At 50.9% G+C, this 140016-nt stretch overlaps 7 protein-coding genes and 1 pseudogene across 25 annotated transcripts; 3 read left to right on the plus strand and 5 right to left on the minus strand.

Annotated features, from left to right (window-relative positions):
* Window positions 1-3277: 3277 nt before the first annotated feature.
* Window positions 3278-4433, minus strand: LOC116439098 (olfactory receptor 14J1-like). Its single transcript, XM_032098206.1, has one exon. It carries the CDS (start codon window positions 4350-4352, stop codon window positions 3417-3419), a length of 936 nt encoding a protein of 311 aa, XP_031954097.1. The 5' UTR covers window positions 4353-4433; the 3' UTR covers window positions 3278-3416.
* A 43973-nt stretch (window positions 4434-48406) lies between these two features.
* LOC116439101 (sushi, nidogen and EGF-like domain-containing protein 1) lies at window positions 48407-51330 on the minus strand. The gene is made up of 6 exons (XM_032098208.1): window positions 51113-51330; window positions 50674-50777; window positions 50213-50343; window positions 49484-49771; window positions 49211-49348; window positions 48407-48820 (listed from the first exon to the last, which is right to left on the minus strand). The coding sequence occupies exons 1-6, from the start codon at window positions 51202-51204 to the stop codon at window positions 48539-48541; spliced, it is 1035 nt and encodes a 344-aa protein (XP_031954099.1). The 5' UTR covers window positions 51205-51330; the 3' UTR covers window positions 48407-48538.
* An 828-nt stretch (window positions 51331-52158) lies between these two features.
* LOC116439094 (IgGFc-binding protein-like) lies at window positions 52159-77427 on the minus strand. 10 transcript variants are annotated; one of them, XM_032098181.1, is made up of 23 exons: window positions 77340-77427; window positions 75483-75605; window positions 74546-74607; window positions 73352-73396; window positions 68884-70092; window positions 68471-68805; window positions 67678-68248; window positions 66716-67320; window positions 65778-66348; window positions 64544-65124; window positions 63598-64165; window positions 63177-63370; window positions 62330-62471; window positions 61474-61805; window positions 60211-60790; window positions 59157-59755; window positions 58173-58737; window positions 57078-57670; window positions 55989-56481; window positions 55275-55474; window positions 53935-54309; window positions 53170-53451; window positions 52159-52280 (listed from the first exon to the last, which is right to left on the minus strand). In XM_032098181.1, exons 2-23 carry the CDS (start codon window positions 75497-75499, stop codon window positions 52278-52280), a joined length of 8922 nt encoding a protein of 2973 aa, XP_031954072.1. In that variant the 5' UTR covers window positions 75500-75605; window positions 77340-77427; the 3' UTR covers window positions 52159-52277. The 10 variants fall into 10 exon arrangements, with proteins under 10 accessions (XP_031954072.1, XP_031954073.1, XP_031954079.1 ...); XM_032098182.1 differs by lacking the exon at window positions 74546-74607 and having other exon boundaries at window positions 77340-77415; XM_032098188.1 differs by lacking the exon at window positions 68884-70092 and having other exon boundaries at window positions 77340-77415.
* LOC116439095 (basic salivary proline-rich protein 1-like) lies at window positions 76287-118511 on the plus strand. 10 transcript variants are annotated; one of them, XM_032098194.1, is made up of 7 exons: window positions 76287-76346; window positions 76457-76500; window positions 76879-77678; window positions 78172-78220; window positions 80551-80723; window positions 84202-84324; window positions 84548-89836. In XM_032098194.1, the coding sequence occupies exons 1-6, from the start codon at window positions 76338-76340 to the stop codon at window positions 84306-84308; spliced, it is 1182 nt and encodes a 393-aa protein (XP_031954085.1). In that variant the 5' UTR covers window positions 76287-76337; the 3' UTR covers window positions 84309-84324; window positions 84548-89836. The 10 variants fall into 10 exon arrangements, with proteins under 10 accessions (XP_031954085.1, XP_031954093.1, XP_031954086.1 ...); XM_032098202.1 differs by lacking the exons at window positions 84202-84324; window positions 84548-89836 and adding exons at window positions 80787-80867; window positions 80949-83074 and having other exon boundaries at window positions 80551-80701; XM_032098199.1 differs by lacking the exons at window positions 84202-84324; window positions 84548-89836 and adding exons at window positions 78012-78078; window positions 117748-117793 and having other exon boundaries at window positions 76288-76346.
* LOC116439096 lies at window positions 101729-108167 on the plus strand. The gene is made up of 2 exons (XM_032098204.1): window positions 101729-101816; window positions 105587-108167. The coding sequence occupies exon 2, from the start codon at window positions 107004-107006 to the stop codon at window positions 107991-107993; it is 990 nt and encodes a 329-aa protein (XP_031954095.1). The 5' UTR covers window positions 101729-101816; window positions 105587-107003; the 3' UTR covers window positions 107994-108167.
* LOC116439097 lies at window positions 108255-109575 on the minus strand (annotated as a pseudogene).
* A 6449-nt stretch (window positions 118512-124960) lies between the features above and the next one.
* LOC116439100 (toll-like receptor 13) lies at window positions 124961-128829 on the minus strand (the record flags this gene model as incomplete). Its single annotated transcript, XM_032098207.1, has 2 exons — window positions 128644-128829; window positions 124961-128159 (listed from the first exon to the last, which is right to left on the minus strand). A coding segment is annotated over exon 2 (3177 nt), but the record flags the coding sequence as incomplete, so codon positions are not given.
* Window positions 128830-129381: 552 nt separating this feature from the next.
* TMEM145 (transmembrane protein 145) lies at window positions 129382-130208 on the plus strand. Its single transcript, XM_032098152.1, has 2 exons — window positions 129382-129591; window positions 130048-130208. Exons 1-2 carry the CDS (start codon window positions 129477-129479, stop codon window positions 130206-130208), a joined length of 276 nt encoding a protein of 91 aa, XP_031954043.1. The 5' UTR covers window positions 129382-129476.
* The last annotated feature ends 9808 nt before the right edge of the window (window positions 130209-140016 follow it).

A 140016-nucleotide genomic window follows, 5' to 3' on the forward strand; every position in this document is an offset into this window, starting at 1 on the left:
GCGCCCATGGCCAAAACTGAGATTCTACCTCCCAAATTCTGTCTATCCAAGGATTGCTCCCAGACAAAAGCTGCCATGAGAGACAGATCTGGCTGCCCTCGCCCATGGTGGCCACCTCTCATCTTCTCCCGAAACACCCAGACTTTGTGCTTTTCTTTCATGTGGAAAAAACCCATCCTTCTCAGCTCTTGCTATGAGCCAGCCCACTGCTGGGCTGGGGCAGCGAGATGCCGATCAGCCCCGGACCCTGCCGTGGATCGAATTTCCCCGGACACAGACTCGCAGGGTGGATCGATGGACGGCTCAGAAGCTTAAGCCGCATCCCCCCGGGGCTGCGCCCGGCTCCAAACTGCTTTTCCCTGTTCGGGAGAATTCCCTCTTACTCGGTTGCTCACTGGTTCTTTGTTGTATCTCCCAGTAGTTCCTGTTGAATTTTATCCTCCCCCTGGCTTGTAACTCATTGGTTGTTTTCCCCTTTCCCCGCAGTTTTCAAACCCCCTCTAAAACTGAGGGAAAAGCCTCTCGGCGGGATCCCAGATTAAGATCATTGCCATGTTCTGGTTGCTAAACTTCTGACAATAAACCTGTGGGAAGCCAGACCAGAACCCTCTCTCTCTTCCTTTATCTCCCAACTAACGTGAGCCGATATCATCAGCTCCTGCCGTGTCTCCTCTGCAAAGAAGCCAGCGAGCTCAGCCAGCAGCTCTTTTCCTGATGCCAAAGTCGCTTCTGCAACGCACAGAAGTAACGCAGCTGGACTCTCTCTGACCAAGGGCACGCCAGAGCTCGTGCAGCGAGCACAGAACTGTGTTACTCAACAAGGTGCCCAAGGCCAAAACTGGGATTCCACCTCCCAAATTCCCAATATCCAAGGGTTGCTCCCAGAAAAACCTGCCAGGACAGACAGATGTGGCTGGCCTTGGCCTCTGGTGGCTGTGTCTCATCTGCCCCTGAAACCCTGGGGCTCGGTGCTGCCCTTCCTCTGGAGACCACTGTGACCCTGTGTGGCCTCGTGGAACCCAGGGGCCATTGTGACCCTGCAGGGCTGGTGGCACCAAGGGGACCATTGTGACCCTGTGGCGTTCCACGGAACCAAGGGGCCACTGTGGCACTGCTGGCCCCAAAGAACCGAGGGGCCTTTGTGACCCTGCAGGGCCCACGGAGCCAAGGGACCGTGGAACAGCTCTGGCTGCCTTGGGCTCCTGGGGCCGCCTGGCAGCTCCGGCTGACCTTGGCATGGCGAGAGCTGCTTCTCACCTGCCCTGGAGTGCTGGGGCTCCGTGCTTTCCTTCCTGTGTGTGTTGGTTTGGCACGGGCTGGTTTTTGGTAGCGGGGGGGCCACAGAGGTGGCTTCTGTGAGAAGCTGCTGGAAGCTTCCACCATGTCCGGCAGAGCCGATCCCCGATGGCTCTGAAGATGGACATGGCACTGGCCAAGGGTGGGCCACTGAGAGAGGCTGGTAACCCTCTGTGATAGCAGATTTCAGAAGGAAATGAAAACAAAGTGGGACACAGTGTTTTTGTAGTCAGAGAAGAGGAGGAGGGGAGAACGTGTGAGGGAAACAGCAGGGAGACACAAAGGGCAGTGGAGAAGGAGGGGGAGGAGCTGCTCCAGGAGCCAGAGCCGAGATTCCTCTGCAGGCCGTGGTGAGACCATGGTGGAGCAGCTGTGCCCCTGCAGCCTTGGGGATCCCCGGGGGATGCAGAGATCCACCCGCAGCCCTGGGGATCCCCGGGGGATGCAGAGATCCACCCATAGCCCCTGGGGATCCACGGGGGATGCAGAGATCCACCCGCAGCCCCTGGGGATCCATGGGGGATGCAGAGATCCACCCGCAGCCCCTGGGGGAGGTGCCCGTGCCGGAGCAGGTGGATGCCTGCAGGAGGCTGTGATCCAGTGGCAGACCCGGTGCAGAGGGGCCCTGCTCCCAGGCTGGAGCAGCCTGGCCTTGAAGAACTGACCCCGTGGAAGAGTGACCCACGCTGCAGCAGTTTTGGGAGGACTGCTGCTCGTCAGATTGGACAAATGTCAGAGACGCTCACGGAGAACTGTCTCCCGTGGGAAGGGACCCCACGGTCTCTCAGGGGAACAACTCCTCTCCCTGAGCAGCGGGAGAAGCCACAGGAGATGAACTGACCACAATCCCCATTCCCTGTCTCCTGCGCCATCGGTGGGAAGGATGGAGGGGAGGGGGAAGGTGTTTTGAAAGCTCTTCTTTCACTTCTCATTATCCTGCTCTGATTTTGTTATGAATAAATTCACTTGATATCTGTAAGTTGAGCCTGTTTTGCCCAGGACGGTGTTGGATGAGGGATCTCTCCTGGTCCTTATCTCAACCCATGAACCCTTTGTTATATTTTCTCTCTCCTGTCCAGCTGTGGACAGGAGTGAGAGAGCAGCTTTGGTGGGTGCCTGGAGTCCAGGCAGCATCAATGCACTACAGACCTGAACAAAAACTCCCTGGGCAATGATTCCCCTGGGATCTAAAGCCCCCACCCCTCACACGACAGCCCCGTCCCACAGAAATGTCAGCCACTGAGCCTCTCGCTCTCCACGGCTTCACTGCTTTGGTGACCAGTGGTTGCCACGGGGCCACCATGGCCCCTCTGAGCTGGGTTTGGGTGGGGTTTTGGTGGGTCTGCAGTCCTTGTTGTAATGTGGTTGTTCCAGTTCACACACCACAATCTCTGGGTTGGCCACTCTGGGGATCTATTTTTAAGTCACGTTTAAGCTGCAGCTTTGTCCATTCTGTTATTCATGTTCAGGTTGGCAGCTCCAGGACTCGCTGTGATCCACCTGTGATTCACATGTCAGGGCCATAAAATTCTGAAAAACTTCACTGATCAGCCCAGCAATTCCAGCCACTGCTGTCTACTTTTAAATAACACAAAACTGTCAACCCCTCCTGTGCTCACAGGACAGCCACAGAGCAGGACAGCAGCGCAGCAGCCAGAGCTGAGGGCTCCCACAAGGACAGAAGGACAGCGTGGAAGGATAAACAGAGCAGCTCTGAAAGCACCGAGTGCTGCTGCTCCCTGGCCCTGCTGCTGTGCTGGGACTCAGCTTCTCTCCCCCTCTGCACACAGGCACTGCCCTGCCAGATTCAGATGAGGTTTCAAAGGAAGCATTTTTGACCAACAAGTTGCTGCAGGATCCTTTATTTTGCTAAAGTGCACAGAGGAGGTGATTCCTCATTTCCATTGGGTAAAATTTGAGGTGTAAGCAGTGAATTCTAAATAGGATGAATGATCCCAGTAACGGGATGATGATGGGATAAATAAAGTTTCATTGTGCACAACATTATCATAAAATGAAAAAGGAAACCCTGCACACACACAACCACTCTGAAAAACTTGAGCAGACAGGCTGGGCCTGCACTGAGTTACACTGAAGCTGTGGAGAACAAAACCGGCACTTCATTGCTGCTGAAAAAATCCAGTCATCATTTTCCTCAGGGCATCCCTGAGCTCCTGGTTCCTCAGGCTGTAGATGAGGGGGTTCAGGGCTGGAGGCACCACCGAGTACAGAACTGACAGGGCCAGATCCAGGGATGGGGAGGAGATGGAGGGGGGCTTCAGGTGAGCAAACAAAATAGTGCTGAGGAACAGGGAGAGCACGGCCAGGTGAGGGAGGCACGTGGAAAAGGCTTTGTGCCTTTGTCCCTGCTCAGAGGGGATCCTCAGCACGGCCCTGAAGATCTGCACATAGGAGAAAACCATGAACACAAAACAGCCAAGTCCTAAACTGGCACTAAATACAAGAACCCCAAGTTCCCTGAGGTGGGAGTGTGAGCAGGAGAGCTTGAGGATGTGTGGGATTTCACAGAAGAACTGGCCCAGGGCATTGCCCAGGCACGGGGGCAGGGAAAATGTATTGGCCGTGTGCAGCAGAGCATTGAGAAAGGCACTGGCCCAGGCAGCTGCTGCCATGTGGGCACAAGCTCTGCTGCCCAGGAGGGTCCCGTAGTGCAGGGGTTTGCAGATGGACACGTAGCGGTCGTAGCACATGATGGTGAGGAGGGAAACCTCTACTCCCATAAAGAAGACAAACAGAAACACCTGAGCAGCACATGCTGAGTAGGAGATGTGGCTGGTGCCCCAGAGGGAATTGTGCATAGCTTTGGGGACAGTGGTGCAGATGGAGCCCAGGTCGGTGAGGGCCAGGTTGAGCAGGAAGAAGAACATGGGGCTGTGCAGGTGCTGGCCGCAGGCTCCGGCGCTGATGATGAGGCCGTTGCCCAGGAGGGCAGCCAGGGAGATGCCCAGGAAGAGGCAGAAGTGCAGGAGCTGCAGCTGCCGCGTGTCTGCCAATGGCAGCAGGAGGAAGTGGCTGATGGAGCTGCTGTTGGACATTGGCTGTGTCTGGGCATTGGGTTCTGCCGTGGAGAAAAAGACAGTGAAGAGTTAGAGGAGATGTCTGTAAACACAATCAAAGCCATTTCCAATCCACCCTCCCTGGAACACACAGACACCCTTTTGTGTTTAAGAGTTCTGAGGTTTTTGTTTTTAAGCTCCCCCCATATCTCTCCTGGAATTCTTGGGTATCAGAAGCCCTCAGCATTTCTGCTGCCCTCAGGGAGAACAGAGCAACTTTTGCAAGGCAAGATGATGAGTGGAGACTCAGGGGAGGTGCTCTGTCATTCTGACCTGTTCAGAGTTTCTCTGTTTCACTTTTCTCAAATGCAGAATGTTCACCCTCCCATGTTTCCCTTAAAGATCACCAGGTGCTCCTGGGAGCAGATGGATCCACCACAGACCCCCAAATGTCCATCCCTCTCTCAAGGTCTCAGCACCACATTCGTAGCCGAGGACACACCTGGCTCATTTCACCAACCCGACAGCATTTTCACACTTGTAGCATCTCTGCTTTTCTCTTCTATCTGAGCCTTTCAGATAACACAAAGATGCTCTAGCACAGGTTGGCATCTTGGAGAAAAGCTCCCAGCTTGGAAGGAAATCTCAGGGAGACTTCCAAGTGTCCCAGTGATGGCACTGGATTCAGGGAGATTGAGCTGCTGCCCTGGCTGCACTGACAGCCCTGCCCACAGCCGGGCACTGGGGCCAGCGTCACCCTGAGCCAGCTGTGCCCCCTCCCAGAGCCCCCAGGGCCGGGCAGCTGCTCCCAGCCCTGTGCTCTGCAGAGGGAACTGGGCTCGGGGCTGCAGAGCTGCCCCACGGCTCTGCTGCAGCTCTGCCTGCCCAGGAGGGGCTTCACGCCTTGGAGCCCCGGCCCTGAGGGCAGAGGTTTGGCTGGGGGGCACAGGAGGGAGAGGGCTTGTTCAGAGGGAGGGGCTGCACTGGAGGGGATCCTGTGGAGATCTCTAAACTCTCCATGAAGCATTTCTGGGTTTTGTTTTCTCTCATTGCCTGATCTTCTCTCTGCTTCCTCGGGATTTTCCTCCTGGAGCTGTTTCCCTGTGCCTGATCTCTCCCTGCCAGCACTCACAGACCCCAAATCTCTGTGCACTCTCCTTGGCCCTACAGAAACCTGCCTGTGTGCAGGGCACTGGCTGGGGCAGGTTCTGTTTGCAGCTTGGAGAAAGGACAGCTCAGACTGAGCCTGATGGGTCCAGCCAAGGTGATGCTGGTGCTGTCCATGGGCACAGGAGTGGCTGAAAGCACAGGAGGGATCCCCTGTGCACCTGCTGATCACTGAAAGTAACAGTTCAGATGTCCCAGGGACCTGACAAAATCCATAATACCTTTAATATTTATCCTCCCTCCCCACCATTCTCCAGTGGTAGGAAACTGAAAACAAAGTCTCAGGAAATTTCCTCATTTCTATCAAAATCCTTGTATTGGAAATATTCTGGGAGTGATCAGAAACCCTCAGCACGTCAGAGCCTCATGAGCATTTCACCTCCCCTGCACTCGAGATGCTCTGAGTTGTACTCACAGAATCCGTAGGCACTGGGATGTTGCAGCTTTAGGAGATCCCTCCAGGAGCTGCAGCTGCCGTGTCCTGCAGCCAGAGGCTTCCTGTGCCAGGGGCTGGGAGTGATTCTCCCGCAGTCACTTCCCAGCCCCTTCCCAGCCCCGGCTGAGTTTAAGCCCTGTGTGCCTCTGTGCTGTGCCCGGGCTGGCTGCAGGCAGTGGCCCAGCCCTGCTGGGCTGTGCCCAGGAGCTGCTCCTGGCCAGAGCTGTCTCTGTGCAGCGCTGCCGCTTGCCAGGAGCTGCCTCTGTGCCAGGAGCCCGGCCCAGCTCAGCAGCACACACACAGCACAAGGACTGGAATGACCCTCTCTGAGGCCCTGAGCATCAGTTCCTGACAGGGACTGGCACAAACCTCTCAAGAATTCCAGTCAGAATTGAACTTCAAAGTTTCTGGAAGTTTTCATGGGTCCCAGTGAGGGACAGGACTGAGAAAGTGTCCCCAGGCTCCACTCAGAGCAGAGAACTGGAGGCAGGGATGGCAGGGGGGGACAAAGAGAAGCCAAGTCTTGGTGCCCTGGGGCACAGCAGTGTCTGTGCCACCAAGGGCTGGGAGGAGACACCTTGTCCTGAGGCCCTGGGGCCTCTTGGCACAGCCCCAGCAAGGCTGGGCACTGTTAGCCCCTTGTCCTGCCCTCAGCAATCCCCCACATCCCAGTGGCCTCAGGGATCTGCTGGAAGGAGCCCCTGGGGAGCCTTGGTCAGGAATGGCCCTGGGGGGCTCCTGAATGCTCCCAGGGACTGCAGGGTTTTCAAAGGACTTTGGCTTTGGCTTTTGCCTGGGAGTCTCTGAGAGCTTTGTGCAATCCTGGTCCCCAATTATCTGCTCTAATGAGACCCTGGAGATTCTTTGTCAGTAACAACACTCAGTGGGGCTCATTAATGCTTTGAGATACTCAAGGTTTTTAAGGTACTTAGGATTTTCCTTTCCACACTGAGTCTGTGAGAGCTTTTGTTCAATCCTGGCCTCCAATTCTCTCCTCCAAGGAGTTGTGAAAAATGAGGTTCGCTCTTTGTAAAATTTGAAGGGAAGTTTAATAAAAGGGACCATTAGGAGACAACAGCAAAAAGGGTATTACGGCCAGCTGCTTTGGCAAAGAGCCAAAGGCACACCTCTACATCCAAAAGATCGTCTTTAAAAGTACATCTCTTATTGCATATTCATCACAATCATGCATGATTCATAAATTCTTTGGAGTTTCTGTGTATCATCCCATCAGCCTTATCTTCCTCCTTGGCTCCATTCCGTCTCTGCTCCCTCCATAAATTCTTCTCTCTCTGGTTTCTGGTTTTCTTCTTCTCTGATAAGATACTCCAGGAATGTGAAGACTTTCTCTGCCTATCTTTTCTAAATTGACTACATAAACAACAGACATTCTATATCACATATTACATTACAGAACTAGGTAACGTTTTTCTAACATTATGTAACATGCGAAAAGCCAACATCACAATACATTTATAACAATACCTCCCTTTTCCTTTCTTTACAGATCATTTGGCTTGAGCAGTATCCCTTGTTTTCTAGCCTTTAATTGCTCATTTTTTTCACAAATCAATCTTGCTTCTTCAAAGGGATCTTTGATATCATTTTGCTTCTTTAACACCATGATCTTTTGTGCCGTTCCAGATGTAGCCAGTTTTGGTTCCACAGGCATTGGTACTATTTGCATGCCTTGGACCACAGTAGATATTAATCGAATGAAACAGGGGATCAGGCAAGGGAGAAACATCAAGCCTGCGGTGGCACATAAAAGGAAGAAGCCTCACTTCTTCCACCATTCTATTCCCAATACATTATCCCACCAGCTAAGTTTTAGTGCGGATTCCCACTTTTGGACCAGTACATGGGCTATTTTTCTGATATTTTTGGCTATATCTAGGATGGCATCCCCATGGTCATCTATCTTCAAACAACAGTCTGATGTATTACATTTTCTACAAACACCTCTTTCTTCAGCCAATGGATAGTCTAAAGCCAACCTATTCTGATACACTGCAGCTCTTGTTTGGCTTTGTTGGCTAGCTAGTAATTCCAATGCCTGACCAGTTTGGTTCATTATTATTTCTACAACTCCTTTGAGTCTTATAATCTGATTCAGCATGCAATTTGGGGTTCTATACCCCCAACTCCCATCTTGTGCCCAGGTGGCTGGCCCATACGTTTCAATTATGTGCTGAGCGGGCCACTCCTCGTCTCTCCGTTTTTGAGGTTCTCCAATCAATTCTCTTTTATTCCTTTTCAGATCCTCATACACTGGTATTCCTAGTTGATCTCTGTCTGGCTCGGGTAAAAGAAAGAATCCTGGGTGTATGATTCCCAGGGTACAACTCCCTTTCCACCGAGAGGGGAGCTTTGCATGTGCCCTTTTTTCTACATATGCAAAATAGGCCATCTGGTGCCCTCCAGTGATCAAATTTTTCTTGATTTATATTTTCCCAAAATTTTGATATATATGGGATCCCAAAATAAGGATTTTTGTTTGTATCATTGTATTGAAAGGGTTTGACCCTATTACTGTACTTACAATTCTTTTCCTTTGTTTTCTCCTGAGTCCAATACAGAGCTGGTTTCTCGGGGACTGTAGCGGGTTGGGTTTGTAACTGGGCAGAAACACCAATTTAGTGTAGTGGTTTGGTCCAAAATACTCATTACTGTTTACCTTCTGTGAGATAAGAATTAGGAGAAACACAAAGCAGGCACCAAACTTGAAAGAATATAAAGAAGTTTATTAACAGACCTAAAAGAAGGAAAAAAATTAGATCACCTTCAGAACTCCCCTCCTCCCCCCACCTTCCTCCCTTCTCCCACTGACAATAGAAAAAGACAACCCTTAAGATGTTCAGTCTGTTTGCCACTTCCATAATAACCTTGTTCAGTCCATTTAGAAAGAGAAGTCTCTTCTTGCTCGTGCTATGAAAACATTATCACAACGAGCCAGCCGCCCACTTCCAAATATTGTTCAGTCCATTTAGGAAGAGGAGTCTCTCTGCTCGCATGTGAGTCCCTTCCCCCGACTTGCAGCTTTTCCCACAACTGCTTTCAAGGGTCCACTCTGGAAATTTTTTGGGGTACAATTTTAAGGTTGAGCCGTTCAGAAACAAAACCAGAGGCCCTTCTCCTTCCCTGGGAGCAAAGGGTCTTCCTCATCTTCATTGTTAGGACTATCTCTGGGAGCATCTCTAGGGACTGAGGTTTTCTCCTTTCCCGTTTGGAGAAAAAGTCCTCATCTGGTCCATCTCTCCCTGTCCAAACTTCTCATGAAATTACAGCTGCGTCAGCATCTGCCTATCTCAGCGCAGGTGCTTTTGCTTACGAGTTGAACACTCCACCCCCCATATCTTCATGAAATTACAACGGGATACTCTGATATATCATAGCTTCACAACAGAATTTCAGCTTTAAGCATCTCCTCTCTCTCTCCCCTCAGGTTTTCAGCTCTTCACAGCAATAAAAGGGTCAATCTCACCTCGGCCTTGCAGCTTTGCAGCTGGAATGTTGAATTTTTCTTATCGCAGTGGAGAGGGGGGAGAGCCGAGCCGCTCCGGCTGCCCACAGCAAGGCAGTGGGGGGGGTTCCACGGCTGGAACAGGTCCATCGGCTCCAGGATGGCCGTGGCCCCGCCTGGCCTGGCCCGAGCAGGGCCTGGCCGGGCCCTCTGGCCCCCACATGGGGCCCGCAGCCACCTGTCCCAGCACCAGAAACGAGAGAGAGAGCTGTGGGGGGAGTTTGTCTATTCTTAAATGTGGATCACAGAGGCGGTCACAATTTTAAGTGGCTTAAAGAATTGTCCATATTCAAACTGGCCGCTGATAGGTTCTAAGTGCTGATAGTAAGCACCCCTTAGAAAGGACATCCCTTCCGGGACTTTGCTTGCTAACCTATGACAGGGACCCACCATGTAAAAGTTCCATTACTGACCTTATATCTCTTACAGGGAGTATTTCCTACTTTGTAAAGGAAATTGTTCCTGGTATGCCAGAGACACTCCTCTCCTATCACCGTTGAACTCAGTACCCACCCTTCTGGTCTGTTTTCTCCCCTTATCCTTGTCCGATTCCACTTAAGGAGTTCTATTGGGCTCAAGCTACTGCCTTTCTATGGCCATTCCTCTGTCATCAGAGGCCCTCCACAGACCCAACAGTTGGTTACATTAAGCTCCTTACCTATCCTTTCCCCTAATTCCACAAACAGGTTTTTTCCAAATTTTGAGATTTCCTTTTCATTTTCTAATTGTTGTTTGAGTTTCACATACATGACTTGAATTGAGGTCGATATAGAGGTAGATTGCTGTGCTAGCTTTGCCTTTTTGTTTACCAGCTGTTCTTTACTAAGCCTGAGACTTTACTCCCAGCAATCTATGTGAAACAAATCCATCTTTCTCCTTTTGGACATTTACTTCCCAACCTGCTACCACTTGTTCCTAGGTTTTCTGCAATCCAGTACTTTTTCCCATTTTGCATACAGTTTTCTACTTTGGATGGGTTGTAACAGTGACTGTTGACATGAGTATGCACAATGATAAAGGAACCTCGATGTTTTTCCATATACAGCTTTCAGTAACACCTATGGCATGGCTGCATCGGTATCCCCAGAGGGAAGAGACAAAAAAGGAGTGACAGATGAAGGAATAACAGAGGTCCGATATGGCCGATACCTCCACCCCCCGTGCCTATGGGGTTGCTACCCACAGCAGGGGTATATGATCTTCTTGGTGGCAGGTACAGTGGTCAATTCGGTCTTGCCCTCTATTTCCTCATCACTTCCTTTTCACTGGTTTCCAGGCAAATTGCTTTTGACACTTCTTAATTGCAACTTCCCACCATTCCTCAGGTATCTCCCATTCAACAGGCACTAGTAATTCCCATCCACAAAGCAGGGTTACTATTTCAGCTGTTCTTTGCTCTACCTGGATGGGGAATAGATTTGGCGTTTGACACTTCGTGCAATGAGAGCGTCGTTTTAGTGAACTACGATACCAATATTTTTACAGTCTAGACATTTACATTTAACCCATCTAGCATGTCCAGTACTGGGGTGAATCAGACAGGGTATATGGTATGGCACTGTTGGAGGTAGCAATTCCTCCTTCTTTTTAAATAAATCACAGGCTAAGGCCAGAGTATGAGAACCCTCAGCCCTAAATAGTCCTGATCCTCCTGTTTGGAGTGGAAGGATTCCTCCCCAAGAGGGGTACCAGAGGTGTCTCAGGATTTGTCCAGGTGACACTTGAAACCACTGATACAAGCTTGGCCTTATTTCCCAATCAGGTGTGATTCTTGGTGCATCCCTTGGATCATTTGGGTTTTCCCAGTGCATTACCCTCCAGTTCCCGCTTAAGAGTCAACTTGGTATCACCAGGCTGTAGTGGTTTCGGTTCAAAATACTCATTACTTACTTATTTACCTTCTGTGAGATAAGAATTAGGAGAAAGCAAAGCAGGCACAAAACTTAAAAGAATATAAAGAAGTTTATTAACAGACCTAAAAGAAAGGGTAAAAAATTCAGACCAAACCTTCAGAACACTTCTCCTCCCCCCACCTTTCTCCCTTCTCCCACTACAATGTAAAAAGACAACCCTTGAGATTTTCAGTCTGTTTACCACTTCTATAATAACCTTGTTCAGTTCACTTAGGGAGAGGAGTCTCTCTTCCTCATGCTATGGAGTCATCTCCACAGGAAGTTCTCTCATGACTTCAATGTCACAGCGCGATGGCCGCCCAGGTTGGTTCTCTGCTCGAGAGTCCCTTCCCCCAACTTACAGCTTTTCCCACAACTGCTTTTGAGGGTCCAATCTTGAGCTACTGGGGTACCATTTTTAGGATGAGCTGTTCAGAAACTAAAGTTCTCTTCACCCATCTCTGGGAGCATCTTCATCTCTAGGAACAGAGGTCTTCTTACAATTTGGAGCAAGAGTCCTCATCACTTCCATCTCTCCCTGTTCAAACTTCTCATCAAATTACAGCTGCTTCAGCATTTGCTTGTTTCAGCACAGATACTTTTGCTCACAAGTACAGTTTGAACGCTCCACCCCCCCGCGCTTTCATGAAATTACAACAGGTACTCTGAGGTATCATTGTCCATCACCACCATAGCTTTACAACAGAATTTCAGCTTCTAAGCATCTCTTCTTTCTCCTCCCTCAGGGTTTCAGCTCTTCCTTCTTCACTGACTTTGGTGTCTCTCTGGTGTTCTCTTCACCTTCCCTCTTCCTCAGACTTGGAAGAGGATTGATGTCTGCAGGCTTCATCTGTTCTGGAGGAAACTTACAGCACTAAAAAAGGGTTAATCTCACCCGGGCCCTGCAGCTGGAATTCACTTATCGCTGTTGGCCACATGATCTTTGCCGTGCAGTGGGCAGCTTCAGCTGAATCTTCAGCCGCACAGGAGGGGAAGGGGTGTAGAGCCGGGCAGCGCCATCTGCAGGTAACAGGGCTGGGGGTGGGCCACGGGTGGAACAGGGCCGCAGGGCTCCAGGATGGCTGTGTTCCAGCCCGTTCCAGGCCGAGCAGGGACCGGCCCAGCCCCACTGGGCCACATGGGCCCCCCCCCAGTTACCCGTCCCAAGGCCGGAAGCAAGAGAGAGCTTTCCTGGGGTTTGTTCATTCTCAAATGTGGATCACAGAGGTGTGTCAAGCTCCTTAAGTGGCTTAAAAAGTTGCCCATATTCAAACTAGCCAGTTGATAGGTTCTGTCAAGTCATAGAGGAAGCTGTAAGCGCCTCTTTGCAAGAGAATCACTTCTGTAGCTATGCTAACCCATGACACAGGCTTAGATGTTATAGTCCAGTCCTTAGGTTCTTCCATGGGTCCTTTGATTCTGCTGGCATGGATCCACCCTCGCTCCTTGGTCCGGATCGCTGCCTCAGTCATCAGTAGCACTTGAAAAGGACCTTCCCCTTGTGGAGTTAAAGATCGCTCTTTCCACGTTTTTACTAGTACCCACTCCCCTGGATGGATGTTATGGATTTTAAAGTCTAAAGGTGTGGTTTGAGGGATTATCCCTTTTAACTGCAAATCTTCAAGGGTCCTTGCAATTGTGTTGACATATCCTTTAACACTCATTTCCCCTACTTCATAGGTAGCAGTTTCATGTTGGGTGGTCAGAAAGGGTAACCCAAACATCATTTCGTAAGGTGACACTCCCAGGTCTGACCTGGGTTGTGTCTGAACCCTCAATAAAGCCAGAGGTAGGCATTTTACCCACAACATTTGAGTTTCAATTATTAGTTCAGTTAAGGTTCTCTTTAAAGTTTGGTTCATCCTCTCTACCTGTCCTGAACTCTGTGGGTGCCATGGGGTATGTAATTCCCATTTTATTCCCAAGGCTTGAGTTAGTTGCTGCAGAACTTTTGATGTAAAGTGTGTCCCTCTATCTGAGTCTATCCTATTAATCATTCCATACCTGGGAATAATTTGTTCTAAGAGGGTTTTACATACTACATTGGTTGTGGCTCTGACAGTGGGAACAGCTTCCACCCAATGGGTAAGATGGTCTGTTATTACTAACAAGAATTTCCACCTCTGTATTTGGGGGAGTTCAGTAAAGTCCACGTGGATACTTTGCAATGGTCGGAGAGCTAACTCACGACCTCCTGGAGTTGTTTTTCTCATCACCTTTTTATTTACTTTTTGCCAAACCATACATCTTTCAGTTATTTGTTTAGCCAATTCATAAATTCCAATGCACCCATAATTCCCCTTGAATTCCCCTTTGAATTAAGTAATCCCCTTTCTTCCCAAATTTTCCCAAAGGTGTGTACTACTCCAAAAGCGTACCTTGAATCAGTATATATAGTTCCTTTCTTGTGTGCTAAATATTCCAGTGCCCTTTTTAGGGCATATAATTCACAAGTATGAGCTGAGCAGTTTGAGGGTAATTTTCCTTTTTCAATGGTTTGCATAGTCCTCCCATCAACTAAAGCATATCCTGACATTCTTTTTCCTTGTACACATCTGGAAGAACCATCTACATATATTATTTCTTGTGGATGCTAAAAGGCAGGAGCAGAGGAATTTTCCAGCTGCTGAAGAATTTGTGAAGTTTTTCCTTTCTCATGCTTTAGCTGAGAAACAGAAATCCAGCTTCTCACAGCTTCTCTGTGAAAGCTTTCACTCTCATGCAAACTGGATAGACAACAGTTTGAGAGAATGTAAACCATTTCTACACCTGCAGGCTGTTGTGAGAACAGTGGAATTGTTTTCAGTCTTGTGAGAATAATATTTTGAAATGGGTGGTTATACTGCTCAGCTACTCACTGTGGTGCATGGCTAGCCAAGGGCCAATCATGTAATTTCTCTTTTGTGATCCATGCTATAAAAGATGGGGTTTTGGCATTAAAGGAGGCTTAGCTCTGCTTCGGCCATATCATTTGACCTGAACTTATGTCGTGATTTTGCCATCTCTCTGGGGATAACAGCGACAATTTCTCCTTCTGAAAGGGCTTGTTCCTTGAGATCTTCTCAAACTTTGGTTTGGTATCGGATAATTTCTAAGCAGTTATGTGTCAGGTTATCTTTTGGCTCTCCATATAAGAATTGAGCTGGATTTAGGCTCTTACTCATTTCTAATGCCAAATCATCACTATCTATCAGAATTGCTTCATATTTTAGCACCCGAGAGTCTGTTAACCATTTTTCAGCTTTCTGGTTTAGCACATTTCGAACTGCATGAGGTGTGTACACTATCAGCTTGCTCCCAAAAGTAGGTTTACGACTTTCTTCTCCCAAGATTGCAGTAGCTGCTATAGCTCAAATACATATTGGCCAGCCATGGCTTACTGGATCTAACATCTTTGACAAGTAAGCTATTGGTCTCTTCACTCCTCCCCACTCCTGGACCAGAACTCCATGAGCTACTCCATTTTCCACATTCACATACAGATGAAAGAGTTTTTCTAATGAGGGTAAGCTTGAAGCTGGTACTGAGGCAAGTTTTAATTTCAATTCCTCTAATTTCTCATTATCCTCTTTGGTGCATTTTATATCATCTCCTTCTGTCAACTTTCCATATAGAAATTTTACAGCTAGTGTGGATCCTTCGATCCATAGTCTACAATATCCCAATAATCCAAGTAGCTTTCTAATTTCTCTCTTTGAAGAGGGAGGGGGAAGGGATAGAATCCCTTTGATTCCCTCGGGGTTTAATTGTCGACTTCCCTTGCTTATTAAGTGACCAAGATATTTTACTTCTGATTCTACAAATCGAAGTTTCCCTTTTGATACTCTTAACCCCTTTTCTCCAAGAAAGTTCAGAAGTTTTATTGTTGCTTCTCTGACTTCACTTTCAGCTTCCCCAGATGAGATCATCCACATACTGGATGATTTGTATTTCTGGTGGAGTAGGGAAAGTTTGTAATATTATTTCTAAAGCTTGTCCAAATAGGTTTGGCAATTCTGTAAATCCCTGTGGTAATCTTGTCCATCTCAGTTGCTCCTTTCTCCCGGTATTTGGATCCTCCCATTCAAAGGCGAAAATATCTCGGCTTTCTTCAGCCAGTGGGCAGGTCCAGAAAGCATCCTTTAAATCCACTACACTAAACCACTGGTGCTGGGGTGGGACTTTACTCAGGAGAGTACAGGGATTGGGTACCACAGGATAACGAGCCCGAGTCCTCTTATTAACTTCCTGAAAGTCTTGCACTAATCTATCAGTCCCATCAGGCTTTTTTACTGGTAGGGTAGGGGTGTTATGAGGAGACATACAAAGGTTCTAATGTCCCATCCTTTATTAGTCCCTCTATTACTGGTTTTAAGCCTTCTCGTCCTTCTAAGGATATAGGGTACTGATGTACACGTATGGGACATTCTTCTTTCTCAGTCGTGATCCTTATGGGGTCAATGTCCAGTCCTCCTCTATTCCCTTCTCCAGCCCACACCTCCTTGTTAATTTTCTTTTCATCTTCTTGACCAAGTTTTAAAATTCTAGCCGTCATTTTCCCTTCTTTTGGTATAACTCCTATTCCCAACTCCACCTGTAAATTCTTCTCTAATAAATTCCTACCTGCCCCAGGGACTAATAAAACATCCCCCATCCAAATTCTGGTTTCCCCTTCGATTACCACGTCTTTTATGACAGGAACTGTAAAACTTTCTCCTTTTGCCCCTGTTACTTTTATGGTATCTTTGCTTATACTACAACCTTTTGGAGTATTCACTAGGCAGGTTCTTTCAGCCCCTGTATCAAACACAAATTCTGACTCCTCCTCCTGGGGACCGACTTTTAACGTTATCACAGGCTCTAGATGGTATTTGTCCCCCAGAAAATAGAACCGGTGACATCCCTATTCCTCATCTGGGTTTATTTCTCGGAAGATTTTCACATCCTTCTTTAAATGAGGGCATTCTCTTCTAAAATGCCCTTCCTCTCCACAGTAATAGCAAGCAGTTCTAGAATGCTCCTGACTTTTTGTTTGTACTGAGTTCCTGTTTTTTCCCTTTTCCCCTTTTCTAAAGCCCAGATTTCTAGGAGTGGTATCCAGGGACTTCAGATTCCTTTGAAAGTTATTTTCTCTCATAGTGGCTACCATAATTTTGGCTTCTACTTTGGCTTTTTCTTCATCTCTCCTGACATAAACTTTTTGAGCCTCTTTTAATAAATCATTTAATGATCTTTCGTGCCAGTCTTCCAATTTTTCTAGTTTCTTCCTAATATCTGGCCAAGCATGAGTGACAAAATTGACTCTTAATAAAGCCTGCCCAGCTACTGTTTCGGGATCTATCCCAGAAAATTGTTCCATATTTCTCCTAAGTCTCTCTAACCATTCAGTTGGAGACTCTTCCTTTGCCTGTTGCCCTTCAAAAGCCCTTTTTAAATTCTGCCCTGAGGTGCTGCCTCTTTTATTCCTTTGATTATTAAATTATGGTATTCATATTCCTTCCCCCAACCTCTTCATTGTGATTCCAGGCAGGAGGCGTCAATGGCATCTTCTGGTCCCCTGGTGGTCCCTGCTGGTTTTCTCTTTCCCAGATTCTCATACCTGCAACTCTAATCATTTCTCGTTCCTCTTGAGAAAATAATATTTTCATTATTGCTTGCATCTCTTCCCAAGTGAAAATGTTTGGGCCTAAAAACTGATCTAATTGTTCAGCTGTACCTATAGGATCATCCAATAGTCCTTTAATCTCTTTTTTAAAATTTCTGACCTCTGAAGAAGTGAGGGGGACGTTTACAAATCCTGTTCCACCAGCCCCCATTGGAACTTCCCTTAAAGGGAACAAACGGACCTCCCGATCCCAGTTCTTGTGTCCTTTTTCTCTTATGATACTTCTTTCCTGTCTTGGGGGAGTGTCGGGAGGGGGCTGTTCTGTAAGTGAGCTCCCCATGCTTTGGTCGTTGCCAGGGGAATGGTGCAGGCGAGGGAGTGGGGGTAGGAGGTGGGAATCCTCTCAGAAGCTGATTCCTCCAGGAGTGGGGGGACATAGGTGGGGACTGCCACCGGAACCGCCAAGGGGACAAGCTCTGCCGGTCCATCCCAGAGCCTGGCGTGGAGCCTCTGCACAGGTCCACAGCAGCCACGGCGACAGGACTCTGAGCTGCCGGCGGGCCCAGCGCGGCCCGCGGGGCCGAAGCCGGGTTCAATGGAGCCGCGGCAGAGAACGCAGCGGGGGCAGGGGCTGCTGGAACGGTTGCAGGCATTGGAACCGGGGCCGGAGCCGGGACCGGGGCTGGAGCCAGCGTAGGGACAGGGGGAACCCCAAAAGTGGCGGGCTGGGCTGCCACAGGACCCGTGAGGGCTGGAGGGGGCGGCGGGAACAGCGGGGCTACCGGCGGAGCCGCCGCCGCTGGGACAAGCGGTGGAGCCGCGGGCGCTGCCTGAGAGCCGGCACAGGCGGGACCTCGGGCTCCGGGAGCGGCGCTGCAGGAGCCTGGGCTTGGGGCGAGGCAGGCGGGAATGGAGGGGGCGATGCTTCCAGGGGCTCCCAGCCCTTCTCTTTCTTGCTTTCCCTTTGCTCCTTTCCTTAGGTCTCGGACAACTTTAAAATTCTTATCCCCTTAGACTCTATGTTTCCCACCCAGCATGAAGCGTACTTGCTTTCTTCTGTGTTAAAGGGTTCTTTTGAATTTACAAATACTTGTAAAGCCTGACAGATCCAGACTTCAAAAGAGCCATATCTGGGCCAGAATACATGGTCAGATCTTATTTCCTTCTCGGCCCAATCAAACATACAAAACTGGATCATTTTGACTTTGCTCTTTTTCTTTGTACTTGGGTTTGTATTCCAGTTAGCCAGCATAACTCCCCAAGGGCTTTCCTGGGGTATTTCCGCTGGCACGCCTCTATTCCCTTTTTTATTCCCTGACTCTTGCTTACTAGTTTTATGTCCCATTTTCTCAGAATCTTATCTATCCTTCCCAGGCCTTTGTTTCCCACTTTTTTTTTTTTAAAAACAATCCAGACCCCACCTTCTCTTTCCCCTTTCCTCACCTAGAATACAGAAGTTCCCTCCTCTTAATAAAATATGCCTCCCTCCAGAAAATAAAATTATGTTTCAAGGTTTAACATTTCTATCACATACATTTTCATTCATTCTCACTCACTCCTTTTTATTGTTCCACTATCTCTTTCTCAAGCACTATCAGTCACAACCACACAAGATTAAGGTACCTTTTAATTTCAAATCGTTGGCCAATATTCACCCATTCACACTGGGCCCAGTGTTCCAGGTTTCTTGGATTCAATCCTCAACTTGGCAGAATTAAGCCCTAATTTCTTAGATTCAGTCCTCAATTTGGCCGTCTTAAAACCCAGATTTCTTGGATTCAGCCCTCAACCTGGCAAGTCTTTAGAGGCCCTCTTACTTTTTGTCTTGTTTCCTCGTGGTTTGTACTAGGAAGCTCTTCACTCCCCTCCTTCAAGGAGTCCAATCCCTCCAGTGAAACCCCATCCCAGTTAAACCGGGGCTTCTCTCACTCCTTTTGTCTCTTGCTTCGCCTCTTTACTGACTGCTTCCCTTGTGGGAGAGCAGAACTGCGGCCTCAGAGGCTCCACACTCACTTCGCAGCTCTGGGGTAACCAGCCCCTGTCTCATACACACACTTTCATCCCCCGTATCCGCTTCCCCCCCAAAAAAAGAGGAAAGAAAAAATACTCACCTTTCTCTGAGTCTTTGTGCACAAGATTTTATATGTTTAACTGCCGAGGTATCTTAGGGAGCTTTTTCTTTCCTTTCTTTTTGCTTTGTCTCCTCTCTTGTCCTCCGGGTGTTTGACTGCAAAGCCCCCTGACCCCGCCGGGAAGCACAAAGCGAGGCCGCCAAAAGCGGGCGGGGGCACCCCCCTGCTCTGGGTTCCCTGGGAGATCCCAGAGGTGAGGCCTTTTCCCCATACGGGCCACCAAATTGTGAAAAACGAGGGTCACTCTTTGTAAAATTTGAAGGGAAGTTTAATAAAAGGGACCATTAGGAGACAACAGCAAAAAGGGTATTACGGCCAGCTGCTTTGGCAAAGAGCCAAAGGCACACCTTTACATCCAAAAGATCATCTTTAAAAGTACATCTCTTATTGCATATTCATCACAATCATGCATGATTCATAAATTCTTTGGAGTTTCTGTGTATCATCCCATCAGCCTTATCTTCCTCCTTGGCTCCATTCCTCCCTGCTTCCTCCATAAATTCTTCTCTCTCTGGTTTCAGGTTTTCTTCTTCTCTGATAAGATACTCCAGGAATGTGAAGTCTTTCTCTGCCTATCTTTTTTAAATTGACTACATAAACAATAGACATTCTATATCACGTATTACATTACAGAACTAGGTAAAGTTTTTCTAACATTATGTAACATGCGAAAAGCCAACATCACAATACATTTATAACAATTAGTAACAGTTCTAGAGAACTAATCGTTTCTTCTGTTACTTCACTACCCATAAGTTCGTAGCCTTGTCTACAGGCCAATTCACACGGTCTGTTTGTAAAGCCTCATTCATCTCATTCCTTTCAATCCCTCCTCTTTTTATTTGACCTGTATTTGTCTTTACAAACCTTAATTACCATTGATTTAATTTTTTCTTCTTGAGTCTTCTTGGCTTTTGCTATTATTTGCAGTGACATCCTTTTCTGTCCTTTTGTAGTCCTTTCTGGATCAGGTAGGCATGGCTGCTAGCGGCATCCCCTTGACCACCTGCTGAAAGAGCTGCACCCAGCATGGTGTCGCGCATGGTCAAAAGATTAGAGTTGCTATAGCATAGAAGAGGAGAAATCGTATTTGTTTAGCCCATAGCTGGCCAGTTAACCATGAAAACATGTCCCATTACCATCCTTTCAACATTTGGACAGGTCCATGAGCTGACTTTATTTCCTTTGTTATTTGTTTGACCACTTTTCTGCTGTCATCTGCTTGCAAACAGCAGCTCGAGTCATTTAATTTCCCACAAACTCCTCCTTCTTCTGCTAACAGATAATCTAATACCATCCAATGTTGAAATACCGCTTTCCTCATTTGAGTGGGTTGGTCAGCAGAAGGTCAAGAGCTGTGGCTGGCTGGTTGGTAATTATTTCTGAGACAGCTTGTAACCTAATTATCCCATTCAAATGATAAATGGGTTCCCAGGCATCTGGGATTAATTCCTTAGGTTTCCAAGTGGCTGGTCCATTGTGTTGCGTAACTCATTCTGGTGGCACCCTGTTTTGGGGTGCTCCCTGCAGCCAGGGCTGCATCAGCTGACTGCTTTTCTCTAATTAAATCATCACAGATTTTGATTCCTAAGCGATTTCCCTGAACTTGTAGTAGCAAAAAGAACAATGGTCTAAGATATACACCATATCCCTGACCAGTTTGGAGGTAACCTGAGCTAAGCATGTTGGCCACAAATCCAATCATGTTCTTTCAAAGCCCGTGTTTCATTAGCAAAGGGGCCTTGTTGGGGTTTTGGGAGTTCCCCTTCTGTTTGTTTTCCCTCTTGAGGAATTTTCCCCATATATGTTGCCGGGGCAACAAATTGCTGGGTATCTGGGGAGGACAAAGGACCTAGCCAGTGAGGGTGTGGTCCAACAGGCTACTCTCTTTCAACTGTGTGTGCGGGCGGTGGGTGCTCAGCATTGAGATGGAGAGAGAGGCTGCTGCCATCTCATCAGCACTGCAGGCTTTCTGCTTTCAGCTGCCTTCTTCCTACTGGAGAAACCCCAGGATTCCCAAACTTGCCTTTCTCTGCCCCTGCCGCTGCGTTTGAACCTTCACTGCTCTGTAGCCCTGCACGTCCTGCCTGCTGAGATCTCCGGGGGGTTCCCACCGCAGCTCCTGAGTTCGATACATCTCGTCTGCCACCCAGGATCTATGCTCGTCCCTGCCATTCCAGACTGCCATTCCAGCCTGCTGTTCCTGAGGATCCAGTTGGACACTGGGATCGGCTGCCCAGGGTTTTGTGAAGCCTTTGTTCCATCCCTTCCCGGGATCCCAGGGCACCGGTGCCGCGTGCTCCCCGAGCTCGCTCCGGAGCGCCCCCTGCAGCCGCGGGGGAACCATCGCACCTGCCCTGCTCACCGGGAGCCGCCAGCGCCCCTGCCGGCTGCGAGCGGAACTGCACCCGAGGGGAAAGGGCCTGACAGCCGAGAAGGCTGGGACTGGGTTTGTGATTGTTTGCTGTTACTGCCATAGGTATTGTTGTTTGTTTGACTGGTTATGCACATATAGATATATAATAATAAAGAACTGTTATTCCTATTTCCCATATCTTTGCCTAATAGCCCCTTGATTTCAAAATTATAATAACTTGGAGGGAAGGGGGTTGCATTTTCTTTTCCATTTCAAGGGAGAATCCTGCCTTCCTTGGTAGACACCTGTCTTTCAAACCAAGACAGGCCTTCCTGCCCTTGGTCATCAATTGGTGGGTCAAAATACACAGGGATTCCTGGGCCTAATGGTTCTCCAACAATAGCTGTTGCGCCATAAGGATCACAGTATTTGCATTTCCAAGCTCCCACACAGGGTTCCCATCTACATTTACATCTGCAAGTTGCTTGGTTGGATTTGGAGCAGAACTCACTAAAAGGCTTTGAGTTCCAATCCGATGTTGCCATTTCCACTGATAATCACAAACAATGTGTGTTATACTTGTGGAATTTTCTCGGAGACAGCTTAAAAATAGGTGGTCAAAAAAACCCCTTGTCCCTCCCCATTGCTTTACAGGCTTCCAAATAATTTTGATAAGTGTGGTAAGAACACCTTACCCAGCTGCCACTAGTGAGCTGAACAGGTATTTGATTGCATTTGCCTTGATATTTGGGACAATTGTAAGGAGGGCAATTGTGGGTCCAAACCCAATTGTTTAAACCCAGAGGGAAAGTCAATTGACAAACGCCTTTTCCTACATAGACACGCCCTGTCCTGTTTAGGCAATAAGTGCCTGTTGGAGAAGAATGAAGTGGCCATGGACTTCCTTCTTTGGCCCCAAATCCCATCCCATTGTGGCCCTCACATTGACCCACCATTTAGGTTCAGCTGGGCTAGCCACCCATGGCCACTCTTCAGATCCTCCTGGCCCTCCATAGAGCCAGCAATTGCTAAGGTTAAAAACTTCTGCTACTTCTTCTCCTAAGGCTGCAAATTGATTCTCCCACTCCTGGCCTAAACTTAGCTGACCATATAAAAGTAGAACTAGTAAGGAAAATATTTTAATAATGTGATCTAATTAGCTAGTCTAATTTTCCCGTTGTCTTCTGCACCACCTGTGGCAATTGAAGACACAGAAACCACTGAACATAAAACAATGGCCGCGAGTATTAGCCCCCCAGTGAGTGGAGATTCTAGAGGAGGGATGCCCATACAGACTATTTCAGCAGATGGGCTGTGGGTAGGCACGCAGGGCTTCCTCTGATGTCGAAGCACTGGCTACTGCTCCGGCCCACTCCTGCAGAGTGTCAGTCACGGCCTCCCGGCCTTCTCCTCCAGCTGAGATGTGCAGATCTCTGAGGCTTCAGAGACCTTGACCCGAGAGTGTGATGGGTCCACTTGTGTTCAGCTGTCTTGATGGCTGTTTCTGTGGTCAGTGACACTTGGAATGGGCCACGGCATTTCACAACCACTGGCACTTCTTTCTACTCCTTAACTAGGACTCAATCTCCTGGTTGGATGTTACAAGCAGCAAAGTCCAAAGGTGGGGCTTGTGCCAGCTGAGCTTCCTGTTGAAGGGGTTTCACAAGAAGCAGTATCCTGGCCACAGATGGTTTTAAATATACATCACCTACCTCTACCCCCCACCAGGTTGAGAAATACCAGGGTAATTCATAACAACGACTGAAAGGGAGATAACTGAATCTCTCTTCTGGGTCAGGCCTTCATTCTCGCCAAAGCCAATGTCCAAAGCCCTACCCATGGCATCTTGGTTTCTATTAGCAGCTTCAAAAGGTGTTTCTTTCTCTATTCATTGTTTTCTACCCGAGCCGAGCTCTGCGGGTGCCAGGGCCTATGGAGGTTCCATTGTGTTCCTAAAGAAGCCAAAACCCCTTGAAGGATCTTTCCTGTAAAATGAGTTCCCCTATCTGAGTCTATTGCTTCTACAATGCCGTATCTTGGAATGATTTGTTCCAAAAATGCCTTAATAACTGATCCTGTCGTTGCTGAAGCAGTTGGAAATGCTTCTGGCCACCTTGCAAGCTGACATACCATTACCAGAAGATATGAAGCCTTCCCACTTGGGGCATCTCAGGAAAATCCACCTGGCATCTTTGGAAGGGACATGCAGCCCAAGGCCTCCCTCCCCTGGCAAGTTACTTTGTAATTTGGCTGTTTGCTTTAGCACAGATCAAGCAACCTTCAACAGCTCATTTTGCCAGTCTAAAAAGACCCCAGCAACATACATCATGAGAAAGGCTTCTGCCAATCCTCAGGAAGTGCAAGGACTCCCTTCACGGAGTTGTTTTAATATTGGTAGGGCCAAAGCTTCTGGTATCTCTTGTTTGCCATCCCTTGTAAACCAATTATTGCCTTTTTTCTCTGCCACACGACTTTTAACTGTATCTCAAACTCCTCTGGTAGAAAAGACAGCTTCCCGGGCAGTGATGGGGTCACTGGGAGCAAAGGGGGCATCTTGGAGAGTTCTGGCAGAAGTGTTGCTTTCTGAGTTTCTTCATCCACCAGAAAGGAGACAGAGGAGTCCTGGAACATTCTTCAACTACAGGGAGAGGCCATGGGGCTTTTGCCATGGAGTCTCTCAACTGATTGCGGGACGCAGCCCCCTTTTTATGCTAAGTTCCTGGCAACAGCACCCTCTGAGGTACTCGGGAATTACAGACTGCCGGAACTGCCTACTCTATGCTCCCCTCTAATAGGCACCCCCCTCTTGGTATGGATAAGGAAGAAAACGCAACTCTTCCTAATGCTATTAAGTCTTTGTTGCCTTGCTCTAGGTTCAGGAATTTCATACAGCCTTGATTAATCAACAGTCTCTGTTGATAAGTAACAGTTTCTAGAACTAATACTTTCTTCTGTTACTTCCCTCCCTGTAAATTCCTAGCCTTGTCTAAGGACGGATTCACACGGTCTCTTTGTAAAGACACATCTATGTTACTCCTTTCACTCCCACACCTTCTTGGAGGTGGGACGGCTCCCCCCGGCACAGCACCTGGCACAAAACCCCCGTATGCGCACACGCACACCTGCACTTACCCTGCACTCCGCTGCACACACACGCACCCCTCCCGCACACTAACACCCCCCTCCACATCCCCACCATGCTACTTGCAGTGGCCTCGCCCCTGCCATCCCAGCCGGCTGGCAGCGCCCACTCCTCACATGCTTCCCCATGCCTTGCATTTCCTTGCTGCCCCCTCTGTAGCCTTCCGTCAACCTGCCTTTTCTCCCCTGCCTTGCATTGACTTGCTCACCCATCCCCCACCTGACTTCCTTTCACATTCGTCTAGGTCTGGCCTCACCTTTCCTTTTCCTTCTAGGACCCTCATTGCCTTGCCTCGCCTCGCCTCGCCTCGCAAAGCCACCACTTGCCTTGCCCTGCCCTTGAAGCCCTCCCTTGCCTTGCATGACCTTGCTCACCCCTCCCCCACCTGGAATCCCAGACCCCTTTTCAATGACATTTCATGGCCTTGCCCTGCCCTTTCTGCTCCTCCTAGGAATCTCAAAGCTCTCAAGCATCTCCGGTGTTTCAGGATCACAGGAGAGGAAGACCAGGGGAGGACGCATGTTGCCACGCTCATCTCTATGGGCAGCCTTTGTCTGGGAGCAATCCTTGCATGTCTTGAATCTTGGAAGGGCAATTCACATTTTGCCCTTGAGCTCGGGGAGCAGAATGAGAGTTCTTTTGCATACAAAGGAAAGCAGGTAGCTCAAGTCTTTTAGGTGCAGAGGAGAGATGACCCACGCGGGATCAAGGCCACGCAGAGCACTTGGTCCTGGCCACTTTTGTGTACCAGCAGTCCTTGAATGTACTTCTCACCTGCCTTGCCTTGCCTTGCCTTGCCTTGGCAACACAAAAGTTGCCTTGCCTTGCCCTGCTAGCCCTCTGTAGCTCTCTGTAGCCTTGCATTCCTTTGCACGGCCATGCCCTGCCCTTGACCTGCCTACTGCTTTCCTCCAGGGCCTTGGCTTGCCGAGCCCTTCCTGTTTCTGCCTGGCCTTCCCATCAGTGGACTTTCCTTCCTACGGCCAGCCTTGCCTCTAACTTCTGGGCCTTCTCTTGCCTACCACTGCATTTGCTTTCCCCTCACTGCTCTGGCCTTGCCTACCTCTCCCTTGACTTGCCCACAATTGCCTGCACTTGGTTTGCAGCGCCTTGCCTGCATGGAAGGCAAGAGTGGTAGGCAGGGCAAAGCAAAGCCAGCAAGTTGTAGGTAGTGCAAGGCAAGGCAGACGTAGGCAAAGGAAGCAGAGCAAGGGTAGCTTAAGAAGAACTAGACAAGGTACTGAAGGCAAGGCAAGGCCAAGAGACTCGGAGTGCCTTTCCTTGGGGAGGCAAGGACATAGTGCCAGTGTTGCTGGAGCAGATGTTAAGGTAGCATGGGGAGGAATAGTCCAGCAAGACATTTCTCTTCTGGCCCCTGGGCGTGTAGGGGCAATTGTTGGATCTATTCAATACTGGAGGTGGATCAGTGGCTGGATGTGTTGTATTTTGGAGGAGGGGATGCCGTTTCTTTGGAGATGGGCTTGTAGTTGCTCTCTTTGGCAAGGAAAGCAGGTTGGATGTGCACATCAGGTGCTCTTAGGGATTTTAAAGGCTTTTCCCAACAGGAAGTTCTCTGGGTTAGAGCTGTTGAGCTGTCAGTGGGAATGCAAAGGCCAAGCTCGGGAGCCTTTTGTCCTGGTGCCTTTAGTGTGGGAGCAGTCCCTGGTGCCGTTGTCTTTGGATCCTGACTCTGGGACAGGGAAGGCTTAGGATGGTACCTAGAGCTGAGAAGGAAAGTGCTGAGAACCAGAGTGTGTGCTGCTAGTTTGAGGGGTGCAGTTGAATTTGTAGGCAGCAAGAGCTTCCTCAGCTGGCACTGTTTTGAGCTCTGTTTTTTGCCAGATGGTTTCAAGTTGGTGGGCGGAATCTGCAAGAGGGAAATATTTGTTTGGGCCAAAGAGGTTTGTCTGGCTCTTGGAGTGTGGTGTAAAGAAGAGTCTGCTCTTGGAAGGGGAAGATGAGGGAAATCTTTTTTGTCCTGACACCGTTGATTTGAGTGCAGGGACGTTTGCAACTTGCCTCTGCCCTTGGGGTGGTTTTCGAGCAGCGCCAGGTGCTTGGCCTTCTTTTGCAAGTCCTCAGCACCATCGTGTGGTTGTTTTGATGAGCGCTGACAGTGCCGGGGAAAAAGCCAAGCGCTTCGCTGGCGCGGCCCCAGTCGTGTGCGAGCAGTTGGTGGAAGAGCTCTGCTGTGCATCCTGCCTCTTGGAGACACAAAAGAATGTGATCCTGCGCGTCGCGGGGAAGCAAGAGGAATCTTTTCATTGTTGGCTGTGCAGTTTCTAAGCGGCAAAAGTAAAGGCAGTTCCAGCACGGCCTCTTTCTTTCAGAACCTTTTCTGTGCCATCATGAACATGCTCGGCATGGAACTCGCACCCACTGAACTGCATCAAAGGCCCTGGAGATACGCACTTTCCTTCAAGCTCTAGGTACCATCCTACCCTCCACCTCTCGCGGATCCCAAAGCCCTTCCGAACATCCAGCAGCTGCACGCAGAGAACAAGTGCTAGAACAAGGCGTTGGCCTTCATAGTCCCTCTAAAGTCTGTAAACTAAGCGAAACATTCCAGTGACCAGCACTTTCCTTCGCAACTATATATAGAGCGTCATCACATTCTCTCAAAGTGGCTAAGTCCACCCTTGCAGCGCAGCGTTTCCAGCCACAGTTGGGACTGAGAGATGGGCCAGGTGAGAAAGCATTTGTTGACTATCCCTCGTCTCTGGAACACTTGATACTCGCAGCGCAATCACGTCCACACTCCTTCAGTGTGGCCATCACAGAGATGGGAGAGTCAGGAGGGAAGACATTCCAAAAGTACCGTGTGGTGACAGCAGCATTAAAACTGTGCACAGCAGTCTGCAGCACTGTAGACTGCGGCTTCTCTGACAGACGTGTCATCCCATTGTTGGCTCTCGCAGCTCGGTTGCTAGCTGCTCTCCTGAAGAAAAGAACTAGAAGAAAAAGCCAATGCTGGGCTGCACCTTCCCCTTGCCTCACGTAAAGCCACCTAAACACCCCGTTGCACTCTCTACTTCCCCTCTCCTTGGCATCGACCACTGTAATCTCAGCATCTCGGAGCCGAAAGGTAAGCGCCAGTGTGTCCAGGGATGGTTGGAAGAGGGATAAGTAGTAGCCCAAGTAGCTGTCGTTGAACTTCCTCCTTCTCAATGCTAACGTGAATTCGGCAGGCAGGCGAGTGCCAGCCACGCTCCTTTCTCAGTTTGTACATGGCAGACCCGAGCCCGGTGCTCGGCGCCTTCGTTCGGCCTCTTTAGTACCCATGTGGCGCTTTCATTCTGCCGGAGTCGAAGCGTCGTCTACTTGTCGCCCAGAGAGCACGGTGCCGGCAGCGAAATGCTCCAGCCGACTGCTTCTGCCGACACACGACTGGGCTATGCACTTTCCCTCTCAGCGACATACAGCAGCACAATCGGTCTTTCTTGTCATCCAAATGTATACAGAAAGATTCTCAGCTACGTCTGGCACAGAGAAAAGTTTTAGGTCAACAAGCTCACCCAGAGCTTACCCTCGATGCGTGGAAACCTGTGTTTGCACCACATTCCAGTGGCAGCCCTCTTTCCTTTACAGCCTACACAGCGCCGTCAGATCGCGGTGCTCTCTGCACTTTGCTTCGCAGTTCCAAGTACCACCGTGAACCTTACAGCCTTGCAGGGAGCGAAGACTCGGATAGGCGTCTCGCAAAGAAGAACGTGCCAGGACAAAAAGATGTTCTTCCTTTCTCCTCCTCGTTGCTCGAATTGTGGTGCTGTGTTGAAAGTCTTGGCCAGCAAAAAGCTACACCAGCAAGTGCTTCCCTCCTGATGCATTTCGCTGAGCGAGTGCTATACGGACAGTTTAGACTCTGTGAAACAGCAAGAAAACGCTTGTACGTCGAGCTGAGGAGAATCCGTGCACAGCACACTGTGGATGCGTGCAGTGTTCACACTGATAAGCGGCAAAGCTTAAAGCCATCGCTGGGCTTCACTTCTGTCCAGACCACAGAGGGCGAAGAACGAAGCAGCTGAGCACCGGGTTCATGTACTCAGTGGACTGAATTTCAAATGTCCAGCTAAGGGCTGCTTCACAAGCAGATTCAGCTGAGAATGCTCTGGCTGCTTCACAAAGTAAGGCGCGGCCGTTGCACTCCATCACACTACCTGGCCAGAAACAGTTTCTTAAACCTTCAATGCTGCAGAGTCCATGCAGCTTGAGCAAACCCAGAAGGACGCGTCCAGAAAGAAGGCATTCTTCAAGTGCCCCCCTCCTCCAAGCAGCCTTGAAACTGAGCACAACACTCTGCGGCTCGGGAGCTTCCTTCTCAGATAGACGTGCCGTCACATTATGCACTCTCGCAGCTCCGTTGTCCACTTGCAGCAGCTGCTCCCAAAGAAAAAGGCTCCAGAAGTAAAAGCCACTGCTGGGCTGCACTTTCCCCTTGCCTCACGTAAAGCAACAGAAACTGTCCGCTGCACTCTGTATTTCCATTCTCCGCCACATCTACCACTGTAATCTCTGCATCTCCAAGCATAGACCTCGGCACAATTCTTTCCAGGGAAAGCTGGAAGAGAACTAGGTAGCAGCACAAGTAGCTGCAAGTTGAACTTTCTGTTTTCAACTGCTAACGTGAATCTGCAAACAAGCGAGTGACAGCCAGGCTTCCTCTTGCAGCCTGTGCGATGCACACACCAGCTTGGTGCTCTGTCCCTTTATTCTTATGCTCTTCATACCACGTCGCGCTTTCATTCTGCCCGAGTCGAACCGTCGTGTACTTCTCACACGGAGAGCACGGTGTCGGCAGTGAAACGCTCCAGGCTGCTGATTCTGCCGAAACACACCTGGGCTATGCACTTTCCCTCGCAGTGACATACAGCAGCACATTCAGTCTTTCTTGTCATACAAATGTAAAGGGAAAGACTTTCAGCTACGTCTGGCACAGAGAAAAGTTTTAGGTCAACAAGCTCACCCAGAGCTTACCCTTGACGCGTGGAAACCTGTGTTTGCACCACATTCCAGTGGCAGCCCTCTTTCCTTTACAGCCTACACAGCGCCGTCAGATCGCGGTGCTCTCTGCACTTTGCTGCTCAGTTCCAAGTACCACCGCGCACATTACAGCCTTGCAGGGTGCAAAGACGTGGATAGTCGTCTCGCAAAGAAGAACGTGCCAGGACGAAAAGACGTTCTTCCTTTCTCCTTCTCGTTGCCCAAATTGTGGTGCTGTGTTGAAAGTCTTGGCTAGCGAAAGGCTAATCCAGCAAGTGCTTCCCTCCTGATGCATTTTGCTGAGCGAGAGCTGAGGAAAATCCGTGCACTGCACACTGTGGATGCGTGCAGTATACACGCAGAAGAGCGGCACAGCTCATAGCCATTGCGCACACCAGCCCAAATCCCTGGGGCTGCGTTCTTCTCCCTTACCGGCGCTGGACAGAACTGAAGCATTCAGCTTTGGCTCTCTTCAGTGTGTGTACTGCACGCATCCACAGCGCTCTATGCACGGATTTTCCACAGTGCTACGTGCAAGCACAGCCTTTCTGCTTCGCAGAGCCCAACTGTCCGCGCAAGCTCTCACTCAGAGAAATGTGTCAGGAGAGAAGCACTTGCTGGATTAGCCTTTCACTGGCCAACAGTTCCAATGCAGCACCACAGTCTTATTGCGAGAAGGGGTAATAAAACAAATGTATTGTCCTGGCACAGCTCTCTGTGCGAGGCGAGACAAGCTGAGAATCTTTCCCTTAGGATTAAGACCACAACGCAGACAGAATGTTATGCTACCCAGCGCTGAGAGGGAAAGTGCATAGCCCAAGCGTGCAGCAGTCTGGAGCGTATCTCTGCCGACACTGTGCTCTCCGTGTGAGAAGTACACGACGGTTCGACTCCGGCAGAATGAAAGCGCGACATGGTACGAAGAGCATAAGAATGAAGGGGCAGAGCACCGAGCTGGTGCGTGCATCGCACAGGCTGCAAGAGGAAGCCTGGCTGTCACTCGCTTGTTTGCAGATTCACGTTAGCAGTTGAAAACAGAAAGTTCAACTTGCAGCTACTTGTGCTGCTACCTAGTTCTCTTCCAGCTTTCCCTGGAAAGAATTGTGCCGAGGTCTATGCTTGGAGATGCAGAGATTACAGTGGTAGATGTGGCGGAGAATGGAAATACAGAGTGCAGCGGACAGTTTCTGGGGCTTTACGTGAGGCAAGGGGAAAGTGCAGCCCAGCAGTGGCTTTTACTTCTGGAGCCTTTTTCTTTGGGAGCAGCTGCTGCAAGTGGACAACGGAGCTGCGAGAGTGCATAATGTGACGGCACGTCTATCTGAGAAGGAAGCTCCCGAGCCACAGTGTGTTGTGCTCAGTTTCAAGGCTGCTTGGAAGAGGGGGGTACTTGAAGAACGCCTTCTAGCTGGACGCGTCCTTCTGGCTGTGCTCCAGCTGCATGGACTCTGCAGCATTGAAGGTGTAAGAACCTGCTTCTGGCCAGGTAGTGTCCAGGAGTGCAACACAGCGCCTTCCTTTGTGAAGCAGCCAGAGCATTCTCAGCTGAATCTGCTTGTGAAGCAGCTCTTGGCTGGACATTTGAAATTCAGTCCACTGAGTACGTGAACCCGGTGCTCAGCTGCTTCGTTCTTCGCCCTCTGTGGTCTGGACAGAAGTGAAGCCCAGCGATGGCTTTGAGCTTTGCCGCTCGTCAGCGTGAACACTGCACGCAGCCACAGTGTGCTGTGCACGGATTTTCCTCAGCTCGACGTACAAGCGTTTTCTTGCTGTTTCACAGAGTCTAAACTGTCCGTATAGCACTCGCTCAGCGAAATGCATCAGGAGGGAAGCACTTGCTGGTGTAGCTTTTTGCTGGCCAAGACTTTCAACACAGCACCACAATTCGAGCAACGAGGAGGAGAAAGGAAGAACATCTTTTTGTCCTGGCACGTTCTTCTTTGCGAGACGACTATCCGCATCTTCGCTCCCTTGCAAGGCTGTAAGGTTCACGGTGGTACTTGGAACTGCGAAGCAAAGTGCAGAGAGCACCGCGATCTGACGGCGCTGTGTAGGCTGTAAAGGAAAGAGGGCTGCCACTGGAATGTGGTGCAAACACAGGTTTCCACGCGTCAAGGGTAAGCTCTGGGTGAGCTTGTTGACCTAAAACTTTTCTCTGTGCCAGACGTAGCTGAGAATCTTTCTGTATACATTTGGATGACAAGAAAGACCGATTGTGCTGCTGTATGTCGCTGAGAGGGAAAGTGCATAGCCCAGTCGTGTGTCGGCAGAAGCAGTCGGCTGGAGCATTTCGCTGCCGGCACCGTGCTCTCTGGGCGACAAGTAGACGACGCTTCGACTCTGGCAGAATGAAAGCGCCACATGGGTACTAAAGAGGCCGAACGAAGGCGCCGAGCACCGGGCTCGGGTCTGCCATGTACAAACTGAGAAAGGAGCGTGGCTGGCACTCGCCTGCCTGCCGAATTCACGTTAGCATTGAGAAGGAGGAAGTTCAACGACAGCTACTTGGGCTACTACTTATCCCTCTTCCAACCATCCCTGGACACACTGGCGCTTACCTTTCGGCTCCGAGATGCTGAGATTACAGTGGTCGATGCCAAGGAGAGGGGAAGTAGAGAGTGCAACGGGGTGTTTAGGTGGCTTTACGTGAGGCAAGGGGAAGGTGCAGCCCAGCATTGGCTTTTTCTTCTAGTTCTTTTCTTCAGGAGAGCAGCTAGCAACCGAGCTGCGAGAGCCAACAATGGGATGACACGTCTGTCAGAGAAGCCGCAGTCTACAGTGCTGCAGACTGCTGTGCACAGTTTTAATGCTGCTGTCACCACACGGTACTTTTGGAATGTCTTCCCTCCTGACTCTCCCATCTCTGTGATGGCCACACTGAAGGAGTGTGGACGTGATTGCGCTGCGAGTATCAAGTGTTCCAGAGACGAGGGATAGTCAACAAATGCTTTCTCACCTGGCCCATCTCTCAGTCCCAACTGTGGCTGGAAACGCTGCGCTGCAAGGGTGGACTTAGCCACTTTGAGAGAATGTGATGACGCTCTATATATAGTTGCGAAGGAAAGTGCTGGTCACTGGAATGTTTCGCTTAGTTTACAGACTTTAGAGGGACTATGAAGGCCAACGCCTTGTTCTAGCACTTGTTCTCTGCGTGCAGCTGCTGGATGTTCGGAAGGGCTTTGGGATCCGCGAGAGGTGGAGGGTAGGATGGTACCTAGAGCTTGAAGGAAAGTGCGTATCTCCAGGGCCTTTGATGCAGTTCAGTGGGTGCGAGTTCCATGCCGAGCATGTTCATGATGGCACAGAAAAGGTTCTGAAAGAAAGAGGCCGTGCTGGAACTGCCTTTACTTTTGCCGCTTAGAAACTGCACAGCCAACAATGAAAAGATTCCTCTTGCTTCCCCGCGACGCGCAGGATCACATTCTTTTGTGTCTCCAAGAGGCAGGATGCACAGCAGAGCTCTTCCACCAACTGCTCGCACACGACTGGGGCCGCGCCAGCGAAGCGCTTGGCTTTTTCCCCGGCACTGTCAGCGCTCATCAAAACAACCACACGATGGTGCTGAGGACTTGCAAAAGAAGGCCAAGCACCTGGCGCTGCTCGAAACCACCCCAAGGGCAGAGGCAAGTTGCAAACGTCCCTGCACTCAAATCAACGGTGTCAGGACAAAAAAGATTTCCCTCATCTTCCCCTTCCAAGAGCAGACTCTTCTTTACACCACACTCCAAGAGCCAGACAAACCTCTTTGGCCCAAACAAATATTTCCCTCTTGCAGATTCCGCCCACCAACTTGAAACCATCTGGCAAAAAACAGAGCTCAAAACAGTGCCAGCTGAGGAAGCTCTTGCTGCCTACAAATTCAACTGCACCCCTCAAACTAGCAGCACACACTCTGGTTCTCAGCACTTTCCTTCTCAGCTCTAGGTACCATCCTAAGCCTTCCCTGTCCCAGAGTCAGGATCCAAAGACAACGGCACCAGGGACTGCTCCCACACTAAAGGCACCAGGACAAAAGGCTCCCGAGCTTGGCCTTTGCATTCCCACTGACAGCTCAACAGCTCTAACCCAGAGAACTTCCTGTTGGGAAAAGCCTTTAAAATCCCTAAGAGCACCTGATGTGCACATCCAACCTGCTTTCCTTGCCAAAGAGAGCAACTACAAGCCCATCTCCAAAGAAACGGCATCCCCTCCTCCAAAATACAACACATCCAGCCACTGATCCACCTCCAGTATTGAATAGATCCAACAATTGCCCCTACACGCCCAGGGGCCAGAAGAGAAATGTCTTGCTGGACTATTCCTCCCCATGCTACCTTAACATCTGCTCCAGCAACACTGGCACTATGTCCTTGCCTCCCCAAGGAAAGGCACTCCGAGTCTCTTGGCCTTGCCTTGCCTTCAGTACCTTGTCTAGTTCTTCTTAAGCTACCCTTGCTCTGCTTCCTTTGCCTACGTCTGCCTTGCCTTGCACTACCTACAACTTGCTGGCTTTGCTTTGCCCTGCCTACCACTCTTGCCTTCCATGCAGGCAAGGCGCTGCAAACCAAGTGCAGGCAATTGTGGGCAAGTCAAGGGAGAGGTAGGCAAGGCCAGAGCAGTGAGGGGAAAGCAAATGCAGTGGTAGGCAAGAGAAGGCCCAGAAGTTAGAGGCAAGGCTGGCCGTAGGAAGGAAAGTCCACTGATGGGAAGGCCAGGCAGAAACAGGAAGGGCTCGGCAAGCCAAGGCCCTGGAGGAAAGCAGTAGGCAGGTCAAGGGCAGGGCATGGCCGTGCAAAGGAATGCAAGGCTACAGAGAGCTACAGAGGGCTAGCAGGGCAAGGCAAGGCAACTTTTGTGTTGCCAAGGCAAGGCAAGGCAAGGCAAGGCAGGTGAGAAGTACATTCAAGGACTGCTGGTACACAAAAGTGGCCAGGACCAAGTGCTCTGCGTGGCCTTGATCCCGCGTGGGTCATCTCTCCTCTGCACCTAAAAGACTTGAGCTACCTGCTTTCCTTTGTATGCAAAAGAACTCTCATTCTGCTCCCCGAGCTCAAGGGCAAAATGTGAATTGCCCTTCCAAGATTCAAGACATGCAAGGATTGCTCCCAGACAAAGGCTGCCCATAGAGATGAGCGTGGCAACATGCGTCCTCCCCTGGTCTTCCTCTCCTGTGATCCTGAAACACCGGAGATGCTTGAGAGCTTTGAGATTCCTAGGAGGAGCAGAAAGGGCAGGGCAAGGCCATGAAATGTCATTGAAAAGGGGTCTGGGATTCCAGGTGGGGGAGGGGTGAGCAAGGTCATGCAAGGCAAGGGAGGGCTTCAAGGGCAGGGCAAGGCAAGTGGTGGCTTTGCGAGGCGAGGCGAGGCGAGGCAAGGCAATGAGGGTCCTAGAAGGAAAAGGAAAGGTGAGGCCAGACCTAGACGAATGTGAAAGGAAGTCAGGTGGGGGATGGGTGAGCAAGTCAATGCAAGGCAGGGGAGAAAAGGCAGGTTGACGGAAGGCTACAGAGGGGGCAGCAAGGAAATGCAAGGCATGGGGAAGCATGTGAGGAGTGGGCGCTGCCAGCCGGCTGGGATGGCAGGGGCGAGGCCACTGCAAGTAGCATGGTGGGGATGTGGAGGGGGGTGTTAGTGTGTGGGAGGGGTGCGTGTGTGTGCAGCGGAGTGCAGGGTAAGTGCAGGTGTGCGTGTGCGCATACGGGGGTTTTGTGCCAGGTGCTGTGCCGGGGGGAGCCGTCCCACCTCCAAGAAGGTGTGGGAGTGAAAGGAGTAACATAGATGTGTCTTTACAAAGAGACCGTGTGAATCCGTCCTTAGACAAGGCTAGGAATTTACAGGGAGGGAAGTAACAGAAGAAAGTATTAGTTCTAGAAACTGTTACTTATCAACAGAGACTGTTGATTAATCAAGGCTGTATGAAATTCCTGAACCTAGAGCAAGGCAACAAAGACTTAATAGCATTAGGAAGAGTTGCGTTTTCTTCCTTATCCATACCAAGAGGGGGGTGCCTATTAGAGGGGAGCATAGAGTAGGCAGTTCCGGCAGTCTGTAATTCCTGAGTACCTCAGAGGGTGCTGTTGCCAGGAACTTAGCATAAAAAGGGGGCTGCGTCCCGCAATCAGTTGAGAGACTCCATGGCAAAAGCCCCATGGCCTCTCCCTGTAGTTGAAGAATGTTCCAGGACTCCTCTGTCTCCTTTCTGGTGGATGAAGAAACTCAGAAAGCAACACTTCTGCCAGAACTCTCCAAGATGCCCCCTTTGCTCCCAGTGACCCCATCACTGCCCGGGAAGCTGTCTTTTCTACCAGAGGAGTTTGAGATACAGTTAAAAGTCGTGTGGCAGAGAAAAAAGGCAATAATTGGTTTACAAGGGATGGCAAACAAGAGATACCAGAAGCTTTGGCCCTACCAATATTAAAACAACTCCGTGAAGGGAGTCCTTGCACTTCCTGAGGATTGGCAGAAGCCTTCCTCAAGATGTATGTTGCTGTTTTTTAGGAATACAATGGAAACTCCATAGCCCCGGACACCCCCAGAGCTCGGCTCGGGTAGAAAAAAATGAATAGAGAAATAAACACCTTTTGAAGCTGCTAATAGAAACCAAGATGCCATGGGTAGGGCTTTGGACATTGGCTTTGGTAAGAATGAGGGCGCGACCCAGAAGAAAGATTCAGTTATCTCCCTTTCAGTCGTTGTTATGAATTACCTGTAAGTCTCAACCTGGTGGGGGGGTAGAGGCAAGTGATGCACACTTAAAACCATCTGTGGCCAGGATACTGCTTCTTGTGAAACCCCTTCAACAGGAAGCTCAGCTGGCACAAGCCCCACCTTTGGACTTTGCTGCTTGTAACATCCAACCAGGAGATTGAGTCCTTGTTAAGGAGTAGAAAGAAGCACCAGTGGCAGTGAAATGCCGTGGCCCATTCCAAGTGTCACTGACGACAGAAACAGCCATCAAGACAGCTGAACACAGGTGGACCCGTCACTCTCGGGTCAAGGTCTCTGAAGCCTCAGAGATCTGCACATCTCAGCTGGAGGAGAAGGCTGGGAAGCTCTGCAGGAGTGGGCCGGAGCAGTAGCCGGTGCTTCGACATCCATGGAAGCCCTGCATGCCTACCCACAGACCATCTGCTGAAATAGTCTGTATGGGCATCCCTCCTCTAGAATCTCCACTCACTGAGGGGCTAATACTTGCTGGATTATTTTATGTTCAGTGGTTTCTGTGTCTTCAATTGCCACAGGTGGTGCAGAAGACAACGGGAAAATTAGACTAGCTAATTAGATCACACTATTAAAATATTTTCCTTACTAGTTCTACTTTTATATGGTCAGCTAGGTTTAGGCCAGGAGTGGGAGAATCAATTTGCAGCCTTAGGAGAAGAAGTAGCAAAAGTTTTTAACCTTAGCAATTGCTGGCTCTGTGGAGGGCCAGGAGGATCTGAAGAGTGGCCATGGTTGGCTAGCCCAGCTGAACCTAAGTGGTGGGTCAATGTGAGGGCCACAATGGGATGGGATTTGGGGCCAAAGAAGGAAGTCCATGGCCACTTCATTCTTCTCCAACAGGCACTTATTGCCTAAACAGGACAGGGCGTGTCTATGTAGGAAAAGGCGTTTGTCAATTGACTTTCCCTCTGGGTTTAAACAATTGGGTTTGGACCCCCAGCTGTCCTCCTTACAATTGTCCCAAATATCAAGGCAAATGCAATCAAATACCTGTTCAGCTCACTAGTGGCAGCTGGGTAAGGTGCTCTTACCACACTTATCAAAATTATTTGGAAGCCTATAAAGCAATGGAGTGGGACAAGGGGTTTTTTTTTTGACCACCTATTTTTAAGCTGTCCCCACGAAAATTCCACAAGTAGAAGACATGTTGTTCGTGATTATCAGTGGAAATGGCAACACCGGATTGGAACTCAAAGCCTTTTAGTGAGTTCTGCTCCAAATCCAACCAAGCAGCTTGCAGACGTAAATGTAGATGGGAACCCTGTGTGGGAGCTTGGAAATGCAAATACTGTGACCCTTATGGTGGGGCAACTATTGTTGGAGGACCATTAGGCCCAGGAATCCTGCTGTATTTTGACCCGCCAATTGATGACCAAGGGTAGGAAGGCCCCTTTGCTAATGGAACACGGGCTTTGAAAGGACATTATTGGATTTGTGGCCAACATGCTTAGCTCAGGTTACCTCCAAACTGGTCAGGGATATGGTGTATATCTTAGACCATTGTTCTTTTTGCTACTACAAGTTCAGGGAAATCGCTTAGGAATCAAAATCTGTGATGATTTAATTAGAGAAAAGCAGTCAGCTGATGCAGCCCTGGCTGCAGGGAGCACCCCAAAACGGGGAAAAGATGAATGGCCACCAGAATGAGTTACGCAACACAATGGACCAGCCACTTGGAAACCTAAGGAATTAATCCCAGATGCCTGGGAACCCATTTATCATTTGAATGGGATAATTAGGTTACAAGCTGTCTCAGAAATAATTACCAACCAGCCAGCCACAGCTCTTGACCTTCTGCTGACCAACCCACTCAAATGAGGAAAGCGGTATTTCAACATTGGATGGTATTAGATTATCTGTTAGCAGAAGAAGGAGGAGTTTGTGGGAAATTAAATGACTCGAGCTGCTGTTTGCAAGCAGATGACAGCAGAAAAGTGGTCAAACAAATAATAAAGGAAATAAAGTCAGATCATGGACCTGTCCAAATGTTGAAAGGATGGTAATGGGACATGTTTTCATGGTTAACTGGCCAGCTATGGGCTAAACAAATACGATTTCTCCTCTTCTATGCTATAGCAACTCTAATCTTTTGACCATGCGTGACACCATGCTGGGTGCAGCTCTTTCAGCAGGTGGTCAAGGGGATGCCGCTAGCAGCCATGCCTACCTGATCCAGAAATGACTACAAAAGGACAGAAAAGGATGTCACTGCAAATAATAGCAAAAGCCAAGAAGACTCCAGAAGAAAAAAATTAAATCAAGTGGTATTAAAATGCCCTAAGGTATATCACCGTGTCCCGCAGCCATAGGGAGGAAGAGAGAAAATCCAGCAGGCAGGAATTGTGCAGCAAGATGGATCTATTTAATTATTTTACAAACTCTTTTATAGACTTTTTTCTTCATAGTCTAATTGGACGAAGGATCAGCCACCCCTTGGGGGTGATTGGCTAAAATCCTAAAACATCCATTGTCAAAATATTTTTCTACTATACCATAAACAAGACTTTTCAAGGTTGCAGGTGGCTTGGTTGTTTACATAACTCTGCTACTATCTCCTGTGAGAGAGAAAAGTCTCTCACGGACTTAGAAAATAGCAAGAAAATCCTTGCTAGCAGCATTTTTGTATCTACAATTCCCCCTTTTTGTTTGATAAGATAACAACTCTATTATTAATCCTAAATAGAAATTTACATCAGTTATTAACTCTAAATATGTCCTTAAGGCTTTAACTATCTGACTCCATAACAAGAAATTTAAGGTTCAGTCTCTGCTTGTGGAAGGACCATCCCAGTCTTTGCTTGTAGAAGGACCATCTGCCTGATGGTTGACATCTTGGTCATCATCAGAAGAGTCATTAGGCTGATGATCTACATTCTAGTCGTTATTTGGATGGTTGGCGTTCTGGTCATCATTTGGAGGTTGCCTGTTCTGCCTCTGGTGCCGTAGGTCAGGGCGAACGCATTTTGAAGGTAGCCACCGTACCCCAGTATCTGTGGAAACGCAAGCATACCCACGACCCCGAACGATAAGCTCATGAGGGCCTTCCCACTGGTTAGTGAGTAAATTCCGTACCCGGACTTTTGCCTGGGGCAGTTGTCTCTCGCCTGCAGATTGCAATGAGAGAAAGTGATTCAGAATAACAGGATTATTTGAATTTTGTGGTACCGTAAGGTGATTAATTGTACACAAAACTTTTCTAGTCGGCTCTGTGGGGTTTCTCCATGCATTCCCCCTTTTTGTTTTTCCAAGACACGCTTCAAGGTACCATGAGCGCGTTCGACAATGGCTTGGCCAGTAGGAGAATGTGGGATACCGAAGGTATGGTCTACACCCCATAGGTGTAAGAACTGCCGCGTCTTCTCTGAGGCGTAGGCAGGACCATTATCGGTTTTCACAGAAGCTGGCACGCCCAGGACTGAGAAAGCCAATTTCCAATGGGCAATGGCATCATGGCCCTTCTTTCCAGTGTGAGCAGAAGCCCAAATAGCTGAGGAGAAAGGGTCAATAGACACGTGCACATATTTTAGCCGACCAAATTCAGGGATGTGAGTCACATCCATTTGCCAAATCTGCAAGGCTTTTAGCCCTCTGGGGTTTAGCCCTGCTGGCAAAGGCGCAGCGAGTCCGTGACAGTCAGCACAAGCGCTGACAATATCGTGTGCTTCGGTTGGCGTTAAATGAAACTGCTTCTGTAGGGTATGTGCATTTTGATGGAAGAAACCATGCGATGCCTTGGCTTGTGCAATTTTGTCAGGCTGAGGCCCTACCCACACAGGGTTGGCCAGCATGTCAGCCCTGGCATTGCCTTCTGTTAGAAACCCTGGTAAATTGGTGTAGCTTTGAATGTGCAGAATGTAATACGGATGCACTCGAGCCTGAATTGAAGACCACAAGGTTTGCAACAGCGAAAACAGAGCCGCATTGTTCACCTCTTTCAGAAGTGAACAATCTAAGCGTTGGGTTATATCTGCTACATAAGCACAGTCAGTAACCAAATTCAAAGGTTCCTGTGAGAATTGTTGAAAAGCCATGGTAACAGCCCTTAATTCAACTAACTGATCAGAGCCTGACTCGTGTTCCTTCAGCACGTGCCATTCCGATCCCTCCTTCCAGGTAACAATGGCTTTCCCAGTTTTCCCTGAACCATCCGTAAAGACGGTGGGTCCTTGCACTGGCACTCGACTCTTCCTTGGCCACAAGGAAAGTATGGTTGATTTTGCCTACTGCAGTAATTTATGGCTGGGCAGATGGTAAGTGATCTGCCCTGAAAAGTTTTGCAGCACACTTTGCAAAGGAGCACTATGGATAAGGCTCCACTCAAGGTATTCCTTTGAGATTGGAATGACAATTACTGCAGGATCTGCAGCCATCAGTTGCAAACACCGTTGACGGCATTTGATTATCAGAGAAGCGACCAATTCAAACACTGTGGTCACAGTCTTTTTTGGCTGGTGAGGCAAAAAGACCCATTCTAGGATATGCAAAGGATCAGGCCATTGTGCATTCCACTGGCCAATGATACTTGTAGGATGGAGGTCTGGAATAGTAATGAAAACAGTGATAGCAATGGAGGGATCCACTCGATAAACCTGACGAGCGGAAACAGCCCGTTGGACCTCCTGCAGCACTCATCGCGCTTCTGGAGTCAACTCACGAGGTGAATTCAGATTGGGGTCCCCTTTTAATGTATTAAAAAGCGGGGAAAGTTGCTCTGGGGTTAGACCTAGATAAGGTCGTAACCAATTGATGACACCCAACAGCTTCTGAGCATCATCCAAGGTTTTAATCGAATCCGGGAATTGCACCTCTTGGCGTTGGATAATTTGGTCCAAAATTTTCAATCCTAAATATTTCCAAGGAGGGTGCTGTTGAACTTTCTCCGGAGCTACCTCTAATCCATAGGCATGCAGAGCAGCGAGCAGCTGAGGCTGTATTCTCAGCAGCTCGTCCCAAGTGGACGCTGCCACCAGGATATCAGCCATGTAATGGTAGCAGCGTGCATCAGGAAACTGCTTGTGAACTCCGGCTAAAGCTTGGGCGACATACCACTGACAGATAATTGGGCTGTTCCTCATCCCTTGAGGGAGGACCTTCCATTGGTATCTCTTAGCAGGTTCAGCATTGTTAATGGCAGGCACAGTAAAGGCAAATTTTGGTTTGTCATCAGGATGCAAAGGAATTGTGAAAAAACAATCCTTCAAATCTATGATCAGGATGTCCCACCCCGTAGGAATCATGGTGGGAGAGGGCATGCCAGGCTGCAATGCCCCCATACCTTCCATTACTGCATTAACTTTTTGGAGATACTGCAACAGTCTCTATTTCCCTGATATCTTCTGAATTACAAAAACAGGAGTGTTCCAGGGGCTAATAGAAGGCTCAAGGTGCCCCTGTTGTGACTGTTCCTGAACCAGCTGATGAAGGGCGTCTAACTTCTCTTTTGGTAGGGGCCACTGCGGCTCAAAGACTGGTGTGTTAGTCAACCACCGCAAAGGCAGCATAGGACACTGTGCACCCTTACACACAGTGACCCCTGCTAAAAATTTGTCCCAATCCGTACGCCCCAAGCTGCCAACACATCCCGTCCCCAAAGGTTAAGGGAAGTGGTAGCAACATAAGGCCTAATTGTAGCTGTGTGCCTCTCTGAGTCCTTCACCATCACAGGCCATTCGCTTCAATAGCTCTGTGTGGTTCCTCCTAATCCTGCGATGGCTGATCCCACCGGGGCTAAAGGCCATGAGGGAGGCCACGCAGAGAAGGAGATGATAGTTACATCAGCACCCGTATCAATCAAACCTCGAAGCTGAATCCGGGGTGGACGGGCGTTCGGCAGGATCAGGGTACATGTCATCTGTGGCCTTTGGTCAGAGATGTCTGCAGTCCAGAAGGCCTGCGGAAGTCCCGTAGATCCACTGCCATTATCTTTGTGAGTTTGTTGTTCTATCCTGGGGACACAAGACTTAAAAGGCACTCATTTAGCAAGGCAGGTCTTTTCAGGAATAGTGACGGGGTTTTTGCATGGAGACCATAGCGCAAATCTGACCTTTAAAGTCAGCATCAATAACTCCTGAGTGCACTAAGATTCCTTGATGGGCAACATCAGGTTTTCCCACCAGCATTGCACTGGATCCCTGGGCTAAGGGTCCATATGCATCCAAGAGAACCTTATAAATACCGCTAGAGTCTAAGACGACTGTGGCTGCGGTGTGGACGTCAAACCCGTCTGATCCGTGGGTGCTGTCTCTAGGGTGGCTGGGTAGGCCTGTGCCTGTACCTGTGCCGCTCTCTGGGGGAGCGACTGCATCGGAGAGCAATTCCCCCTCTTGCACCCTGGTGGAAGTTTCCCGACAAAGGCCGACCATTGGCATGAGTCAGGGATCTACAATAGTCTGAGCAATGCCCTGGCCTGCCACACCTCTTGCACTGGGGGATCAGTGTGTTCTCTTTTTGGCTCAGCTTAGGCCGTTTCTGTTTTTTCGTGTGTTTAGGTTGCTTTGGTTCACAATCAGAAGATGCGTGAACAGGCTGCAGGAATGCAGCCAAAGCAGACTTTTTTTGGTTCCCAGATCCCACCTTAGCGCAGGCTTCGACCATGTCTGTTACCTCAGGATCCCCTGGTAAGGCATCTATGATTTTTCTGCACTCTTCATTTGCGCTCTCACTAACTGCCTTAACAACAACTGTCTTAACCCATCATCCTCAACCTGCTTCTCGTGAGAAGCAGCGACTTTCTCTACAAAAGCGAGGAATGACTCTGATTTCCCTTGAACTATTTCAGTATATCGCTTTCTGGGCGCAGATATCTCTATGGTTTTCAACAGGGCAGCCATGCTGACCTGTTGAGCTTGCTGCAGGACGCTAGAGGACAAGTTACCCTGTAGACTGGGATCAGAGAAGGGACCAGTCCCCATCAAAGCATCCATTCCTGCTGTCCATCTAGGACTGGCAGCAGGGAGCTGCATATTCCCTAATGCAGCCTTGTAGGCCAGCTTTCTCCGGGTATTCTCAAAAACTGTAAATTGTACAGGTTGAAATAGGATTTGACCTGAGTGTCTGATATCAAATGGAGAGAGCAAATCTGTATTTATCACCCTTATTATCTGCATAACCTCAGCAGAACCTAGCCCATGTTGTGCCACCTTGGATTGTAGATCCTGTGCAACCTTCCAGGCAATTACCTCATGCTTATCACACTTGCCTGAATTTGGGAGAGCCTTATACACTGGGAAAGCTTGGATCTCCCCTTTCAGGGTGTCACTACCATCCTGAACTTCTGGCACAGCCTGTGGATGGAATGTAACAGCTTCTCGATTACTCTCAGGATCCTCAACTCTGCTTGGCATCCCCAGTGTTTCCAATAAATCCCAATCGCCCTCCTCCAGAGCCTGCATCTTAACTGACTCCCAGAAACAGTTGCAGTGTCTCGGACGCACTGTTGCTGTGCAGTCCGGGAAGGTCCAGGGGCAAGACTGGAGCAGCCTTTTCTTTTGCCTCCTGGCTACAGCCGCTTTATGACCTGGGGACAAAGCCTCCTCTGCCTCACTGCCTGACGATTAATTGTCGGGTAAAGGCAACTTTGAGGAGCCGTGAACGAACAAAGGTGGGCGGGGAAGAATGGACTGACCAGAAGAGAAACTGACAGCACAGGCTGCAGTCGGCTGCACTGTAGTTTGAACTGCAGCCTCTTTCTGAGACGCGACCTCAGCCAGTTCCAACCGAAGTGGTGCTGGAACTGCTGTGGCCATCTCCAGTGCTGCAGCCGCGCCCGGAGCTGCGGCTGTCTCCTGCACTCCAGCAGTGCCCGGCGCCACCGCTGGCTGGGGCACGGCCGCCGCGTCCGCCGCTTCTGTCACTGATCTCGGCTCTGTTGGCAGCTGGAGCGCTGGCGCTGTGCCAGTGGATAATGCTGGGACCACCACCACCTCCGCAGGTTCTGGGTTGGGAGCTGCTGGTTGCGCCACTTCCGTGTTTGCCGTATCTCTTGCGGGGGGCGTGGGTGGTGCGGAAGGCACAGGTGTGGTGCGCCCCACATGGAGGGGCACCTCTGGCTGCTGAAACTGCTGCTTTGGCAAGCTGAGCAGCTCCTCCAGCCACCATGATACGTTCAGCAGCTCTGTCAGCAAAGGCAGATGCTGTATTAGAAGGTCGATTGCTTGGTTGTGCTTTTCCACAGCACTGTCTGTCACTGCGGAGGGTGACGATCCACATCTGGGCATTCTCAGTGCGGCAGGCACGTGCACAGCCGGGCTAGGAGCTGCCATGGGCATCCAAGATGCCAGCCCACTAGACCATGGCCCCAAAAAAGTGGTGGCCGCCGCTGCAGGGTGGGCTGTGCACCCCCCCACTGCCCACACACCCTCGCCAGTTGCTCTGCTGGTGTGGTGCCCTTGGGTGGCGTGGGGTCCTCTGGCAGTGCAGGGTGAGCTGGTTCAGGCTCCGGGGCATGCTCCACCCAAGGAGCCAGGGGGGTTTTTCTGGATCTCTCTCCTTCACACTCCTTCACTGAGGCAGGCAAGCCAGCTTTACTGCTACAGTCAAGGTCTATCAGCAAATTAAACAACGACCACCCTAGCACTGCCAGGTCCCCAGATGGGATCTCGCGTTGTATAGCACAGCCTATCTCCTGCCACAGCCCAAAATCCAGGGTGATGTCTGCATTCGGGGAGACGCCGTGTGGGGCAGCCCAGTCTAACAACTCACAAAATGAGTTCTCAGGAATAGAGGTGTTCATTGAACTGATAACAGCTTTCCAGACTGATAGCACAGCGTTGGTTTTTAAGCCACTGTTCGCCATTCTTTCAGTCCCTTCAGACATCCCAGACCAGGGAGGGGGGGAAGGGAACAGCGTACCTCTAAAGAAATTCAGCTTGGCTCGCAGTGTGCAGGGCACGTCGCAGCGTGCAGATCACATCGGGGTCACCAAATATTACTGTATCCCGCAGCCATAGGGAGGAGAGGAGAGAAGATCCAGCAGGCAGGAATTGTGCAGCAAGATTGATCTATTTAATTATTTTACAAACTCTTTTATAGACTTTTTTCTTCATAGTCTAATTGGACAAAGGATCAGCCACCCCCTGGGTTGATTGGCTAGAAATGCTAAACATCCATTGTCAAAATATTTTCCTACTGTACTATAAACATAGTTCTATAAAGTCGCACGTATTCAAAGTTTATAGAACTCTACGAATATCTTTGTGAGAGAGAAAAGTATCTCACAGGCTTAGGAAGAAGCAGGAAAATTTCTTGCTAACAGCATTTTTGTATCCACATGTTAAAATGTTTAATGTTGTTAAAATACTCTGGTTGTAAAGTTGGTTTTTATAAGGGTTGTATGATTTTGTGTGCTGTGGTGTCAGTTCTGTAAGTTTGCAGTGGGACAAGCTGTTGCTAGCCGAATTTCAAAGACGCAACCATAAAAGGAGTGGGATTCCATCCCATGAGGACCCTGATGACCACAGCAACAGAGCTGCTCCTGCTCCTAAAAGAGTGACAGGGGGCGAGACTATGCAAAACTGTAAATCAATATGCATAAGGCTGATGCAATCATAGGGCTATAAAAGGCAGGACCACCGTTTTGTGATCGAGCCTCTGGCATCATGCCACGCTCCCAGTGCTGTCCCCTTTTGCTTTGATGATTTTTTATAGTTCTCAATAAATTTTTAATAACTCATTTCCATATTGGACCTGGGTTGTTTATAACAAAGAAGCAATGGGAGGAACCATAAATTCCATAGGAATTCCACTAATTGACACAGACTATTACTCACTCAAGACTCTGCTAATCCCTGGATTTAAAGAAAAAGAACAGAGACACAAGGAAAAGCATGGAGGCGGGGGGTACACATTGGAAAGGGGGTTTGTATTAAGCAATTCGGAAGTCTGTACCTCTCAAGTACCTCAGCCAGTGGGGAAAGAGAGAGGGAAATGCAACTGGGAAATTAGGATAAAAAGGAGGCTGCATCCTCTAACAATTTGAGAGACCCCAGGGGAATGCCCCATGGCCTCTCCCTTTATTCGAATAAAGTAACAGGACTCTTCTGTCTCCTTTTTGGACATAAACCTCTGGTGTTTGTGGATTAATTTTCCTGACATCCTCGACATCGGCCCTGCAGCTCCCGGCTTCCACAGCACATCCAGGGCTACCCTGCCTGTGCTGGGACTATGCCAGTGCTCCAGGCACCAAGAGGGGCTTAAAACCACTGTGCTCAGGCTGAAAAACCCCAAGAGCCCCTTCCGGCCCTCCTTATGTACCTTCCAAGGGATTCCAACCCTGTGGGAATTCCCCCAGATCGGGACAGAATGCTGCCCCAAGGGAGGGACTTTGAACGCCCACCTCTGGCTCCTCCCTGCCCTAAAGATCCTGGGAGCTGCCCTGGCGGCAAAGGTGGGGTTTTGAGGCAGGGAGGCTCCAAGGGTCAGAGGTCAGAGGGTGCTGATGTTTAGGCTGGGATTTCTCACTGTTCCTGGCTCCTGCACAGTCCTGGGGTGACCAGGCTCTCCCTGCCCAGTGCCACAGGGCCCCGAGCCCTCAGCCAGGCAAAGGGTCAGTGTCCATTCCCGGCCCCTTGGCAGGGGCTCCAGCCATTCCCCACCCTGGCACAACCTGCATCTCCCCCGAGGCAGGCACAGAGGGTTCCACCATGGGGCATGGGTGCCTCTCACAGGGATGGAAAATAAAAGAGACCAATCCATGTGGATTCCTCTGCAGACATCTTGGTGAAGGTCACCCTGGCTACCTCCTGAGCCACAAGGCCATTTACAAGTTTCAGATACAGAACTCTGTCCAGAGCTGCCAGGGAAGGAGGAAGGGAGGGAGAGAGACAAGAAGGCAGGCAGGAAGGAAAGCGACAGCATAATCACAGTCCTGCAGGCACTGCTTGGGCTTGGTGTTGGTACCATTTTACACAGATAGCTGGTGACTGTCTCTGGACATTAATGCTCATGCACAGTCCCTTCTTTCAGATCTTTCTGAAAGTGGATCGGAGGGTTTGGGGGTCTTGAGTGGTCTCTTCTCCCCCCTGCTACATCAATCTTTGGTCAACAGATCCTGCCCTTTCCTGTGCTGATGCTGCCTTTTGTTTGTTGTGTCTCCAGGGTCTGGAAGAGGGATGTTTGTGCCAGAAAAGTGGTGCCCTACCTCACATGGCCTCTTCTACAGTCACATCGTGTTCTTGCTTCTTCACCAACAGTCCCTGGATAGCTCTTGGTGTTTGAGACATCTCCATCAGCCCCTTCTCTTCTGGGCTCCTCCCCACACCAACCATAAGTTGCTCCTAAGTGATCTTGGTGTCAGTTAATAAACAGATCATTGAAAGTGTAACTAATTTAGAAAGTAAACCCTGACCCCTTTGTCTTCACCAAAGATCTGTAAGAAAGGACAGTGCTGATGTAAAGCAAAATAAGGCTTAATATTGGATGACTTTACCAGTTCTTCTGCACAATCCTTGCACCCTTTACTGAAAAATATTTCTCACTAAAAAATCTAGCACTACATTAGTCTCTATGACATCCTGCCCCCAAAAGGATAACTACAGATACTAATAATGAAAAACTACGCCGCTCCAATATTACATAAAAGCATATAGCTATTTAATAAAAGCATCCCTAACCCTAACCTCTGATCCTAACCATAACCCCTAACCTGACTCTAACCTACCCTAACTGTAAGTCCCTACTCCTAACCAAATCATAACCCTAACCACTAACCCCTAACTGTAACCCAAACCCTTTCCCTTACTCTGCCCTTGGTTTCATCACCTGGACACCATCTCAGCTGGGCTGGTGGTGTCCAGGTGATGCTACACCTCTGTGCAACCCAGGAGTTGTCCAGGTGTAGTGCTGTATTGCAGCAGGTGTTATCCAGGTGGATCCACATCTGTGTGGAACTCAGGTGTTGTCCAAGTGTAACACCATGTAGGAGTGTGTGAGCTCCTGTCCAGGTGTAGAGCATCTGGCAACAGATGTTACCCAGGTGTACCTATGTCACACCTATGTGTGCCCCAGGTGTGTGTCTGTCACATCCATGTACAACACAGATGTTGTGACCCCTCACTGACAATTTCCCTCCCCAGCTGATTTCGCCACCTTCATGGGAACAGGCAGGAATGGGTACACATTTCACACATGACACCTGTGTTGCTGCCCACATGCATCTGTGTAAACACACCTGCACGTGGGTGTTGCTCAGCGGGTGTTTATTGCTGTTTCCATTAAAATGTGGCCTCTGTGGGGGCATATCCTTCTGCAGGGGTGGGGTGAGGGCTGTTAGGCAACCCTCCCCCCACCCCAAATGTCCCAAGTGTCATCCACTCATGACCCACAGACATACACCTGCTCCTCTCTGGTCCTGGGGGAGTTGGGGGATACTGAGGGGGTCTTAGGGGGTGCTGAGGAACTCCAGGGGGCCTCAGGGGTCTTTGACAGGCTGCCAGGGGTCTCGGGAGGTCCCTCAGTGGCCTCGAAGTGGTCGACACGGAAAGCCCAGCGCCCTGGGACCCCCAGGTTGCTGCGGTGGCTGAGGGTCTGCACTGCGGGCGTGCGTGACCCCGGCACATTGTAGTAGTGGACATCATCCCCACTGTTGAACCCAGCCTGCAGGGGGGAAGACAGGGGAACAGGGGGGGACATGAAGGGAGGGGAACAGGAGACACGAGAAGGTGGGGGATGAATTCTGTCCAAATTCCCATTGAATTTTACCCAAAATGAGCTTCATTTCACCCCAAATCCACTTCATTCCACCTAAAATTCCCAATTTCACCACAAATCCCCTTAATTCTACCCCAAATTCCCTTAAATCCTACTTAAAATCCCCCTAATTTCACCCCAAATCCCTTTAATTCCACCCAGATTCCCTTAATTCCACCCCAAAAATCTTTATCCCTTCAAGCCCAGAATCCCTCCTATCCCCATCCCTTGGACTGTCCTCATCTGCACAGGGATGTCCCCACACCCAGTGTCCCCTGTCCCTCTCTGTGTCTCCACCTGTGCAGGGATGCCCCCCAGACCAGTGCGGGGGTCCCCCTGGTTAGCAATGCCAGTTGTCCACTGCAGGTCCCCGTAGTTGAGCAGGACAAAGCAGGTGACACCGTCAGAGGCCAGCACAGCCTGGAAGGTGTTCACCTGCAGGGGAACATTGTCACCATGTCACTGTGACCCCCAGTTGTGTCTCCAAACCTTTGGTGCCACCATAGTTAGGGACGTCACGGTTGAAGGTCAAGATATTTGAGGCCCCCCCCACCTTGTCCCATGTCCTACCTTGTCCGAGGCAGCCCCGAAATAGGCCACACGGTCCCAGGTGGCCACGAACGCCCAGGTGGGCTGTGGGGGCGGGTCCCCAGGTGGCACAGCAGGTGCCAGGTCCTGGGCCAGGCGTGCCAGCAGCTGGGGGTCCCGGCTCTGCCGGTAGAAGACATCCCCTCCCAGACGGGTGTCCACATCGGCCCAGTATGGTGCCACAAAGGGGTGGTGGCCTGGCAGTGGGAAGGGCTGGGGGGTGAACTCTGGGACCATTGTCCCGAAGGACACCACACCATTGTTGTTCACCTACAGGCAAAGGTCACCCATGGGACACACCTGGGGGGCACCAACCATAGTGACCCTCCACAGTGGTCCCAGGTACAGTGTCTTCAGTCATGGGAATCCCAACCATGGTGACTCCTGTCATGGTGGCCCCAACTGTGATGACCCTCAACCTCTAGTCTGTCACCCTAGAACCTCCCAGTATGAGCCTGGGAGCCTCAGTGTCACCCTAGAACCTACCAGTATGGGTCTGGGACCCCAAAACCACTTGAGGGTCCCACAGGTGTCCCCAGGGATCCCCATGGGGTCCCCATTCACTGACATGGTCAAGGAGGAGGAGGAGGAAGAGGTGACACCAATTCTGGTGGCCACATCCAACTTGCCACCCTCCCCTTGGTGTCACCCTCCACCCGTGTCACCCACCAAATGCCACCTCCCCCCTGTCCTCCCAGTCACAGGACCCACATAGAGTGAGCGGTGGGCATGCCCAAAGAAGGAGAAGTTTTCCTGCAGGAAGATCTCAGGGCTTGTCCCGTCATCCTCGTGGTGCGTGGCCTCATCCCCCACTCCTGGTCCGAAGGGGTACAGGACCCCACCTGGGGACACACACCTGTCACAGACCTCGGACACACACCCAGGGGCACGCAGGACCCCACCTGGGGGACACACTCAGTGGCACCTGGGACCTCCCAGTATGGAGTTAAGACCTTCCAGTATAGGCCTGGGACTTCCCATATGGGTCAGTGACCCCCAGTGTCACCCCAGAACCTCCCAGTGTGGGCATGGGGCCTGCTGGTAGGGGACTGGGATGTCCTAGTATGGAGCTGGGACCTCCCAGTATGGGCCTGAGACCCCCAGTATCACTCCAGAACCTCCGCGTATGGGCCTGGCATGTCCCCAGTATAAGCCTGGGACTCCAAACTCACCCGGGGGTCCCACAGGGGTCCCCAGTGTCCCCAGGGGTCCCCATTCCTCTGCGTGGCTGAGGAGGAGGAGGAGGAGGATGGGGGGGACCTTCGTCTGTCCAGGCCTGGGGAAGTGTGAGGGGGTCCCCCATCAACCATGTCCCCATGTCCCCTATGACCTCTCCATCTTCCCCATGTCCCCAATGTCCCCATATCCCCCCCATGCCCCTCCCTGTCTCCCCCAATGTCCTGCACATCCCCAATGAGCCCCCCATGTGCCCTTGTCCTCCCTATGTCCCCCCCCATATCCCTCCTCCCTATCCCCATGTCCCCCACATTCCCCTATGTGCCACATGCCTTCACTGGTCCCCCATATTCCCCAGTGTCCCCCATGTCCCACATGTGCCCCCATGTCCCCAGTGTCCCCACGTCCCCCATGCCCACCAGTGTCCCCACTCACCACACTCCCATGGTCCCAGTCTGTCCCAGTGCTGTGACTGCAGCCACTTTATCCCCAGGGAGGGGACAGGCTGGCGGGGTGGGGGATGACATGGGACACCCCCAGGTGGCACCTCCCAGGGCCCCAGGCAGTTCCGTCTCTGCCCAGACCACAGCCGGGGGGGACTGGAATGGACTGGGATGGACTGGGGGGGGACACTGTGGGGGGGGCTGGGATGTGCTGGGGGACACTGGGAAGGCGGGGGGGACACTGGGGGGGCACTGAGTGTGCCTAGGATGCATTGGGAGGCACTGGGGGTTAGTGGGACATACTAGAAGACACTGGAAATGTTGGGGAGAACACTGGGGGGACACTGGGAGGGACTGGGAGGCACTGGGGGATGCTGGGATGTACTGGGGGACACTGCAAGGCTTAAACGGGCACTGGGGGGGACACTGACTGACACTGGGATGTAGTAGGAGGCACTGGGAGGGGGGGACTGGGACAAACTGGGAGGGATTTGGGAACACCGTGGGGAATAGTGGGGGAGGACTGGAATGCACTGGGAGGGACTGGGGACAATGGGGGTATACTGGGGTCAGCTGAGGGAGGCTGGAAGAGACTGGGGTGCGGGGGGGGGTGTTGCACTGGGAGAGACTGGGGATACTGGGGGGCACACTGGAGGGGGCTGGGGGATGGGTACTGGCACGTACTGGGAGGAACTGGGGATACTGGTGAGGGGTCCCCTCCAGGTGTGCCGTAGCACCCACCTCCCCTGGGGGACTCGGACGTCCGGGAACCCCCTCCCCGCCCCCTCCCCCGCACCAAACATCCGGGTGCCCCCCCGCCCTTCCCCCCCCGTGGGACTCAGGCGTTGGGAAATATTGACCGACGGGGGGGCGGGGGAAGGGGGGGACACGGAACCGCCCGCGGCAAGACAGGGTGGGAACAGCGCTCCCCGGCCCCAGCTGCCCCCCAGCACATTCCCACGCTCCTGTTTTCCCAGAACTCCCAGGACTGTATCCCCAGATCACCCGCGAACGGCGTTTTCGCACAGGTTTTATTTTTGGGGGGGAAAGCACAGTTTTGGGGGTTATAAAAATCCGGGTTTTCCGGATCTGAGGCGGTTTGAGGATGACGTCAGCGATGGGGTGCGGCCACTCAGGTGAAATGTCAATTTTCCACATCACTGCGTGGGAAGAAAGACAAAATCGAGGGGGACTTTGGGACAATTTTCCCCAATTTAGGGTCTTTCCCCCCTTTTTTGGCTTGTTTTCCCCATTTTTGGACTCTTTCCTCCTCTGTTTTTTGTCTCTTTCCCCACTTTGGGGGCTCTTCACCCCTTTTTCATTCACTTTTCCCCTGGTTTGGGCTCTTTTCCCCCTTTTATTTGTGCTTCTCTCCCACCCCCTGCCCCCTTCGTGGGGGGTCCTTTCCCCTGTTTCTGCTATCTCTCTTTTTTTGGCCTCTTTCCCCCTTTTTTTTAGGCTCTTGCTCCCATTTTAACATTCCTTTCCCCCCTTTTTGGGTCGTTCACCCATTTGTGGTGTCTTTTCCCATCTCTTTGAGCTTTTAATCTCATTTGGAGGGTTCTTTCCACCTTTTTTTCCCCCTCCTTTCTCCTTTTTTGATCTCTTTCCACTTGTTTCAGTTCTTTTGCTCTTTGGGGGGTCTTTTTTCCCTTTCTTTGTGCTCTTCTCCCCCATTTTTGGGTTCCTTTCCTAATTTATGGGTCCCTTTTCCCATCTTTTGGGGTTGCTTCCCCCTCTCTGTGCTTTTCCTCCTTTTTTTTGGTCTCTTTTCCTGTATTTGGGGTCCTTTCCCCAGTTTTGGCTCTTTCCCCTCTTTTTGATCTCCTTTTCCATCTTTTTGGGGCTCTTTTCTCCCTTTTGGGGAACTCTTTTTTCCCTTTTTGGTCTCTTTTCCATCCTCTGGGGCTTCTTTACGCTTCTTGGGGAACTCTTTCCCTCTTTTTTGGGCCATTCCCCCCCCTTTTTAGACACTGTTCCCCCTAGTGCCACCCCCAAGACACCCAAGTCCCCCCAGCCCCCCCCCCGGTGTCCCCCGGTGTCACCCACCTGGGTGAAGTCGGGCGCCCGCCAGGCCTTGGCCAGTGCCTGCGCGTCGCTCGTCACCTTCCCGTCGGGCCCTCGCAGGTCGTTGCTGGTGGCACCGTCGTAGTCGCCGCAGAGGCCACAGAGCGTCGCCCGCGCTTCCCTGGGCACCTCCACCGTCACCCCCGCGGCGCCCAGTTCCACCAGAAATCCCGGGATTCGGCTGATCCGGAGGGTCGTGCGTGTCTCTGTGATGGTCAGCGGTCCCGGGAGCTCCGCGGGGAGGGGGGTGGGGACCCCGTTGAGCTGGAGAACACCAAATTACAGGGGAAAAGGGAATTTGGGGTGATACAGAGGTGAAGGGTAGCTGGAGGAATCTGGGTGGGAAAGAGGGATTTTGTGGAAAAATGATGGGATGCGTCCAGGCATGGTGGCGGCAGGATGAGGGACAACCCATGTAGGTGCTTCCCCAGCAGAAAACTGGGGGGGAAAAAGAGCAATTTTAGTCAAAACGATGGGGTGCATCAATTTATGGGTGTCTCTTAGTGACCATCACCCACACAGGTGCTTTACTTGTAGGAAACTGGGGAGGGAAAGGAGCGATTTGGGGCAAAATTAAGGTAAGAACATCCTGTGGTGCTGGTGGCATGAGACAACCCTCTTACCTGGTGTGAAATACGGGAAAAAAATATTGATTTTTTAATTAAAATGAAGGTCTTGAGGATGTTTAGGGTGACAACACGGTGGTGACAACATTTATGGGTGCCACCCAGCATGGTGACAACTTACCCAGACCTTCCTGTCCCTCCGCACAGTGATGAAGCTGTGGGGGGTGAAGAGGTGAAGTGCCACCACTGCTGGCTGGTCCCCAATGTCCCTGACGTCCCCCAGCAGCCGGAACCATGCAGGGTCCTGGGGGTCGCACACGCTGGCCACCACGTAGATGCCGGTGGCCAGGGTGGCCCCGGTGACGCCGTCAAAGGTGACGAAGCGGGTGGCAGGGGACAGGGCGCAGCGCCCCGGGCGTGCGATGCAGGCGCGGGTGCCGTCACGGAGGCCGCAGGTGTGGCCAAAGGGACAAGTGAAGGGGCGGCACTGGAGGCCCCCGGGCCCCCGGCAGGTGCAGGACTGGGAGCAGTCAGGAGTCAGGACGGTCTCGGCAATCTGTTTTCCATGGATAAAATGTGGAAAGTGGGGAAAAGTGGCCTAAATGGCCAAAAAATGGGGATGATGATGCTGTGAAGTGTCATGGGAGGGGGAAGGGAGGTCCATGTCCTCCATAACCCCAATGTGTCTCCATATCCCCAATGGGTGCCCATGGGGACCACCAGCATGTCCCCGGTGTCCCCATGCCCCCCCAGATCCCCATGTCCCCCATGCTGGGGGACACTGAGAACACTGGTGGAGACACAGGGGGACACTGGAACATGCTGGGAGACACTGGGAAGGACACTAAGTCCCCACACTAAGAGACTGGGATGCATTGGGAGGCACTGGTGGGGGGAACAGGGACAAACTGGAAAGGATTGGGAACACTATGGGGGAAGGTGTGGGAGGATTAGAACTCCCTGGGAGGGACTGTGGACAATACAGGGAATACTGGGGGAGACTGGAGGGGACTGGAGAGATGCTGGGGTAAAGAGGGACACACTGGGAGATGTGTTTGGGGGAAGTGGGACACACTGGGGAGAAATGGTGACACGGGGGGATGCTGGGGTGTACTGGAAGGAACTGGGGACACTGTGGGAAGCACGTTGAAGGGACCTGGGATCAACTGAGGGAGACTGGAAGGGATGGGGAGGAACTGTGGTGCACTTGGAGGGACTGAGGACTGAGGAGGGACTGTGAGGCATACTGGAGGGGACTGGGGCAACTGGGAATACTTGGAAACACTGGAGAGGGCACACTGCAAGGAACTGGGATGCACTGGGAGAGACTAGAGACACTGGGGGGCACTCTGGAGGGAACTGGGGGGGACTGGAAAGGACTCGTGGAGAACTGCGGCCTCCTGGGAGGGACTGGGGAAACTGTGGGAGGCACACCGAAGGGACCTGGGATCAGCATGGGGAGCCCGGAAGGAGCTAGGGCTGGAACTGGGCTGTAGTGGGAGGCACTGGGGCCACACCCACCTGGAAGTAGCGCCCCTGGTGGAGGCAGCCGCAGGTCCCCGGGAGGACGCAGCGGGCCCCGTCGAACAGCAGCCCCTCGGCGCACTGACACCCCTCAAAGCAGCGCTCGCTGCAGGGGGGCGGGGCCGACACACCTGCGCAGGTGTGCTCACAGGTGCGGGCACACAGCTGGTAGCGGCTCTTGGGGGGACAGGTGAGGGCTGGGAGAGGGAGGGAAGAAACAAAGGGGGTCAGTGGGGTCAATGGGGGCTCATCTGGGGCCAAGGGGGGCAGTGGGGCTAAATGGGAGGTCATCTGGGGTCAGTAGGTGTCTTCTGGGATCAGTGCCATCCCATCTTTGGGATGGGTGGTCCTGTGGGGCTCCCATTTGGGGGCATCAGGGAGGCCCCACTGGTTGCACAGGGTTCCACTGGGGGACACAGGCTTCCCGTTTTTGGGGGCGGGGGGTCCCCTTTGGGGGTCTCATTGGGGCATTTCCCAGATGGGGGCTTAGCAATACGGACATGTACCCCTTTTTCCATGCAGGAATGAGCCCCTGCTCATTCCCACCCCCACCAAAATTTCCATTCCCTGCAGAATTCCTGCCCCCACAAAAATCCTGACCCCCAAATTCCCATCCTCCCAAAACTTCACCACCCCAAAGTCCCAACTCCAAACTTCCTGTCACCTCAAATTCCCGACCCCCCAAAATTCCCAACCCCTCCATGTACTCACGGCAACCCGTGGCCTCCCGCCACTCCCGGAGCGCACCTCCGGCTGCCTGGCACGCGGCTGCATAGCCCTGAAAGCCGGGGCAGGGGTCGCCCCCCACCCTGCACACCTGGTGCTCGCAGGTCACCAGGTACGTGCGGGGCGGAACCACCCCGTGACACCCCGCAAAGGGTCCTTCGGGGTCCGCCAGCACCGCGCAGCGCCGCGCCTGGGCCGGGGAGCAGCTGGGGGCGGGCACCAGGTGGGTGCAGTTCGGGGGGGGCCTGCCCAGAGCCCCCCCATCGGGGCCGTCGTCGTTGGGGTCCCCGTTGAAGTTGCCGCAGAGGCCCCGGGGGCGGCGGGACGGGGGGGGCAGCGTCAGCACCACATACGCCTTGCCGTCGTAGAGGATTTTGGGGCCCCCCTGGACCTGGAGCAGCCGGTGGGACCCCACCTGCGCCACCCCCACCGCGCCCCCCCGCAGCCACAGCGGCAGCAAGTGGCGCTCGCCATCCACCTGGGGGGAGAGAGGGGTGAGGATCCCAAAAGGGAAGTCGGACCACCAAAGGTGGGGTTAACCCCCCAAAATAGGGTTTGCACCCCCAAAAACAGGGTCTTGCACTTCCTTCTGTGCACCTCAAAGCCATGGTTTACATCCCAAAAAGGGGTGATTACACTCCGAAAAGAGCGTTTTCAACCCCAAAATCATGGTTTGCACCCCAAACCCAGGGTTATCATGCCAGAAAGGGTCTGTACACCCCAGAGTGCACACCAAAAGTGGGGTGTGTACCCCAAAAGCAGCTCTTGCACACCCAAACAACCCCTCCCCTGCTGCCACGTCCCTCAAAACCCCATTTTCACCCCCTTCTTTTTCACCCAACCCCTTTTTACCCCCCAAAGCAGGGTTTGTACCTGCCAAACCAGGCCTTCACCCCCAAAAGCATTGCCCCCAAAACATGGCTTGCACCCGCAAAACAGGGCATGCACCCCAAAGTCAGAGCTTTCTCCCTAAACCCGGCCTTTCTTCACTGCTGCACCTCCCAAACCCCATTTCCATCCCCTTTTTTGCCCCCCAAATACCTTTTTGCCCCCAAAACCAGGCCCTCCACTCACCATCACCTCCCACTGCTGTCCCCTGTGCATCACCACAGTCACCCCGTGCGCCATCACCGTCACCCGCTGCACCTCCACATCCTCCTGCTCCAAGGCCACCGTGATGGGCTCCAGCTCCTCCTCAGGCTCACCCCTCTCCAACTCCAGCAGCGGGAGGGTGCAGGATCCCCCAAAACTCCCCAGGTGCCCATCGAAGGTGCTGTAAGCCCCTGCCCCCAAAACCTGGCACTGTCTGCAGGTGCGGGGGTGACACCCCAGCACCCCATCCCGCACTGTGCATTCCTCGTCCCTGGAGCAGCCTGGAGCGGGGTGACACTCCAGCCCCCCATTTTCAGAGCAGACGCAGCGCTGGGTGCAGGGGGGCTCGGGGTAAAACTGCACTCCCTGAGGGTAGTAGCGGCCCTCCAAAACACAGCCACACTGGGGGAGGGGCACGCAGTGATCCCCACTCCGGAAAAATCCGGGATCGCAGAAACAACCTTCGGAGCATGTGGAGGCATCAGAGCAGTCCTGGGGTCCAGCTTCACCTTGGCAGGTGGGGGGGCAGGGGGAGCCACAGAGCTCATAGTGCTGGTTTGGGGGGCACACGGGGCCTGTCAGGAAGGGAGAGGAGTTGGAAACACCAAAACCCCCATGGACACAAGAAAACTCCCTGCAAACCCTCAAAACCCTCATGGACACCCCAAATTCCCATGGATGCCCCAAAACTCCCCATGCAGACCCCAAATTCCCAAACTCCCCATGGACACCCTAAAACTCCCTTGTCTGAACCCCAAGACCCGCCATCCAAGCTTCAAACCTCCTCGTGCAGACCCCAAACCCCCTATGGACACCCCAAAACTCCCTGTGTAGATCCCAAAACCCCCACTGAAACCCTAAAGCTCCCCATGGAGACCCAAAAACCCCTGACCCAAAAACCTCAGACCTGACATGGACACCCCAAAGCCCCCCCAGACAGCCCCAACCCCCCTTCCCCCTGCCAGACACCCCAAAATCCTCCATGGACAGCCCAAAACTCCTTGCCCAACCTCTGTGTTTCTCTCTGCCCTCCAAAACCCCCCTGTACTCTCCCAAGCCCCCCAAGTCCCCCCGTACTGCAGAAGGCGGCCGTGCGCCATGGCCGCACAGCAGCGCCCTGGCTCTGGCAAGCAGCAACATAGGCACCAATGGCCTGGCACACGGTGTCCTGGTGCCCCTCGTACAGGCAGGCGTCAAAGAGACAGTCATCCAAATAAGGGGCGGGGTCGATGACGTCGTGGCAGGCGGCAAAGGGCCCCCGTTTCTTCCCCAGCAGCCCACAGTGCTTGTCCCCACGGTAGGCACGTTTTTGGGCGTCGCTGCACACCTGGCAGCCCTTGCTGCACCCAGGTGAGCACCCAGGGACATCGCTGACCTTCCAGCTATCGCCCAGGTGGGTCTCATTGTCAGCATGGTGGCCATCACGGGTGACAAAGTCGTCGTGGGGGTCCCCATTGGCGTTGCCACAGAGGCCGCAGACAGCGCCAGCATAGGTGTTGGGGATGATGACACGGGCATAGCTGTACCAGTCAAAAGTGACAGTGACACCCGCGTCAGTGGTGATGAAGCCGTGGACACCACGGAGGGACACCTGGATCTGGTGGTTGTGGGTGAAGGGAAGGTCCAACAGGACACCATTGACCTGGAAAGAGAGTCGTGGGTGGCATGAGGTCATGCAATGAAGCTGAAACCCACCCAAGGGTCATAGAATGACCCTGAAGACCACCTAGATGCCACATGATGACCTTGAAACCCACCTGAAAACCATATAATGGCCTTGAAACCTTAACGCATTGAAAACCAGATGCCACACAAGGGCTTTACAGCCCAACAAGACACCATCCAATGACTTTGAAGGCCACCAAGATGACATTTTAGCCCACCCAGATGCCACCCAATTACCTTGAAACCCACCTGAACACCTTAAAAGGACTTTGAAACTCCACCGAGGTGTCATGTGATGACCTTGAAGTGCACCTGAAGACTATACCATGATCTTGAACCCTCCCCAGATACCATGCAATGACTCTGAACCACCCCTATCACCTTCTTCATCCCTACCTTGACCTTCTGGGGATGTTCCTGGCTGAGGCTGAGGGACATGTTGTACACCTCCACGGTGACCACCTTGGTGAAGGAGACCAGGTGGCTGCCACGGTGATTGTTCTCCACAGTGACAGCAAAGGGGATGAGGGTGGGGTCAGTGGAGCAGAGCCCAGCCAACAGGTAGACACAGGTACCCATGAAGTCAAAGCGGCGCCCATCGAAGGTGGTGTAGTGGGGGTCACCGGTGGCCACGCAGATAGACCGGCTGTTGGCTGTGCACTGCCGCACTCCCTTCACCACCGTGCACACCTCACCCGGCTTACACCCCGAGTCCTCGCACACCACCATTCCCAGCTCTGTGTCACACCTGCACCTGGAGCGACAGGTGTCATCACCCCAGAACTCCTCGCCAGGGCGGTAGTAGCGGCCGTCGCGGGTGCAGCCACAGCGGGACACCGGCACGCACTGCCCGCCGCTGAGCACGTGGCCAGTGTTACAGGCACAGGTCTCCACGCAGGGCTGGTCACAGGTGGCTGGACTGTCTCGGTTGGAGCAGGTGGCCGGACAGGCGTTGCCACAGGACTCATAGTGGCTGTTTTCAGGGCAAGGTAAGGCTGCAGGGGGAGGAAAGTGGGGTGAGGGAGGGATTAGGGGAGTAGACAGCATTTGACACAGCAGCCTGGGGCTGGGAAAGCGTCTCAAACATGGGGAAGGGTCTGGAAAACAAGAAGGGTCTGGAATGCAAGGAGGAAGGTCTGGGAAATGTGGGAAGAGACTGGGACAAGTGGGATAAGGTCTGAGCCATGTGGCAAGGGTCTGGGCCGTGCGGGATGGGGTCTGGGACACAAGGATAAAGGCCTGGAACATGTGGGAAGGATCTGGAAAATGTGGGATAGAGTCTTGGAAAGATGGGATGGAGTCTGGGACACAAGAAGGGTCTGGAGCACCAGAAGAAAGTTCTGGAGAACTTCCAAGGACCATCTGAGAGATTTGAAGGCTGGATCCCACTTTGTACCCATCCTCCCCCACTCTGGTTCCTCCCCTTCCCAAAGAAAACCCCAGCCCTTACGGCATCCCGATGGTGTCCTCCAGTCATGGACCATGGCCCCATGCTTCTGACATGTTGCCGCGTACGTCTCCAGCACCTGGCAGAGGATTGACCTCGCCCCATTGCTCAGGCACAGGTCAGACAGGCAGTTACGATAAAAGTCGTGAGGCTTCACTATGTTGTGACATGCTCTGAAGGGCCCCTGGAAGGATTTTTTTAAGATCCCACAATAGTGGTTCCCACCATAAAGTTCCTTCTTCTCCTCATCACACACTGGGCATGTTCCATCGCAATAATCCCAACAAATCGGGTCGTCAGCCTCAGAGTCAGCACTTTTCCAGCTTTTGGCCCATGTCACAATGGCGGTGATGTTGTCACCAGCCTCGGGGATGTCGTCGAGGGGCTTGAGATTGAAATTCCCACAGAGGCCACGGACATGGCGGAAGTAGCTGCTGGGGAGGTCGATCAGGAGGTGCCAGTTCCAGTCATAGGAGACCCGGAGACCAAAATCTGTCTCCAGAGCAACACGAAGCCCACTGGGACGGACCCTCAGCTTCCCGTCTGCCAGGAGCACCGGGAGCAGCGTCACCTCCCCGTTCACCTGCCAGAGGCCCAACATTCCCAGTTATCTCAATGTTTTCATTCTCAACATACACCAATATTTTATTCCCAATGTATCTGAATATTTTATTCCCCACATATCCCAATTCTTTATTCCCAGCAAATTCTAACACTAAATCCCATCATATCCCAACATTTTACACCTTACATATCCCAACATTTTATTCCTGCTATTTTATTACTGACATATCCCAACATAGAATTCCCAGTATAAGCCAATATTTTATTCCCAAAATATACAAACACCCCACAGTATTTTATTCCTGCTGCATCCCAACATTTTATTCCTGAAATATCCTAATATTTTATTCCCAGTTTATCCCAACATCTTATTCCTGGCATATCCTGTTTTATTCCTGACATCGCCCAACATTTTATTCCCAATAAATCCCAACATCTTATTCCAACATTCTGTTCCTGACATTTCCAGATATTCTATTTCCCCATATTTTATTCTCACCATTTCTCAACTTTTTATTCCTGACATATCCCAAGATTTTATTCTCAAAATATCCCAACATTTCAACAATCCACCTCCCAATCTGACTGATTTACCTCAAAATAACATTGGCACTGGCTGGCTGAAGAAGGAGGCAGGGAAGAGCTGGATGAAGCAAAAAGTTGGGAAAAAGCCCAAATTTTCCACATTTCCACCCAACTCACCCGGACTTTTCCATCTTCATTCCGGCGGAAGGAGATGCGTTGTCCATAGACATCAACATTGACCAAGGAAACATAGGACACAGATTGGATTCCACCACGGATGTCATTCTTGGCCTCGACCCTGAAGGGCACCAGCCCAGGGTCATTCCCATGGGATTCAGCCATGGTGTAGGTGCAGGTTCCTTGGAAGTCGAAGTCAAGGCCATCGAAGGTGCGGAAGTGTGGGTCACCCCAAGCCCAGCACGTGGCGACCAGAGCCGGGATGCACTGGGATTGGGCACCGCGGGGCCGACAGCGCTCCTTGGGGCGGCAGCGCAGGGACTTGCAGGGGTCTGGGAGGGGAAGTGGAGCAGGATGAGCCATGGGCTGGGTGAAATAAGAGATAAAGATTGGGAAAAGCCACGGGTTGGAGAAAAGGATGGGAAAAAAGTGGGGGGAAGTCATGACATAGAGAAAACTATGAGATGGGAAAGACCATGGAATGGGAAAAATCATGAGATGGGAGAAACTATGGGAGAAGTCATGGAAGGAACCATGGGATGGAAAACCATGGAAGGAACCATGGGAAAAGCATGGGAAAAACAATGAGAAAAACCATGGAAAAGACCATGGAAAAAACCATGGTATGGGAGAAACCATGGGAGGAACTGTAGGAAAAATCATGGGATGGGGAAAACAACATGTGGGAAACCTTGGGAGAAACCATGGGAAGAATTGCCCTATCCTTGACCCTTAGTGCCAGAGACAGGATTCTGTTCCCTCCACCCCCCCTTCCCTTTTCTTCCCAATCAATCCCCCAGTCATCCCCAGACCTGCTTGGCCTCTAAAATCCCCCTTTTTTCCCATTTTTCCTCACTTTTATTGATGCATCCCAAGATGCCTTCCCGGATTTCGCAGGATTCGTCCTCAGTGCAAGCATGGTCATGGCAGGTAAGGCCCTGACCAGGGACACAGGTGCAGCGGCGCTGGCAGCGATCCCAGAAAAGCATCTCATGGGGCTGTGGGGAGAGAGAAGGGAGACAAGGAAATCCATGAAAACAGGGGATAAAAGGAAAAAAATGCAGAAAAATGGGACGTAAGTGCAGAAAAATAGGGAAAATAGTGAACAAATTGCAAGGCAAAGGGATGTACATGCATACATTCCCTATAAATAGGGAAGAAGAGAGAAATGCAGGAAAAAAATACGTAAGTGCATAAAAATAAGGGGAAAAGTGCTGGGGAAAAGCATAAATATAGTAAAAATGGGGAAAATGCAGAGAAAGAAATGCAAATACATAACATCAGGAGAAATACCAGCAAGAAAAAGAATGTAACTGCCTCAAAATAGGGGAAAAGAAAGGAAATGCAAGGAAAATACAGCATAAAAATAGGGAGGTGGAAAGGGGGAAATGCTGGGAAAATGAGACAGAAGAATAGGGGAAAATGCAAGAAATAAAGGTGTAAATGCATAAAAATAGGGGGAAAAAAGGGGGGAAATTAATTTTTAAAATGTTTTTAAGCCAGGAAAAAAAGAAAGCACCATGAAAACAGAGGTGAATGCAGAAAAATATGAGAGAAAGGAAAAAAAATGCAGGGCAAATACAGATAAGGACATAAAAACAGGGAAAAGAAGGAAAAAAGGAAGCAAATGTATAAAAACGGGGGAAATGAAGGGAAAAAAGACATAAATACCTAAAAACAGGAAGAAAAGCCAGAAAAACTACCTTATAGTATTCCCCATCCCTGAAGCATCCACAGTGCTCCTCGGGAACGCATCCCTGTCCATCAAAGACGGAGCCCTGGTGGCACTGGCAGCCCTCTGCACAGGTCTGGGGACAGGTGGTGGCATTTCCGGCACAGGTGTTGGCGCAGGTGTTGGTGCAAAGGGAGTAGGTGCTGTTGGCCGGGCAGGTGAGGGCTGGAATTTTCATGGAATCATGGACTGAGTTGGACTGGAAGGGACCTTAAAGCTCATCCCATCACCATCATCCCATGTCTTGTGTGTCACCACTGTCACCCACACCCAAACAAGGAACATTCCCCACCTGTGCCCCCCAAACTCCCGGTGCTCCAGGTGGGATCTCACTTGGAGATCTTCCCAACCCCAAACAGGGGACATTTGCCCCTGTGCCCTCCCAAACTCACGGCAGAAGGATGGCGTCCTCCAACCCCCCACAGTGACTCCAGCATCTTGGCATGCGGTGACATAGCTCTGGATACTCTGGCACAGGACATGCATGTCCCCTCCAGTCATACAGAGGTCATGGATGCAGGATTGGGAATACGGGATTGGGTCAATGATGCGATGGCAAGAGCCAAAGGGACCTTCGGGGGCCATGAGGAGGCCACAGTAGTTGGGTTTTTGGAGGATTGCCACTTTTTCCTCTGTGCAGGTGGGACACTCATCCTTGGGACAGGTGTCATTGCAAGGTGTGTCCATTGTTTTCCATGCGGATCCAAAGGCTGTCGCATCTGGAGCCAGCTGGCCACTGGAGAGCTGGAAATCATCACTGCGCTGGCCATTGTAGTTGCCACAGAGGCCACGCAAGTGCCCCATGTAGATCTGGGGCACCGTGATCATCACGTGCTGGACGAGGTCATAGTGGACAACGAGGCCAAAGTCAGTGCGGAGCAGGACACCTGTCCCATGTGGGTAGACCTGGACCTGTCCCTCCCTCAGGATGGTGGGGAGGTGGTGGGAGATGGAATCCACCTGGGATAGAGAAGGAAGAGTCCTCCAGTGAGGAGATGGGACCAAAAATTTGGGGAAAACACCTTCCCAACAATATTCTGATAGATTTACGGATCCCACTTGGAAAGAAAAGTTCGGATGAGTATGAATTAGTCCTGGAGGTGGGGGAGGGCTCCCCTCATCAAGGAAATACAGTTTTGGGGTTGATTGAGGTAGAACGAGAAATTTAGGGAAAACGACTTCCGACCAAAGTTTTAACGCATTTAGTGACCTTGCTTAGAAAGAAAAGTTGGGATGAGCATGGACTGGGCTTGAAGTTGGGCTGAGGTGTCCCTCCCATCAAGGAAACCCAGTTTAGGGGAGATCCCATGAGATTTGGACCATAAAGTGCCACCTTACCATGACATCTGCCCCTTTTCCTTGTTTCAAGGTCAAGATGACCCCATAGACTTCCACAGACAACGCTTGGATCCTGGAGACCTTCCCCTTCTGCCATGCCTCCTTCTGAATTGTGACAATAAATGATGTCAAGTTGTCACCTGTGCAGGTCTGGGTGAGGACATAGGAGCAGGTACCAGTGATGTTGAAGACCATCCCATCAAAGGTGATATAGGTGCAGTCACCTGTGGCTACGCAGGTGCTAGACACCTGAGAGGGACACTGGAAGACACCATCAATGACCTTCCCAGGGCCACCATTAGGACAGGAAGTATTTTGGCACTCCACAGTGCCACCGGAGAGGCACTGGCACATCTCCTGCTCTGTGGGGTAGAATGTCTCCCCCTCTTTGTAGTAGACTCCGTGGTGGCTGCAGCCACAGTGGGACATGGGGACGCACTCATCGCCACTGAGCATGAAGCCGTCCTGACACACGCAGCCCTCGCGGCACCGCCGTGGGCATGTGGTGGAGTCAGTACCGCAGGTGTGCTGGCAGGTGTGGGAGCAGAGCTCGTAGGAGCTGTTGGAAGGACAGGGAATATCTGCCGGGAGACAATGGGATTCATGAGGAATCAGGAAATTCCAAGCCGAAACCTGGAAGATTCCTGGAATTCAGGTGCAAACTTCATCAAATACAGAGTGTTTTAGCCCAGTTTCATGATAAACCCTCAATTTTCCTCCCTGTGGATGTGATGAGGGACATCATCAAATAATGATCCAATGATTATCTGATGATGATCCAATGATCATCCATAAGGAATATCCCAGGCAAATTAAAATAGGAATTCTTGCCGCTAAACCACCCAATTTCCCCCATTTTCATGGAGAAAAATGTAACATTCCCTCAAAGAGTGGGATTGCTCCACACTGGGTCCTCAACTGACCTCCAGGCTGGATCCCTTTAACCCAATTCCACTATTTTTGGTACATTTTTTGGTGGTTCTCCCTCTAAATTATCCATTTTGGAGCCAACACCAAGAAATTGGAGATTTGAGGGGGTAAATTACTCCAAATGAGACAGCATTTTCCTTGGGAAGGGTTCATTTTGGGTGGATTATGGGATCAACCAAGACTTTGGATGGAATTCCCACTGGATTCTCACCCACATCTGGGTTGTTCATACTTGGATTTGGAGCAGACTTGAGGATATTTTGGATACTGCTGAAGGAAAAACCCTCCCATTATCCCAACTTACAGCAGAAATTATCCGTCCTCCACCTTCCGATGGACACACCAGCAGCCTGGCATGCGGTGGCGTAGCGGGCAATGATTGGACACATCCCTTCTTCCTGATCAGGGAAGAGGCAGGAGTCATGCATGCAGCTCTGGAAGTACTGGTGGGCATCAACATGACCATGACATGCTCCAAAGGGTCCATCTGCTTCCAAAATAATTTCACACCCCATCCCAGATACTTCCTGCTGCAGCCGGGAAAGTGCGACAGTGCTGGAACATTCCACTGTTGACCTCTCACCACATCCTGGGACGTCTGTGACCTTCCAGCTGCTCCCGAAGGCATCTGGGTCTGATGTCACCTGGTTGTTCCTCATCATCATGTCGTCGCTGGCAGCACCGTTGTAGTTCCCGCAGAGCCCACACAGGGCATTGGCAAAGCCACTGGGCACCATGGCGGTGACGTGGCTGTACCAGTCGTAGGTGACAACGAGGCCAAAATTGGTCTCTACCACCGCATCCTGCCCATCACGATAGATAACAATCTTCCTTTCACTGTAGTGATACGGGAGGTTGACCAACTGCTCATCAATCTGGGGAGAAAACCATAAAAAGTGATCAAATTTGTGGTCTGACGGTAAACTATTTTCAACAGCCAGAGCAACCAAAAGGCATTGATTTAATTAAATTTTGAATTGAAATAAATTTGGGATTTAAGATTATGAGAAGGTCCAAGTCCCAAGAGGAGGCTGACCAACCACTCATTGATCTGGGGAGAAAACCATAAAAATTGATACGATTTCGGTCTGATGGATAATTCCAATTCTGCCTTCAACAGCTGGAACACCCAAATGATGTTGATTTAATTACATTTCAGATTTAATCACTCATTAATGGGATGAGGTTTGGGATGAAGTGGAGAATGTGGTGAAAAGATATGGGATCATTTCCTAAACTCACCATGATTTTTCCAGGGTGTTCCCTGCTGATGCTGATGGTTTTGTTGTAGACTTTGACTGTCACCACGGCGATGGATGACATGAGGTTGTCACTCTGGTGGCCATTCTGCACCAACACCTGGAATCCTACCAAATTTTGGGTGTCCTCACACAATCCAACCAACAGGTAGACACATGTTCCCTGGAAGATGAACCTCTTGCCATCAAAGGTCTCGTAGTGGGTGGCTCCAACAGCGGTGCAGACCCCAAAAATTTTGGGATAACAATCCTGGATTCCCTTCTCCACCCGGCATTCCTCCTCGGTGCCGCAACCAGAATCCCGGCACACCGCCTGCCGCTGCTCCGTGTCACACACGCAGCGCTGGGTGCAGGTGAGGTCACCCCAAAATTCCTCACCAAGGCCATGGAAGAGACCCTGAAAGATGCAGCCACTTTCAGAGGGGGGGACGCAGGTGTTGGCTTCAAGGACAAGGCCCTCGTGGCACACACAGGTGTCCGTGCAGGTGGTGGCGGTGGCACAGCTGGACGACACAGCGGGAACGTTGCAGGTGGGGGGGCAGGCGAGGCCACAGGTGCTGTAGGTGCTGTTGGGTGGGCAAGTGAGAGCTGGACAGGGAGGGAGACAGTGGTCAGGGTGGAGCAGCACATGGTGGGACAGACTTCTTCGACTATTTACATAGATATCCTGGAGTCTCCATGGATTTTCTGGAGTCTCCATGGACTTCCTGGGCCTTCTACCTGGACTTTCTGGAGACTCTGCAGACTTCCTGGACTTCCTGCTCAGACTTTCTAGAAAATCCATGGACTTTATGGACTTTCTACTTGGGCTGTCTGGAATCTCCCTGGACTTCATGGATTTCCTGCTTGAACCTGCTGCCACAACCTTTCCCAACCCATGATCCCATGGATCTTCAGTCCCACATTAATTAGGCTCTGCCCACCCCAAGGAGTATTTTCACTCACGACATCCCGCTGCTGTCCTCCAGTCGGAAACGCTGATCCCCTCCTCCTGGCAGTCGTCAGCATAGATCTGGAGGGCGTGGCACAGTGCATCGAGACGCCCCTCACTGGCACACAGGTCGTAGATACAGTTCTTCACATAGATATTGGGACTGACAGTGCCATGACATGACCGGAATGGCCCAGAGTGTTGGGACAGCATCCCACACCAGGTCTCTGCCTTGTATACCAGCACCTGCTGCCATCTGCACCGCCCACAGTCCCCAACGCAGGTGTCCTGGCAGTGGCCACTCTCACTGGTCACCTTCCAGCTCCGCCCCAGCTCCACAATATCCCACACCTGTTTCCCATCAGGAGTGAGAGCATCATCTTGGGGGTCTCCATTGTTGTTCCCACACATCCCACAGACTTTTCCAGAAAGAGCAGCCGGAAGTTTGACCACCACATGATCATCCCAGTTGTAGAGGACCTTCAGGTTGAAACTTGATTGGATCAGCATGGATTTACCCTTCTGATGGATGCGGAGCTTCCCATGGGAGAGGGAGATGGGGAGGCGCGAGCGGTGGTTGTTCACCTGCAGGACAACAACAACCATCAAAACAACCAAACCCCATCAAAATAAGGCAATAAATGGAGTTGAAGAAGATCTGAAGTGTTTTTATGCAGGGGTTGCCTGCACACCAGCAAATCCTTGAATTATTTAGGAAAAGACTCTCAAGTTCATTGCTAAATACGTAATTTCAGTGAAATTCCAAAAAATTATTGGAATTTGGGAATTATGATGGTTTTTGCTTACCCTCACCATCCCATTCTCTGACCGGACTGCAGTGACAGTGATATTGTCAACATGAATGGTGATGGAGCCAATGGAAGAAACTTTGGAGTTCTCCTTTTCCTCCTTTTTGACCTCAACAGAGAAGGCAGGAAGGGTGGGATCGGGACTGCAGATGGTGGTCAAGGTGTAGGCACATGTTCCCATGAAATCAAAGGCTTTTCCATCAAAACTGCGGTAGTGTGGCCCACCAGCAAGCCAACAGGTAGAGAAGGTCTCCTGGATGCACTCTGGTTGTCCATCCACCATCTCACACCTCTCCTCACATACCAAATCCTCACAGGAGAGAGGTGTGGGGGCTGAAAAAAAGGGGAAAACCCATGAATGGTCAACCAGAAAACAGCAGGGTGACACAACAATGGACTGACTGTACTCACTGGTGGCACAGAGCCCAGGGAAGCCATATCCAGTTTGACTCCGGAACCCAAACACCAGGAGCCCGATGGGCACCTGCAAGTTCTCAACACTCTGTGTTGTTGCGTGCATGGTGATGATGGCCCAGGAGAAATCTGTGCCAGGAATGGCCTGCCATGCCACGGTGTTGTCGGGCCGATGGTTGAGGGTGGTGTTGGCAGCAGCAGTGGTGGGTGCAACAAGGATGGCATGGTTATACTGGCCGGGCACGCTGCTGAAGCGGAATGCAGTGCAGTGGGCGGTGACAGGTGGGACAACAAGGAGGAAGGGATCTTGCCAAGACGACCCACTGAAGAAAAACACTACCTGTACTGCCACCACCGCACTGATGTACAGGTGTGAGTTAGGGTTCACCACGAACCTCTGCACCTCCCCTGCCGCCATGACCACAGTGGCATTCCTGCTCCCGGTGTTGTAGGTGATGGTGTTGTCCTCATCCGTCACCACGTACACAAAGTCAATGTCTGTCTGCAGTGGGTTGGGTGGCACCACGTAGTTCCTCCCCCACGCTGTTATCGGGAGGAGCTGCTCCACCACAAAGTCAAAGCCAGCAGACACCTTGACACAGGTGTGGCCACTGAGGACAGCCACAGGGCTGTCGGCCACCACGGCTGTGCCAGTGAAGTCCTGGCTGCTCTGGAGCTGCAAGCTGTGGTAGGGCTGCAGGAACAGGCAGAGCACAGCGCCGGGGACGTAGGTGGCCCCAGCATAGTGGAAAGTGGCGGTGGTGGTTATGCTGACAGCGGTGGTGGCGGCGCCAGCGGCCACCACGAACTCAGTCAGGCCGTAAGTGTAGTTCCCAACAGGTGTCACCACGTAGTACCTGGTGCCCAGGCTCTCCACGGGCAGGAGGGCGGTGGCACCCACGGTGTAGCTCTTGGTGCTGACGGCCACCACGGAGATATCAGCGCTGGCCTGGACCACCAAGGTTTTATGGGAAGTGCGGCTTCCAGTGAGTTCCAGGTCAGCAGGGAGGGACAGGGGCACAGTGAGGTCCGGCCCCAGGGTGACGTTGCGGGTGACGGAGCCACCGCGGAGCATCACTGACACCTGGGTGTCGGTAGGGCCATAGGATGTGAGCAGCAGCTGCAGGTACGCGCTGGGGGACTCGTCGTCATTCTGTGGGAACACGGCCAGGAACTCCCGGCCCCGGTAGCTGGCACTGGAGAGTGCTGGGGAAACGGGGGAAAAGGGGGCCTTGGTTAATTTTTATATTAACCAAGGGGGTTATATGAAGGCGGCCTTTGTATTTTTATATTGATACTTTTATATTCATTCCATATGTGTTTTATATAGAATTATAGGAGGAATTGTACTGAAATTACATTAAAGATATGACTGCAGTATCTAATTTATAAAGTCTATTTTTATATATAATCAAAATAGAAATTATATTTACAGTTTATTATATTAATAAACAACATTTTAATAAAACTATAAATAATTCTATATAAATAGTAAACTCTTATTTATATGTTCTATTAACAAATTATTAATAATAATATACCAATGTGTTAACAATATGAAAGAACGTTGTATTATTAACTAATTATAATAAATACCATTCCTTAATATAACAATGTTATTAGATGTTTATATTACTAAACACTGTGTTATTGATATATTAATAGTACTATGTAATATACTCCAGTATATTACTACTTATTAGCACACTGATAATAAATTAATAATAGAGGACTCATATATCAGTAAAAATATGTTAATTACTTTTTTAGCCTGTTATTATATTATTATATCTGTTATCCAGTATATAACTTATATAGTTTTCCATGTTATTATACAGATCTATTAATTATAACACTGTAATTTACAACTTACATTTAAATATATAGTAGTATTTTTTCTATGATTTTGTATTTATTTTTAATAGAAATATCAGCAAAGAATTAATCCAAACCAATAAATATTAAAAATAATTAAAGTAATATAATAATAACTGCTGTAGTTATTGAATTTATTTTCGTATTAATCCCAGTAGAAAATAAATTTACATGTTATTTTTATAATTATATACAACAGTAGATGCTTTATATTTTCTCTAAAAAAATTATACAGATAATGATTTAAAATAATTTTATTTCTTCTTTTCATAGAAATGGCTTGGAAAAAATGTTAAAAATCAAGGAAAAATAAGCAATAAGGAACTAAATTAGAGCGGTAGAGAATATATTAGAGACCAGAACAGAATTAACATACCATTATATTATACTATATTGCATTATAATCTACCATTATATGTAATTCATATAACAATTATAATAATGGATATTACATTATAACACAAAAGATAAATAATATATAATTACAGTACTAAATATAATACTCATAAATTACATGAAGTTATAATATATTATAATACAATAACATAAAGTCATTCATGTAATATAATGCAACTCTGTCACATTACATCGTAAAATAATCTAGAATGGTATATAATTCTATTTATAGTAATTTGTATCTATTCTATCTTTTATAATTACGTCTCAATAGATGTAGCTATATATAATAGCAATATATAGTGTGCTATATTAATAAATACACTAATATAAAATATGAATATAAAATATGTTACATGTTTTTATATTTCACATCTCTTGTACATCCATATAAACTCTGAAATAATTTTATACTGAATTTTCACTAAAAAATGCAAATCAAGAATAATGATAATAACAACATAATTATAGCAGAATATATCATACGTTGTATTTTTATATAATTACAGTAGAGATTATATTATACATTCATATATAACTATTGTAGTGTATAAATATAATTAATATATCCACAACATATAAAAATATAGATAAGTATTAATAAGCAATTAATGTCCTATTAATCAATACTATGTTCTTCAATTACACTATTTAATGTCATTATTAGCCAACTAACATTTTAAGTATTTTGTACAAGTTAAAATGTATGTAGATAAATATAGATAAATATAGATAAATATAGATAAATATAGATAAATACAGATAAATCTATAAAAGGGAAAGTAAACAAATAAAAGATACTTTGAAAGGATCAAAAATAGATTTTTGAGGATTTTTTTAATGCTCCAAAACAACAAAAAAGGCGTTTTTTGCTCCAAAACAGGTTAAAAAGAGTGGGTTTCTTCTGAAGGAAGCTTTGAGATCGCTGGGGGAAAACCACATGAAAATGTGATAAAACTTTATTAAAACTCAGTATATATATGAAAAGTTCACTATAAGAATTTGTTTTAAATTTAAAAAATAGGGAAATGGGGATGCTGGGTAAAAAAAGGTAATTCTGGTGATTTTTTCTGAAAAAAATGGAATTTGAGTGTTTCGGGGAAAAATAGGGAAAAATGAGCTTTGACTGTGAATAAAAAATAAGATTAAAGGGGGCTTTCTGAATAATATATAAAAAAGGGGTTTTCTTAAAAGGGGGGATTTTGAAGAAAAGCCAAAAGGGAAATAAGCAATTGGGATTTTAAAAATTAAAACAGAGTGAATGAGGTTTTTTTCTTTAAAAATGCCCCAAACCTAAAACAGAGTTCAAGAGGGCTTTGTTTCCCCTAATAAATAATTTTTTTAAAAAATTTTTAAAAAGGAATAAACAAGAAAATATTAAGGGATTAAAAGAGTTTTTCTTTAAAACACTACAAAAAATTGGGTTGATAAGAGGTTTTCATGAAAATTAGAAAACGGTCAGGAAAATAAGGAATAAAAGGTTATTTTTTCCCTAAAGAACCAACTTTTTTTATTAAAATAGAGCAAATAAAAGGACTTTTTTCATTAAAAAACTTTTCAAAATAGACCTTTTTTTCCTGAAAAAACTCCACAATTCCAGCATATAGATCTTGGGTTTTTTTCCTGGAAAAACACTAAAACTGATTATGTTAGATCCAAAACAAACAACAAATAACAAAAAACCACAAACAAAACAACAACAAAAACCAACAAAACAACAACAAAAAAAACCAACAAAAAAACCGACAAAAAAAACCAACAAAAAAACCAACAAAAAAAAACCAACAAAAAACCCAACCAAAAAACCAACAAAAAAACAACAAAAAAGCAACCACTACAAAAAAGTAACCCCAAATAACCAGGATAAGTGCACTTTTTTTTCAGTGAAAGTGAGCAAAAAGGGGATTTTTCCATGAAAATTAATGGGGGGTTCATGAGAAAAAAAAACCCACAAAAAACGATTCTAAGGGCTTTTGTATTAAAAAAAAATATTTTTAAAGGGTTTTTTTGGTTAAAATTAATAAATCTGCAGCTGAGAGTTTGCTGGAGGAAATGCAAAATGAGGGAAGAAGGGAATTTTTGGGCAAAAAAGCCCAGGGATTCAGGATTTCATTTTCTGTGCTAAAAAGCCTGGAAATAAGTACAAAATCCAGGAAATCTGGGATTTTGTGTGGAAAACCAGGATTTTGCTTACCACAGAAGGGAAGGAGGAGCCACCAGATCCCATCCTGTGCCATCACTGTGAAAAACACCCAAGATCACTAAAAATTTCTGTTTTATCAGAAAAACCCATGTGAGCCCTGAGGTATCTCCAGAACCCTCAAATAACCCCCAAATTACCCCCAAATGCCTTTCATTACCCCAAGGTGCTTTTTTTCACCCCATGGAAACCTCTTGGGGTTTATTTTGGCCCCCACTGCTCCCAAATCCACCCCAAAACCTTCCAAACTCTACAAACTTTGTCCAAAATTCCCCAAATTTGGGTCAAAATGGGGGTTTTTTTTACCAATTCCCCCATTTTGGATCAAAGTATTTTCCCCCCAATCCCCCCAGTGTGGGTCAAAATGGAATTAAACAGCTGAAGCAACCATCCCTCCCCCCATCCTCCCCCCCACCTTGAGGCCACGTCAGAGTCCCCACCTCTATCAGATTCACTCCAAAACCAGATGAATTTGAACCCAAATCACCTAGATTTGTGTCAAAATGGGGTTAAAATGCTGGCACAGCCCTCCTGACAACCCCTCCCTTTGATGCCACCTCAATACCCCATTTCCACCAAATCCACACTAAAACTTTATGGAAAGGGTGAATTTTGCCCCAGATCCCCTCAGTTTGGGTCAAAATGGGGGGGTTTTTGCCCAACATCCCCCAAATTTGGATCAAAATGGGGCTCAACATCCAGGACAACCCTTCACTCACCTTGTCCCACTCAAACCCTCCCAAATGCTCAATTTGCCCTCAAACAGGGGGAAATAAACCACCAAAAATTGGGCATGATGAGGGGAAAAACCTGAAATTTGGGGGGAAAGTGCACAAAAAGGGAAAACCCCTGAGATTTGGGGGGGAAATGGGAAAAACGAAAAAAGAAATTTGGACACAAAAAGTGTTTAAAATCCAACATTTGGGAAGAAAAAGGGTTAAAATCATGAAGCTTGTAGGGGAAAAGAGGGCAAAAGACACAAAACTGGGGAGGGGAAAAGAGTAAAGAATCTGAAATCTGGGCAGAAAAAATCCTTAATTTCTGCCCATCCCCAAACAATGAGGAAAACCAGGAAAAAACAGGGAAAGAAGTGTCCCCAGTCGTCCCCCACTCACCAGCCCCTCAGCTCCTGAATTCCCAGAACTCTGCAGACACAGAGCGTTTGTCCCAAAATCACTCTTTTTATACCTAAATGGGCCTCGGCTACAGCCTCCTGGCATGGCTTCCTGGGGGCGGATTTGGGCCCAAACCTGCAGATTTGGGCAGATTCAGCAGAATTTCTGGATGGGAGGAGGGGCCGGGGGCATGACCCACAGTTCCCGAGAATTTGGGAACTGGCAGCTGGATCCTGTCACTGATGGGACGTGACGGGAGCGGAACCCACAGGGATGTCACGGCAGGTGTGAGTGCCACAGGGATGTCGTGACAGGTGGGGTACCCTGGGCGATCCTGCCAAATTCCCTGAACTCCCAGAATCGCTGCCCCCACGGCGCCCTCTGGCCCCATGATCCCAGGGGAAGGACAGACCCAAATCCGGATGTTTTTTACCCAAAATTAATGATCCGAGACCCAGCGGGGAATTCCGGGGAATGGGAAATTCTGGCCCAAGTGCCTGAAAAAGCTGAAGAAAACCAGCTGGAGCCAGGAGAGACGATGGAAAACAGGGAATTAAAGGGCTTCTGCCTTAAAATGAAGACATAAAAATGCGGAATCCCTGAACCCCACAGAGATCCACAAAAATGTCCAGAGACAGGGACCCCCCCAAACCCAGCCAGGGACCCCAAAAGCCACATGGGGATGCCCCAAAACTACCCAGGCATACTCTCAGCCCTCTGAACCCCCAAACCACAAGGTCCCTGCAGAGAGATGGGGGTCCCCGGGGCTGTTGGGGGTCCCTGATAAATGACACGGAGAAGAGAAATTTTCAGTTCCCCTGAAGGTGCTGGATGGAGCTTAAAGACTAACTGCAAAAAAGATGAAAGGATGTAAAGGTATGCACACAGGATCACAAGCATAGCTGGAACCAGTGGACAAATAGTTAATGAGGAATACAGTGGGGTTTTGGCAAGTTATGTAACAAGAAGCAACTGCGCATGGCCACAGAAAAAGTTCAAGGAAAGGTCACCTGTAATATGGAAGCATTCAGTGAATATGACCACCAGAGACCCCTTCGTGGTTCCTCCAGGACCATACCCTGTTGTAGTTTCACCGCACACATCAGATTAAAGGAGAAATCCCTCAGTGTGTCCTGCGCGGATAAAGAATGCCTGCTTTCTAATGCTGCAAATTGTGTTAGAAAGTTTCTTTTCCAACCAATTTTGGTATGATTCCCTTGGACGGGCTTACGGATCTAAGGGGAGCTGAGCTGAGAGAGTCCTGTCGGGGCTTGGGGGTCCCTGGGAAGGTTTGGGGTTTCTAGAGGAGATGTGGGGGGGTCTGTGGGGGAGACTGGGGGTCTCTGTCAGTGGGATCCCAGCTCTCTGCCACTTTCAGAGAGGGGCTCCCCACCCAGGACCTCTCAAACCACATGGGGACCCCTTTGACCCTCCCGGACCGCCAAATCCCCTCTAAGACGCCCACAACCACACCAGCCGCCGTCCCCCCCCAAACCCTCTCCTGGGGATCCCCAACAACCTCCCTGGGACCCTCAAAACCATCTCAGTGAGCCCCAAACCTCCCTGGGCATCCCTCTGTGCCCCCTGACCCGCAAACCCCTCCAAGGTTCCCCCCATTTATACTCCAGGGACTCCCTCAGTCCCTCCAGAGCCCCCAAACCCCTCCAGGGAATCCCCACACCCTCTCCAGGAACCCCAAAGCCCTCTCAGGGACCCCACCCCTCCCCCGCCGCGCTCGGCGCCGCCGCTTCCCGCCTTCCCCTTTCCCCGCCTCCCATTGGCCGCAGCGCCCGCCCGTCCCCGTCCTCAACCAATCAGCGCCCGAGCTCGCAGCGCTGGGGCGGAGCCAAGCGAGAGCGCGGGCGATGGAGCGGGTGAGGCCTGAGGGGTCCGGAGGGGACCGAGGCGGGGACGTGGGGGATCCCGGGGGGGAATTTGGGGGGTTCGAGGGGGCCCCGCGTCACTCCCCGCATCCCCCCCGCAGACGCTCAGTCTGGAGCAGCGAACGGAGCGGCTGGTGCAAAGGAGGTGGGAGAGCAGCCGGGCCTCGAGTGCCCCTCGAGATCCCCAAGTGCGCCCAGGTGACCCTGGGGACCCCAATCTGCTCCCTCGTTCCCTAAGTGTTGCCCCGGACTCCAAGGGCTACCCAGACCCCCAAATACCGCCCCAGACCCCCTAAGTGCCTCCCAGTTCCCTCCCCTGCCCCAGGTGATCCCCAAGAGTGCCCCGGGGACCCCCAACTACCCCACCCGATCCCAAGCGGTGCCCCAGGCCCCCCATTCTGCCCGTAAGCGCGCCCCCGCAGGCCCTGAAATGCCGTCCGGGACCACCAGCCCCGCGGGGGGCAGTGCAGGGCCAGCATTTCGGGGGTCCTCCCTCCTCCCCAACCCTCTCCGCCCCCTCCAGCCAGGCCCTGCTCAGCACCCGCCCCCGCGGGCCAGAAAGGGCGAAGCCTCCGTTTGGCTCCGCCCCGTCCAGATCCACCCTCGGCGACCCCCTCGTCCAGTGGCGCTTGAGGCGGTGCCAAAGGGAGGAGCCGGCGCTGGACGCGCCCTCGGCGGGCAGGGCCCTGCCGGGCTCTGCCGCTCCCCAGGGCGCCCTGCAGGGGGTGCCACGGGGGAGGTCACATGACCCCCCCGGGGCCCTGCAGGGGGCCGTGCCCTGGGGGCCACGTGATCCCCCCGGGGGTCACTGGCCAATCAGGAGGCACCTCTGCAAGCCCCTGCGCCAGGGGGCGCCTTCAGCGCAGGCCGGCTCCCAGGAGCCCTTGCGGCGGGAGCCCTGCTGGAGGCCGCCCGGCTCCCGCGGGGCCCTCTGGGCAACGGGGAGCGGCCCTCTGGGTGCTCGGCAGGGGGCGCTGTACTCACAGTCACGTGACTCCCGCGAGGCCCTGTCGCCAGTCAGCCGCAGCTGCTGGGCATCTCTGCACCAGGGGGCGCCACCCTGTGGGAAGCGAGAGTCCCATGAGCCTTTGCGGCAGGAGCCATGTTGGGGGTCACCTGACTGCCTCGAGGCTCTGCGGTGTGCGTCACCTTTGCGGCCACGTGACTCCCAGGATGCCCTGCGGCCCGCAAGGGAGGCGCTTCCCGAGCCCCTGCGCCGGGGGGGGCCGGGCTTGAGGTCACGTGAGCCCCGTGAGGCGCCGCAGCCAATCAGGAGCAGTGCCCGTGATGCCCTGCAGGGGGCGCCGCTGCAGCGGCCGCTGGGTGAGAGAGCAGAGGAGCCCGCGCGGGCCGGGGGGCGTCTGTGGGTGGGGGTCATCTGGGGGCCACGGGGATACTTCTTGGGACTGCAGGGCACTTGTAGGCCAGGGCAGTCACTTGTGGGGCTGCAGGGCACTTGCGGGGCTGGGGGGGGGGGCAGTTCTGGGTCAGGGGTTCACTTGAGGGGCTGGGGGGACACTCGTGGGCATGGGGGTCGCTTGAGGGACTGAGGCACCACTTGTGGGTTGGGGAGGCACTTCTGGGTCAGGAAGTCACTTGTGGGGCTGGGGGAACACTTGTGGTACTGCCACCCCCTGTGACACGCAGGCCCCCCAGGCTGTTTGGGGGACCCCCTCCTCTGGATGCTGCGATGCCACCGCCGAGCCATAAGGGGACGGCTTCGGTAGGACGCTCCCATCCCCAAGTTTTAGGGGTCTGCCCCTGCGCCTCCGCCAGGTCCCCCTAACCCCCCATTTGTTCTCCCTTCTCCCCTCAGGGCCATCGAGACCCTCCTGGAACCCCCACCAGGGCGCCCCCAACCCATGGTGGGTTCAATAAAGCAATGACACCCCAAAATTGCACCAGGGAGGTGGGCAGACCCCCAAAATCCCCTCCCTTTCCTCCCCCACCTTTGGCGTTGCCCCCAATCCCCTCTCCCCCCATATGGCCCCAAGAGCATTTGGGGGATTCTGGGGGCTCAAAAGAGGGTGTTGGTCGGGTGCTGGACGTCTCTAGGGGGTCCAGGAGGGTGTGTGGGGTGTTTGCAGGGGCTCTGAGGCTGCCCAAAGGGGTTTGGGGGTGTATGGGGAGCGCCGGAAATCGGGAGTGGTTGGGAGGGGCACTGGGTGTCTATAGGGGGTCCAGAAGAGCTCTATGGGGTTGGGGGATGTCTGTGGAAGTTGTTGGGGGTCCAGGAAGGAGTTTGGGGGGACCCTTGGGCTTTGGGGGGGTGGGGAGGGGGGGAGTCTTTAATTGTCCTGGGGTCTGTGGGATGTTTTGGGAGGCCCAGGAAAGGGCTGGGGGCTTTGTGGGGACGAGGGGCGGACACTGTGGCGTCTGGGGGGGTTGCTGGGCGTATCGGGCAGGGGAAGCCCCAAACCCGTGTGGGGCGGCTCACCTGGCTTCTTCATCTTCACGGCCAACGTGGCGCCGGGGGGTTCTGGTGTCCCTCTGCCCCCGAGGGGGCTGTGGGGGGTCATGGGGGGCGTCAGAAACAGCCCCCAAATCCCTCGGGCCCTGCCGCCTTCCATTGGCCGTCGCGCCCGCCCGTCCTCGCTCTGAGCCAATCGGCGCCCGAGAACGCGGCGTTGGGGGCGGTGCCCCGGTTCCGCGCCAGTTTACTCACTTCCCGGACTACAAGTCCCGAAATGCCTCGGGGCGCCGTAACGCGCCTGTAGAGCCGGGACTGCGGTTCCCGTCATGCTCCGCGGTTCCCGTCATGCTCCGCGGCCCCCGAGAGCCCGGTCGGGGCCGGGAGTGCCCCCAAGTGCTTCCCTGAGCCGTAAGTGCCCCCAGATGTCCCCCTCCTGATCCTCAAGTGCCCTCCGCGATCCCTAAGCCTGCCCGCCCCCGGTCCCTTACTGGCCCCCAAAATGCCCTCTATATGTCCCCTCGGACCCCCAAGTGCACTCCAGTTGCCTCCCCGACCCCTAAGTGACCCTCCAGACCCTTAAGTGATCCCGCAAGCACCCCCAACTGCCCTCCAAGGGCCCGTCAAGCGCCCGGGGAATCGGTGCGATGACAGCGGTGTGAGAAAGAGCCTGACCCTATCGCAGTATCGGCAACAGTTCAGCCTTTAATTAAAATTTGAATTAAAACTGCAGTTGCCCATGTGGGGGATGGACAAGCCCCCCACCTCTTCGTGCCGCTCCCATGGTCCCTCTTGGAGCCAGGGAAATTGCAGGAAAAGCATTCCTGCGTGTTGCGTACATAAAAAATTTCATGGGAGTCGGGAACAATCTGTGGTGAGCTTCCTGGACAGGTGGAGATCAAATCCTGCCACGTGAAGGAGAGGTTGAGAGGACTTTGGGGACCTGCAGTATACATTCTATAGCCCCGCCCCCCAAAACCCCAGAGACCCCCACCATCCCCTACATACTCCCCCAAACTCCCCACTAGACCCCAAATACCCTTGGAGTCCCCTCAAAATACCCCAGAGACCCCCCCCCCCGCACACCCTATAAACCGTCAGGGCCCTCCCAAACTCCCTCTAAAACCCCCTGAGACCCCCTGAAACAACCCATAGATCTGCCCAAATGCCCAGCACTCCCCCGAGCCCCCCAAAAGGGGCTACCCCAGATGGCCACAGCTAGGCAGGGACTGCCTGAGCCAGTTTTTGGGCTGATATGTATGTAGGTAGGGGACAGGATGGAGGGTGAGGGTTTTCACCTGCCAGAGGGCAAGGTTAGATGGGTTATTGGGAAGAAATTCCTCCCTGTGAGTGTGGTGACACCCTGGCACAGGGTGCCCAGAGAAGCTGTGGCTGCTCCATCCCTGGAAGTGTCCAAGGCCAGGTTGGACAGGGCTTGGAGCAACTTGGGATGGTGGAAGGTGTCCCTGCCCATGGCAGGGGGTGCATTGAGATGACCTTTGAAGTCCCTTCCAACCCAAACCAGCCTGGCATGCTAAAACTGGTGGAGGTTTGGGGTGGGTGACCTTGGCTGACCCCGGGCGCCCCCCTCCAGGCTGCTCCATCACTCACGCTTCAGGAAGAGACAGGAAGAGAAAACCTGATGAAAAAGCTCCTGGGGGAAATGGGTTGGAGGGGTGTCAGTCCCTCAGGAGCTGCTCCAGGTCCCTTTCCATGGGGTGAGTCCCTCAGGTGGAGGCACTTGGGGCACAGAGGCAGCATCTGCCTCACTCTGTTCTTCTCCAGGGCTGCAGGGGAATCTCTGCTCTGGCACCTGCAGCACCTCCTCACCTGGGGATCTGCTCGGGGAGGAGAGACAACAGCAGTGAAAGGGACTTGGCACCAAAGGAGGCATCAGCAGAGCAAGAAACATTTCCCAAGCTCTAGCTGGTGTCAGGTGAACTCAGACGGGAGATCAGGTGGGTTTGGTTTTAACCAGAAAGTGAATTTAAGAGTAAATCATGGATTTCCTCCTGTGCCAGGGAATTCTCTGGAACATGGATTTGCTGCTTTAAAATGTTGGTTTACTTTCCATAATTCATCTGGGCTGTGTTATGCAAGAGGTCAGTGTTTCACCTTTTATAAATAAAGAGCTGATGGTGATGATGATGATGATGATGATACTTATTTAGGCTCCCTTGCAGCACATCTGCAAGGCAGGGACTTTGCTCTCAAGACTTCAATTATGCAGAATTTACCCTTCCTTTGCTCACAATTTTCCCTCTGCTGAGCTACTCCCAGTGAGTGTCACTTGGAAAGGAGAGGCTTCCTCCACCCTTAGTGTGGGGAGATTTACTCCCTTAGTCAGTGCCCAGGAAAGCTGAGACCCTTGTGCCCAATTTGTCTGTCACCATCCCATTAGGGGAACTCTGCATTGAGCCACCCTGCTGGATCAGGTGGTGTTTGACTGAGTCAGGGAGACACCAACAGCACAAGGGAGAGCCCTCAGCAGCTCTTCCCCTTTATTGGAGTGTGTTCCCTGCTGCCAGCAACTGCCAGTGCCCGGGAAGGATTCACACTGACAGTTAATGGAATAACTCTCTTTATTAATATAAAATTGTGACAGGTTCAGGTTTGAAGGTAGTTGATGATAGTGTCTGATTGCAAAAATATATTTGAAGGAATGTAACTACAAGCTTTAATCCCCAAGAAAATGTTCAGAACACACAGAGTATAATTCTTACCCAATAGGTATGCCTATGGGGCAGAAGACCAGTTTAGCCTCTTGCCTGATCCCAGCAGTTACGATGGAGTCTTCCCCAACTTTTACCCCATCCTCAACTTACTTTTATAGAATTTCCTTGTGTTTAGGTGGAGCTTGAGTAACTCAAGTCAATATCCACCTGTGTTACAGATGGGTGTAAAATTCTCTCACTTTGCTTTTAAAGATACAGTCAAAAAGAACACAGAGCTTGTGCCCAAGTGACAGGGGAGTTGAACCTTGGGGGCAGGTACCTTTGGGATGGAGGTGTGTTAATATTAGGCTTTAATGAAGCAAGTTCTTATAAGGAGAGGGATTTTGCCACAGTTGCTGGTTCTGCAGCAGGACATCTTCCCCTATCTCACCTGGCTGACAGGTGGAATGTGGTTTACCAGCTGCAAAGCACCACTGAGTTCCTGTCCCTGCAAAGATTTCCACAGAGGCTGGCCCTGGTGTCTCCGCTCTGTCCCACCCTCCATTCCATCCCCCTCAGCAGGTGTGTGTGGATGGGGAATCGTTTTGGAATAGGTTTCAAGTCCTGCCAACTACATTCCATCCAGGGAGCAGCAGCTGTGATTTTACCGTATAATTTCCATACGGTTGTAACTCCCGTTAAGATGCCAATATAACTCCTCAGTTTCCTCTGATTGTGTCTTCAGTTACCTGTCTACAGGGTCTCCAGTCATTTTCCCACATAATCCACCCCATGACTATAGTCACTCGAACTTCACAATATCCAAACAGAGTTTGAGAATATTTCATGCTTTGGTTTAGTACAGTTGTAGTGCATGGGTGGTTTAGTATTAGTGAGGGTAGTCAGTAAGTTTCATATTAATTAATTAATTATTAATTAATATTCATAGTAATTGTTTCATAATCATCCAAACTTTAACATACAATGCAATTATTAGAACAAAAAGCAAAAGGGTTGCTACCAATAAAATGCCAACAGGGTGAAGCATTCATCTGAAAATTCCAGTAGCTGTAGGTGACCATCCAAAAAGAGTGTTTCACCTTCAGTGTTCTCCATCTTTCTTCACCATCACACAATGTATGTCTTCCATGTCATGATGGACGGTAGCCAAAGTCTTCTGCCCATTCTCTTGAGCTTGTTTCAGCAAGCGTCTCAGGTCTGCATGTTGTAACAGTTCCTTTACCAGTGTGAGGTTCATAACAATTGGCGTAGGCTGTAAATCTTGAATCAGAGTGTAGTTAGATTGCAAAAATTGATAGGATGTAATGGGAGCTAGATAACTAAAATCTCATCCTGTAAACAAGTACAAATATTAGTGATTACTTGTATCTACAATAGGGTTATCTACAAATAAAATATTGCAAGAGGTTCTCATGCAAATGCATCCTTTACCACTATACACAAGTACTGCTTCCAGGTTTTCATTGGGACGAATCTCAAAATGACAAACATTTTGCTCAGTGTTGAGACAAATGTCTTGGGCCTTGATGGTGTTTGACACTGATCGTGCCGTAATCAAACCTCTCCTGATGGGAGAGTTTTTAAAGTCCTTGCCAGGAGTTCCAGAGACGAACAGGACTCTCAGTCTTTGCTGCTTCTTGATAGTTGTTTATTAAGTCTTATCAGAGAAATAGAGCCACTAGCATGACCCAGACACAGCACAAAGCAGGGAATGCAGGAGAGAGCCCAATTATCAATATTTACACAGCCTTTTTAAAGGTAAATTAACCAATGGTTACTAAAAGCGTACATTATTTTTACTTTTCTACCAATTATTTAGTAACACAGCCAGGAATTGCGGAATTCTTTGTCCAATCATCTCAAACTATTTTTACTGCAGAATATGGAGTAGGAGAAGAAGAAGGTCTGGAGAACAACAACAATCCTCCATTTTGATGTTTTTTGCTTTTATCTATTTACTACATTAACAAGCCCAAAACCTCTAAATTTTTCACTCTGTGACAATCTTACATAGTAGTCTATCACCTAATTTACACTAGTGTAGTTTCTAGTTCTTTTCTAAGAGTAGGCAGTTTTTTCCAAGGGCAGAGGTCAAAAACAGTGTTGTTCAGGGGGATGAAACCCCTCAAAACAGAGAAATATTCTCTGCACTCTGGGTTCCCACAGTGTTACTTTCGCAAATGAATCCTTGTTGCTCCCGCACAATGCATGCGTTGATATTGACAGTTTGCCATTGATTTCCATCTTTTCAGGCCTATAATCTATGCTCCAGAGAATAGAGTACAGTCCCATCATGATTTAAACCTAATGCAATGATTGGGTATATCTCATACACCAAAGCATTGCATATTGTTAACATGAAAGCTGTGGCTGTGCTGCTGATGGGGTCATAGGTAAAATTTACTAGGTACTACCAGGATTGGAATTTCCTTTCAAATTTAATCACATTGTCCCAAATTAGCTTTTGAATTTCAGTGGGTAAGATGCCTTCTTTTCCTTCCCCTATGACTGCAGCTGTCATTGATTGAATTCACAGATGAGCTTGAATACAACTAAACACCAAAGAGATATTAGTTTAACTACACTAAGTGCATCTATGATCAACTAATGGTCCTTTTCATAATTCTCTCCCTCTCCCCAGGTAATATATCTGTCAGAAGCCATTGATTAATTCCCAAAGCCAAAAGGGAAGATCATAGAGGGTGTTGCAATTTATTTAAGTCATTGTTAATTGTGACTAGTTTGTTTATTATTACTTCAGACTCTACGCTATTTAGAACTCCCAATCCCGTTCCCAGGATGCCAGTCACATCCATCCTGGTTCACATGGATGAAGTGAGAACTCATGTACACAACCATCCCGCATAAGAAGTTTTCAGGAATGGTGAGCAAGCTGGTTGGATTGTGGAAACATTATCCTGCATTAACAGCTTAACTCATCTGAGAGACCATGTTGGGTTAAATAACACTTGCTGTTGACCTGTATATTTTATTAAGGACCAATGTTATAGATGTGAGGAGACAGTTTGATAGAAGGTGGAGTTGTTGGAGGCTGAGTGTTTTCTTCAACAACAATTTAGAATTTGTTTTCTTCAACAACAATTTAGAATTGAAGGCCCAAGATCGATCGAGAGTTGGGGTCTGTCCAGAGACACATTACAAGTGTTGGATGGAATATTCTAAATGAGTGTGCCAGCACTCATGCTTAAAAGAGCAGGTATATATGCTGTTTTTCCCTTTGGCATAATTTACACCACCTTTTCCTTCAACATAGTTTATAACAATGTGTAAGACTGTTGTCATGCACTTGGTGTTATTTTGAACTTGGTGTCCTGTCAAGATGATGTCTCCTTTAATTCCGTTTAGAGATGGGATGTTGATTTTCAGTCTCGTGTATGATGGTCCACTCCTGCTTGTAGAAGGTGATGTTGTTGTGCAGTGCCACTGTAGATAAATTTAGGCCAGGTGTAGGCATGTCAAAAAGCAGATACTCCTCTATCCATGGCCACCCCGTCGTACACAAATCCCACTATTTGGGTTCTACAATTAAAAAATCAAATTATGGTTCTACACCCGATTTTCCCTGTGAGCAAGATGTGAAGCATAGGTTGTGTAAAAGTGAAATTGTACCAACAATCTGATTCTGATTTCTGGTAATAGGATTTCTTGTTACTTGGTCTAGTAAAATCGATATGGTATATTTTAATTTCTGTGGGTTTTTCATGAGAAGACCCATGGATTGCTCTGCACCCTATTTTTATTCCTTCCCTGGGCATTGCCTGGAGTGCCAGTATTTCAGAAATGTCATGGGTGTTATGTGTGATCTTGATCCTACATCATCAATTTTCTCCCATTCCCACTCATTATTGAGATATAATTCAGCTTTATTTACAACCACAACAACAAGATTCAAATTGTCCTTACCTTTGGGTGGAATCCCAACACTTGTGGTGTACTTAACATAAGCTTGGGAGCATGGTCATTCTGCACCTTTCTTATGAGTTGGGGGGAATTGCATTGTCAGGGCATAGAATAATATCATAAATCCAACCTGTTGACTTGCCATCCTCAAAATTTATGTCTCCAAATAAGGATGCATAGCAAAAATAGTATCACAGCTAAAACCAATGACAGTATTCCTTGTACACATTCAAGGTTGGTGTAGCCTAATCCATCCATCCAGGTGCAGTTCATTCAGCATTCCTTTGAAACAGAAACGTAAGGAAATACGCTTGTTTGAAAATGCAACTGGCAGTGTTAATTAATAAAAAAGTTTTGAGATTCAGGTGGAATCTCTACTACTTCACAAAGTGCTTGCCACATGACTATTGCAGCTTCCCCTGCAGTTTCAGGGGGCTCTCCTCCAGTCAGATTATTTGGAGAGAGTGAAACTGTCTGTAAAATTTTGGCAAGTGCAAAGTGCAGTCCTGGGAGAATGTTACTACTCCTGTGGGAGTCTGTTAAAGGTGTATGGCACTCCCTTTCAGGCAAGCACAAATTTTGCTTTGTTGGATTCCAGTGAAAACCTCACTTGTAAAAGATAAGCCCCTTCCATGAAAAATGTATCTTTCACATCCAGGGCTACCATCCATGATTGGGACACTTTCTGTATTTGACTTAACAAGTTCTGAAAAATTTATAACAGCAGCAGTTAAAGACACAGTATTGGCATGCTGTTTGTCTGGGAGTAATCCTTGGATATACCTAATTTTAGGAGGTGGAATCCCAGTTTCAGCCATGGGTGCCTGGACAAGAAGGCAGTTTTCCATAAAAAGAACCAAGAAGGTTCTTTTCCATAAAAAGGAAAGCATGGAGCCCCAGTGTTTGGAAGCCAGGTGAAAGCTGGCCCTCAGGAAGCCAGAAGGTCAGTCAGACTTGACAGTAATGATAGGTTTTCTCTGGGAGCACTCCTTGGATATATGGAATTTTGGAGGTAGAATCCCAGTTTTGGCCATGGGCGCCTGGAGAAGAAGGATGATTCTTTCCCACAGGAAGGAAAGCATGCAGCCCTGGTGTATTAAGGGCAGATGAGAAGCAGCCCTAGGCATGCCAAGGTCAGCTGGACCTGTCACGCAGCCCCTGGGAGGTCAAGTCAGCCAGACCCGTTCCTCGTTTCCTTGCTTCCGTTGGATCCTGCAGTGTCAAAATGGCCCCTTGGTTCCATGAGGCCCTGCAGATTCACCATGGTATCCTTGGTTTTGCAGTGTCACAATGGACCCTTGATTACAAAAGGCCCCTCAGTGTCACAATGGCCTTTTTTTTCCATGAGGCCTAGCAGTGTCACAATTATGTCCTTTGTTCCACAGTGTCACAATAGACCTTTGGTCCCACGAGCCCCCACAGAGTAACAATGATCCCTGGGTTCCACAAGGCCTCGTAGTGTCAGAATAATTTCCTTGGTTCCATGGGGCCTTGCAGTGTCACAATAATACCCTTGACTCCATTATGCCCTGCAGTGTCACAATAGATCCTTGGATCCATTGGGCCTTGCAGTGTCACAAGTGCCCCTTGGTTCTGTGAGGCCCCACAGTGTAGCAATTTTCTCCTTGGTTATGCAGTGTCACAATGGACCCCGGTTCCATGGGGCCTGGCAGTGTCACAAAAGCCACTTGATTGCTTGGGGCCCTGCAATGTCTCATGACTTCGTGGTTCCATTGGGCCCTGCAGTGTCACAATGGCACTTTGTTTCCATGGAGCTCCACAATGTCACTATGATCCCCTTCATGCCACAAGGGCCCTTTTGATTATTTGAGGCTCCAAAGTGTCATAATGGTCTCCATGGTTTCATGAGGCTTTGCAGTGTCACAATGGTCCCTTGGTTACACAAGTCCTTGCAGTGGTACAATGCACCCTGAGTTTCAGGAGGCCCTGCAGTGCCAAAATGGCCTCTTGGTTCCATGAGGCTGTGCAGTGTCACAATGGCCTCATTGGTTCCAGAGGGCCTAATAGTGTCACAATAGATTTCATTGTTCCGTGAGGCTCTGCACTGTAACAATAGCCCTTTTCTTCCACAAGGTCCTGCAGTGTCACAGCGACCCCTTGGCTCCATGGCACCCCACAGTATCACCATGGACTCTTTGGTTCTGTAGCATCACATTGTACCCTTGGTTACACAAAGCCTCACAGAGTGACAATGGCTCCTTGATCCCATGAAGCTGCGCAGTTTCACAATGGCCCCGTGGTTCTATGAGGCCCCACAGTGTCATAATGGTTTCCATGGTTCCATGAGGCTCTGTAGTGTAACAATAGTCTCCTTGTTTGATAAGGTTCCATAGTGTCACAAGGGTATCCTTGTTTCCACAGTGTCAACAGTGGACCCTTGGTTTGATGAGGCCCCACAATGTCACAATGGTCTCCTTAGTTCTATTGTCATGCAAAAGTTCCAGGTGTTAATACACGTTCAGGTGCGGGGATTAAAGAGGCATGGACTCTACTGGGTGTAGCAAGCAAAGCCAGTTTATTGTACACATCACCAGCATTTTATAGTTTACTACTTCTGGGCAGATCCATAGGCTCAAACCCCCCTGCTGCATTCCCATAGCAACACTATCAAGTCCTTGCAGATTCCCTCTTGTGACAGCAGTGTCCTGGCTAATCATCCTTTTGCACCAGAGGCTCAGGTCATGGCATCTTGTTCATTCCATGTTTGCCTCTTGTTCTTGCCTTGGGCTTTGTTCTGTCTCTGCTTCTTGTTCTTGCCTTGAGTTTTTATCTGTCCCATGGCTTTTGTGGCACCAAGGCTAGAAGGTCTGCACAACTATCAGCTTTCGTTGCTCTCTGGTTCCTGTTAATTCCCCCTCTCTGTTCAACGATCATTATTTGCTTTATTGATTTATTAGTCAATCTCTGAATACGTTGAATCAAGCAAGGCAAGCATATCACTATGATTAACAGCACCCGTAATATAAACATTCCCATCTTAAATAAATTTTTGATCCATCCAGTGATCCCCCAGTTCCAAAAAGGCTATTAAACCAATCAGCTCTATCTTCTACTTTTAATTTGGCTACACTATCTTGTAAAGCTTTAATACTCACGTGAATAGATTGGGAGTGATCAGAAAGGTTCATACAGCACATTCCATCAAAATCTTCGCATCCATGTCCATGTGCTAAGAGCAAGAAATCAATAGCAGCTCGATTCTGCAATGTAGCATATCTAATTGAATCAACATTGGTTAACAATCCTGTTAAAACAAGCGAAGTAGCATTAGTTGGTGGAGCTAGCCCGCACCCTAGCTTGTTTAACAATCCCAGTGCTTTTCTGGCTGCTACTCCTGGAGCAAAAAAAGAGGCTGCCCAATGTCGCTGTAGTGACCAAAAGTCAAGGTTATCATGACAATTGGGCAAACGCATGAATACTGTTTTTCTTTCTGCGGAAATCTATGTTGCAAAATTATGGATGTGTTGCGTGTTAACAGCAAGAGTTGCCCCAAACTACAGGGGCCTCCCTTAATATGAGATGGAATAGCAGCCCAAGCTCTGTCTCCACAAATAAAAAACACTCCTGCTGGTAGTGATAATGGAGCATTAGTAGAGTGAGAGAAAATATTAGTAGTGTAATTACAGCAAGCGCTTGCATTTCTTAATATAGGCTGGGTCACAGAAACATCCCATGCTTTAGATTGGTTGCTCCCAGAATAGTTAAACTTAACACAAAGGTCCATTTTTACGGACCCTAAAAGCTCTATTTCTTGGGGTTCAAGAGTTGCGTGAGGGAGATATGGGACCCGTTGGTCCCAAGCATCGGCGTGATTTTCCGAATCAAGAATGTGAGTTTGAGAGGGATGTGGCCTCATCTAGAGGTAAACCAACAAGGCAAGTAGAAAATGGATTCTCAGGAGAGGCTGTAGCCAAGCATAAGGTATCCTGCCCTGTTAGACTGGCTAAAGTTATCCATACATTTGCTTTTGGCTGATTAACAGGCGAAGCAAAAGTAACAGAAAAAAGCATTAATACTAAAAAAGCTTTTGTTAGCATAAATCAAGCTTTACCTTTTAACAAGAGTACTGCTAGAATATTTCACCACAGTAGTGGGCCATTGTTCAACAAAGATTTCCAAGTGTTCAAGCAAGCCATAGATGTGCCCACACACTAGAGTCTTTATCTGTATATCACCGATTCAAGGGCATTAATCCTTTTGTGTATTCTGATCAGCTGGTTGTTCAATGAAGGCTGGAACCCAACGAGGACCAGTATCTGTGAAAACACAAGCATAACCCCTTCCCCATGTAATGAGGGGAAATGGAGCTATGATTTTCCCACTTTCTGGGTCTTTTACAGGGACTCGTGCTTTCTGCCCTGTGTCTAATGATGTTTCCTTAGAAGTGGAAAAGTGTTTTATTATAGGGGGAACCTTGCTATCACCATAGCAAATTAAAAAATTAAAAACACACAGTGCCTTGTGTAGCCTTTCCATTGGTGTGCATCCCAGCCTTCTGTTGTGCTAAAAGACGCTTAAGTGTTGAATGAGCACATTCAATAATTGTTTGTCCTGTGGGGGACTGAGGGATGCCTGTAATATGATTCCCCATAATGTGAAAAAGGAGGAAAGTAAGTGAGAAGTGTAAGCAGGACCATTATCAGTTCCAATCTGCTGGGGAATCCCTAAAGCTGCAAAAGCTGCCAAAAAATGGCGGCAAACATCTTTGGCAGTTTCTCCTGTGTGACATGATGCAAACAATGCACCTGAGAAAGTGTCAATAGATGAGTGAACATATTTGAGGTGGCCAAATTCAGGATAGTGAGTGACATCAGTTTGCCATACCTGGAGGCTTTGTAGGCCATGTGGGTTAATTCCCGGTGAGTCTGTCACAAAATTATGACTGACAATCAGGGCAAGCAGCAATGATGTCTTCCGCTTGCTGGCACTTTGAAGCAAATGTGCGACAAAGGGCTGCAACATTCTGGTGAAAAAAGGAATGGCTAAGTTTGGCTTGTGCAAAACAATCAGAAAGTACCTGAACAGGTAAGGTAAGCAAATCAGCTTGTCAGTTTCCTTCTGCTATAACACGTGGTAACATTGTGTGAGAGCAAACATGCATAACAAAATAAGGATGTTGTCTGGTGTCTAAAAGGAAAATTAATTGTTGCAACCACTGAAAAAGATCAACATTAGACAATTCTCTCAAAACAGCAGCTTCAGCTCTTTCAACAATACCTGCAACATAAGCAGAATCTGTTACCAAATTTAAAGGCGTGGGCCATTTTTGAAAAGCACGAACAACTGCAGCTAATTCCACAATTTGTGGAGACCCAGGAACTACAGTCACATCAGATGCCCACGTACCAGTCTCATTGACCCTCCAAAGTAAAAATCATTTGTGGGATCATCCAGAGCCATCAGTAAATACTGTAAGAGCTTGTAATGGCGTCTCACTGCGCTTGGGTTTTAAAAGATGTCTCAGTTTTTGAGACAAAACTTCAGGAGGAAACACTCTAGAGTGAGTGTCTCCTGCAAAGGGAGAAGCGCCTCCCCTTTTCCTCCGTCGATGAGACAAATGGGTCACAAGAAGTGAAGGTGGGAAAAAGAAACCAAACTGTTTAGTAACAAACAAAACAGGGTGGAACAAGATAAAAAAAAACCCTCAAAATACAACAAATTCTCAGAGAGGGAACAGACATGTGGGCTCGGACCAGCCGGGGCCACCCCGCGGGTCTGCTGGGGCTGCCCCCGCAGACTCCCCAGACCGGTGAGGAGGGAAGGGAGGCAGTGAGGCAAGGGGAAGGAAAGGGGAAAAGAAGAACAAGAAAAAAACACAACAGAACCTTTTCCCAACTAGCTGGAACACAAAGGAACCCCAGAAAACCAGCACAGAGCTCCCGGCGCACTCCCTCCTGACCCCTGGAGCCGTTGGGCCAAACCATTCAACTCCCCCTCGGGTCAGTGGCTCCGGCCCCACTGCCGGGTCCATCTTAAAGGCACAGCATACTTGGGCATTGAGCAGATGGTTAAGGAATAAAGCAGCTTCATAACGTCACTCCAGGACATTCCACCCCTTATTCCATACCGTCTGCTCAATGCCTAAATTAATACATTTCAACTTCAAACACACACGTTTATACATATATACATAGCTATATACAAACAGTGGCAGCAACATTCAACAAACATATATAGACATTCCAACATTACAAGCGGTTCTCACCCACCATCAAATCTCCCTGCGGTACAGGGAGACAACATGTCTCTCCATCCTTCTGCATTATCCACCATGTGCAGCCTGGCCCCTGAGCAATGACAACCCCACGGATGGGTTTGTCTTTACTCGATACAGAAGTAATCCAAACAGATTTTCCCAAGAGTCCCCTGACATGCACTGCTGGGACCTTGTCTCCATCTACTGTATGCAGGGGTTTGGATTGGGCAGGCCCTGCTCGGTTGGTGGAGCCTCGGGTGTTCACCAACCATTTGGCCTTAGCTAAATGCAACTCCCAGTTTTTAGAAGTTCCCCCACCCAGTGCCTTCAGGGTGGTTTTGAGCAGGCCATTGCACCATTCCACTTTGCCAACTGCTGGTGCATGGTAAGGGATGTGGTACACCCACTCAATGCCATGTTCTCTAGCCCAGGTGTTAATAAGGCTATTCCTAAAATGAGTCCCACTGTCAGATTCAATTCTCTCAGGTGTACCATGCCTCCAAAGGACTCTCTTTTCAAGGCCCAGGATGGTGTTCCAGGCAGTAGCGTGAGGCACAGGGTAGGTCTCCAACCATGCAGTGGTGGCTTCTACGTAGCACTTGCCTTGGCGGGTTTGAGGCAGTGTGATGTAATCAATCTGCCAGGCCTCCCCATACTTGTATTTGGACCACCGCCCACCATACCACAGGGGCTTCACCCGCTTGGCCTGCTTGATCGCAGCGCATGTCTCACAGCCATGGATAACCTGGGAGATACTGTCCATAGTTAGATCCACCCCTCAATCTCGTGCCCACTTATAGGTGGCATCTCTGCCTTGATGACCTGAGGCATCATGGGCCCATCAAGCTACGAACAACTCTCCCTTGTGCTGCCAATCCAAATCTATCTTTGAACCTCTATCTTCGCAGCCTGATCTATGTGTTCGTTGTTTCGGTGTTCCTCATCAGCCCAACTCTTGGGGACATGGGCATCTACATGATGGACTTTCACGGGTAGCTTCTCTACCTGAGTGGCAATACTTTTCCACTCCTCAGCAGCCCAGACTGGTTTTCCCCTACGCTGCCAGTTTGCCTTATTCCACCTTTCCAGCCACCCCCACAGAGCATTGGCTACCATCCACAAATTGGTGTAAAGGTAGAGCTTTGCCCACTTCTCTCTTTCAGCAATGTCTAGAGCCAACTGGATGGCTTTGAGTTCAGCAAGTTGGCTCGATCCACCTTCTCCCTCAGTGGCTTCTGCAACCCGTTGTGTGTACAGCTGCTTTCCACTTCCAGTTCATCCCTATGATGAGACAAGAAATGTCGGTGAAAAGAGCGTAGCGTGTGTCTTCTGATGGCAGTTGGTTGTATGGTGGAGCTTCCTCAGCACATGTCACTTGTTCTCTTCATCAGTGAGACCAAAGTTTTCACCTTCAGGCCAATTTGTGATTATTTCTAAGATCCCAGGGCAATTCAGGTTTCCAATATGGGCACGTTGTGTTATGAGGGCAATCCGCTTGCTCCATGTGGCAACGGTGGCATGGTGGGTAGAGGGAACCTTTGCTTTGAACATCCACCCCAGCACCAGTAGCTGGGGTGCCAGAAGGAGCTGTGCTTCAGTGCCGATTACCTCTGAGGCAGCCAGGATTTCGTTCTCTGTTGGGGTGTAGTTGGCTTCAGACCCTCTGTAGCTTCAGCTCCAGAATCCCAGTGGCCGACCTCGAGTCTCACCAGGCACCTTCTGCCAAAGGCTCCAGGACAGATCTTTATTCCGAGCTGCAGAGTAGAGCACGTTTCTCACCTCTGGTCCTGTCCTGACCGGACCCAGGGCTACCGCATGAGTGATTTCCTGCTTGATCTGGGTGAAGGCTTGCTGCTGTTAAGGGCAGTGGAAATCGTTCTTCTTACGGGTAACCAGATAGAGAGGGCTCACAATTTGACTATATTCAGGAATGTGCATCCTCCAAAAGCCTATGGCACCTAGGAAAGCTTGTGTTTCTTTTTTGTTGGTCGGTGGAGACATCACAGTGATTTTATTGATAACCTCAGTAGGAATCTGACGCCATCCATCTTTCCACTTCACCCCCAGGAGTTGGATCTCTCAGGCAGGTCCCTTGACTTTGCTCTTCTTGATGGCAAAACCAGCTTCCAGGAGAATCTGGATGATCTTCTTTCCCAAATACCTCTGATGCTGTGTTCTCCCACATAGTGATGTCATCAATGTACTGCAGATGTTCTGGAGCCTCACCCTTTTCCAGTGCAGCCTGGATCAGTCCATGGCAGATGGTGGGACTGTGCTTCCACCCCTGGGGCAGTCGATTCCAGGTGTACTGCACACCCCTCCAGGTGAAGGCAAACTGAGGCCTGCACTCTGCTGCCAGAGGAATGGAGAAAAATGCATTGGCAATGTCAATAGTGGTGTACCACTTCGCTGCTTTGGACTCCAGCTCGTACTGGAGCTCCAACATGTCCGGCACAGCAGCGCTCAACGGTGGGGTCACTTCATTCAGGGCACGATAGTCCACAGTCAATCTCCATTCCCTGTCAGACTTGCGCACAGGCCAGATGGGGCTGTTGAAGGGTGAGTGGGTCTTGCTGACCACCCCTTGGCTCTCCAGCTCGCGGATCATCTTGTGGATGGGAATCACAGCATCTCTATTTGTCCAATACTGCCGGCAGTGCACTGTCGAGGTGGCAATTGGCACTCGTTGCTCTTCCACTTTCAGGAGCCCAACTGCAGAAGGATTCTCAGTCCGCGCAGGCAGGGTGCTCAATTGCCTAATGCCCTCTGCCTCCACAGCAGCAATCCCAAATGCCCACCTGAGTCCCTTTGGGTCTTTGAAGTACTCGCTATGGGGGAAATCTATGCCCAGAATACACAGGGCCCCTGAGCCAGTCACAATAGGATGTTTCTTGCACTCTTGTCCAGTTAGGCTCATGTTGGCTTCAAGCAGGGTCAACTGCTGTGATCCCCATTACTCCAGAAATAGAAATCAGTTCTGCCCCAATGTGTCTCGATGGAATCAAGGTGCACTGCGCGTCCGTGTCAACCAAGGCTTCGTATTTTTGTGGTTCTGATGTGCCAAGTCATCGAACCCACACCGTCCAAAAGACGCAATTTTCCCTGGCCTCTACCTGGCTAGAGGCAGGGCCCCTCTAGTCTTGGTTATCATTCAAAACTCAAGCTACTTCCTTTCTGGTGGAACTCCCTCTCTCAGCATTACCATCCTTCAATTCACACACCTGTGCTGCCAGGACAGAAGTTGGTTTTCCATCCCACCTCCTCATGTCTTCCCTACTGTCACACAGGAAGAACTACAGTTCAGCTCTTGGGGTGTACGCTCTCTCCCTAGCCGTGGGACGTCTGCTTCTGGTAACAGGGCCTCCGACCTGCACTGTTGCGATTTGGAGAAGGCCCTCTTTCAGCTCCTTCCTGAGTTTCTGATGAGTCTTGTCCATCCTATCTTGCATCTTCTGTATGGTCTCTGACAGACTCTTTTCCACAGCTGCAATTCTTGCTTGTGTTGAGCCATGCACAGTGTCTGCATATGCCTGGAGCCTCCTCACCATAGAACTCACTGTCTCGTCCCCGTCATTCCATGTCAGGGCTCCTAATTGCTTGGTCATCTGAGAATATGATCTCTGTCACTGCCAGTTCTCTCAGGCATTGAATCCCTTGTTCCATGGTCTTCCACGGGTTTAGCTGCAGCTGGAGATCTTCTCGGCACAGGTATCTTTCCTTCACACTTCTTAAGAGCCGTGTTCAGAGACCAAGAGTTCAGGGCCCCTTGTCATTCCATGGTCGATACTTAGATCACATGACAGGGATCCCAAATGCCATCCAGAATTGTACCATCACCTGCAGTGTCCCAGATTTGGACCATCCAACTTAATATAGTTTCATCAGGCCGTCGGGTGTAATCTTTCCTTGGGGTACGAAGGCTCTCTATGAACAGGGACTCGGTAATGATTTCAGGTTCCACTTCCTCTGCTGGCTGTGAAGGTCCTGGCTGCTCATCATCATCCACTGGGCGAATGGATTTGGCTTTGTGTTTCTTTCTCTGGACAGGGGCAATTATTGTTGGTTTAGGCTCCCAATCTGCTTTAGATGCAGCTGGAGTGATTGGGGTGTCTGCTGGCTTATTCTCCTGCCCCTCTGGCTGTATATTCTGCCCTACAGAATCCAGCAGCGTGCGGTAAGCGTTAGCCAGGACCCAGCACATGGCAATGAGCTTTTCCTTTTCATCAGTGTTTGTACCAGTTTGGCCAAATTTAGAAATATATCCTCTGAGAGAAGGCACAACCACCCCTCCCCCACCAGGTTTGGGAAAAAAAAAAAAAATTTTCCTCGAAGGAAAGTGAAGATAAAACTATTTATTTAACAAACACCCGGGAAAGGAAAATAAGGTTAAATGGTAAAATCTTTCACTGTGGAGGAAAAACCTGAGAAAGCGTTAGAGTCCTCCCTTTGGTCTCCTCGGAGCTGGGGCTTGGGCGGGGGCCAGGCCCTCTGTGCCCGGTGGAAAGTCCTCCCGATGTGCTCTGAGGTTGAAAGCAGTCCAGTAGAAAAGGGAGAAAATCCGGAATTCCAGAGAAGGAAAAGCAAAGTCCAACTCTCAGTCTCTCTCCGGAGAACCAGCAAACTGGAAAACAAACTGGCCAAAAGCTGACTGGAAAAACAGCAAGCCGGGTGCTTCCTTGCTCCCCTGCCGCAGCTGGGGGGAGAAAAAAACCTTCTATCTTTATATGACCTTGAACGAGCTGCAAGCTGCTTTGAGAAAGTTTTGCTCAATTTTTTTCTTCCTCCTCTCAGGCTCAGTTTAGAGGCATAGAAAGGCACAAAAATGAATTTCTGGGCATAGGCAGCGATATGGGATACACATCATAACATCACCCCAAGACAGTGTTGTTATTGTATTACTGCTGGCCTGGGCCCTAGGGTGTATCACCGTGTCCCGCAGCCATAGGGAGGAGGAGGAGAGAAGATCCAGCAGGCAGGAATTGTGCAGCAAGATTTATTCATTTAATTATTTTACAAACTCTTTTATAGACTTCTTTCTTCATAGTCTAATTGGACAAAGGACCAGCCACCCCTTGGGGTGATTGGCTAAAATCCTAAAACATCCATTGTCAAAATATTTTTCTATATACTATACCATAAACAAGACTTTTCAAGGTTGCAGGTGGCTTGGTTGTTTACATAACTCTGCTACCTCTTCTGTGAGAGAGAAAAGTCTCTCACGGACTTAGAAAATAGCAAGAAAATCCTTGCTAGCAGCATTTTTGTATCTACAATTCCCCCTTTTTGTTTTGTAAGATAACAACTCTATTATTAATCCTAAATAGAAATCTACATCAGTTATTAATTCCAACTATGTCCTTAAGACTTTAACTATCTGACTCCATAACAAGAAATTTAAGGTTCAGTCTCTGCTTGTGGAAGGACCATCCCAGTCTCTGCTTGTAGAAGGACCATCTGCCTGATGGTCAACATCTTGGTCATCATCAGAAGAGTCATTAGGCTGATGATCTACATTCTGGTCGCCATTTGGATGGTTGGCGTTCTGGTCATCATTTGGAGGTTGCCTGTTCTGCCTCTGGTGCCGTAGGTCAGGGCGAACGCATTTTGAAGGTAGCCACCGTACCCCAGTATCTGTGGAAATGCAAGCATACCCACGACCCCAAACGATAAGCTCATGAGGGCCTTCCCACTGGTTAGTGAGTAAATTCTGCACCCAGACTTTTGCCTGGGGCAGTTGTCTCTCGCCTGCAGACTCGAAGCTGAGTCCGGGGTGGACGGGCGTTTGGCAGGATCAGGGTACATGTCATCTGTGGCCGTTGGTCAGAGATGTCTGCAGTCCAGAAGGCCTGCGGAAGTCCCGTAGATCCACTGCCGCTATCTTCGTGAGTTTGTTGTTCTATCCTGGGGACACAAGACTTAAAAGGCACTAATTTAGCAAGGCAGGTCTTTTCAGGAATAGTGACGGGGTTTTTGCGTGGAGACCATAGCGCAAATCTGACCTTTAAAGTCAGCATCAATAACTCCTGAGTGCACTAAGATTCCTTGATGGGCAACATCAGGTTTTCCCACCAGCATTGCACTGGATCCCTGGGCTAAGGGTCCATATGCATCCAAGGGAACCTTATAAATGCCGCTAGAGTCTAAGGCGACTGTGGCTGCGGTGTGGACGTCAAAACCGTCTGATCCGTGGGTGCTGTCTCTAGGGTGGCTGGGTAGGCCTGTGCCTGTACCTGTGCCGCTCTCTGGGGGAGTGACTGCATCGGAGAGCAATTCCCCCTCCTTGCACCCCGGCGGAAGTTTCCCGACAAAGGCCGACCATTGGCATGAGTCCGGGATCTACAATAGTCCGAGTAATGCCCTGGTCTGCCACACCTCTTGCACTGGGGGATCAGTGTGTTCTCTTTTTGGTTTGGCTTAGGCTGCTTCCGTTTTTTTGCCTGTTTTGGTTGCTTTGGTTCACAATCAGAAGATGTGTGAACAGGCTGCAGGAACGCAGCCAAAGCAGACCTTTTCTGGTTCCCAGATCCCACCTTAGCGCAGGCTTCAACCATGTCTGTTAACCTCAGGATCTCCTGGTAAGGCATCTATGATTTTTCTGCACTCTTCATTTGCGCTCTCACTAACTGCCTTAACAACATCTGTCTTAACCCGTCATCCTCAACCTGCTTCTCGAGAGAAGCAGCGACTTTCTCTACAAAAGAGAGGAATGACTCTGATTTCCCTTGAACTATTTCAGTATATTTCTAAGCGCAGACAACTCTGGTTTTCAACAGGGCAGCCACGCCGACCTGTTGAGCTTGCTGCAGGACGCTAGAGGACAAGTTACCCTGTAGACTGGGATCAGAGAAGGGACCAGTCCCCATCAAAGCATCCATTCCTGCTGTCCATCTAGGACTGGCAGCAGGGAGCTGCATATTCCCTAATGCAGCCTTGTAGGCCAGCTTTCTCCAGGTATTCTCAAAAACTGTAAATTGTACAGGTTGAAGCAGAATTTGACCTGAGTGTCTGATATCAAATGGAGAAAGCAAATCTGTATTTATCACCCTTATTATCTGCATAACCTCAGCAGAACCTAGCCCATATTGTGCCACCTTGGATTGCAGGTCCTGGGCAACTTTCCAAGCAATTACCTCATGCTTATCATGCTCGCCTGAATTTGGGAGAGCCTTATACACTGGGAAAGCTTGGATCTCCCCTTTTGGGGAGTCACTACCATCCTGAACTTCTGGCACAGCCTGTGGATGGAGTTTAACAGCTTCCCGGTTACGCCCAGAATCCTCAGATCTACTTGGCATTCCAAGTGTTTCCAATAACCTCCAGTCACCCTCCTCCAAAGCTCACATCTTAACTGACTCTAAGAAGCGATTGTAGTGAGTTGGACGCACTGTTACCGTGCAGTCCTGAAAGGTCCAGGGGCAAGACCGGCACAGCCTTTTCCTTCACCGCGCAGCTACAGCCACCTGACGACCTGGGGCCAGAACCTCATCTGCCTCACTGCCTGCCGATGAATCATCAGGCAAAGGCAACTTTGAGGTGCTGGGAGTGAATGGAAATGGATGGAGAGGGGCACTTTGGCTAAGTTTGCTAGAGCCAGAACAGACAGCACAGACTGCAGCTGGCTGCGCTGCAGTTTCAACAGCAGCTTCTTTACGGGAGGCCGTCTCGGCTGGTCCCAACCAAACCGGTACTGGAGCTGCTGCTGCTGTCTCTGGGGCTATGGCCGCGCCCGGCGCCGCGCTTTTCTCTTACACCGCGGCATCGTTCAGGGCCATCTCTGGCCCTTGCGCTGCAGCCGCGCCTGGCGCCGCCCCTGGCCCTTGCTCTGCGGCCGCGTTTGGCACCGCTGCCCCCGGCCGCCGCTCTGCAGCCACCGCCGCTTCCTGGTTTTCCAGCGGCAGCGCTGCTTCCAATTTTGCCGCTGGCCGCACCGCTTCCTGGTTTGGAGACGCGGCTCCCGCGGGTGCCGCGGGCGGTGCTGGCGGCGCGGGCCTGGTGTGCACCGCACGGCAGGGTGGCTCTGGCATCCGCAGCAGTAGCAAGCTGAACAGGTCCTCCAGCTTTCGGGATATGTTCGGTAACTCTGTCAGCAAAGGCAGATGCTGTATTAAAAGGTCGATGGCTCGGTTCTGCAGCGGTGCAGAACAGTCCAGCACCAAGGAGGGCAGCGGACCACACCCAGGCAGTCTCGGTGCAGTCTCGCCTGGCGCTACACCAGCTAAGAAAGGACATCCGGGTGATTTTGGCTCTGTTGGTGCGTAGACAACCGAGCTAGGAGCCGCTCTGGGGGTCCAATTTGCTAAGCCGCTAATTTGCGGCCCTGGATAAGCCGTGGCTGCCGCCGAGCTGAACAGTAAGGCAGGCTGCACACCCTCCTGCTGCCCCGACCCCCCCGCCTCTGCCGGCGCGGGGTCCCTGGGGGCCGCCGAGCCCTGCAATTGTGGAGGGTGAGGCAGCGCAGGTTCTGCCTGTGGAGCCGGGGGGGTTTTTCCGGATCCACCATCATTTGCCCTGGAATCCCAGTCAGCGGGGTCCTCCACGGACATTCCTCTGTCACTCATCACCGAAATAGGCGAGCCAGCTCTGCTGCTACAGTCAAGGTCTGTCAGCAGAAAAAATAATGAACGCCAGGTTTTGTATAATTCTAACGCTGCTGGATCCCCAGTCGGGAGCTCGTGTCGGACAGCACAGCCAAGTTCCTGCCATAAGGCAAATTCCAGGGCAGTATCTCTGTCCATGGAAATCCCTTTTAAGGTAGCCCAGTCTAATAATTCCCGAACTGAGTTTTCAGGAATGGAGGTGTACATTATACTAAACACACCTTTCCAGACCAGTACCACAGCGTCAGTTTGTGAGCCGCTGTTTGCCATTTCTCAGTCACGTTGGACCTCCCGGTCCCAGGGGAGAAGGGGAACAGCGTACCTCTAGAGAAATTCGGCTTGGCTTGCAGCAGCAGGGCACATCAGAGAGTGCAGATCACGTCAGGCAGCACCAAATATTACCGCTGGCCTGGGCCCTAGGGTATATCACCGTGTCCCGCAGCCATAGGGAGGAGGAGAGAAGATCCAGCAGGTAGGAATTGTGCAGTAAGAAAGATTTATTCATTTAATTATTTTACAAACTCTTTTATAGACTTTTTTCTTCATAGTCTAATTGGACAAAGGACCAGCCACCCCTTGGGGTGATTGGCTAAAATCCTAAAACATCCATTGTCAAAATATTTTCCTACTATACCATAAACAAGACTTTTCAAGGTTGCAGGTGGCTTGGTTGTTTACATAACTCTGCTACCTCTTCTGTGAGAGAGAAAAGTCTCTCACGGACTTAGAAAATAGCAAGAAAATCCTTGCTAGCAGCATTTTTGTATCTACATTATTACAGTTTTCCTTCGGATACTTCCCCATCTCAGCTGGATTCTGAATTTGTTCAGGGGGGAAGTTCCAGGCTACTGGGTCAGAAAACTGCTTCAGGGTCTGGCCTATGTCCTCCCATACCCCAGAGCACTTAGGATTTTCCACAACTGGGGCAAGTGTCTGGGCAACCCCTCTGGAAATCTTAGCCCTTATTTTAGACAAGCTGGAGACCACATAGAGGAACCCTGCTAGATAAATAACAAGAAGGTGGTATCTTTGACATCCAGGGGAAACTGGACACTTTCAAAAGCTGACGTGCCAGATCTGAAGGGGAAGAGGGAGATGAATGGCTGGGAATTATCATCCCCTGCTTTTCCCCTAACAAACTGGGTCAGGAGACACTCAGCATCAAGATCACTTGGAGAATGATTTTATTATGACTTCTCTAAACTTAAAAACAATAAAATATTCCCTTTCTTAAAATAAAAAAAATTCAGGGCTGCACTTTGAAATCTTCCTCCATAACAACACTACAAATCAACTCCAATTAACTGTACAAGCCTTGCAGACTTGAAGACAATTGACAAAAGATAACTCCTGAGGGCTTTCTTGTATTTTAATGACCCCTACGGTGGTTTTGGGGCTGAGTCCAGGACCCTCAGGGACTGAGAGGAGGATGAAGAAGCTGCTTAAGGCATCAGAAGAAAACTCCAAGTCCCTTGGAGCATCAATGGGCCCCACTGAGAGCAGGGACTGCCAAAGCCTCCCCAGGGACTCGTGAGAGCAGATCTTTGAGCTCTGCCAGGATTGCAGGGAGCCAGAGGCTCTGAGCAGGGAACTGCAATGCTGAGAAAGCCCTGGGCTGGCTGGAGGAAGCAGAAAGGCCCAGTTCATTGTTAGTATGCCGGATTTCTGCATCATGGATCTGTTGTGCTACTCCAACAACATATAGGGAATCGCTGACTACATTCACTGGTTCCTTCGACCACTGTTGTAAGGCCCATATCACGGCGCGCAGTTCGAGTGTTTGCAAGCTGTCAGCCGGTTCTCCTGCTATGACATGAGTCTTCCAGTGGTTGTTCTCTTTCCATGCACAGGTGGCCCGCTTCGTCTTCCTCCCCACATCCGTGAACACTGTGCGCTCTAGCACTGGCCGTTCTACATTCAGCAGGCGGTCCAGCCACTCATAGCGCCCCAGCAACTGTGCCAGCCTTCCCTGTGGGCGCTTGTTATGGACCACGCCGGTGAATCTGAGCAGAGCTTCTTGCAGTGCCTCCGCGTGGCATAGCATCCACTCCAGGTCCCCCGTCCGGACCGGTACACTGTTGTCCTCTGCCTCCCTGCCGTCCAACTCCATCACTCAGTCGCGACTCTTTCGGATTAAAAGTGCCACCATCTCTACCCTGGACTGCAGTCTGGAGCGTGGCTGAGTCGGTGGGAAGATCCATTTAAGAATCCGGATGTCCTCCCCCTTTTTCTTTTGCCATTGGTGGATGATGGCATGTGAACCTGCTGCGCCGATCAGGGTGATGAGGATGGCGAGTGGGACTCCTTCTTCTCTGTATGATACCCATGCGTGCCGCAGCTTATCTGCGACCTTGGCGAGAGCTGCTGCTTGGTCTGGGGAGCATTCTCGAGGTTCGGCAGCGTTAGTCCCGTGCAGCCATGGCAGGAAGGGGGCGAGGTCAGCATTCGTGGTTCCCGTGACTCCACAGACCCATTGCAGATCTCCTAGCAGCTGCTGCGCATCATGGAGCGTGGAGATTTCTGTGTTTAGCTCAATCTTTTGGGGCCTAATTTGCGATTCTGATATGAGCCAGCCCAGGTACATCCATGGTGTAGTCCGCTGGATCTTCTTGGGGGCGATCTCTAATCCAGTCTCATGCAGTTGCTTTCTGACCCATTGCATCTCTTTATCTGGTAACTCTGTAGCAGTAGCTATCAGGATGTCATCCATGTAATGGTAGATGAGTGCTTCTGCGTAGCGTCGTCGAATCGGATGTAGCACCCAGTCAACATATAGCTGACACAGCGTGGGGGAATTTTTCATCCCCTGGAGTAGGACAACCCACTCCTAGCGCTTAGTAGGCTCACTGCAATTCTTTGTGAGCACTGTAAAGGCAAAATGTTCTGTGTCCTTTGGATGCAATGGGATTGTGAAAAAGCAGTCTTTTAAGTCAATTACAGTGATTTTCCATCCCGCTGGGATCATTGTAGAAGCTGGTAGCCCAGGTTGCAGTGCCCCCATAGTTTGCATGCACGTATTCACTTGTCGAAGGTCATGATGGAGGTGCCATTTTCCTGGCTTCTTTGGGATCACAAAGATGGGGGTGTTCCATGGGCTGACTGAAGGCTTGATATGTCCTGCTTCTAGCTGTTCTGCAACAAGCTGTTCTGCTATCTTCAGCCTTACATCTGTTACCAGCCACTGCTCAACCCAGACAAGGTCATCTGTTAACCAGGTGAGAGCCCATATGGGTGGCTGACTGGCAGCGGCCGTCAGCATAAATGCTGGTCTGTGGTGAGCACAAGGCCTAGCTGCACAAGGATGTCGCGTCTGATCAGGCCTTGCAGGGTCTGAGGCAGCTTCATAACATAGGGGCAACACACAATGGTTTGATTGTCCTCAAACTCTAGGGTAATTGGGGTTGCACTTACTTGGGGGATTTGTGCTCCCCCCACCCCTGCCAGCGTGGCTGCTGGTTTTTCCAGTTCCCAACCAGGTGGCCATACCACCTGGTTAATGATGGTAACGTCGGCCCCTGTGTCGAAAAGCGGCTGTATTTTGATGGCTTCTGCCCCCCTTCACAGGATCACTTGCCACTGAGGTCTCTGGGCCAGGTTCAATGTCCAAAACACATCGAACACAGAGGACCCAAAAGCGTGGTCTCCGCGGACACTGCTGTTGCTGGTTCCCCTGTTGGTCATTAGGGGAAAGGGGACGATTTGGGCAATGCGACTGCCCTGCAGGATAGTTACAGGTGGTTGCAGCACGTAGGCTATCTTAATTTTGCTGGTGTAGTCAGCATCGATGACTCCAGGGAGCACCACTACTCCCTGCCAGCTGGTTGATGACCGCCCCACAGGTAGGCCACCCAGATGAGGGCCGTCTGATGACAGGGGGCCCTTGGCTGTGGTCGGGATCAGGGTGACCTGGTGGTTCGTCAGCGTGACTTCTATTGAGGTTACCACGTCCACTCCGAGGCTCCCTCGGGTGGCTGGCTGGTTCTGTTGAAGGAAACCACTGGGATTGCACTCAACTTCCGGCTCTTTGGGGTGCTCACTTGTGTCCTGGCACGTAGACAATTCAGCAAGCTTCTTCATTAATTCATGCATCATCTCTCGGTGCTTCTCCTCCTCTTGGGGCTGACCCCCGGCAGCCCTGGCTGGCTCTGCCTCTGTGGGCAACAAAGCCATAGAGGCTGCTTCGCAGTCGGATGATGATCCACTCTCCGGCAGAGGGGTGTTGCGTGCTGCTATTTTCAGCCAGGTGCTAGGACCACTCGTTTCTCCTCTGCTCACCTGCGCCCTGCCCCCCGGGTTGGGAGCCTGTGCTTCCGCCTTTGCGGCCATTTCTCCCTCAGACTTCTGAGGGGTAACTTCCTTCCCCGCCGAGTCCAGCAGCTCCCGCAGTGAGCGTACAGGTGCTGCTGTTCCCTTAATTGGTCTGCCTGCGGTCAGCCCAAAGAATCGTGCAGCCCTGAACTCCTCCCTGGTCTCCGGCCGCCGCTCCGTGAGACCCCCATCTCTTTCCTTCCCGGGGCCACCACCCCCCAGCACCTCCATGGCTGCCACAGCCACCTTCCTCTCTGCTTTCATTTCTGCAAGGGTATTAGTCACAGCTCTCCATGTTAATCTGAGAGCTTTTGCTTCTTTACCTTCCTTTCCACCCTCAATCGTGGACAGCCACAGTCTGTTTCCAACTTCCCACCACTCTTTGGTCAAGAACAAAAGCAAAGTGCATTTCAAAAACCTTTGTTCCCGGGCCCGCGTAACTAGGGCATAAAGATCTTGATCTTTTACAGTCTCGCCTCTCTTAGAAAGGATACTGGCTAGGAGACGAGTTGCAGCCTCGTATTCCATAGCTTCCTTCTTACCTGCGGGGGCTTGCTCAGCCACGCGAGCTCCAGTCTCCGGCTCCACTCAACTTTTTTGCCGGGACACTCCCGCTCCAGCTCTCCAGGCTCCTCACCGTCAGTGCAATGATTCAGAGTCTTACCACATTCAAGCGAAACACATTTAAGCGAAAAACAAACCACATCTAAGTGAAACGCATTTAAGCGAAAAATCACTCAAGTCCCTGCTCAGGCACCAGGTTTTGCAGGGGGGGGGTCCCGAGTGCTGAAGAGCTGACTGGATAAACGACACAGAGACTGATACGATGTGAGCATCTTTCTCCGTTTTATAGTTTACCTACACAAGCTTGTATCTACTTTGCAAAGATTCACGCCCTAGTCCCTCTGGACGGCCCCTGATCCGCGGGGGAGCCAACCAGTGTATAACTTTGCCAAGGATTTTCAAGGCTGCCTGCTGCCAGGTGTCTTCCAGGCTTGCCTGCAGCCAGGGGCCTGTTCAGGGGTTTTTCCTCAGCAACCCTGGGTTGTCCAATCTTTCCTGGGGTATCATATGCCCCTGTTCCACAAGGAATCCCTCTACAGCCCAGCCCTGAGCCCAGGCCTGGCCCAGCAGGGCCTGTCCCTCCTGGGTGGCTCGGGGCTGTTTGTGGGGCAGTGGGATGTGAGGGGGAGGAAGAACAAATGCCATAAACCTGAAACCCCTGTCAGCCTCCTCAGGGAGGGGAGACGGAGAAGCAAAGTGCAGCCCCTCAAAGGAAAGTTCCTTCTGTGGGGCATCCAGAGGCAGTGCCAGAGCCCAGGGGACACAGCCCTGGGTGCCTCTGGCCCTGCCAGCCCTGCCCAGCCCTTGGCCATCTCTCCTGCAGGCTGTGTCCCCTGTCCGTGCTGCTCCTCTGCCCTGGCTGGCTGCACATGCCCATCTCGCTGTCCCCCTAGCATTTCTCACCCCAGCATTTCTGTGCCCTCCCTGGGGTCCCTGCCCCCAGCGCTGCCGGCTCCTGGCACACAGAGCCGTGGCATGGTCCAGTCTCACACTGGGAGACCTTGTGCACCAACATTCTACCCTTGGAGGGACTTTTCTTCTTCCTCACCTCCAGCCTGAACCTTCCAAGCTGCGCTTTGGGGAGGTTTCCTTCTCTTCCCATTCCCAAGAATCCTCTGAAACCACCCTTGAAGCAGTTTCAGGATGAGCCCTGGGCCTCCTCTTCAGAAGGTCCAGCAGTCCAAGTCCCTCAGTGTCACAGCGGTTTTGGATGGTAAAGTGCTGTGACCTTCCCAAAATCATCCCCAGCAGGAAGCCGCTCGGTGCAGCCACCACACTTGCACACACATGTACACACACACACACTGGATAGCTGGCAAAGCAGTCCGACGACAAAGGAGCAAGAAAGGTCTTCGCATGGGGTTCTATGGGAGAGATTTATTGCAGCCACACTCGTGCAAGGTTCCACAGAAGTAGGTCGAGAACAATGGGAGGTCTAGGGTTTTACACGAGAGGGGGGTAGGGCATCAGGGACCAATAATGGTCTGAGGGCAGGGGGCGGCACACAGGTGGGGCCAGGGTAAGGGAACCAATAAGGAAACTCTGAGGGCGTGGCAATGGGGTATATAAGGTAACAAGGAGTGGAGCAGCCAACAGAGCCAACCAGGGAAGCAGGACTAGGGCACATTATTATAACAGATCAGGGCATTCTGAGGGAAGCTTTTTCAGTCACCCTAATCTGTAAAGAAGCATAGGACTTGTCCCACCATAGGACTCCCTTCATTCCTTGTCCAGCAGGCCCACCGGCCCCCACACTCAGCTTCTCCACACGGGCCCCAAAGCCCATCCTGTCAGTCCTGCAGAGCCTCTCCAGCTCCTCCTCACTGCCCCACAACAGGGAGCCCCACAGCCAGACACAGCAGCCCAGATGTGCCCCCCTGGCCTCTGGTGCCTCTGGCAAGGGAACAGCTCGAGGCACTGCAGGGCCCTGCAGACAATTCCTGCAGCACTTGTAGGATGATCCTGCTCCCCAAGGGACGTTGCCGTGGTGCCAAGGCAGCAACTGCAATGGGGAATGGGGCCAGAGAGGAAAGGGCAAACAGGGCTGGGCTGTTTGCAGGGGAGGGGACAGGGATGGGCAAGAGCAAGAAATGTGGAGCAGGAGAGAGGAAAGAAAGCAAAAGTGAAGCAAAGGAAATGCTCAGGGCTGTTTGGGGTGGCTGCCAGGCAGCCCTGGCTCTGAGCAACAACGTCTGCAGTGGGAGAGGAAACTCAGAGCTGATGGGAACAAACTTTCTGGCTGACTTGAGAGGCCCCAACAAAGCTGAGTGGTTTCCCTGCCATCCCCCAGCCCTTGCTGGCCCCCAGGGGCTGATGGCATTTGTGCTCACTCAGGTTCATCTCCCCACAGCAACAGCGTGGGGTGCTCACGCCTGGGCTGTGCAGTGCAAACAGGGGCTCCTGAGCCAGTCGTGCCGTGTGTGTGCCTGCAAGGATCCAGCCCCTCTCGGAGCTGGGGAGAGGCCAGGGCTGCAGAGGGGGGATGTTGCTGGCAGCTGCATGAGGCCGCTCTGGGACGCTGCCCTGGGGTGTCCAGCGCAGGGGGGATGGATCAGCCCCTGCTCTGCTGCTCCTTCCCGGCTCCCCCAGGGACCCTGCAGAGCACCAGCCATGCTGGTTGCCCCCACCCTGCCCACGGCCACCCTGGGGCTGCTCACGGGGGTTTTCTCTGCTGAGCACTGGCCTGGGCATGCTATTGAGAGAGCCTGGGCAAGGAGCCTGCAGCCCCCAGGCCCTGCCCTGAGGCGTCAGCGCTGCCCCAGCAGTGCCCATGGCCTGTCCCTGCTGCAGCCCCGGCACTGCCAGCCCAGGGCTGGGAGCGAGCCCCAGAGCACTCAGGCCCTGCAGCAACACGAGGGGCAGGAGGGCAGCGGGGCAGTGGCACGGGAGCAGCACTGGCAGCACCAAGGGCTGCTGCTCCTGGCCACAGCTGCTGTGCCCCCCTGATCTGCCCCCAGCTCTGCACACAGACATTGCTGCTGCAGCTCCACACAAGGCAACTAAAGGGGCATCTCTGCTGGAAACTTTGCTGGCAGATCCTTGAGTTCATTTAAAGGCACCGAGAGCACAGCTCCTCATTGACACAGGCTGGGGCCACAGCCAAGGTGCAGAGAAACAAAAGGAGAAACGGAAGAAATATTGCCCTTGCTTTGTGGACAACAATAAATAACTGAAGAGAAAAAATAACCCCTTAACCAAACCAACAAGAACGATCAAAGACGAGTTTTATTACAAGTGATTTGCAGAAATTGGCCAGCAGTTTAATGTTTCTTAAATCGTCCAGCCATCAGTGCCCACACTGCAGCCTTGAGCTCCTGGTTCCTCAGGCTGTAGATGAGGGGGTTCAGGGCTGGAGGCACCACCAAGTACAGAAGTGACAGGGCCAGATCCAGGGATGGGGATGAGATGGAGGGGGGCTTCAGGTAGACAAAAAAGGCAGTGCTGAGGAACAGGGAGAGCACGGCCAGGTGAAGGAGGCACATGGAAAAGACTGTGCCATCCCTGCTCAGAGGGGATCCTCAGCACGGCCCTGAAGATCTGCACATAGGAGAAAACCATGAACACAAAACAGCCAAAGGCTAAACAGGCACTGTCCTGGGGTAATGTATGATACTGTATTCCCTATCGTCTGTGCTATGCCAGACATGAATCCTGTGCCTTTCTGTGTCTTTAAGCTGGGTCCGAGAGAAGGGGGGAAAAAAAAGTGGTTTTGTGCTTCAAGGACGAATACAATCCCCTGCGTTTTTCACTGCTACAGAGCAGAGGAAAGCATCTTCCTGTTTTTTTCCTCAGCTCTAGGCTCTCTGCAGCAGGGAAGAGAGTGGCATTCTCTTGTTTTTCTAGTTAGCTTTTTTGTTAGCTAAAGCATGGAGCCCTGGGAGTTTGGCTTCTTCTTCTCCTCTTCTGGACTGTTCAGCAACACCAGAACATCATCTGGAGGCCCTACACCACGGCCCAGAGGGGCCCATGCCGAACCCCAGCTTCAGAGAGGAGAGAGCTACGCCACAAAGGACTTTGAATTTTACCAGGTTCTCGTCACAGCAAGAGGTTTTATTATTTTACATTATTCTTTTTCCCGTGCCTGGGTGCACTTTTGCTTGTTAAAGAAACAGTTTTTTCACTTTCCTCCGAGGAAAATTCTTTCCGAACCAGGTTACCTGGCTGTAACCTGCCTTCTTTGAAGGGGATGTTCCTTCCAGAACGTTTCCCTTAATTTGTCTCAAACTGGGACAGGAACTAACAGCAAGAAGCCCAAGTTCCCTGAGGTTGGAGTGTGAGCAAGAGAGCTTGAGGATGTGTGGGATTTCACAGAAGAACTGGCCCAGGGCACTGCCCTGGCACAGGGGCAGGGAAAATGTATTGGCCGTGTGCAGCAGAGCATTGAGAAAGGCACTGGCCCAGGCAGCTGCTGCCATGTGGGCACAAGCTCTGCTGCCCAGGAGGGTCCCGTAGTGCAGGGGTTTGCAGATGGACACATAGCGGTCGTAGCACATGACAGTGAGGAGACAATACTCTGTTCCAAGTAGGAAGGTAAGAAGAAAGACCTGTGCAGCACATCCTGAGTAGGAGATGTGCCTGGTGCCCCAGAGGGAATTGTGCATGGCTTTGGGGACAGTGGTGTGTGGTGGCCAGTGAACATACATTACAAGGGACAGAGAGTTCTCATTAAAATGGGTCCCTAGTACCATAGGAGCCACTTTATGTTGGGGTGGCCAAGGGGGCTTCTCCCAGGATGCTTGTTCTGTTATGTTAATCTACCCCAGTTTGAATTCCCCGGTTGGCTGTTAGCCTCTACCCCTCGTCACTCCCCCAGAGTTCCCCACTGGTCCCCGTTCGCTAGTCCTGCCTTTTCCCTGCCCCCAGACAAAACCATGAGCTTTGGGACCATGTTCATATTTGCCCCTGCAACCTCAATGGTGTCGAAGCAATAAATGCTCCTGCCAGAATGCACGCAAATGCCCTTCTCGACTGTTTGCTACCGACCATAATACTGAACCCACCCGTCTGTCTGCGGGTACACGCGGGACCCCACGGAGCCATTAAATGGCGCATCAACGTGGACGGCCTGGGACCATCCCCAAGAGCGTCTCCAGTACTTCCTGGATTTAAGTCACATCTGAGCAGCCATAGCCCTAAAGAAACCTCCGAGTTCTATCAGGGGCTCGGCAGGGGAGACCAACAACCTTCTAGGGAAAGAGAAGACTGGTCTAAAGTCGGTGGGCCAACCTTGAGACTTTTATTTGACACTCTAAGGTAATATGGGTCACTTTTGTATCCTTTTTTGTAAATTGCCTTTTATCTCTAAGGTTGGGAAGAGAGAGAGATAAGGGCAGAGTTTTCCCATCTTCTGTGAGAAGCCTTTCTCCCAGTTCTAAGAGTCCTTGTTTGGGAAAATTTTCATTATACCAGGGAAGGTTTAAAACATTTTGTTCAGTGGTTGTTTAAGCAGTGGTTAGTTGAGTATTTAAAACGCTTTGTGCAATGGTTGTTTATGTCTGGAAAAGGTTATTTGCTTTGCAAGGTAGCAAAAGCTGTTGATAGTCTTGTGAAACAGTTGGGAATAGTTAACCCCAGTTTAAAAAACCCTTTACCGCTTTCCTCTCCCTGCATCCCTGATCCCTCTGCCCTGCTTTAAGGGAAACCAGGAGATGGATTCTGCCAGAGTGCACAGGTCTGCTACTGTCTGCCTGCTCTCTCCCTGTCTCCTTTGTTCCCTGCCCACGGTGGTGCTGGCCAGGCCACCCCGGGTTCTACCCCAAACCCCTTCCCTGTACACACCCGATTTTTTCCACTATAAATTTGCTCCAAGATCGGAGTGGCAGCAGAATCAGTCCTGCAATCCCAGCTGCTACCTTTATTTTTAATTCTCCCGCTTCCACTCCCCTCAGACAAAATGGCGAACGCCATGTGGAAGCCCCGGTGAGAGTGGCGGGCTCTTCGCCCGCGCGCAGTCCCCCTCCCCGACCTGCTCCCGCTTATGGTACCGCGCGCGGTCCCTCTTCCGTCCCTGGCCCTTCCCACGTGTCGATACGTGTTGCGTCGGGCCCTTCTCCCTCCACCAAGAATCCTTCCCACCTGTGCACCCTGCCTCTCATGCCTGTGTCCCTGTGCCCTCCATCGGTAGTCCTGCCCGTGAAAACCAACCCACCTCACGTTCCCACGTGGCTGAGACCGAGAGTGGGGGTGGTAGCAGCCGGGGAGACTCCGGGACGCTCGGGGACAGCAGCACCTCCACGTGCGCTGCCCTGGTCTCCTTCCCTTCACTGCCCAGCCTTAGTGAGGCTGCGGCTGTGTGCACTAGAGGGCAAGGCACTGCGAAAGCTGCTGAACACAGCACCTGCACCCACTTCGTGAGGGGAGGTTGCGAAGCGTTCGCGCCCGCCTGCTCCAGGCCCTGTGCCGGACCGGCACTCCCGCTGGGCTCAGCCTGCCCCTCAGCATTGGCTCTGTGCCCCAGCCGAGCTGGCTTCGGGCCCCAGTAGCCCCAGCAGAAGCCGTGATGAAGCAGCAGTGACCCGCCTGCAAAGCCCACGGGGCTGCCCCGGCGCCATGACCCCGGCAGGTTCCTACTACGGCTTGAGAAGCCCCGAGCCGAAAAAGCGGCATTTGGAGACTCCCTGAGAGGCTTGAGACAGCCTGATGATACTAGAGACAGAGGGGATCTAGTGCCTTTCGAACACAGACTGAAGAAACTGTGGCAGCTTAGACGGGGTGCAAGCCCAGCCACTTTTCTCCCCCATCACCGCTGCTGCCAAGCCCGCCCACGACCCACGCCCGGCTCATGCGTGGCTGCCTCCCCCCACCGAGGGGGGCATGCCCAAGCCAGCCATGCTGCTAGCCCAGGACCGAGCCCTGCGTGGCCGCTTGTGGCGGCTCGCCCTGGCCGCCCACGTGGCGTGGGAGTTGAAGAGACAGTTTGTTGTTGTTTCCCCCGCTGTAACAGCGGGCTGGAGGCAGCTCCTGTGAGAACGCTCTGCCCCAGCTCACCCTGGCCGTTCCTTCGCTGCTTCGGCACTGCGGAGCTGCGCCTTCTCCCCTCTGCAGCTGCTCTGCGAATGCCCTGAGGCTGCCAAGTCGCCACAGCTGCCGCTCTGCTCCCCCAGCTGTTGAGAATCCCGCCTGCATGGTGCCTTTCACCTCAGCCCCAGCCCTGCTAGCAAATTCCACCCCCGTGCTGCATGAGAAGCAGAACAAGAGGGGGGATAGCAGGAGCCAGGCTGCAGAATTTTCCCAAGGAGCTGTGAGAACATCGTAAGGGAAGCAGTGGACCTGACCAGCTCCCAACTGCAGCTAGAGCATGCAGAACAGCAGCCAAAGAAACAGAACAGTGACTTCTCACATTCTGATGCTGAGTGTAAAGATCAAAAGACTGAAGAAGTCAAAGATCACAGATGATACCTGGAAACTGCCTGTTGGGGTTTTAAGAGATCTAGGTTTTTTTCTGTTAAAGGAGTTTTCCCCCATTCTAAGATGATAAATCGCTGGGTGCTTAAGAGAAGACAAAGGGGCCTGGCCACTTCTTTTGTTTCACCTGGGTGTGGGTTCAGTTCGCTCTCAGCATCCGGAGAGAGAAGCTGCAGAGAGAGGAGCTGCTGGTTCCTTTTTCCGGCCGTTTTTCTTTCTGCTGGAAACAACGCCGGGATCCCAAAGCCGTTTTCCCTGCCCTGCTGGAGGCCAGGCTGTGGCTGCCCTGCCCTTCTGCTGCTTCAAGCTTTCGCTACGGTGTAGCCCTGCTCGCCCTGCCTGCCTGGACCTCCGGGGGGTTCCCCATCTGGATACATCTCGTCTGCCACCCGGGATTTGTGTTTGTGCCTGCCGCTCCAGCCTGCCGCTCTAGCCTGCCATTCCAGCCTGCCGTTCCAGCCTGCCGTTCCAGCCTGCCGTTCCTGAGAGTCCGGGATCGGCTGCCCAGGGGTTTGTGAAGCCTTTGTTCCATCCTTCCCGGGATCCCAGGGCACCAGTGCCGCATGCTCCCCGAGCTCGCTCCGGAGCGCCCCCTGCAGCCGCGGGGGAACCATCGCACCTGCCCTGCTCACCGGGAGCCGCCAGCGCCCCTGCCGGCTGCGAGCGGAACTGCACCCGAGGGGAAAGGGCCCGACAGCCGAGAAGGCTGGGACTGGGTTTGTGTTTGCTGTTACTGCCATAGTTGTTGTTGTTTTGTTTGACTGGTTATATATACATATATATATATATATATATATAGTAAAGAACTGTTATTCCTATTTCCCACATCTTTGCCTAAAGGCCCTTGATTTCAAAATTATAATAACTCAGAGGGAAAGGGGTTATATCTGCCACTTCAAGGGAGGCTTCTGCCTTCCTTAGCAGACACCTGTCTTTCAAAACCAAGACACTGCCGGAGAAAAACAAGCCCTCCAGCAGATCCACACTCCCACCCAATTTGGTGTCATTTGTGAACTTACTGTGACTTACACTCGATCCCCTCATCCAGATCATCAATAAAGATGTTTAACAGGACTGACCCCAACACTGACCCCTGCAGTCACCCACAAGTGATCGGCTGTTATGGATAGAGTGGGAGCTTCAGACAAGCCCTATCTTAGGCTAAGACTTTTGGATACAGCTTGAATTAGGTGGCCTGCACCTTAACCACTCTGGCTCGCAAAGTTCTAAGAGTGGCAGATCAGGTCTAGTAAAAAATGAGTTATTTGTTGAATAGACAGGAGATAACAGACAAAAGGTCTTGAAAAGAGTTACTTACTACACAGTATAAAACAAAAGAACTACCAGTAGATTACATAAAACAGTGCACAACTGTACAGTTTTATAAGTAACTATACGGTACCTATATTAAAGCTGGGAAAGAAATAGTATAGATTAGGAGGCAATGTAACTTACCACCAAACTGGCAAGAATGTGCACAGAGTCCTTTCACTCAACCCTTGAGAGAGTAACCACAAAACCAGTGTCCCGATTTTGGGGTAAAAGCCCCACAAATTTCCAGGGAATGTGCAGAAGACTTCTGTTTTGTGAAAATTTGGTTGTGAAGTAAAGTGTCTGTCAGAAACTCCAGCTTATCTTTCTACAATCTTGCTGCCACAGCAAGATGTTTATTGTCAGCTAGAAGGGTCACTTCCATGGCACCTGAATAACCACAAGACAAGCTCTCTTTAGTGAGTTATTTCACCAATTAGCAAACTCTTGTGGCAGGGAACATGTCCTGCTACACCAGCCCCAACTGGATTTAGTTCCATTCCCCACCACTCTCGGGGTTTGGGCATCAGCCAGTTTTTCACCCAGCAAACAGTTGCCTTGTCCAATCCATGAGCAGCCAGTTTCTCCAGTGTCAAAGACGTTACTGACCTCTAGAAACACACATCCACAGCCTTTCCCTCATCTACTGAGTGGGTCATTCTGTCACAGAAGGACGTGCCTTTCCCAAACGTGCACTGTCTGGGCCTGATCCCCTGGTTGTCCTGCACATGCTGTAGGATAGCACTCAGGATGATCTGCTCCGTGGCCTTTCCCAGTACAGAGGTCAGGCTGACAGGCTGGAGTTCTCTAGACTGTGGGAAGAGATGGAATAAAGTTGAATTACAAGCTGTATAACCTGCCTGCAGAGGCACATGGCAGCACAAAGGAGCACATGGCAGCACAGGGAAGCTTGTCTCCACCAGACCCTGGTAGGGGGAGGAGGTGTCAAACTGCAGACTCCTATGGAGAGGAGCCTGCCGGGAGCTGATGGATGGGTGAACAGCGAGTGATCATCCCATAGAAGGAAGTGTGTTGCTGATGTGGCAACACGGGATAGGTCACAGGGTAGTGAGGATTAGCATAGAAGGAAATACTGTGCCTTAGAAGAGTGTATAAAACCAGCTCATTCCTTTGAATAAATGATTCCGATTCCCTGCCGGTCTGGGTCCGTGCCTCAGTCACTGACACTGGACCCTCCTTCCAATCCTTCTCGTAGATGAGCATCACATTTGCTGATTTCCAGTCAACAGGAACTCCTCCAGTTCACCAGAGCTGGTGGGAAATGAGTGAAATTGGCTTGGCCAGCTCTTTCTCCAGTTCTCTCAGTACCCTCAGGTGCATCTCATTTGTGCCCAGGGACTTGTGTGTGTGTCTCATTGGCAGAGCAGTCACTGACTGTTTCCTCCTGGACTTCACTCAGCTCCCTGTCACCAACTTCCAGCCCTGGGAGCTGAGCATCCTCAGGACAACTGGGTTTGCCATTAAAGACATTTTCCTCCTCCATGACATGGCACTGCCCTCTGCACCCAGGAAAGGATGGAGACTTTCCTGAGCCCTCCTTTTGCTGCCAAAGGATTTATAGAAACTTTTCTTGTTAACTTTAATTGCAGTGGCCAAATTAAGTTCCAGCTTGGCTTTGGCCCTTCTAATTTTCTTGCTATGTCACCTCACAACATCCTCGTAATCCCCTAGGTTTTCTGCCTCTCCTTCCAGAGGTGACACATGCTCTTTTTTGCCCTGAGTTCCTGCCTAAGTTCTCTCTTTAACCAGGCCAGTCATTTTCCAGTCATTTTCCCACACTGGCTTGTTTTATGGCACATGGGCTCAGCTCCTGGAGCTTTAAAATTTCCTTCTTAAAGCATGTCCAGCTTTCTTGGATTCCTTTTCTCTTCAGGACTGACACCCAAGGGACTCTGTCAATGGATCTCCTAAACAGGATGAAGTCTGCCCTCCAGCAGTCCAAGGGGGCAGTTCTGCTGTCCCTCCTTTCTTCCCCCACAATGGAAAACTGTCATTTTGTGGTTGCTCTGCCCAAGACACTCCAACCACCACATCACACACCGCTCATGGAATCACAGAATTACAGAATGGTTTGGGTTGGAAGGACCTTAAAGAGCCTGTATTTCCAACCCTCCTGCCATGGGCAGGGATACAGTCCACTAGATGACGTTGCCACAAGCCCTGTTCAAACCAGCCTTGGACACTTCTAGCAATGGGGCAACCACAGTTTCCCTGGGCAACCTGTGCCAGGGCCTCACTACCCTCACAGGGAAAATTTTTTTTCTAAAAGCTCATCTAAACCTGGTCTCTATCAGGGGGAAGCCATTCTCCCTCATCCTGTCACTCCAGGCCCATCACCAGGACCCATGGCTGACACCAGTCCTGGAGCATCTCCATGGAGACCCATTGCTACAAGTGGTTGCCATGGGCACAAGCTGAGGCCTGTAGCAGAACCTGTTGCCATGGCAACCATTTGCGGTCCCATTCCGAAAGTCAGTTACCACAGCATCATCAATGGATCCGTTCCTAAAATTTTGCCTTGGCAACCAAGTCTTAACCCGGTTGTGATCCTGGATTGTCTTGTGTCGGAGACTGAAATATTATTGTTTATGACTTAAACATCTTCACAAAGGACTTTTGCCTATTACAGCATAACTGTATGTAGTGGATTGAACCTGAGTTGATGGACAGTCTTTTAGACTAATGACGCTTCTCGCAATTTACATATTTAAACCACACGGAAAGGCGGGAATTTGCCTTTGGTCCGAGCTTGCCTGCCGGAAGGTGGGGGGGCCTCCAAGCCTCCGGGCCCTGCTGGGCCGGGACCCCTGCCCCCCCTTTTTCCCAACGCTGCGGCACAGACCCTGGTCACTGGGGGGTGGGAACTGTCCCAGAGCCACAGGCAGCTAAAACCAGCCATGGACTGCCACACAGCTAAACCCATCTAGCGCGGCTTCTTGGGACGGGGGGGTCCCTCTCCTCTCCTCTCCTCTCTCCTCTCCTCTCCTCTCCTCTCCTCTCCTCTCCTCTCCTCTCCTCTCCTCTCCTCTCCTCTCCTCTCCTCTCCATGCGGAGCCAGCAGAGCCAGCAAGAGCCGGCGGAGCCTCCTGCCTGCAGCCAGCACACTTCGTGCTGAACTGAAGAGGACACCACGCAGCCAGCAGCACAAAGGGAGCGAGGCTTTCTCCACCATAAAGCCCGAACAAGAACACTCTTCAACATGGCGGCTTCAGGGTCAGAGAGAAAGAGAAAGTGAGTCCTGTGAGACGGAGCTGAGAGCATGGTAACAGGAGAAAAGAGGGCGGTGCCGCAATTTTCGCGCGTAGCTTAAAACCCTTCTTGCATGCCGTGGTAAGAAACTGTAATATCACAAACTGTTTGTCTCTTTATTCCATTTGAAGTACATGGGGGGATGAAAAGTTCACGTGTGGGCCATGGAAATTGTGAAGAGTGCCTATGCCAGGCTACATGGAAGTATTGAGAGGCTTTTTTTAGAGACTTGTGGCGAAAAAAAGCCTTTGTGTTCAGGCCAAAGTAACTCATCCTTAAAAAGATTAATAACCCCAAGTGATAGCCTATGTTTGGCAGTGTGAAGGAACTGTGAGATTTTCCATGGAAGAGATGTTTTACACCACAGCAGATTGTTTCTTTCCGGGCAGATCTGCTGTTGGTGGCAGTTTGGGAACCATGTGGAGCTGAAGAAAACCCTTTTTTCCTGAAGCATATGAAAGAGACTTATCAAGAACTGCAACACTGACTAACATCCCATGTTCTGTTACCCTTTGTGTGACTTGAGTAAAACGAGGAGAGTGCTGGGAGAGAGGGGAGGTTTGCTGTAATTTCTTGTTATTCCTTTTTACTTTTAATTCTGTTAGTAATAAACCTTTCCTTTGTACAGCAACTGTTTAAGTTTGAACCTGCTTTGCCTTGCAGCTCTCCAATTTTCCTCAATATTTTCTTATTTTTCCCCTTATGAAAATAACAGATTTCATGTGCTTGACGCTTAGCTGTGTCAGACCACAACACTGTATTACAAAAGCTGCAGAGAAGACCACCACACCCTGAATGGGGCCCTGACTGAAGCCCTACACTGCTCGCTGATGAAGATAAAGTAACAACTCAGGGCTGGGAGAGAAGAATACATTCACGGAGCACAAGCTTAACACTTTTGGAGTGAAGACCGTAGCCCCAGGGCTATCAGCTGCCAGACTCACACAGACCCTCGAACCAAAGGGTGAGGGGGAGACAGGGTTTGGGTGTGTGATGAAAAAGCCTCTGGTGAGAGGCAGTCAATGCCCATCCTCTGCTGTGCAGAGGAGCTCAGCTGTGGGGCCCCTTCTCCCCAGGAGAAGCTGCATCCGCATGAAGGACAGAGGGGGTGACATGGCCCATCAAAGGCCTCCCCCAAAGAGGTCCCCAGACCCTGCACCAGAGAGGATGCAACAGATCCACAGTGCTGCAAGGGACAGTGTCAGACTGGCCCCCTGCAAGGGAGGCACATGGGCGTTCCCACCTGCCCAAAATGTACATTAATACACTGGATTCTATACTTTTCGGTGTGGTGTGGTGTGGCATAGCAGCACAGCGGCAGTGGGGGACCCTCACCAAGACCAGATGGAGGGGAGCAACAAGATGTCGTTGGGAACCCCAGAAGGGTGATATGTTTCTACCTAACGCATCACTCTCTCCCTGTCCCTCCACCCCCCACGCACACTTCTTTCTCTATCTCCTCTTTTCTTTCTTTTCTCTTTCTTTCTTTTTGCTTCTTTTACTGTGTAGTGGTTTGGTCCAAAATACTCATTACTGTTTATCTGCTGTGAGATAAGAATTAGGAGAAACGCAAAGCAGGCACCAAACTTGAAAGAATATAAAGAAGTTTATTAACAGACCTAAAAGAAGAAGGAAAAAAAAATTATACCACCTTCAGAACTCTCCTCCTCCCCCCACCTTCCTCCCTTCTCCCACTGACAATGTGAAAAGACAACCCTTAAGATGTTCAGTCTGTTTACCACTTCCATAATAACCTTGTTCAGTCCATTTAGAAAGAGAAGTCTCTTCTTGCTCATGCTATGAAAACATTATCACAACGAGCCAGCCGCCCACTTCCAAATATTGTTCAGTCCATTTAGGAAGAGGAGTCTCTCTGCCTGCGTGTGAGTCCCTTCCCCCGACTTGCAGCTTTTCCCACAACTGCTTTCGAGGGTCCACTCTTGAAGTTTTTTGGGGTACAATTTTAAGGTTGAGCCGTTCAGAAACAAAAACAGAGGCCCTTCTCCTTCCCTGGGAGCAAAGGGTCTTCATCATCTTCATCTTTAGGACTATCTCTGGGAGCATCTCTAGGAACTGAGGTTTTCTCCTTTCCCGTTTGGAGCAAAAGTCCTCATCTGGTTCATCTCTAGGAACTGAGGTTTTCTCCTTTCCCGTTTGGAGCCAAAGTCCTCATCTGGTCCATCTCTCCCTGTCCAAACTTCTCATGAAATTACAGCTGCGTCAGCATCTGCCTATCTCAGCACAGGTGCTTCTGCTCACGAGTTGAACACTCCACCCCCCATATCTTCATGAAATTACAACAGGATACTCTGATATATCATAGCTTCACAACAGAATTTCAGCTTTAAGCATCTCCTCTCTCTCTTCCCTCAGGTTTTCAGCTCTTCACAGCAATAAAAAGGGTTAATCTCACCTCGGCCTTGCAGCTTTGCAGCTGGAATGTTGAATTTTTCTTATCGCAGTGGAGAGGGGGGAGAGCCGAGCCGCTCCGGCTGCCCACGGCAAGGCAGTGGGGGGGGTTCCATGGCTGGAACAGGTCCATGGCTTCAGGATGGCCGTGGCCCGGCCCGGCCTGGCCCAAGCAGGGCCTGGCCGGGCCCACTGGGCCCTGCTCGGGCCCTGCAGCCACAAGTCCCAGCGCCGGAAACGAGAGAGAGCTTGGAGGGGGAGTTTGCCTATTCTTAAATGTGGATCACAGAGGTGATCACAACTTTAAGTGGCTCAGAGAATTGTCCATATTCAAACTGGCCAGCTGATAGGTTCTATCAGTTTCCAGAGGAAACTGTAAGCACCCCTTAGCAAGGATGTCCCTTCCGGGACTATGCTTGCTAACCTATGACATACTGCTAAATAAAATATATCATTTTTTTGGCACCAGCATCTAACCTTGTTTGGTTTTAATCATGTTTTTTGGGTACATTTCAAGCCTTTCTGGGCTCGATCCGCTTAATTCGCATTTCCTCTGCTCTTCTGTGTTTAAACCGGATTCTAACACCATGGAAACCTGCTCTAGGATCTGTTGCTATTGGCTTGGGCCATGGAATTCCAGATTGCTTTGCAACTGTCATGGTTTAGGAACTCCCCAATTCAGTGCCCCCCACCGAGACTCTCCCAAACCAGATGGCGCTTGCTCGCTCCCCCCTTTGCCTTTCCCTTCCCGCTCCGGCAGGATAGAGTTAAGAATTGGAGGCGCAAAAGGTAAAAATCACAGGTTGAGATAAGAAATATTTGATGCAAACAGCAGTGCGATAAGAAAACAAACAGTAACAGCAACAATATTAATAAGAAAAGGAAAAAAAACGGTACCTCACATGCAAAAATGCTCAATGTGGACCCCAAGCCAATGAACAATGGTGGAAAATTCCATGATGTTTTTCATCCAGAAGCCGTGCCCTTCTTCTTAGAGGCCAGAGAGAGTCCCTTTCCTCCACCCCTGACAAAAAGGTGAGGTGGTACAGAAAACATTAAAGCCCTAACCAACCCTCTTTCTATACCATCTACTCATGCCCAGATCCTATACCTTTCCACTAAATACATATAAACATACACATACACATACATATACATACACATACACATATACATATATACCAGCACAGATATAATTTCCATTGTGAAGGGCTGGGCCTCCAAGATGTCTGCTGAGTTCATTTAGTCCATGGCTGTGGATTCTGTCCATCCTTGATGTTTCCCAGGGCAGGAGGGCTGCTGTGCTGTTGGCTGGCTGCAGCATCAGGAGCTCATGACTGGTATATCTGGAGCAGTCCATCCTCATTGGCTATGGGACTTATGGCACACAGCGGCGTGTCATTCAGCACCCAGTGTTATACAAGTCAACATCACAGACTGCTCTCACCCAAAGTCAAATCCTCCTGTATTACCCACAAAGTGCACCAAGGTCCTTGTGCAAAGACAATCCCATGGATGGGTTTGCCTCTGCTTAAGGCAGGACTGATCCAAGCAGTTTTCCCTAACCCATTTCTCATACACACCGCGGGAAATTTATCCCCTTCTCCAGTACATGGATGTTTTGATTGGGCAGGGCCAGCTCGATTGGTAGAGCCTCAGATATTAACTGACCAGGTGGCCTTTGCTAAATGGAGATCCCAATGTTTGAAGGGCTAAAAAAAAAATTAACTCTATTTTAGCAACTCTGTCTTGGCTGAAACTAGGACAGCTGTGCTGGTGGGGAGGCTTCAAAGGGGTGTTGGAAGATGGATGCAAACAAGAGGAATGAGAAGGTCTGGAAGCAGAAACACCTCATGGGGAGAGATGTGGGAATGGGGCTATCAGCTTATTCTGGGGAAGGTTCAAGGGTGACCTCTGCATCAGAGCAGTGCTGGTGTGGGAACTCCTTTTGTCTCTGCAGCATTGAAGAGGCTGAAACAGGGAGAAAAATTGCCATGAAGGGGAACAGGGAGGGCTCCCCGATGAGCTTTGTCGCATCCCAGCCCAGCCTGGGAGTGACCCCTGGCACAGGGGCTGCTGCAGGAAGCTCCCCTTCCCTCCTCTCCCCCTCCACTCCTCTCTCTCCTGTCCTGGGGACACAGGCGGTGTGGAGATCCCAAAGTGCCACCTGCACAGCTCCTGGCTGGCAGCAGATGTGATCCCAAGCTGTCACAGGACCTGCAGAGCTGCAGGATGCCTCAGCCTGAGTGCCTGGGGCTGCTTGGTGTCGAGGTGTCTAGGTGCCGCATCTGGGATGCTGATCTCTGTGCCCATTCTCTCCCAGCCCACATCACCAGAGCAGATCCTGGAGATGTTGGTCAAGGGCAATAAAAACCAGCGCAGCATCACACCAAGGCCAGTGCCACCTCCTCCCACTCCCATGCCATCATCCAGGTGAGTGCTGCTGGCAGTGGTACTGCTCTGATCAGTGCTGGAAATGGAGCTAGGAAGCTGCTGGGACCAACATCCCAGGGCTGTCCCCCTCAGCGCTAAGCCGGCAATGACACACTCCAGGACTCTGTCAAAGTGCTCCCTGGTTTCTTGGTGCAAATTTGCCAGTGGATTTCAATTCCAGCCATGTACTTCCCTGATTTTGCAGGGCTGTCACAACTGCCTGGGCAGATGGAGGCTCTGGTTATCACTTCAGCCTGAACCTATTGCCTCACCCGTTGCTGCTTGCAGGACAGTAATCCAGGTGTCTGGATGCTTTTCCAGGCCCTTGGAAAGGTGACCAGCTGTACCAGTCTCCACCACTGAACATGGGAGCTGCTGATTCTTTTCCATAACTCTGTCCCTTCCTGCCAGATCCCTTCCCTGGCTTTGCTCTTTGTGTCATCTCCAGGTGTTTGGCTCATCCTCACAGTGTGCCAGGTTCCTCTCCTACTCCTGCCCCATCCTCCAGCGTGATACAAACGACTGAGCCAATTATGTAAGAACAGGGAATTTATTACAGAATTATAAAGTTAACAACTGGAGACCCAAAATGTCGATTTGCCTGTCCACAAAACAAAGGAGCAGCACCGGGTGCTTAAACCCTGGTAGGGTATGGCCAGAGGCACGCCCACAGGACTGGGGAGATACATTTTATACCCCAGAGCTGGGGATGGCCCCTCCCTGGACCCCTCCCCTTTAGTCTGTTCCAGTAGGCTCGTTGGTATCCAGGGTTCGTCTGATTGGGTCAGGATGATCCAATGGGGTTTGCCTCTTGCTCCCCTTATGCTAATGATGATTGGCACCCATGCCACTCCCCTTTTAACAAAGTCCAGAAACTTCTCTGACAAACCTCTAATAATACAATACAACACATTAACTTCCATTACAACAAACTTGTTTCCCCAATTAATGCCCTTATTAACATGTGCAGAAACCAACAAACTTATCAACCTCTCAATTACGAAGCCCAACTCCCTATATCTGTTTACAACACAGCGTGATCCACTGCCCATCCCATGGGAAACATGGAGCCCTGGTCCGGCTAGTGCTGCTGCTCCAACCAGCCTCCCCAAGGGCGTGTGGAGCAACCGTAGCTTCAGCCATCTCTGCCCTCACAGAGCCAGGTGAAGCAGCGGGACCGACCCCGCTGTTGGCTTTGCTGGGAATCTGCATGTGGCCAAGGTGAGCCTGACTGACCTGGCGGGCTTGGAGTGAGCCTGGGTCACCAAGGACTGGGAGAAAACAGGGAGAAAACAGGGAGAGGGGCTGTGGGAGGGACCAGCATCAATCGCTCACTGCTGGCCCTCGACAGCGTCATCCGCCTGCTGGCCAGAGGTAAGGGAAGGTTGTTCCCGGTCTGGCACTGCCGGGCTCTGCCTGTCCGGGGACAGGCCCGGGTGGGACATCCCCGACCACCCCAGGGCCGAGAGCTGAGCAGAGCTTCAGTCTCTTGGGACAGAGCAGGCAGAGCCACGTCCTGCTCTGGGGCAGCAGCTGATGCGCTTGCGGAAGGACTCTCTGGGCCGCAGTTGCCACAGCCCTGTGATCACGGCCATGAGCCTGCTGGGCTGGTCGGCCCGGACACCTGCAGCACGCTTTGGTTCGCTAGCCAAGCCAGGCATATCCTGCTGCTGGTGAGGCTCAGGCGGGAGCGAGACAGGGACCTGCCTGGGAGCTGCTGAGTAGGGGGCCAGGACAGTACATGGCGGGATGGATTGGTGGGTGCCTCCCGTATCCCACTGGAACTTCCCCACCCTCAGGGTGCTGCTATGGGCAGAAGCAGCTGATTGAGCTCCAGCAGCATGTGCCCAGGAAGAGCCGGACATGCAAAAGCTGCAGCTCCCACGTGTCTGCAAACACCGGGAAAAGGAACTGAGTGATGAAGCATTTGCTGCATTTGAACATTGAGGTCCACCTTGCTCCCTCTTTTCCTCTGAATCTCCCCAAACTGGGCCAAGAGACACTTCAGAGACAGAGTCCAAGAAGTGGGTATTTGCTTTATTCAGCGCCAAGTGCGTGGGGGATCGCTCCTCCTAATACACACACACGGCACTTATTACAACACTGTATTATGGGTAAAATTCATGAATAGTCATCACATTCCTTGGGATAGGAGTGGTTACAGAAATTAGCTCTGGGAAGTCATTAATATCATTAGCATATGTGCCACACATGCATGGTGTGTCCTGGTGGTCGCACTGAGGAAGGCTCCTCTTCTTCCTCGGGGGTCTTTCTGATGAAGATCAGTAGTCTTCATCACAATGCACTTTTTATCTTTCTTTCTGGAGTATGCGCAGTTCTTCACTGGATGATTCAGCGATCTCTGTGCTGGTTTCAAGTAAATTCTTGTTCCTCTTATCTTGACAAGATGAAGGTGAATCCTGCTGCTTAGGTTTTGTAATTAACATTTGCTGTCTCCCAACAGTTATGTTATGTGCTTACATGAGTTAACTCTGGATCAATCTTATCACCTCCTCCTCCTTCCCCTTTTCCTCATTACTGTCATCCCAACTGCTCATTTCTCAGAGGACAACCAGGGATTTTGGGACAAACCCATTTTTTTTAATTGGGAATGTGTGGATACAAAACTGCTGCTAGCAAGGATTTTCTTGCTATTTTCTAAGCCTGTGAGAGACTTTTCTCTCTCACAGAAGAGGTAGCAGAGTTATGTAAACAACCAAGCCACCTGCAACCTTGAAAAGTCTTGTTTATGGTACAGTAGAAAAATATTTTGACAATGGATGTTTTAGGATTTTAGCCAATCACCCCAAGGGGTGGCTGATCCTTTGTCCAATTAGACTATGAAGAAAAAAGTCTATAAAAGAGTTTGTAAAATAATTAAATGAATAAATCTTGCTGCACAGTTCCTGCCTGCTGGATTTTCTCTCCACCTCCCTACGGCTGCGGGACATGGTAATATACCCTAGGGCATTTTTTAATAGGAATGTCCCCAGGGATCCCCATTACACTAGGGTGAGGCCACTCTAGAGCAGCTGCTCTCTATCCCCACAATCTTTCTCCCCCTCCTCCTCCTCCTCCCCCCCCTTTTCCTCCTCCTCCTTCTCCTCCTCCTTCTCTTCCTCCTTCTCCTCCTCCTTCTCCCTCTTGTTACCTTCATCCCCACTGTCCAGAGCACATTCCCAAGAGAAAAGCCGGTGATTTTGGGGCAGAAAACTGCTTTTCTGAGAGGCAACCTTCACAGGGGTCCCAGTCATAGGGCAACCTCTCTCCTTGCCCCCCCTCTTCTTCTCCTCCTTCTCCTCTTCCTCCTTGCTGCCATCATTCCCACTCCACAGGGCACCTTCCCCAGATAAAAAATGGTGATTTTGGGCCAGAAAGTTGCTTTCCTGAGGGAGAACTTCCCCAGGGCTCCCAGATGCACCAGGGCACCCTTCCTCCCTGCCCCCCCTCTCCCTCTCCTCCTCCTCCTCGTCTCCCCCACTCAGGGCACACCTGAGCTTTGCCCAGAACAGGGGCTGTGCAGGGGGCTCCGGGGGCCAACGCAGGTGTGTGCGCCGCAGCAGCACACGACGCATGTGGTGGAAGGCTGAGAGCTCAGCCTCAGGGATGTCCTCGAGGAACACGAGGACAAGGACATCGCGCAGCTCATCAAAGAGGCGATAGCTGGCCATCTGGATCTCCAGTGAGCACCACTCGCTGCGTAGGTACCCACGGCTCACCACGCACACCGTGTGCCGGCTGTTGTACACAGCGTCCACAATGTTGTCCACTATGGCGCGGCCAGGGCGAAAGTCACGGTGGTGCAGGCAGAGACGCAGGGCTCCGCGCTCCAGCTCAGGCACCAGCTCCTCCAGCACCCACCGCTCATCCCCGGAGTTGTAGGACACAAAGGTGTCGTAGGTGTAGTGCCGCTGCTCCCGCCGCCAGCGCCCGCGTGCCCACGCATGCAGCAGGAACAGCTGGTAGCGCAGCCGCCAGTACCCACGGTGGTGCAGCAGTGGCAGCACCAGCAGCAGCAGCACAGCCGGTGCTGTCCCTGCAAACAGGTACAGCCCCATACCCAGGTAGCACACACGCGTGTCAAAGCAGTGCAGGTATGCGGAGGCGCCACCCGTCTCACCACAGGTGTAGTTATACAGGTAGACCACCTGCACGGGCCCACGTGCCAGCCAGCCAGGCAGCCAGGCATTGGCACAGCTGCAACTCAGCGGGCACTTGCGCAGGTCCAGGTAGCGCAGGGCGGGCAGGCATGTGGCCAGAGTCATATCCAGTGCACGCAGCTCGTTTTTGGCCAGGCGCAGCTCCTTCAGTTGCGTCAGGTTGCCAAAGACCTCAGGGCCGAGGCTGCGCAATCCTGCACTCTCCAGGTTCAAGCTGCGCAGTTGGCTCAGGTTCTTGAAGATGCCGGCGGGCAGGTGGCCCATCCCGCCATTGCTGTCAGCCAGTGTCAGGTACTGCAGCTGCGCCAGGTCATCGAAGGCATCGGCGGGGATGGCCGAGAGTGAATTCTGTGACAGGTAGAGCGAGCGCAAGGCACTGAGGCCCTGGAAGAAGCGTTGCGGCACCACGCGCATCCCATAGGGCTGCTGTGCCTGCAGCTTCAGGTCATAGAGGTTCTGCAGGTAGCGGAAAGGTGGCGGCTGCCGCAGGTGTCGGCTCAGGTAGCGCAGCGCGTTGGCGCGCAGGTCCAGCACGCCCAGTGTCACCTGCACCGGCTGGAATGCTGCCGCGCTCACCTCCAGCAGCCGGTTGCGGTCCAGGTAGAGCCGGTAAAGCCGCGGGAGGCCCTGGAACGCCATGGCTGCCAAGTGCCGCAGGTTGTTCCCACCCAGGTCAAGGGTCTGCAGGTGGTCAAGCCCCTTGAAGGCACCAGGGAAGAGCACAGCCACTCGGTTGTTGCGCAGGTTGAGGTCTTCCAGCTGGTGCAGGTCAGCAAAGGAGCCGGGCAGGAGGTCGGTGAGCAGGTTGTTGTCAAGGCGCAGGTGCCGCAGGTCGTGGAGTCCACGCAGCGCTGCGCGGTCCAGCCGTGCCAGCCCATTCACGTCCAGCCGCAGCTGCCGCAGCGCTGGTGCATTATCAAAGGCACCCGCACCAGCCACTAGGATGCGGTTGAAGCGCAGGGACACATTGTGGAGCTGGTGCAGAACCGGGGTCCCATGGCACGATGGCAGCCGCTGCAGCAGGTTGTGCTCAGCCACCAGCTCGCCCAGTGCTGCGCGCTGTGCCTGGGTCAGCAGCCGCCCTACGCAGCCCAAGTGCCGCAGCCGGTTGCCAGACACGTCCAGGGCGCTCAGCACCGGACAATTGGCCAGAGCTCCATCGGGCATTGCTGTGAGCCCCACATGCTGCAGCCGCAGCCTCTGCAGCCGTGGCCCTGTCAGCTGCTGGCACAGGTACTCCAAGCCCCTTTTGTCCACCTGCAGCCCTGACACGTCCACATGGCGTGGGGAGACTCCAGCCATGTGCAGCAGCTGCACCACGTCCAGTGGGTTCCCAGCCAGGTACAAGTGTGTCAGGTTGTGCAGGCACAGGTGAGCGAGCGGTGCAGGGTCCGAGATGTTGTTGTAGGACAGGTCGAGCACACGCAGCCCTGGGGGCATCACCCCAGGGGTTGCCCCTGAAAGAGCTCCTAGGGAGTTGTTGCAGAGGTGCAGGACCCTCAGCGTGGGCGGCAGCCCTGGGCCCAGTGTCGACAGCATGTTGCCACACAGGTCGAGCAGGTCCAGGTGTGTCAGATGCCCCACGGCCATGGCCACAGGCTCCAGCGCACTGAGCCAGCCGCCCCGAAGCCAGAGCATGCTGAGTGTGGCCAGAGGCCAGAAAGCCCTGGGGGCCACCTTCTGCAGTGGGTTGTGGTCCAGCCGCAGTGTGCTCAGATTACCCAGCCCAATGAACACACCTGTGGCCAGCACAGACATGTTGTTGTGGGCCAGGTCTAGGTGGGCCAGTGCTGACAGCCCCCAGAAAGCCCCTGGGGCCAGGAATTCCAGCTGGTTGTGGGTCAAATCAAGGGTATAGAGCCACGGCAGGTGGGCAAAGGCACCGGGGGGCACCTGGCGCAAGGTGTTGACGGAGAGGTTGAGGGATGTGGCAGTGGAGGGGAGGTCACCCACTGCAGCCTCCACGGTGCTCAGGAAGCGCTGGATGCAGCGGAACAGCCCAGGGTCCCATGGCGCCTGGATGCAGTTGCGGAAGCCATAGGGAAAGACCCCTCCAGGCACCATCACCAATGTCACCAGCATCACCAGCAGCGGGGTGCACATCCTGACACACTCTGGGAAGATCCTGGATGCAGTGGGGGAGAGAGTAGGATGAGGCATGTCCTTGGTATCCCAGAGACCCCCTTTGAGGCCCAGGGACCACACTTTGGGCTCAGGGACTCTCCCCACATCAGCCTAGGGATCCCCCTTGCAACCCAGGGACCCCACCACCATCCCAGAGACCCCGCTCAGGGCCCAGGGACCCCTCATCCACACCCCAGAGACCCCCACCAGAATGCCAGGATCCCCACTCAAGGCCCAGGGACCCCTCATCCACACCCCAGAGAACCTCACCAGAATGCCAGGATCCCCATTCAGGGTCCAAGGACCCTTCATCCACACCTCAGCGACCCACACATGCACTCCAGGGATGCCGTTCAGGGCCCAGAGACCCCCCACCCACTCCCATGACCCCCATCAGGGCCAAAGAACCTCCACACACCCCAAGGACCCCTTGCCCCCAGTCCCAAGGGGTTTTAGGGACCTCCACCTCCCCATCAGGTTCCCACCGTGCCACTGCCTCTGCTTTGGGCGATTTTGAGGTTAGAAAAGGGAAGTTTGGGGTATCGCTTTGTGTCACCACTGTCCCACCCGCCTCCCTGTGACGTGGGTGGGGGAGTGGTGACACAAATCCTGACTGGACGGATTTAGGGGTCCCCGGGCGGCTGGCAAGAGTACGAGGCCGCACAGCTGGGTCACCCCCCGGTGCAGCCCCGCAAAGTCTGGGGGGTCCCTGGGACACCCAGGCCTCTGGCCCCCCCCCCACCCCCCCCGCTGGCCCCGCTGCCACGTGCTGCTCTTTGTTCCTCTTCCCCTTCCGCAGACTGAACCACCTGGTTTTGGTTCCTTCGGGGGAAATACTGAGGTGTACTGGGTTATACTCTCTTATACTGGGCTATACTGAACTAAATTGGTCTATACTGGGTTCTGCTGGGTTGTACTGAGTTATACTGGACTGTGCTGGGTGACAGTGGGCCATACTGGGCCATACTGGGCCATACTGGTCTGTATTGGGTTGTAACGGGACAGAGGCGCTGCCCCGATGAGGCGCAGGGGGCGGGGCCTGGCATGCGGGCGTGGCCTACACGGAATGTGGCCCCGCCAGGGGCGTGGTCCGTGGGGGCGGGGCCAGCGCTCAGGGTGGGCCCTATCGGGCCTGGGGGGCTGGCGGGTAGGGGTGCATCGAGACGGGGGGGCACAATTGGGTCTGGGGGGATTATGAGCAGGCTCGGGGGATTTGGGGGGGCTGCAGGGACTGTGCTATGCAGCGGCCGCCGCTTCCGCTCCGTGCACGAGCGCTGGTGGTACGTAGCCCTCAGCAAATGCGGGGGGAGTACCCCCCATGTGCCCCCGGGAAGCCCCTGCCCCCCAGGGCGATGGGCTGGAGCTGGAGTATGAGATAGTGCTGACCAACGGGGATTCTTTCCGGATGCGGCACTTCTCGGCCGAGGAGTTCAGTGTGGCCGCAGCCGGGGGGGAAAGGCAGTGGGAGGGGGGCTGCAGTGCATCGAGATCAGGGTATATTGGGGGTTATGGGGTCTCGGGGGTTTATTGGGGTCTGGGGGGTCTTCAGGGTCTGGGGGGGCTGACGGGATTAGGGTACATTGGGGTCTGGGGGTATATTGGGAGTTATGGTGGTCTGGGGGGCTGCAGGGATTGGGGTGCATTGAGATAGGACGTATATGAGGGTCTGGAGGGCTTTATTGGGTTGGGGGGCTGGAAGGATTGGGATGCATCAGTATTGGGGGATATATTGGAGGTTATTGAGGTCTGGGGAACCTGAGGGGTTTGGGGTACCTTGGGATTGATGGTGGGGCTGCAATGCAGGGGGCATCTGTGGTGGGCAGACCCTGGTGGGTATTGGGGGCCTCATGGGGTGAACCCCTTCTCACCCCACCCCCCACCTTCCCCAGGCATCCTGGAGACAGACATCACCTTCATCTTCATTGTCATCCTCACCTTATTCATCAGTGAGGGACTGGGGGGAACTCTGAGCTTCGAGGGGGGACTGGGAGGAGCCCGTGCTTTGAGAGATTCTGTGCTGACCCCTACAACCCCCCAAGACCTATTCTAGGGATGGCAGCTACTCCACACCACCTACAAGATGCTCAAGGTGGCTGCCAGCATGGAGCATGAAGGGGGAGCTTGGGGGGCTATGGGCAGGCTTGTGTATTGGGTTGAACCTGAGTTGATGGACAGTCTTTTAGACCAATGACGCTTCTCACAATTTACATATTTAAACCGCACGGAAAGGCGGGATTTCCCTTTTGTCCGAGCTCGCCTGCTGGAAGGTGGGGGGGCTCCGAGCCTCCAGGCCCCACCGGGCCGGGCCGGGGCCACTGCCCCTTTCCCCCTTTCCCAACACTGCGGCACAGACCCTGGGTCGCTGGGGGGGACTGTCCCAGAGCCGCAGGCAGCTAAAACCAGCCATGGACTGCTCACAGCTAAACCCATCCGGCGCGGCTTCTGGGGACAGGCGGGTCCTTCTCCTCTCCATGCGGAGCCGGCAGAGCCAGCGGGAGCCGGCGAGCCTCCTGTCTGCAGCCAGCACACTTCGTGCTGAACTGAAGAGGACACCACACAGCCAGCAGCACAGAGGGAGCGAGGCTTTCCCCACCGTAAAGCCTGAACAAGAACACTCTTCAACGTGGCGGCTTCAGAGTCAGAGAGAAAGAGAAGTGAGTCCTGTGGGACGGAGCTGGAAATGGCGACGGGAGAAAAGAGGGCGGTGCCACGATTCTGGCGCGCAGCTTAAAACCCTTCTTGCATGCCGTGGTAAGAAACTGTAATACCACAAACTGTTTGTCTCTTTAATCCATTTGAAGAACATGGGGGGATGGAGTATCCTCGTGTGCCTGTGAAGATTGTGAAGAGTGCCTATGCCAGGCTATATAGAAGTAGTGAGAGGCTGTTAGAGACTTGTGGCGAAGAAAAGCCTTTGTGTGCAGGCCAAAATAACTTATCCTTAAAAAGATTAATAACCCCATGTGATGGCCCATGTTTTGCAGTGTGAAGGAACTGTGAGATTTTTTCATGGAAGAGATGCTTAATACTGCAGCAGATTTGATTGTTTCCGGGCGGGTCTGCTGTTAGTAGCAGTTTGGGAGCCACATGCAACTGAAGAAACCCCTTTTTTCCTGAAGCATAAGAGAGAGACTTTTCAAGAACTGGAACACTGACTAACATCCCATGTTCTGTTATCCTTTGTGCGAGCTGGGTAAAAGGAGAGAAGTGCTGGAAAAGGGGGGGGAGGGGGGGGAAGGGTTGCTTTAATTTCTTGTTATTTTCTCTTTACTTTTAATTCTCTTAGTACTAAAACTCTTTCATTGTACTGCAATTGTTTAAGGTTTGTGCCTGCTTTGCTTTCTCCTAATTCTTATCTCACAGAAGGAAAATAAGTAAGTAATGAATATTTTGAACCAAAACCACTACACTTAATTGGTGTTTCTGCCCGGTTTCGAACTCAACCTGCTACAGCTTGCTGGGGCCAGGGGCAGCTGGGGGGACTGGGGAGCATCGGGGTCTGTTACCGCTGGCCTGGGCCCTAGGGTATATCACCGTGTCCCGCAGCCATAGGGAGGAGGAGGAGAGAAGATCCAGCAGGCAGGAATTGTGCAGCAAGATTTATTCATTTAATTATTTTACAAACTCTTTTATAGACCTTTTTCTTCATAGTCTAATTGGACAAAGGACCAGCCACCCCTTGGGGTGATTGGCTAAAATCCTAAAACATCCATTGTCAAAATATTTTCCTACTATACCATAAACAAGACTTTTCAAGGTTGCAGGTGGCTTGGTTGTTTACATAACTCTGCTACCTCTTCTGTGAGAGAGAAAAGTCTCTCACAGGCTTAGAAAATAGCAAGAAAATCCTTGCTAGCAGCATTTTTGTATCTACAGGGGTCTGGGGAAGTTATATTGGGATTTGGGGGGTTTTCAGGGATTGGGAAGTGTCGAGGTCCAAGGAGCATATTGGGATTTGGGGGGGCTGGGGGTTCTGGGTGGGCTTGGGGGAGCTTTCACAGGGAAGTATAGGGGTTATGGGGGGGCACAAGGGCACTTTGAGGTCATGGAAGGTGATGAGGGGTTTTGGGGAGTACAGGAGGTATGGGGGTGGACACAGATCCTCATGTGGGGGATGTGACACACATGGGGTGCACAGACCCTCGTGTGGGGGGTGTGATGAAGGGGGGTGCCCAGCCCTCCCCATGCCCCTCCCATCAGCTTCCTCATCTTCCTCATGCTCATCCTGCTGGGCAAGTGCTTTTCCATCACAGGTACCAAGGTGGGTATGGGTTAGGGTTAGGGTAAAGGCTGGGAGGCACAGGGGGCAGCTGTGGGTCACTGTGGGGCAGTCGGGGTCCCTATAAAGCATTTGGAGGGGTCTATGGGGTAGGTTTGGGGGTCTCTGTGGGGTGCCCACAGCATTTGTGCCCTCGGGCCACATCAGACTGGGGAGCTCTGTCCAGCTCTCTGTGTACATGACCTTGTACAGCATCACCCACATCACCCTGCTCACCTACATGGCCCAGGTGAGACCCTCCATGCCCACCTGTATTTCTGCAGTTTGGGGAGGATATGTGGGTATTTGGGGGGTATTTTGGGATGCAGGGGCAGTTCTTTGACCACAAGGAAGTAATTTTTTTTGGGGGGGGGGGGGGGGGGGGGGGCAATTGTTTGACCCCACATCAGGTGCTTTATAATTGTGAGGTTCAGATGAGATCCCCATGCCCACCTGTATTTGGGGAATATGGGGGGCATTTGCAGGGGTATGGGGTATTTGGATGGTGTTTGGGTTTGTGGGGTTTATTTCTGGGGGAGGAGAGGCAGTTTTTGATCCTGGTCAGGTGGTGTACACTTACAAGTCACCTGCTGGGTATGGGCTCATTGTGCTGCAGTTCAGGGTCTTCGGCTGGTTCGGTGATGCCATCGCCATCACTGTCACCATTGTCCCTGAGTACCACTGCTTCTACCTCCCCTTCCTTGGGGCTTATGCCCTCTGGTGAGTGCTGAGGGTAGCTGGAGGGCACCTGAGGTGTCTCACACAGGGGTCTCTCTCACACAGAAGTCTCAGGAGTGTCTCACAGGGGTCTCACAAGGGCCTTCCAAGCAGAAAACTCCTCAAGGAAAAATGGCACTCCAGTTTCCAGTGGGCAAGTCCTCAGGCAGAATTGAAGGGCTGATGTTACCTCTGATCCTCCTGAAGGGACCTCCAGGTCATGTTTACAAGCACTGACCAATGAGTACTGTGACCAGAACTAGAGGGGTCCTGGCTCCAGCCAGGTGTGGAAAAAGGACAGCGGGATCTCTTGGACTGTGTGGATCCATGGCCTGGCACAGCAGGGCCCCAGGAGCACAAGGCTTTACTTGACACTGGTGCCGTCAAGATATGTAGGGGCAGAATCCATCTCTGTTTCTGGGATGACGGGGGATCCCAACAGGGGCTGTACTGGAAGCTGAAGTGCTCCTGACTGGGAATGAAGGGCAAAAACACTCCACTGTGATTGGCCTAGACGCTCCGTGTATCCTTGGCATAGATCACCTCATAGAGGTATTTCAAGGACCCAAAAGGACATCACTGGGCTTTGGGAGAGCTGCTGTGGAATTAGACAGAAGAAATTAAGACAGCTGAATCCCTTGCTTGGTCTTTCAGAGGACCCTTCTGCTGTGGGACTTCTGAGGGTTGAAGAACAGCAGGTACCAATGGCCAGCACAAGTGTCCCATTGGCAACATGGCACCGACTGGGACTTCAGGACCCCATCCATGAGATGATCGATGAACTGGAGGGCTGGGCGTGCTCAGCAGGACTCGCTCGCCCATGCCTGAGTCCAGTGGAGGGTGGACACTGACAGTGGACTGTCATGGCCTAAACAATGGACTGTCACGGCCTGAACAAAGTCACACCGTCACGGAGTGCTGCCATGCTGGAACTTCAGTATGAGCTGGAGTCCAAGGGAGCAAAGTGGTGCCACAGCAGAGGAAGCGAGGAGTTAATAGCCACTGGGAGCTGGCAGAGGGGGGTTTTACCCTTCGCATGCTGACACAAAGAAGCCCAGGTCAATGCTGAAACCCCTCTGGAAGGCGGCACTCAGTGCCCATCACACAATGAAAAAGGGGTAGAGCTCCTCACCCAAAAGGGGCTGTATCCTTCTGTTGCTGTTTAGCAGGCACGCAGGCGAAGGCAAAGAAGAAAGAAAGGGGGCTCTCCGTATGTGTTCCATGCAGGTTTATTCCCATGAAAACACAGGGATGAAGAGACAAATTGGTGGGAGGGTCCAAGGGATCTTATACTGGGTACAGAATAGGTGGGGAAAGGGATCTCAGCCAATGGGATCCCACAAGCAGGCGGGATTGACAGGAAGGGAACCAATGGGAACAACACATAGGAGGGACTCAGGGAAGGATCCAATGGGGCGTCGAGGAACAAAGAACTTTCTAGAACTAATACATATTAAAGAAGGGAAATGAATATACATAACTTCATACATGAAACAGGGAGGAGAAAATATTAACCAATCAGGGGAAAACATGCAAAAGGCAGAACAAGGGAATCATGGGTTCTCACCATGACTGAAAGTTACATGCTAAACTTGGGTTGCTGACCACCACAGCTGGTTGTCTGAGTTTTCCTCCGGAGACAGAGTGGCTGGAGCCAACTGCACTGCCACAAGGAAGCTTTTGAGAAAGGGGAGAAGATAATCCAGATCCTCCTGAAGGCTGGTTTTGCCATAAAACAAAGTAAGGGCAAGGGACCTGCCCAGGAAATTCAGTTTTTAGAAGTAAAATAGCAAGATGAACATTGTCAGATTCCAGTGGATGTGCTCAACAAAATAGCAGCCATGTGCCTGCTGACCAGCAGGAATGAAACACAGGCTTTCCTGGCACTGTGGTATTTTGGAGGATGCATACTCCAGGTTACAGTCAGATTGTAAACCCTCTCTATCATGTGACATGAAGATTGATTTCAAGTGGAGTCCTTAACAGCAACAAGCTTTTGAACAAATTTAACAGAAGATTGTTCCTCCAGTAGCCCTTGGACCAGCCAGGACAGGACAAGATGTGGAAAATGTGCTCCACACCGCAGCCAGGGAGAATGGTCCATCCTGGAGTCTCTGGCAGAAGGGATCTGGGGAAGTTCGAGGACAACTCTATAGTTCTTGAATCTGGGATACAAAGGATCTGAGGCCAGCTATGCCCCTACACCACATTGCAGATACTGGCAGCTTATGAGGAGGTTCCATCTGTTTCAGAAGTGATTGGCAACAAAGCACAGCTTCCGCTGGAACCTGACTGCCAGTGCTAGGCTGGATGTTCAAAGGGAAAGTCCAGGGATCTTGGAAGTCATTGCCCAGAGGCAAAAATTGTGGACTATCATCAGAAGAGGAGGAGGTGAAGGTGACACATGCTGAGGAGGCCCCAGCTACCAGAAAATGAAAAGTGATGCTCTCTCTTTACTGATGGTTCCTGACATACTGTAGGGATGCATCAAAAATGAAAAGCTGCTGTATGGAGTCTTACATGACAAGTTGTGGAAGCTACTGAAGGACAAGGTGGATCCAGTCAGGTTGCAGAGCTTAAAGCTTAAAGTCATCTAGCTGGCTTTGGATATGGCTGAATGAGAGTAGTGGCCAACACTCTACCTCTGCTCTGACTTGGGGATGGTGGGAAATGCTCTGTGGGGTGGCTGGAATGATGGAAAAAGGACAATTGGCAGTGCAGAGGGAAACCCACCTGGGCTGCTGGACTGGGGCAAGACATTGCTGCCCGGGCAGAGAAGTTGGCTGTGAAAGTCCCTCCTGTGGATGCTCACGTACCCAAGGGTCAGGCACTGAAGAGCAGCGCAACAACGGACAGGGGGATGGGGCTGCCAGGGTTAAAGTGTCTCAGGTGGGTCTGGGCTGGCCACACAAGGGTGTTATTTCTGGCTCAGTGGGCTCATGGTGCCTCAGGTAACCAGTGTTTCAGGGGCAGATGGGAGGCTGCCCAGGGGAGATAAAGACTTTTCTGTCCTGGAACATTTTGTGTGGGAGCAATCCTTGGATGGATCCAAATTTTGAGCTTGGCACCAAATTTAGGAGGTTGGGCTCAGAAAATGAATGAAAGCACATTTTCGTGGGAGGAGAAACACCTAGTCCTGCTGTTGGTGCTGCAGATGATCGTCGTGCCAGGTAGAGGTGAAGGCCAGCAAAACATTTTTGTCCTGAAACACTGTGACTAGGTAATTTATTTTCCAAGGAAAAGCAGTGTCATTCCCTTTCAGGAGCACATATGAGAAATTTGGAAACCACCTCTGCGAATGAATATATCCAAGAATTGCTCCAACAGAATAGGTGCCTGGAGAGATAGGCCTTGCTTGCCTTTTCCTTTCCTGGGCAGATGATCATCTGCAGCACCATCAGTCTGACTAGGTGTTCCCCTTCACAAGAGTAGGTACTGTCATTCACACTGAAGAACCTAGTTGTGGCATGTCATAGGTTAGCAAGCATAGTCCCGGAAGGGATGTCCTTGCTAAGGGGTGCTTACAGCTTCCTCTGGGACCTGATAGAACCTATCAGCAGCCAGTTTGAATATGGACAATCCTCTAAGCCACTTAAAATTGTGACCGCCTCTGTGATCCACATTTAAGAATAGACAAACCCCCCCCAAGCTCTCTCTCTCGTTTCCGGTGCTGGGACAGGTGGCTGCGGGCCCCATGCGGGGTCCCGTGGGCCCGGCCAGGCCCTGCTCGGGCCAGGCTGGGCTACGGCCATCCTGGAGCCGATGGGCCTGTTCCACCCGTGGAACCCCCCCCCACTGCCTCGCTGTGGGCAGCCAGAGTGGCTCGGCTCTCCCCCCTCTCCACTTCGATAAGCCACATTCCAGCTGCAAGGCTGAGATGAGATTAACCCTTTTATTGCTGTGAAGAGCTGAAAACCTGAGGGAAGAGAGAGAGGAGATGCTTAAAGCTGAAATTCTGTTGTGAAGCTATGATATATCAGAGTATCCTGTTGTAATTTCATGAAGATATGGGGGGTGGAGTGTTCAACTCGTAAGCAAAAGCACCTGCACTGAGATAGGCAGATGCTGACACAGCTGTAATTTCATGAGAAGTTTGGACAGGGAGAGATGGACCAGATGAGGACTTTGGCTCCAAACGGGAAAGGAGAAAACCTCAGTCCCTAGAGATGCTCCCAGAGACAGTCCTAACGATGAAGATGAGGAAGACCCTTTGCTCCCAGGGAAGGAGAAGGGCCTCTGGTTTTGTTTCTGAACGGCTCAACCTTAAAATTGTGCCCCAAAAAACTTCAAGAGTGGACCCTCGAAAGCAGTTGTGGGAAAAGCTCCAAGTCGGGGGAAGGGACTCACATGCGAGCAGAGAGACTCCTCTTCCTAAATGGACTGAACAATATTTGGAAGTGGGCGGCTGTCTCGTTGTGATAATGTTTTCATAGCACGAGCAAGAAGAGACTTCTCTTTCTAAATGGACTGAACAAGGTTATTATGGAAGTGGCAAACAGACTGAACATCTTAAGGGTTGTCTTTTTCCATTGTCAGTGGGAGAAGGGAGGAAGGTGGGGGGGGAGGAGGGGATTTCTGAAGGTGGTATAATTTTTTTTCCTTCTTCTTTTAGGTCTGTTAATAAACTTCTTTATATTCTTTCAAGTTTGGTGCCTGCTTTGCGTTTCTCCTAATTCTTATCTCACAGAAGATAAACAGTGATGAGTATTTTGGACCAAACCACTACACGGCATTTGGAGCCGAGCTCCAGTATTGAATACGTCCAGGGATTGCTCTCACACTGAACAGACTAGGGCAGAAAAGTCTTGCTGGCATTTTCCTCCCCTCTCCACTTTATAATCTGTGGCTAGCTGCCTTCCTTCCCTTGTAAAAGCACTGTCATTCCATTTCAGGAATCAAACACATAGTTTTTTTTACAACCTCCAATACTGAGTATGTCCAAGGATTGCTCCCATACAAAGGCTCCAGGACAGAAAGGTCTTGCTGGCATGTCTCTCTACTGGGCAGATGATCATCTGTAGCACCAACATTAAGACTAGGACTTTCACTTTTCTAGGAAAGGTACTGTCATTCACATTCAGGGGCCAAGTTCTGACATTTGGATTCAAGCTCCAATACTGAATGTCTTAAGGATTTCTCCCACACAAAAAATGTGAGAACAGAAAGCTGTTGCTGTCTTCTATGATCACTTTGCAGTCTGTAGGTTACGTGCGGGTTCGGTCGGGACAGAGACGGCCGGACGGATGGAGACGAGAGATCTCTATAGGCAGGTCTTGGGACACAGTCGGTTTATTGTAAAAGGCGTGGGTATTGGGGCACTGCTCAGAGCTGGTAGACTCAGCTCTGAGCAGGCCCAAGAGAGCAAGAGAGTAAACGGGTGAGAGAGAGAGAGAGAGTGTAGGAGCAAGAGTGGAAGTGAGAGCAAAAGTGGAAGAAGTAGTAAGGAAGAGAGGAAAGGAGTGAATAGAAGAGAGAATGTAAGTGAGAATGGAAGTGAGAATGAATAGAAGAGAGAAGAGAAGTGGAAGTGTCTGAAGTCCTGGTTACAATACAATGAATCATCTTCTGTACTGAATATTCTAATTGTCACTAACCAATCTAATACAAGATACAAATCCTATAGCATTTACATACAGCCTATAAGAGTTCTTATATTACCATAAAGTGTTACATCTTAACTTCTAAAAACTACTCTTTGGACCCCTTCTGCTGAGCTAGTAGGGTCTGCTCTGACCCTTGGACCTGTTTGCAAGCAGAGGGTATTGTTCCATCAAGAGGGGATTACTTCGGTGGCCATACCATTGTTTTCTAGTTGTTCAGTAACTAAGACTTGGTATTTCAAAAGTGGCTTTCATTTCGATGTTGCCTGTAGTTTTCATATTCCCAAAATCTTTTGTCAGGCAATCATATTTCCAAGTCTTTCCTGTTTCATCTTCCCCAACATCAGTCATCTGAATACCACCAGCAGGATTATGTGTGTGCCTTCCCAAGGAAAGGTACTGTCATTCATGTTCAGGAGCACAGTTGCATCACTGGAGCCACTCTCCAAGATGGAATACTTCCAATGATTATCTAACACAAAATGATCCAGGGCAGAAATGCCTTTGTGGCCTTGAATTCCCCTGGGAAGCATATCTGCACAAGAAACAGTGGGTTATGTTCTTTCCTTCCCATGAAAAAGCACTTTAATCCTCTTCAGGAGTCTACCACCTTACTTTGCATACAACATTCCAATATTAAATATATCCAAGGATTGCTCCCACACAATATGTGTCAGGTCAGAAAACTGCTGCTGGATTTTACCTCTGTGGGGCAGCATGTAATCTGCACTTCGAACTCTGGGTCTAGGTTTTTTTTCCTTCCCCTATGTACTAGTTTGAAAACAAACCAGTGGGAGGCACCAAGTCAGAATAACAATTTAATAGGGAAATTAAGAAAAAAAGAAGAAAAAGGCAGAAAGCACTTTTTTAAACTTACAGAGTCAGGATACAACCTGACACCCTGATAGTCAGGGTGGCGGTCGCAGTCCGATAAGATGGTGGCTGCCGTCCTCCTGAAGTGGTGGATGTGGTTCTGTTGAAGCAGTGATCCTGTAGAAAGGGGCTGCTCTTCCTTGAAGGTCCAGTGGTGCTTATGTAGCTCCTGTCCTCTGGGAATCCAGTAGAAAGGGTGTCTGTGGTGTTTGGAATCTCAGATTATATCCAGGATGGAATGCTTCCTTCTTCTGGGTGGAGCATCTCACAATGGGATGATGAGTCATGAGGCCAGGCATTGATGGGCTCATTAACAGAAGATAGTCTGGAGGGAGGAAAGGAAACCCTGCCCCACCTGGTTTCAACAGCTCATGAGGACAGTAATAGAACACACTGCAACCCAGGACACC

This window comes from Corvus moneduloides, unplaced genomic scaffold (assembly GCF_009650955.1).
Source record: "Corvus moneduloides isolate bCorMon1 unplaced genomic scaffold, bCorMon1.pri scaffold_98_arrow_ctg1, whole genome shotgun sequence".
In the NCBI taxonomy this organism is placed as follows: domain Eukaryota; kingdom Metazoa; phylum Chordata; class Aves; order Passeriformes; family Corvidae; genus Corvus; species Corvus moneduloides.

What these genes read in the sequence shown, in the direction of transcription:
- LOC116439094 (XM_032098181.1), bottom strand. An exon ending in GCTCCTCCTTCCCTTCTGTG is followed by an intron (nt 70,093 to 73,351) that starts GTAAGCAAAATC and finishes CCGTTTCCCCAG; the next exon opens with CACTCTCCAGTGCCAGCTAC. An exon ending in GGGATGGGGAATACTATAAG is followed by an intron (nt 62,472 to 63,176) that starts GTAGTTTTTCTG and finishes CTCTCCCCACAG; the next exon opens with CCCCATGAGATGCTTTTCTG.
- LOC116439095 (XM_032098193.1), top strand. An exon ending in GCCGCTGCAGCGGCCGCTGG is followed by an intron (nt 77,679 to 78,171) that starts GTGAGAGAGCAG and finishes TTCTCCCCTCAG; the next exon opens with GGCCATCGAGACCCTCCTGG. An exon ending in CAGGGCGCCCCCAACCCATG is followed by an intron (nt 78,221 to 80,550) that starts GTGGGTTCAATA and finishes GTTCTTCTCCAG; the next exon opens with GGCTGCAGGGGAATCTCTGC.
- LOC116439098 (XM_032098206.1), bottom strand. Translation starts at nt 4,352, where the DNA reads ATGTCCAACAGCAGCTCCATCAGCCACTTCCTCCTGCTGCCATTGGCA.
- LOC116439096 (XM_032098204.1), top strand. Translation starts at nt 107,004, where the DNA reads ATGATCCTGCTCCCCAAGGGACGTTGCCGTGGTGCCAAGGCAGCAACT.
- TMEM145 (XM_032098152.1), top strand. Translation starts at nt 129,477, where the DNA reads ATGTGCCCCCGGGAAGCCCCTGCCCCCCAGGGCGATGGGCTGGAGCTG. An exon ending in CTTCTCGGCCGAGGAGTTCA is followed by an intron (nt 129,592 to 130,047) that starts GTGTGGCCGCAG and finishes CACCTTCCCCAG; the next exon opens with GCATCCTGGAGACAGACATC.
- LOC116439101 (XM_032098208.1), bottom strand. Translation starts at nt 51,204, where the DNA reads ATGTCATCCCCCACCCCGCCAGCCTGTCCCCTCCCTGGGGATAAAGTG. An exon ending in ACTGGGACCATGGGAGTGTG is followed by an intron (nt 50,778 to 51,112) that starts GTGAGTGGGGAC and finishes ACACTTCCCCAG; the next exon opens with GCCTGGACAGACGAAGGTCC. An exon ending in ATGCCCACCGCTCACTCTAT is followed by an intron (nt 49,772 to 50,212) that starts GTGGGTCCTGTG and finishes CTTTGCCTGTAG; the next exon opens with GTGAACAACAATGGTGTGGT.